At 58.0% G+C, this 114,051-nt stretch overlaps 5 protein-coding genes across 13 annotated transcripts in view; 3 read left to right on the top strand and 2 right to left on the bottom strand.

The window, feature by feature from the left end:
- The window catches only part of ZNF142 (zinc finger protein 142), a 29,039-nt gene extending 27,489 nt beyond the window's left edge, over positions 1–1,550 (bottom strand). For all 3 annotated transcript variants that reach the window (XM_077829434.1, XM_077829432.1, XM_077829433.1), the window contains exon 1: positions 1,404–1,550. The gene's annotated coding sequence lies outside the window, so the exon portion shown is untranslated. The remainder of the gene's footprint in view (positions 1–1,403) is intronic.
- A 5-nt stretch (positions 1,551–1,555) lies between these two features.
- BCS1L (BCS1 ubiquinol-cytochrome c reductase complex chaperone) lies at positions 1,556–11,144 on the top strand. 3 transcript variants are annotated; one of them, XM_077829436.1, is made up of 8 exons: positions 1,556–1,659; positions 5,752–6,138; positions 6,724–6,863; positions 6,992–7,186; positions 8,063–8,126; positions 9,064–9,233; positions 9,788–9,905; positions 10,714–11,144. In XM_077829436.1, exons 2-8 carry the CDS (start codon positions 5,819–5,821, stop codon positions 10,964–10,966), a joined length of 1,260 nt encoding a protein of 419 aa, XP_077685562.1. In that variant the 5' UTR covers positions 1,556–1,659; positions 5,752–5,818; the 3' UTR covers positions 10,967–11,144. The 3 variants fall into 3 exon arrangements, with proteins under 3 accessions (XP_077685562.1, XP_077685563.1, XP_077685564.1); XM_077829437.1 differs by having other exon boundaries at positions 1,591–1,659; positions 5,755–6,138; XM_077829438.1 differs by lacking the exon at positions 1,556–1,659 and adding an exon at positions 3,537–4,455.
- A 6,536-nt stretch (positions 11,145–17,680) lies between these two features.
- Positions 17,681–26,416, bottom strand: RNF25 (ring finger protein 25). 3 transcript variants are annotated; one of them, XM_077830191.1, is made up of 10 exons: positions 26,367–26,416; positions 24,590–24,664; positions 23,889–23,991; positions 23,718–23,785; positions 21,432–21,501; positions 21,197–21,268; positions 20,816–20,956; positions 20,133–20,222; positions 18,901–19,035; positions 17,681–18,459 (listed from the first exon to the last, which is right to left on the bottom strand). In XM_077830191.1, exons 1-10 carry the CDS (start codon positions 26,411–26,413, stop codon positions 17,698–17,700), a joined length of 1,563 nt encoding a protein of 520 aa, XP_077686317.1. In that variant the 5' UTR covers positions 26,414–26,416; the 3' UTR covers positions 17,681–17,697. The 3 variants fall into 3 exon arrangements, with proteins under 3 accessions (XP_077686317.1, XP_077686316.1, XP_077686318.1); XM_077830190.1 differs by lacking the exon at positions 26,367–26,416 and having other exon boundaries at positions 23,889–24,008; positions 24,590–25,064; XM_077830192.1 differs by lacking the exons at positions 20,133–20,222; positions 26,367–26,416 and having other exon boundaries at positions 23,889–24,008; positions 24,590–25,064.
- A 314-nt stretch (positions 26,417–26,730) lies between these two features.
- Positions 26,731–49,168, top strand: STK36 (serine/threonine kinase 36). Of its 2 annotated transcripts, XM_077830098.1 has the most exons (27): positions 26,731–26,765; positions 28,782–28,880; positions 30,070–30,210; positions 30,792–30,869; positions 31,768–31,898; positions 32,022–32,271; positions 33,040–33,133; positions 33,406–33,575; positions 34,064–34,278; positions 34,409–34,514; positions 34,634–34,777; positions 35,301–35,480; positions 35,811–35,908; positions 36,455–36,560; positions 36,947–37,088; positions 38,402–38,529; positions 39,070–39,174; positions 39,599–39,697; positions 40,230–40,324; positions 41,141–41,204; positions 41,699–41,809; positions 42,039–42,113; positions 43,286–43,457; positions 44,800–44,947; positions 45,623–45,782; positions 46,060–46,806; positions 47,458–49,168. In XM_077830098.1, exons 2-27 carry the CDS (start codon positions 28,797–28,799, stop codon positions 47,602–47,604), a joined length of 3,990 nt encoding a protein of 1,329 aa, XP_077686224.1. In that variant the 5' UTR covers positions 26,731–26,765; positions 28,782–28,796; the 3' UTR covers positions 47,605–49,168. The 2 variants fall into 2 exon arrangements, with proteins under 2 accessions (XP_077686224.1, XP_077686225.1); XM_077830099.1 differs by lacking the exons at positions 26,731–26,765; positions 47,458–49,168 and having other exon boundaries at positions 28,460–28,880; positions 45,627–45,730; positions 46,060–46,762.
- Positions 49,169–51,507: 2,339 nt separating this feature from the next.
- On the top strand, positions 51,508–96,866 carry TTLL4 (tubulin tyrosine ligase like 4). Of its 2 annotated transcripts, none has more exons than XR_013347493.1 (19): positions 51,508–51,599; positions 65,199–66,651; positions 70,939–71,051; positions 72,752–72,815; positions 73,929–74,053; positions 75,096–75,206; positions 76,271–76,347; positions 77,263–77,457; positions 77,539–77,621; positions 81,306–81,434; positions 81,846–81,968; positions 83,859–83,957; positions 84,745–84,879; positions 85,969–86,106; positions 89,696–89,798; positions 90,997–91,207; positions 93,991–94,061; positions 94,961–95,079; positions 95,623–95,688. XR_013347493.1 is itself a non-coding variant. In XM_077829989.1 (19 exons), the coding sequence occupies exons 2-19, from the start codon at positions 65,285–65,287 to the stop codon at positions 95,780–95,782; spliced, it is 3,387 nt and encodes a 1,128-aa protein (XP_077686115.1). In that variant the 5' UTR covers positions 51,508–51,599; positions 65,199–65,284; the 3' UTR covers positions 95,783–96,866. The 2 variants fall into 2 exon arrangements, 1 of the variants encoding a protein (XP_077686115.1); XM_077829989.1 differs by having other exon boundaries at positions 94,997–95,079; positions 95,623–96,866.
- Positions 96,867–114,051: the final 17,185 nt, after the last annotated feature.

Here is a 114,051-nt window from a genome sequence, read left to right as displayed (position 1 = left end):
TATCTTCATGGCAAAGGGCACGTGGGGGATTTTGCAAGGCTGATTATACACCGGCACGTACATATGTGGAAAGCACCTCGAGAACCCAGAAGATGCCAGATACCAGGGAAAGGCAAGTCTTAGTAGCAGTTTCCAGGGTGCTCTGGGAGACAGAAATTCCCCGGTTTAAAGCACTTCATGAGTTTGAATTTCACACAACTGGGCTCTTGCCACAGATATTTGAGGGAATCGGCCCCACAGCACTACTCACCTGGGTCTTGGGCCCCATCTCCTATGCTCGCCCCTCCCCTGGCAGGGCTCCATTCCCCAGCCCATTTCGGAGCCCCATAAACCCACCTGCCTCTGCCCCCGCCTTGCGGGGGAAGGTGCTTAAACTCCTCCTGACCCTCCCTCTTGGGATCCCTCCCACTCACCTGCCACACTGTGAACATCCCCTTCCCCTTGCGACTGCGGGTGTGTAACTGAGGCTCCCTCTGGGCTGATCCTGGAACCCTCCCATCCACCGCACAGAGAACCCTCCCTCCCCTTCCCACACTCTAGGGAACCCCTCCCCTGGGGAACCCCCCCATCCTGCCTCCTCCCCTGGGGAGCCCCTCCTCCCGGGAACCCTCCTGTGCCCCCTCCTCCTCCGGGGAGCCCCTCCCCCCCCTCCCCCCAGGGAGCCTCCCATCCCCCCTCCTCCTCCGGGGAGCCCCTCCTCCCCCGGGGAAACCCCTCCTCCCCCCAGGAACCCTCCCTCCCCTTCCCACACTCTAGGGAACCCCTCCCCTGGGGAACCCCCCCATCCTGCCTCCTCCCCTGGGGAGCCCCTCCTCCCGGGAACCCTCCTGTGCCCCCTCCTCCTCCGGGAAGCCCCTCCTCCCCCTCCCCCAGGGGAGCCTCCCATCCCCCCCTCCTCCCCCGGGGAGCCCCTCCTCCCCCTCCCCCCAGGAACCCTCCCATCCCCCGCACAGAGAACACTCCTTCCCCTTCCCACACTCTAGGGAACCCCTCCCCTGGGGAACCCCCCCATCCTGCCTCCTCCCCTGGGGAGCCCCTCCTCCCCCTCCCCCAGGGGAGCCTCCCATCCCCCCTCCTCCCCCGGGGAGCCCCTCCTCCCCCGGGAAACCCCTCCTCCCCCCAGGAACCCTCCCATCCCCCGCACAGAGAATCCTCCCTCCCCTTCCCACACTCTGGGGAACCCCCCCGAACCCTCCCATCCCCCCTCCTCCCCCGGGAAACCCCGCCTCCCAGGAACCCTCCCATCCCCCCTCTGGGGAACCCCTCAATCCCCCCTCCCGTGGGATCCCCCTTTGTGGGGATCTCCTCCTCCCTCAGGAACCCTCCCACCCCCCCTCTGTGGTCCCCCTCCGGTCCCCTCCTCACTGGGGAGCCCCCGCTCGCGGGGCTGCGGCGCCCCTCACCTGAGGGGCTCGGCTCGCGCTGCCCCCGGAGCGGCCCATCTCTATGGTGCCTCCGGCCGGGAGCGGCCCCCTTTGTGCCGCGGCCCCGTCCGGCCGCTCTCTCCCGCGGCTCCGCACTCTATGGTGCCTGCGGCCGGGGAGGGGGAGCCGGGCCGGAGCAGGAACCATAGAGACGCGGGGTGGAGAGCGGGGTCCCTCGGCGGACCGGAACCGTAGAGTGAGGGAGGCAGGAGGGACAGAGCGGCGCTGCGTGGCGGTAAGGGCGGGGGAGAGGGGTCGGGAGATGGTCACGGCCCCGCCCGGGGCAGAGGGAGCTGCGGGGGGAAGGGAAAGGAATGGGGGCTGCTAGCGGGGCGGGGGAGCTGCTGGGGGCCGGCCCCGTGGCGGGGGGGGAAGAGAGGGGGGCTGCTGGGGGCCGGCCCCGTGGCGGGGGGGGGAGAGAGAGGGGGGCTGCTGGGGGCCGGCCCCGTCGCGGGGGGGGGGAGAGAGGGGGGGTGCTGGGGGCCGGCCCCGTGGCTGGGGGGAAGAGGGGGGGCTGCTGGGGGCCGGCACGTGGCTGGGGGGGAAGAGGGGGGGCTGCTGGGGGCCGGCCACGTGGCTGGGGGGGAAGAGGGGGGGCTGCTGGGGGCCGGCCACGTGGCTGGGGGGGAGAGAGGGGGGCTGCTGGGGGCCGGCCCCGTGGCTGGGGGGGGGAGAGAGGGGGGCTGCTGGGGGCCGGCCCCGTGGCTGGGGGGGGGAGAGAGGGGGGCTGCTGGGGGCCGGCCCCGTGGCTGGGGGGGGAGAGAGGGGGGCTGCTGGGGGCCGGCCCCGTGGCTGGGGGGGGGGAGAGAGGGGGGCCGCTGGGGGCCGGCCCCGTGGCTGGGGGGGGGAGAGAGGGGGGCTGCTGGGGGCCGCTGGGGGCCGGCCCCGTGGCTGGGGGGGGGAGAGAGGGGGGCTGCTGGGGGCCGGCCCCGTGGCGGGGGGGAAGAGAGGGGGGCTGCTGGGGGCCGGCCCCGTGGCTGGGGGGGGGAGAGAGGGGGGCTGCTGGGGGCCGGCCCCGTGGCTGGTGGGGGGAGAGAGGGGGGCTGCTGGGGGCCGGCCCCGTGGCTGGGGGGGGAGAGAGGGGGGGCTGCTGGGGGCCGGCCCCGTGACTGGGGGGGGGAGAGAGGGGGGGCTGCTGGGGGCCGGCCCCGTGGCTGGGGGGGGGGAGAGAGGGGGGCTGCTGGGGGCCGGCCCCGTGGCTGGGGGGGGGAGAGAGGGGGGCTGCTGGGGGCCGGCCCCGTGGCTGGGGGGGGGGAGAGAGGGGGGCTGCTGGGGGCCGGCCCCGTGGCTGGGGGGGGAGAGAGGGGGGCTGCTGGGGGCCGGCCCCGTGGCTGGGGGGGGGAGAGAGGGGGGCTGCTGGGGGCCGGCCCCGTGGCTGGGGGGGGGAGAGAGGGGGGCTGCTGGGGGCCGGCCCCGTGGCTGGGGGGGGGAGAGAGGGGGGCTGCTGGGGGCCGGCCCCGTGGCTGGGGGGGGGGAGAGAGGGGGGCTGCTGGGGGCCGGCCCCGTGGCTGGGGGGGGGAGAGAGGGGGGCTGCTGGGGGCCGGCCCCGTGGCTGGGGGGGGGAGAGAGGGGGGCTGCTGGGGGCCGGCCCCGTGGCTGGGGGGGGGGAGAGTGGGGGGCTGCTGGGGGCCGGCCCCGTGGCTGGGGGGGGGGGGAGAGTGGGGGGCTGCTGGGGGCCGGCCCCGTGGCTGGGGGGGGGGAGAGAGGGGGGGCTGCTGGGGGCCGGCCCCGTGGCGGGGGGGGGAAGAGAGGGGGGCTGCTGGGGGCCGGCCCCGTGGTGGGGGGGGAAGAGAGGGGGGCTGCTGGGGGGCTGGCCCCGTGGCGGGGGGGGGGAGAGAGAGGGGGGCTGCTGGGGGCCGGCCCCATGTGGTCACACCCATTATAGGGTGAGTGGGGGTCAGACTCTGTGGGCTGGGAGAACCGGTCTGGGGGATTCAGGCTGCCTTACAGTGGGTGGCGGGGGTCAGACCCCATTATAGTGGGGAGGGAGTCAGGGGAATTAGATCCTATTACAGTGGGGGGGGGGGAAGAGGGGGCAGACCCCATGAAAGGGGACCTCAGGGGGTTCAGGCTCCTTTACGGGGGACTCTATGAATGGGGGATGTGTGGAGGGATCAGGGTCTCTCTCCAGCTGGGTCAGGCTCCCTCAGCGTAAGGCAGCTGGCGCACCAAGCCACCCATCTCCTGACCAGCTGAGAGCTGCGGCAATGTGTTTGCTGGTTACAGGCTGGAATCAGGACTCCTGGGTTCTCTCCCCAGCTGTGTAGGGAGTCAGCCTGTTGAGCAGGGAGTGGGGGGTGGAGACCCACAACTCCTGGATTCTGTTCCTGACTCTGCCACGGTCTCCCACTCCCCTCTGAGCCGCAGCTTCCCCAGCTCTGCAGAAGGGGCGATCATGCTGCCCCCCCCTCTCGCAGGGCCGCGTGAGGCTTAAGTCACTGATGCATGTAAAGAGCATCAATATGAAAAGTGCTGGATATCGTCATTGGTGGGAAGGTACAGCCCAAGGAGAGAGCAGGTTCCTGTGATACAATCAGCTTATTTATACAGCAGCTTTTATACAATGTGTAAGGCAAATTACTCAACAGGCTCCATCAGTAACAGAGCAAGAGAACATCAAGGAGGTAGAGGTTGGGACAGGACTTCGGGGTTAAACCCAACTGCCACCCAAATTTTGCATCCTCGATGCCCCTGGTAGTAACGATCCCTGGCTTTTATCGAGCAGTTGCATCGGTGGATCTCACAGTGCCTTTGCAGACAAGGCCAGTATCATTACCCGTGTTTACAGATGGGGAGATGGAAGGGAAGGGACTGGCCCAAAATCAAGCCAAGAATAGAACCCCCTCCAGTCCTCTGTCCACTAGCCCATGCTGCCTTACCAGGGAAGCATTTCCACAGCTTGATACAGGACGGCTCTGTGGCTTTGGACCTTCCACTGCCATCACAGACGCAGGAGGCTGCTTCTGTCTCCGTCATGTCCAGGCCCCCAGCTGCACGGGACATGCCTTCGGGATGCAACTGGAGATGCATGGTGACTAGCTGCAGTAATAAATCCTCAGTAATTGCAACAGGCTTTTCCAACAGCTTAGGGCCCAAAGCCCCAGGTTTGACTTTTCACCTGAGATAGCCAAGATTGGTTTTACACTCTTGTACCCCCAGACTCCTCCTGGTGGTCTATTGTGGTGTTCCACCACTCTCCACCCTTCCCGAAGAACTCCTCGCCCCCGCTCCCGAGAGCCTTGTCCTGGCTGCATCCTCCCAGATGGTTGTAGCACTCTAGGGGCTGCTTCTCTTTCTGCAGCACAAAAAGTTACGGGGCCCCGACCCGTTGAGGACGATGGCCAGGAGTCAAGATGCTGCATTCCCTGCTGGCCGCTGCTCCATGTTAAAGGCTGCAATCTGCCCTGCGTCTGCATATCAAGGGTGGCGGCCTTCTTTAAGGGCCCAGTAATAGTTACTAAGCAGGCTACCTGAGCAGGGGAGCAGCTGATCCCCCTGTAAAGGGTAGTGGGAAGCTAGGGAGGGGAATGCTCCAGGAAAGAGGGACTGGAGAGTGCTGGATCCTACTCACCCTCAGCAGGAAACCCCGAGTTTTCAGAGAAAAGGCTCCAAGTGGGGAGGCCCCCACCAGGACTAGGAACGTGGACTTGAGCGGGGGCTGAGAACTCATTTTAACTTTTTTGTTACATTAAGTAATCCAGCCCGGGGAGTGGTGTTGCTGAACTTGCAGAAAGTTTGCTTTGGTAATGTAATGGAGAAAGACCTCACAGGTGGGGAAACTGAGGCAGGGCTGCTACAGTGTCACCTCAGGCCCCGAGGGGGCACTCAGGAGGAAGCCGGTCTGATGACAGTGGTTCTTGGGTTCCCATATGGTCATCAGTGCTGCTTCAGTTTGAGAGTTGTGTCCAAAGCAAGCCGGGATCCTCTCTGTCAGGGTGTGAGTCACTAGGGGGAAGAGGGATGAATTCTGGGTCTAATTGTGCTTGATGGGCTGAGGTATACGTTCAGGACTGTAACATCTCCCCGATGTCGAGGGTCTGTTGCTGCAGGCAGATGTTGCTGGACCTGTTACCCGTGGTTCAGGTTTTGAAGGGTTTTCTCTGCATCCATAAGGGCTAGAAATTAGCTTTGCATTTTAAGGAAAGCTCAGGTGGTGACGAATCTGAACGTACCATGCAGACGGGGCCCCGTAAAGATGTAATCTGGGCCAGATCCAGCCTGTGGGTCGTATGATTGACATCTCAGCCCTACATCTGTGTCACCGCCTTGTGCTGAGCTCTTGCATCGGCACCCCATGGCTCAGCCTTTTCCCTTTTTGTTTTATCAGCAGGTTTGTTTCTGGCTGGCAGACACGATGCCACTGAAAGCAGCCGCCTGACTCCCCCGGCCCCACCATGCCCTTTTCTGACTTTGTCTTAGCGCTGAAGGACAATCCCTACTTCGGGGCTGGCTTTGGCCTGGTAGGGGTGGGCACAGCTCTGGCTTTGGCCCGGAAGGGGGCCCAGTTTGGGGCAGTTGCTTTTCGCCGACACTACATGATCACCTTGGAGGTGCCCAGCAAGGACAAGAGCTACCAGTGGCTGCTGAGTTGGATCTCGCACTACGCCAAGCACACTCAGCACCTGAGCGTGGAGACCTCGTACCTGCAACACGAGAGCGGGCGCATCAGCACTAAGTTCGACTTTATCCCCAGCCCAGGGAACCACTTCATCTGGTAAGGGGGGCAGAGTGGGGGAGGAATGGGCCGGGAACTGCTCAGCTGCCTCCCGGAACCGAGGGCTCCATGTGAAGAGAAATTCTTGAAGAGCCTAGGGGCCTGATCCAAAGCCCATTGAAGTCAGCGAAAGGGTCCCGTTGATTTCAGTGGACTTTGGATCAGCGCACAGGACTGCTTAGTCTGGAAAGGAGACAAGTATGAGGAGATGTGGCTGCCGTAAAATAGCATGCTGAGCTCGTCTCTAGTACCTCTGTCAGTGGCTTCATTCGGTCCAGAGACTGGAGTCGAGAATGCCCCTCAAATGCTCTTGCTCACCCGTGCGAAATGGAAAGGCTACTCGGTGAAGTTCAAACGCCACGCATCCGAAACGGAAACGGATCTGTTTCCGTACGGGGTGTAGAACCGACCTGTGGAACTCACGCTGCAGGGTGGGATTGTAAAAGTGCAAAACAGTTAGCCCAGGGGACACTTAAAATGCTGTGTCAGCGCAGCTGGGCCGCTGTAGTGCTTAAGCGAAGATGCTCCTAAGCCGCATCTCGCCTCATCCCCTGGCTCAGCTTCTCTCTCTCCTCCTGCTCCCAGGTATCGGAGGAAGTGGATCCGCATCGAGCGGAACCGAGAGAAGCAAATGATCGACCTGCACACGGGAACCCCCTGGGAGTCAGTGACGTTCACAGCCCTGGGCACCAACCGGGAGATCTTCTTCAACATCCTCCAGGAAGGTATGGCTGTTTGGCAGGACCCTGCCGCAACAGATTTGAAACCTGGCAGATATAAAAGCCAGGCCGTTGCCTGGTGCCTTCTGGGAGACTCCCTTTCACTGCCAGCCCCTCTTTTTGTCTCTCTCTAGCCAGGGAATTGGCTCTGAGGCAGCAGGAAGGGAAGACAGTCATGTATACGGCCATGGGTGCCGAATGGCGGCCGTTTGGGTTCCCGCGCCGCCGTCGGCCACTTGCCTCTGTGGTGCTGGAGAAGGGGATCTCGGAGAAGATCGTGCAGGACGTAAAGGAGTTCATCGATAACCCCAAGTGGTACACTGAGAGAGGCAAGGCTCCCTCCCGGGCTGATGGCTCTGTCCTTCCTCTGGGGTCAGAGGGAGGGGCAAATAATGTAACCTAGAGCCAGGATGACGCAGGCAGGTGCTGTGCAGATATCCCTACCTCCCCACATACCTCACCAGCCTGCCACACCTCTCCCAGTGCACCTGGGTCCAAACCTGCAGCCCCTTAGCTAGTCCAGGCCAGCCTAGCCCCACCGATCCGCCTTAGTCCTGACTCATCCCCCATTATTCCACCCCTGAACCCTGGGTTTCTGTGTACGAAAAAGGTGTCCTGTACAATCCTTGCAGCTGCCTGTGGGGCACCAGGGTCCTGCTGCAGCGTCCACAACCTGAAAGGGGGGAGTTTCTGCACCTGATCGGCAGCACCTCTTTCCTGCGCTCAGCGGGCCCGATTCACCGTCGCGGGTGGAAACTGGAGCGTTGCCTTGGTGATACAGGCCCAGTGTGTTAGGCAGCCCTGCTGTGGGACTTCAGAGCCCTAGGGGCCTCTTGCTGCATGGAAGGCCGTGTTCTGTGCCTGGTGTCTGCCTCTTCTGTCTCTCCCTGGCACTGTAGGAAGCAAGCAGGTTACCCCTCCGCCCTTTAGCTTCCCCACTGTCGGTCCAGCTTGATTCAGCTCCAGTGCCCGGCTGAACCAGAGCCAAGCAGCGCTGCAGTGGGAAAGCAGGCTGGCCACGAACGACATGTTAGAGCGACGCCAGCAAGAGTCCAGCTCGGGGCCCAGTGCAGCTTTCGGTGACACTGGGACTCGGGGCCGTGGGCCGCAGGTGTGATCGTTAGTTAGGTTCTGTCCTTTAGGGCTCTGTGGCAGGCTGGGCGCGGGGCACGCTGCCAGCTTCTGATGGGTCCCTCTCTTCCTAGGAATCCCGTACAGGAGGGGATATTTGCTTTACGGGCCCCCGGGCTGTGGGAAAAGCAGCTTCATGTGAGTACTGTGTGCTAGGTAATGCCAGCTTTCCCCGTCTCCTGGAGTTCTAGGTCCCCTTCGGCCAGATGGAGGGAGGGCCGGTGTGTGCTTCTGTAGGACGAAGGAGACTGGCTCTTTGTGGAGGAGGAGGGGAGGGTTAGCAAGGCAGAAATGTGCTGCAGAGAAGAAAGCCAAAGAACCATGTCCAGAGATGCCGCTTAGCTTGCTGGAGGCCCGAAGCAGGACTATTGGTGCGGCTCACCCGCCCCTGAAATCCTAATTGCGTTATTTCCACACGCCAAAACCCTCCTGGCCCCCCACGCGCTAATACACAGGTCAGACAGGCCACTCCCATAAGATGAGCGGCGCTTTGGGGGTAACACTAAATCGGGCCCCCTTGACCAGCTCGTCATTCAGGATCCCCCCTTCGGCCTGACACCTCTGTCTGGAGGCGCCCGCCTGGCACCTTGTGTCGTCCCGTCCACCTGTGCAGGGCGGGCAACCCACTCCCAGAGCCAAGCACCAGCACTTGCCCCCCGCTCGTGCTTGCTGTGCCCGCGGATGAGCGGTGGCACGAGGGGCCAGGCGGGGGAGAGTCAGGCTCCAGATGTTTCTGCCAAAGGGGAAACTTAGGGCCCCCCCTCACCGAGTACCTCGCAGTCCTTTCTGCATTTATCCTCCCAGCCCCCGGGGGGCAGGGCAGGGCTTGCATGTGGGAGGCAGGGGTGCAGAGAGACGGTGACTTGCCGGAGGTCATATGGGAGAGCCGCGTCCCAGTTGGGAATGGAACCTGGGTCTCGAATCCCAGGCCAGCACCCAACTCCTGGCCCATCCTTGCCCTCTGGGAGGTCTGATATAGGTGCCCCCTGCCCTACAGGACTGGGGAGGGAGTGGTTTCCCCTGGGGGCTCCCTCGCGGCTTGGTGCTTTACTCCTGCAATGTGTTCCCCCCCCAGCACGGCCCTGGCCGGCGAGCTGGAGTACGGCATCTGCTTGCTGAGCCTGAGCGACCACAGCCTCTCCGACGACCGCCTCAACCACCTCCTCAGCGTGGCACCGCAACAGAGCATCATCCTCCTGGAGGATGTGGACGCGGCCTTCGTCAGCCGGGACCTCGCTGCGGAGAGTTAGTGCCGGCCCTTCCCCATCCCGGGGGCCTGCACCCACCCCCGGGGAAATCGGCGCAGGCCTCGCCCTTGTCTTCAGCACCTGGGCACCCTGTGGAGACGCCTCTCCTCTCCCCTTGAGGTCCCAGCCCGGCTCGCTGCCAATGAGCGGGGCTGGAGGAGCGCCTTCTGCTGGGCCGGGGGAGTCCCTGATCCCCAGGGAGGAGGCAGCTGCATATTCCCCTTTGCTCTTCAGCCCCCTGGGGTCCCCCCGCTGGCTCCCCTGCCCTGTGCGTGGCATGGGGTGGGCAACCTGCCGCTGGCTGCGCTGCGGGCAGGGAGTGTCCCTGGAAACATGCCCGTAGCGGGCTCGTGTGGGTTTATAGTGCGGCGGCACAGAGTGGCCAGGTTACTTGGCCTGGGACCAGCCGTCTTGGCCTGTTGTGTTGACTGATGGCAGATGGGGCGGCTCCCTGACGGCTGGTAAGCTGCCAATGCTGCTGTCTGCTGGGCAGAGTTTGGGTGCCCCAGACCTACCCTGGGTCTGAGACGTCTGTGCTCCCTTTCCCTCCAGACCCAACTGCCTACCAGGGCATGGGACGGCTGACCTTCAGCGGCCTCCTCAACGCGCTGGACGGCGTCGCCTCCACGGAGGCCCGGATCGTCTTCATGACCACCAACCACGCTGACAGGTCAGAGCCCCCTTCTGTGTGGGAGGGGCCCCCCTTGCTTGGGTGCTGGGGATGAAATGGGACCAACCGGCTCCCAGCTAAGTTCCTCACTGCTCAGGGCAGGACCATTCCCTGAAGTGTGCGTTTCAGGGGTTGGTCTTGTCTAGTTTGATCAGCCAAACAACCGGGCTCCCCTCCCCACCTACCCCTTTTCCTAACGCTGCCATTCCACAGTCTCTGTGACCTTCCTCCTGTGTCTCTCCTCGCCCCCCGGAGACCCTTCCTCCTGCTCCTCCGTGTTTCCACTGCAGCTCCTTTCACAACGGAACGCCCGTCACAGGTGTGTGGGTGGGCGTGTCCGAGTGGACTACCTGCCCAGGAGATTGGCTGCCCCAGGAGAAGCCTGATCTTTTCAGGATGCTGAGGGTTTGCTGGTCTCTTTTGTCTGGTTCTTCCCTAGGTTTCTCTCAGTTGCTTTACAGAGACCCCACCAAGCTAGAAGCCCCCAGCAGGATCTCGCCCGTACTTTCTGTGTCACAACAGTGCATGGGGCATGAGGTCTCTCTCCCAGCCTGTGGTACTTAAGTGGGGTGTTCCCATTGGAGGAAACACAAAGACGTGTCCGTGGTTTACGGCACATCCCCCTTGCTCTTGTGGAAGGTATTGAGGATAAGGGGGCCCACCTGTCTCCCCCTGCCCCTCCCTCGGGATACCATTGAAGGGCAGGTCAGAGAGCAGTGACTGGTCCCTCGCACCCAGGAGAGCTGACTCCTCTGACTGTGCAGGCCCTGGGAACTGAGCACCTCTACGTGTCCCTCTGCCCCCGCAGGTTGGACCCAGCACTGGTTCGCCCTGGCCGGGTGGATCTGAAGCAGTATGTGGGACCCTGCTCCCGCTGGCAGATTTCCCGCATGTTCCAGCGCTTCTACCCAGACCAGCCCGTGGCTGCCGGCGAAAAGTTTGCAGAGCAGGCTCTGCACGTCTCCGAGCAGATCAGCGCCGCACAGGTGCAGGGCCACTTCATGCTGTATAAAGCAGACCCAGTGGGGGCCATTGAAAACGTGCAGTCGATTTCACTGTGACTGAGGGCGGGTGCCCTCAAAGGGGAGGGGCTTGCAGCTCCATCACTGGGAGTGACTCATGGAGGACGTGATAACCGTGAGGATGCTGCTTTGTGACAGTCCCATGGAGCCGATCGCTCTTTGTTTTGCTACCTCAACAAGGCCTTGGGTTTCTATTAAAATATAAAAAGAACTAGGACACCCTGATTCCCACGGTATTCCCACTGTCCAGCGTGATCGCTCCTCCCCAGATGCAGCTGCTAGCGTGCAGGACCCCAGCTGTGCCTGAAATGCCAGGGCATTCTGAGCCTGCTAATCACCTGGCCATATCCCATCCCCACACGGGGTGGCCCAGTGAGCTAAGTGAAAGACAGAGTGAGGAGATAATAGAGAGGAAGCTCGAGATGATGCCTGGCTCCGCTCTGGAGCATAATATTTGCCAGCTGCTTTTGAATGTTCTCTGTAAATACAACACAGCGTGAAGTAGGGGGACGGGGCCCTTTTCAACCCTACCAAGCATCTACCATGCCCCTATGGGGCCTTCTGTCTTCTAGGTGCTTTGCAAACTTTCATTAACCTGCTCTGTATCTGCGGGTATTGTTACTGAGTGATCTGTACTGGGGGAGTTTCCAGGGGCCCACAGGCCAGGCCCGGGAGCCTGTCACGCTACAACCCCAGAACAAGAAGACAGTTCCTGTCCCAGAGCGCTCGCAGGCTAACGGTCTTTGCCCCAAGGAGCTCGCAGCCTAAGCATGTCTGCTGTGCCTAGGAAATGAGTGCCCTCTGATCTTCACTGGCACAGACTTGGTCACTGCGTGCGCTCACAATAAGGGCACGGTCCAGCACCTGTTAAGTTCGTGGGAATCTTTCCATCCCCATCAGCGGATCAAGCTCCAAGACAGGCTCTTTCTGACTCACGTGAGCTGTCCCTGCTGTAGTATTATCTCCGTTTTATTGAGGGGGGAAACAGAGGCACAGGGAAACGAGGTAGAGGGCTGCTCTAGCCTCATTTTCAAGCCTAGCCCGAGCCCACCTGACCCTGAGTGGGTTGAGTCGTTTTCAGGCCCAGCCGGAACCTGAGTCTGCACCACCTGTGCTGGGGACTTCCCGCTCCCCATGCCGGGATCCGTCTCTGGCGCACCCCTGCCCGTTCCTGCGGCCGCCACCTCGCTGCACTGAGCGTGTGGCGAAGCAAGAGACGTTGCAACTCCTCAGCACGCAGCAAAGGGAGGTGGCAGCGGCCAGCAGGAGTGGGGCAAGCTGCAGCCGCGCCAGGCAGGAGGTGGTGATGAGAGGCACGGGTTGTTTTCTGACCCAGCCTACACCCAGCGCCTGTAGGCGGCTCCTGTCTGGGTCGAGTCGGCTTGCGAGGGTATAAGGGGAAGTAACTTGCCCAAGGCCACGTGGTCGGTTAGCATCCGAGCTGGGATTAGAACTATGGTCTTCCTGGCTCCAGGGCCCCCGGCGTTGCCCTCTCCAGAGGAGGCCTGCTGCCAGCTGGCGAGAGCCTGATGGGCAGAACATTTAGGGTCACCTAGGGCCTGAGCAGAAGCCCACTGAAATGCACCTATGATCTTCAGTGGGCGGGTGCTCCTTGTACCCTCTGGGTTTGATCTCTGTCTCCCTGTGTAGCTGAGCTGTGTGCATGGTGGGGGGAGAGATGTGCTGTGTGGGTCTGGCACACGCCATGGGAATGCTTCCCAGTAACATACCTGCTGGACCCCTTGTCCGGTGCCCCCTCTCTGCTCGGAGAGGCAGCTCCTGCCGGAAATACCGAGGTCACTTCAGTCTTCACTGGCGCGAAGCTTGTTGGGTGCCTGGAGCAGGAGCTCCCCGTGGAGACGCAGCACTTCAGTGACACCATCGGCCTCATCCTGGAACCGCTCTCTGGGCAGCTGGGACACCATTTTCAGGTGTGGTGAGGGGCGGGCCAGGCCTGTGGGGGAGCGAGGAAGACCCAGGATAACATTGCTAGTGTCCCCCCCACTTCCTGGGCCCTTCCGTTGACCCCGCCCGCAGGGACCGTCGCCTGGGCGTCTCAGCTAAGCCCTGCTCAGAGGGGATCGGCTGTCTCAGCTGTGACTGGTTCAGTCGCCCGGACCCCCACTCTGAGCATTCTGCTTTGGTGTAGCCGTTCCTCTTGGACTGCGACACTCCTCTGAGCACAGTGCACAGGGAAGATGGTGTGTGAGAGAGAGAGACATTTTGGGGTTCAACCCAGACCAGTGAAGAGCTATGTCACCGCCTGCCCTGCCACTCTGGTACCTTCACTGCAGAGCTGCTGTGTCTCACAGCCCTGCTGCCAAGCATGCAGCTTCCACCGCCTGTTACTTTTTGCAGAAGGACCCCGACGCCCTCCTGATCCCGAATTTCCCCAGCCCATCTGCCTGCAACGTCCAGCCCTCTCCCTGAACACACACAAGTTAAGTTCGTTGCTCCTTTAAAGGGTCAACTTACTGCAGCTCATTAGTAGAACTGGGGTTTGCCCTACACGCTTATTTCAATCACAGCATTAACTTGGTTTACAGTGTATTAAAGGAAGAGACCTAGAGTTGCATGATACCCGTGAAGACAGGAGGGAGACAAGCAAAGAAAAGTAGAAATTCCCTTTTACAACTAAAACTTCAGCAAGTCACAATCTTTGCCCAAGCAGGTTTCTGTCCCCAGGGACCTCAACCCCCTTAGCTGAAGGGCCCAACATTGTGAGATTTCAAGAGCTCTGGGCCCTGGAATCCCCCAAGTGATGGCCAACGACAAGGGTCTCTCCCCTTCTTTTTTATAGCCCAGTAAATGTTTGAGGTGTATTCTTTGACCCGTAAGCCCAACCCACATGTGTTTCTTCTTTGGGGGTGGAGACACCACAGTGTCTTCCCAAGGTCCATTGACCCTGCTTCCATAGAGGCCCCCAAGGGTCCTGTGCTGAATCACCCCACTCAACATCAGGGGGTGTCTGATGGAGACTTGCCATGTACCCTGTGCTCCCTCCTCCCTCACACGAACCCAGCAGAGAAGCAGCCGTCCAGGTCTGTACACAGCCGCTGGGTCTGTGGGCAGCGGTGCAGCCTGGTTGTGCCTAACAGCGGGGTCCTGCGTTGCTGGACCTGGATATCAGCGCCCGCCTGGGGGCCTGGCTGTCTGCACAATGGATTCTCCTGCACCACCCCGGCCGGCAGGATGCAGACTTTGCTCTGGGCCCGGGAAGAGAGCGCCGGGGACGCTGTCAGGGGGAAGCTGACCAGCTCCCTGCAGTGGAGAGGTGCCCGACTGGCACTCGTTACCAGTCCAGCCCGCCCGATGCCCTTGTGATCTGCAGGGTGCTGCACGCCCAGGCCCCTGAGCACATGCACCGAGATCTCTCTACAATCGGTATCGTCCTGGCTAATGTGATGGAGACGGGCTCTGCCTGGAGCTCTCCCCCTGCAATCCCAAGATGTAGCCGCATCCTGATGGCTGCCCAGTGCCCGACCTCGTCACGTTCATGCCGCTCAGAGCCCGGCTGTCGCTGTGTTAACAACAGGCCAAGCCTTGCCTTTTCGACCTGCCCTCTGCCCAGCTGTGCAGGGTCGACGGGCCAAATGCAGGTAACTGTTTACATCAACATAGCGACCGCCAGGGGAAGCGGCCCTGTGTCTTTGGAGTCGGTCTCAGGATTTCCTTACGAGCGGTGGACGGGTCAGGAGTGGCACACTCAGAGCGCCTGTAAAGAAAGAGCCCTGGGCTGAGGAAAGCTTGGTTGCATCCTGGCTCGGGGGGTGACAGCTCCGGTTGCAAGCGCTGTGGGGCAGGGACCCGGCTGGGGCGTCTGTGCAGTGCCCGCCCCCACGGACAGGCTGGCTGAGCCTCTCAGGGGGCTTGAGAGGCAGGGCCCGCGGGGACGCTGCTGCCCAGCTGTCTCCACGCAGAGCCGAGTCCTTGCAGGGGCTGCTTTCCTCTCAACCTCCCGCATCCCAGCTGGGCCCCTCCCATGCTGGAGCCCCCAGGTGTGTCTGCACAACACGAGCAGCTCCGATGTTCACGCTACAGGCTTTAAACATGGCTACTCGTTTGCACGTTGGCGACGCCTTTCAGCCGAGGGCTGGACACACGGTAAGCCTCACCCAGCCCTAGGAGGCAGGTTGCTGTGATTACACCCATTTCGCAGCTGGGGAAACAGAGGCACAGAGCGGCACTGTGGCTTGCCCAAGATCACCATACATGCCTGGGGCAGAGTTAAGTTAAGGACAGAACTGCCGCATCCCACTGCCCCGTGCCCTGCTCTCATCACCAGACAACTCTGGTTAACGTGTGTCCGGCTGCTCTGTATTCGGGGTCAGCGCGAGAGCTGCCTGGCTCCTGGGAGGCCTAGGCAGCTTGCTGCAGAGGGAGAGCGGAGCTGTCCCTCCTGCCAGCACAGGAATCACGGGGTGCAACCCTCCAGCTGCAGTCTGAGAATTTACCACTTACCCCGCCAGATAGTTCAGCGACAGGCAGCCGCTCCAGCTGCCCCTGGCTCCTGCCAAGTTCATGTCCAACATTTAAGCATAGATTTTTTTTAAATCTAAAAGCCCCCCCGCCCACAATGGGGAATGTCTCTCACCCTCCTTTTGTTCTGTGCCCGCCCCCACTCCCCCAGAGGATGGTTCCTGGTTCTGATCAGCATGTTAAGAAAAGTCACCTTTTCTAGGAACCTTTTTCGTGTGAATGAGACGGATCAATTCCCTGCCCTCCTAGATCACGGGATTCCCTGGCTGGCCATAAAGAATATTCCCAAGGGGGCTGTGGAGGTTTGAACAGCAAAACTTAAAGCACCTGGTTTCCAAGAGAGAGAACCAGCTTCAAGCTACAGGTACTTGGGCGGGGGGGGGAACAAGCGGAGTAGCAGGGGGTTAAATTCTGCTCTCCGCTCTGCAGCAGGAGACAAGAGGATGGCAGAGCAGGATTTGGTCCTGTTTTTTATTGCGGTGGAAATTCCTTTCTCTGGTGGCTCACACACCATCCAGCTTCTCATGCTGAGCATCTAAGCTAAAACCGGGTCCGTGGTCTGTGCAAACCCAGGTGCCGAGTCTTTTAATTGCATCAAGGGCACTGAATGTCAGTGCGGAATGGGAAATAGGTCAGCGCTGCACCAGAGAATCTCTCTGTTCAAACAGGCTTTGGGACACTGTCACGTGCTCTGCCCAGAGAAGTGAGGAAGATGAAGGTTCACTGAGACAAGAATCAGAGGACAAAAAATTGGGATCAAGGGTCTTAACACCTGCCCCCTCCCCATAGACTTCACTGGCTGCCCCGCTGTTCCGTCAAAGGGGAGACGTAAGTTCTCTTTAACGACAGGCACAACCATCCCAGGAGAGGGATGAGAACATAACGCTCAGATTTGCTGAGAGGGCTGGAGAGATGAGCAAACGGTTGCGAATAAGTGAAATAATCCAATTTGATCACAGACTAGAGAGTCCCTCAAGTCAAGTCCCACGCAACCTGGCTGGGGCCTAATCCCAGGGACCAGGAAGCCCAGGCTGGAGTACCACCAACCGGCAGGGGCAAGCGTGGATTAATGTTTACAGAGGGGTTGTTCATTGGGATACCATGGGGAGCTGGTCTTGGGCTGTACGGAGAGCAGGGGAGTAACGCCCCCCCCACCCCCCAAGTGATGGCTGGGCTCACAGGGACTGGAGAGTGCTGAGAAAAGCTGTGGTAGGGGGCAGTCCTCAGAGGGAAGACAACAGCCATTAACCACATGAAGCCTGGAGCACCAGCTGCACCAGGGGGCGTTCACTGTGGTCTATTCAGGGATGTTTACAAGGAGGGGAGGAGAACCGGTTCTGATCGGTGAGCAAGCAGAAAAGGGGGTGATGCTGGAAAAGGGACAGGCCAAGCCCCTTTTGAATATGATCAACAGGGAAATGGAACCAATGGCAGGACCTGGAAGAACCCAAAGCACTAGAACCCCCATGGCCCAGGCGGCTCGAAGCTACTGGAGCTGGACCAAGTCGAGCTCTAAGTAGTCGGGGGTGGGGGCTGTCAGTAAAGCGACGCTCCCAGCTCAAGAGGAACGGTAGTGCTATCCCGGGGGGAGCTGACCCTATAGCAAGCAGCTGGAGTTCACCCTCAGGAGAGCCCAGGACACGAGAGCTGGGATTCTCCCCGCGCCCTGGCCTTGCTCGCTGGCACTGAGCAGGGCCTGGCTTCCTGCGGCCGTTCTGCTCCGTGGGACAGTCCCACCCTCACTTCAGCTCTAGCATTGCTGCTGACAGCATCGCAGATCCAGGCAGGGCTAGCAGCAGGGCCACTGTCCCTGCTCAGAGGAGCCAGTCTAGGCTGGCCTCGGGGCAGAGCCTGAAGCATGGGGAAGACCCTGCGTAGCCCTTATGTAGATGGCTGCAGTCAAGCGGCATCTGGCTACTCCTGGGTCCTGCCTTCAAGGCCAAGAGAGGGATTTTGCCTGCCCAGGACTAACCAGGCGATTGTCAAGCTATCTGCCAAGAGACCCTGCAACGCAGCCATTAGTAACCGCACCTGCCGCTGGTTTACTAAGACGTGAGTCCACTTCCCCCACCCCCACCACGTGCCCAGCTCATCACACTCTCACTGTGTTCCTCTCCAGAAAGTGTTTTACCCACGAAGAGGTGTCCTGTGCCAGCCACCCACACCCACGGAGAGATCTGGGCTGGCCCGTCTCCTGGGATACGGAGGCGGACAGCTGATATTCCAGTAGACTCTTTATTGTTCTCCCCAGGAAAGGCCCCCCCTGCACCAGCCCCTGCCCCCCCACCCTGCTAGGAGCCATCCTCCTTCACTTGGCCATGGGGGTCTCTCCTTGCACTGGGCATGAATGCCCCTCGCCCCTGTGGCACCCTGGGATAGGAACTACGCTCCCTGCCCCGGGATTTCTCCCATCTCCCACAGTCCCAGGTTCTGTGATGGCCCTGCCAGCTGGTGGGGCTCCTGGGGTCACGCTGGTTTAGTGCCCGGTTTTCCTTCTCCCTGCTCTGGGTCTCAGCTCCCTGCTCCGGCGTCCAACTCCCCACAGCGGGATGCTCCTCTTTCAAGTCCAGTGCCCCTCTCCCGGGCAAGATGCCATCAGGGCCTGACTCTTTCCTACCAACAAAGGTAGCCACTCTGCCTCTGCCATGCGGCTTAGGGAACTCCTGGCTATATCCCACACTGGGTCTCTGGCTCCTGTCCTCTCTCCGTTCGGGTCTCCAGTCGAAACCGCCGGGTCCCCCAGAGCCACGGAGAAAGCGGTAAGTTTCCGTAGCTGCTGCTTGTGGGTTGCTGTACGGCTGCCTGCCCTGGCCTCGGAATCCCGGCCTCTCCCCTCGGTGCCTCTCTCTCTTGCTCTGGTGCTCCAGGGGGACAGACGCTTTTGCCAGCTGCCCGGGTTCTCTCCCCAGAGCTAGAGCTCGGGGATGGCTGGCAGGCTCCGCAGCACGTTCTGGGGCCGGTGGTTGGCAGAGCTGCCCAGTGGCAGCCATGGCATTTTCAGGAGTCAGCAGCTCAGCGGCGGCTCCGTGGCCAGGATCAGCAGCCGCTGGAGGCTGAGAGAGAAAAGAGCCAATGGTGAGGAGAGGGCCTGGCCTGTCAGGCCACCTGACTCCTGCTTTTCTTTAGGGAAAGGCCCCGCGGCTGCTGCGCCAGGCCCAGCTGTCACAAGCACACCCCACACCCACTACAGTCCCAGCACCAGGCAGCCCTTGGTCGCTCCTCTGCGCCGGGTCACCCGCCCCCAGTCACAATCTGGGACCTGAAACCCACCCCCCCGACCGCTCTCTGGCATGTTGGAACATCACACGGCAGCAGGCAAAGGATCCTGCCGTGCCCCCATAGCGAGCAGGAGCTCTGGAAGGCAGGAACAGCAGAGCCCTGCGCCCCATTCCCTGCACACGCGGCCAGAGCCCGCAGCCCAGAGCCGCTCCTGCACCACATCAGGGCAGCACTGGAGAGCTCCCGGCAATGTCCGGCCCTGAGGAGCCGCGTACCGCCTGGAGGGTGATGAAGTAGCGGTTTCTCTCTGCCTCGGGGTCAATGATCCCGCCCTTCTGTTGCTGCCTTTGGTAGATTATCTGCAGTTCCTCTCGGGTCCGTAGCGCCTTTGCATCAGGCCTGTATGGCTCCTGGGGGAGAGGGGGTCGGGTGCGTTAGTGCTGAGCTCTGTCAATATCCAGCCTGGCAGAGCGGCTGCTCCCAGATGGGTAAATCACCCAACCCACACGCCTGCAAGGCTACTGACCGGGGCATTCAGCTAGACCTGGGAGCCCAGGTCTCCCTCTGTCCCGAGCCAGCAGCCTAGTGACCCACGCGTGCTCCCCTGCAGCAACTGGCGTTGGGCTCCTCTGTGTTAGTCGGACACAGAGTAGCCACAGGCAGAGACAGCAGACTGGACCAGCTGAACCGCAGTCCGGTCACGCCTGTGTCCCTGCAAGGGGCCTGGAGAGCCGGCAGAGTCTACATGAGCCAACAAGAATTAGAGACTTACTGAAGGGAAGCTGCAATTCTTTCTAACTGCAGCCTAGAAATCAGAGCAGCAAAAGCCCAAGCGGCCCATCTGTCCCATCCCCCAGAGCCAGGGCAGGATCACTTCCTCCAATTTGTGCCCTAGGGCTTTGGCCTGTTGGATCTTAACTTACTGAAGCGACAGGACCTCCGTCCCGCCCCTTGGGAGAAGGCTCTAGCGAGTGCAGGAAGATTCCCGAAATTGAGCCACGTTTCCTTGGCTTACTCCCATCCCATTAACCCTGCAGTTTGGATGGGCCGGAGGCTCTTTGGGGCAGGGCCCCAGCCTCGTCCTCTCCCCAGGGACAGCAGCACCCTTCCCTCTCCAGGGTGTTTATACCCATCACACACAAGCGGACCTGTTCCCCTCCCAGAGGCAGGTCACCTGGCTACATCAGAAAAGCAAACAGTAACCATGGGATGCGGCTGGGCACGCCTCTCTGTCCTTTCCCAGCCCAAGGAAGATGGGGGCTGCACTCAGCGGGAAAGGGGAAGAGTTTACATAAGGACTGTCCAGTTGCTATGAGGTGGATGCATTTAAGGCTAAATGTTAACGTGAACAGTGAGTATCTGCCAAGTTCTAGCAAATACCCAGCAGAAACAGCCAGAAGCCCTGGGGCGTGCGAGTGCTTGGGGAGGCCCTTGAAGTGTGCCTCAGGGACCCCCCAAACACTCCCTCCCAGATCTGTGGGTGGGGTTCCAGCTAGGGACTTCTTACCACCGGGTGCTGAGGGGGGGGCGCTGCCCGCAGAGCGGAGAGGTCGTAGATTAGTGTTTCCCGGCAGACGGGGCACTGCACTCCGACTCCCTGCAGGGAGAAGAGAGAGCTGGCACACAGCCCCATCGCACTAACTCCCCCTGCCCCTCCAGGAAATGAACCCCCAGGTTCTTTGAGTCCCAGGCTTCCCCAGGCACTGCTCTAGTGGGGCAGAGGATGCCTGGCTGCCCAGCTGTCTATCCTTAGCTTTAGTGCTCATATGGCTTTTGCAGCACTGCAATAGCCTTGCTGAGTGTTGTAATTCCCACGCCAAATGCACCAGGGGATTCCTGGTTTGGCTGGCTGGTAGTTTGGTCAATTTATGCCACCAGGGCATGCTGGGAGTTGTAGTCTAACAGCTGATTAATAACTTTAAAGGAGCTGGTTATAACCAATAAAGCCTTAAATGGCTCAGGTTGCCCGTACCCGAGGGACTGTCTCTCCTCGCAGACACTACTGGGCAATGTGTGTTGGCTGAGATGGCCCTAGCTTGACAGCGGGGGCTGTTCTCAGGACACTGGCTGTGAGGGGTCTTGGACCTGTTTTCTGGGCACTGGTGCTATTTAGTCCACACTTTGTGTGACTGGCCTGGGAGAGCAAGGCCTCCTCTATGTGACACCTGGGAGAGGCCCAGGCCCTCTTACCTGCTTGGAAGGAGGTGCCAGGTGCTGCTCTCTCTCTTCCTGTTGCACATGAATTTCCTCCTCCATGTGCTGGGCGTAGCGAGCCAGGCAGTGAGAGTGGAAATAGTGGTAGCACTGAGTCTTTGTGAACGCTTCTCTCTCCTGTACAACGAGATGAGGCCATTTGGAAGGAGCCCTGTGTGTGCCCCACGGCGCCCTCCCCTGGTGAGAGGGCCTTCCACTAATGCTCCACCCTCAGCTGGGTCTGATTCAGATACATCTGCTCCCAGGGCCCTCCCCTCCATCAGCCCTGGGCTACAGGCTGCCAGTCCCTCCCCCAATGCACCCCATTTCTCTCCCTAGCAGACCGCAGGGCCACACGCTGATTGCAGGGGTTCCTACCTGGAAGCCATAGAGACAGATCACGCACTGGCCATGAGGAATGTTGTTGTCGGTGAGAATTTCCTTCCCTTTCTATAGAAAGAGGGAGAACAAACACTTTACCCACCCAAAGCACCAGGTGGGTGTAGGCTCTGACCCAACCAACCCACATGCAGAGACCAGGCGAGCGTGTGTCAATATTGGCCTGTATCTAGCCCCACGCCCAGCCCACCCCAGGCCTCCCCATCTCTCTTACCTCAATCAGTTCATACAGCACGGCTGTCCCGAGCCCAGCCCCCGCAACTTGTCCCAAGGTCTGGGAAATCCTGGAACGAAGAGGCAGAAACCCGTGACTAACGAGGGGATGTGCTAACTCCTCGTGAACTGCAGCATTAAGACGGGAACAGCCGCTATCATACAGTGGGTGAGGTGGCTGAGACAGCCACTGGATTGGTCAATAGCAGCGCCAAGTTGGGTATAGAAACCATATGCTCCAATGTGGTTAACGTGCTCAGACCCTTCCCCCTCCCACCTACCCATCCCCCCTGGTGGTGGTGGGGGCGGGGGCAGAGGAAGAGGAGTCCCATTAGAACAGGTCTGAGGCACCAGGCTTTTGGCTCCTACCTACTGCCTGGATTCTTTGGTACACACATGCCCTTCGCCAAGGCCGACACCAGGGAAGATTCTCTACTCAACACAGCCTGTCTGTGACCAGCTAACCCGCTCAGCATTTTAGTCCCACCAAGTCTGCCGCTAACCCAACTTCCACTGCATTCACTGGTGACAAGGCAGAGAGACTATAAAACCAGGCCAAACACCCAGGGTTAGATTCAGTGGGATCTGAATCATAGAATATCAGGGTTGGAAGGGACCTCACGAGGTCGTCTAGTCCAACCCCCTGCTCAAAGCAGGACCAATCCCCAATTAAATCATCCCAGCCAGGGCTTTGTCAAGCCTGACCTTGAAAACTTCTAAGGAAGGAGATTCTACCACCTCCCTAGGTAACGCATTCCAGTGTTTCACCACCCTCCTAGTGAAAAAGTTTTTCCTAATATCCAACCTAGACCTCCCCCACTGCAACTTGAGACCATTACTCCTCGTCCTGTCCTCTTCTACCACTGAGAATAGTCTAGAACCATCCTCTCTGGAACCACCTCTCAGGTAGTTGAAAGCAGCTATCAAATCCCCCCTCATTCTTCTCTTCTGCAGACTAAACAATCCCAGTTCCCCCAGCCTCTCCTCATAAGTCATGTGTTCCAGACCCCTAATCATTTTTGTTGCCCTTCGCTGGACTCTTTCCAATTTATCCACATCCTTCTTGTAGTATGGGGCCCAAAACTGGACACAGTACTTCAGATGAGGCCTCACCAATGTTGAATAGAGGGGGATGATCACGTCCCTCGATCTGCTCGCTATGCCCCTACTTATACATCCCAAAATGCCATTGGCCTTCTTGGCAACAAGGGCACACTGCTGACTCATATCCAGCTTCTCGTCCACTGTCACCCCAGGTCCTTTTCCACAGAACTGCTGCCGAGCCATTCGGTCCCTAGTCTGTAGCTGTGCATTGGGTTCTTCCATCCTAAGTGCAGGACCCTGCACTTATCCTTATTGAACCTCATCAGATTTCTTTTGGCCCAATCCTCCAATTTGTCTAGGTCCCTCTGTATCCTATCCCTGCCCTCCAGCGTATCTATCACTCCTCCCAGTTTAGTATCATCCGCAAATTTGCTGAGAGTGCAATCCACACCATCCTCCAGATCATTTATGAAGATATTGAACAAAACCGGCCCCAGGACCGACCCCTGGGGCACTCCACTTGACACCGGCTGCCAACTAGACATGGAGCCATTGATCACTACCCGTTGAGCCCGACAATCTAGCCAACTTTCTACCCACCTTATAGTGCATTCATCCAGCCCATACTTCCTTAACTTGCTGACAAGAATACTGTGGGAGACCGTGTCAAAAGCTTTGCTAAAGTCAAGAAACAATACATCCACTGCTTTCCCTTCATCCACAGAACCAGTAATCTCATCATAGAAGGCGATTAGATTAGTCAGGCATGACCTTCCCTTGGTGAATCCATGCTGACTGTTCCTGATCACTTTCCTCTCATGTAAGTGCTTCAGGATTGATTCTTTGAGCCTTGTTCTGGCAGCAAAAGACTATCCAGATCTCACCACACCTATGCACAACCATCTGGGACCGGGGAGGGAAGGACACAGGAGCTGCCGGACTGGACAAGGACAGTGCCAGTTGCTTCAGAAGATGCAAGAGATTCCCCTAGGGGACAATAATGGGCGGAATTTTCTTCCTAGCCCCAGGCCGCTGGCGGCTGGTCGTGCACAGAAGCAGGACAGTTGAGTGGCCTTTGTTTATTTTCTATCCAGGCCGATGCAGCTCTGGATGACAGACAGAGCGATTCCATGTATCTGAGGGAAAAGGGGGTATTTATGTTTCCCACCCCCAGCTGGAATGCGGGAAGTTTCCTCCCTCCTGTGTCTCGAGGGCAGGTGGAAACCCCTTCCCTAGCACTCACTTCTGGATCTGCTCATCTGACAGCCCCCGCGGATTCCGGATCGAGATTTTCGGCACTTCATTGGGATACTAGAAAGAAACAAATCCAGGAATGAATGGGGCCCAAAGTCCTGCCCTGCCCCTCCCTGTGAAGCGTGGCTGCGCTCCTGGGGGTCAGGCACTGTGACCTTACCTGTGGGGGCACAGAGAGCACAAGTGTGAAGCAGACGTACTGAGAGTCCTGATCCTCCGCGGTCGCAGGGTGCAGGGTAATGCAGATTTCCCAGGGCGCTGACCTGTGGGGGCATGGAGGCTGAGGAGAAGCGTCCAGCTATCACGTGAGGAATATTAATGAGGCATAGACGGTGCAGCGAGGGGGACGTGGGCTGCATATTGCCACAGCAGCACAAACCTTCCAGGCAAGCCCCATGGGGCTGAAAAGTGGCTACAGTGCATGGAGTGCAGCAGAGAGGAGACCATCAGGCTCAGCGTGCCTGCCCCGCCCCAGCAGGGGAACCGCTCATTGGGATGGGGCCAAAGTGCACTAACAGCTCAGGAAAAGGAGCGGCTAGGAACGAGGGCGGAGATTGGCAGTAGCTCAGGTACGAGCCAGGGAGCTCAGTGCGCCAGCATAGGACTAAAGACAGCAGAACCCCCTCTCAGTGAACATTCAATCTGGACACAACCATTGGAACCTTATTCTCAGCTCACCAGGGCTTTGAATCCCAAGTGCAGAATCCACAGTTGGACACCTGTAACATCTATGTACACAAGCCAGTCCAAGGATTGCTCCCAGTACCACTGCTCTGAGATCAGACTTCTGAGATAAACATACACCAAAATGGTAAAATCTCACCCCTCAGAATTAGTGATACCTGGTAATAGCACAAATACCTGCCATTTCCTCGAGACACCTGCAGCTCGTCCAGGTATATGGACTCCAAGACCTCCACTTCTGATGGCAAAGCCCTGAGAACAGAGAAGGGACATCACACAGAGCTGCTCTCCCTCGTTCATTCATGACTCCCTCCTCCTCTTCCTCCCTGAGCAATGCACAGATCTGCTTAGGACCTTATACAGCAGAAGCATCTCTCAAACTCCCAATTTACGCATAGAAATAATACTGTGGAAATTTGTTTTAAAGAGACACTGTCCAGGTAAACATGATGTGGAAGGCAGCAGGGTCTAGTGGAAAGAACAACAGGCTAGGACTCAGAAAACATGTGTTCTATTCCTGGTTCTGCCACTGACCAGTTGTGTGACCTTTGGCAAGTTACTTTCCTTGTCTGTGCCTTTCTTCTCTCCTTCCTTTGTCGGTGTTCCCCATTTAGTTAGCAAACTCTTCAAGGGGTGAGGTCTCTTTCTTGTTTCGGAACTACAGTAATGCACATGATAAATAAATGTTTGTAATTTATCTATCAAAAAGAAAAGGAGTACTTGTGGCACCTTAGAGACTAACCAGTTTATTTGAGCATGAGCTTTCGTGAGCTACAGCTCACTTCATCGGATGCATGCATCCAATGAAGTGAGCTGTAGCTCACGAAAGCTCATACTCAAATAAACTGCTTAGTCTCTAAGGTGCCACAAGTACTCCTTTTCTTTTTGCGAATACAGACTAACACGGCTGTTACTCTGAAACCTGCCATTTATTTATCAGATTATTAAAAGTGAAGGAATTTTGAAAACTTCTTTTTTTATTGAATTTTCTTTACAGGACTCTCAAATCTAACATTTGATTCAGCTATGTTTCCATGTCAGACTCTAAACTGTAACATCAGAGTCGCAAACAAAGCACAAGCAAGTTTATTTGTTTAAAAATAACAGATGTATTTGAAAATTTTAAGAACTATCTTTTTGCTTTACGTTTAAAGTTTGGGGCAAATTTCAGTTGACAGGATCTCTATAGACATAGCTATTTCATTCTTCTCCTGTGGCTGCATTATCTCCAGCTAGGACCACCTCACATCTGGAATTAAGGAGGCTGGGGCCAGGTCATTATTCAGATGGGAGGCTGCCAAGAAAGCTCCGGTGATCCAATACCCAGGAAGGGGTCTCCGAGGGGAGCCGCTAAACTTGCTGCATGCAGGGCACTGTGCTGCCAGCACCCCCGTCTCTCAGATAAAACACGTCCCAGATCACTCGGAGATTATAGCCCCTGCACCCATCTCACAAGAACAGGCAAATCAGGAGACCACATTTTTAAAGTGCCTTTCGTCTCTGGAAGCCAGAACGTGTAATCGCATCCCAGCAAACTGCACCCTGACCGCGAAGGAGGGAAGGGATCCAGGGAGGCAACAACCCAACCGAAGTCCCAGTCTGCAAAGCTGGGACGTGGCACAACAGGGGCAGTGGGGGCGGAGGGGGGGTTGGAAGTGGCACAGCCAGGGCAGCGGGGGAAGGCCCGGGGGGGAGGGCGCGGCCAGGGCAGCGGGGGAAGGCCCAGAGGCGGGCGGGGGAGGCAGCCGGGGAAGGCCCGGGGGGGGGCGAGGCCGGGGAGTGGCTACAGGAGGAAATGGGGGGGGCGCAGGGGATCGGGCTCGCTGGGGGGCTCCGCGAAAGGGCGGGGCTGCCTGGCAGCGGGCTGAGGCCCGGGGCCCCGTGAGGGGAGGGGGCTAGGGGCGGGGGAAGCCCGAGGCCCCCCGTCTCGGCCCGCGCCCATTGCCATGGTTACCAGTCGGCCGCCGCCGCCTCCTCCTCTCTTTCGCTGGCCGCCGCCATCTCCCTCGCCTGCCCCGGAAGCGGAAGTGCGCGGAGGCCCCGGCGGAAGGGCAGCCCCGGCGGGCGGTTGCTAAGCGACGCGGGCGCGGCGGGTCCTCGGGGTCCTGGCGCTGCGCGGTGCCTGCGGCGGCGCCTGTGTAAAGAGGCGGCCTGGAGCCCCTCCGCCGGCCCCGCCCCGGGACAGACCGGGCCGCGGAGTCCCTGCGGCGGGGTGTCGGGGCCGGGGCCGGGCCTGGCCGCCTTTCCGCCCGCCTGCGAGGCCGGGATCCAGTCAGGCCCCTGTGCGGGCACCCCGGGGGCGGGGCGGGGCGGAGCCCAACCAACGGCCCGCGCGGCGGGTGGGCAGATCGCGGTGAGCGGCCGGATCCCGGGTCCCGCTGATGGGGGGCGGGTCCCGCTGGCGGAGCCGGGTCTTGTTACCGCGGAACGGGCTGGGGGATCCCTGCGCCCGGGGTGGGGGCTGGATCTCTGTGCCCAGGAAGGGGGGCGCTGGATGCCTGTGCCTGGTGGAGGGAGCTGGATCCCTGTGCCCGGTGAGGGGGGGCTGGATCCCTGTGCCCAGGAAGGGGGGCGCTGGATCCCTGCGCCCGGCGGGGGGAGGGCTGGATACCTGTGCCCGGCGGGGGCGGGGTGCTGGATGCCTGCGCCGGGCGGGGGGGGTGCTGGATGCCTGCGCCCGGCGGGGGGGCTGGATGCCTGTGCCCGGTGAGGGGGTGCTGGATGCCTGTGCCCAGGAAGGGGGGTGCTGGATGCCTGCGCCCGGCGGGGGGGCTGGATGCCTGTGCCCGGTGAGGGGGGGCTGGATGCCTGCGCCCGGCGGGGGGGCTGGATGCCTGCGCCCGGCGGGGGGGCTGGATGCCTGCGCCCGGCGGGGGGGCTGGATGCCTGCGCCCGGCGGGGGGGCTGGATGCCTGCGCCCGGTGAGGGGGGGCTGGATGCCTGTGCCCGGTGAGGGGGGGCTGGATGCCTGTGCCCGGTGAGGGGGGGCTGGATCCCTGCGCCCGGGGGGGGGGGGCTGGATCCCTGTGCCCAGGAAGGGGGGCGCTGGATCCCTGCGCCCGGCGGGGGGAGGGCTGGATGCCGGCGGGGGGCGGGGGGGGTGCTGGATGCCTGCGCCCGGTGAGGGGACTAACCAGCCTCCGGGGTGAATACGCAGATCGCAGTGATCTGGGCAGGGGTGATCCTGGCCATAGGATCTGGTCTGACCTACCAGATCCTGCCCCTAGACAGCCAAGCTCTGGGCAGCAGAACCAGTCCCCGTGAGGGAGACCTGGGAGTCAGGGCTCCGGGTTAGCAGGGGGAGACTCGGGGTATTGAGCACATACTGGGGGGCTCAACCCTGACGAGCGCCATGTCGGTTCCTGGATGCGCCGCTCGGGGCGTGGGGAGGCTCGGATGATCATGGGGGTTCCGGTCACGGGGCTTGCGTTCAGGGCATGGACCCTGACCTCATCCGCATCTGCAAAGTGCTGAGCTCACCCGGGGCGCTGTACAAATAACTGATAATAAAATAAAGAACCAGCCCAAATGTACAGGCCCCCAGGAGCCGAGAAGCTGGGACAAGAGCGGCCATGCAGACTTTGGCCCCGGGGGAACGAGCAGAAGGCTAAGGGTGTGGGAGGGGAGGGAATAACAGGGGAGGTGAAATTCTGAGAGAGAAGAGGGAGCCAGGAGCCGGGAGAAGGACCTGATCAGGCTGGAGGACAAAGAGGAGGAGTGTGGCTGTGGGATGCCAAATAAGATGAGGGAGGCTGGTGGCCATGGGAAGAGGGAATGGTGACCCGAATGAGTTTGGGCAGCAGGGCCGGAGAGGAAGGGGTGGAATCTGGAGTGCAGAAGGAGAAGCAGGAGACTGGATGAGAGGAGCTGGAGACGTCTCAGGAGGATGGGAGCTTGAGGAACAGGGAGAGGAAAGACTGGGAACTGGGCAGCCAGAGATGGGATGTTGGAGGTCTCCCAAGAGAAGACCAATGGGAAGCATCTAGGTAGCACCGTAGCATTTGATCACCTCAGTCTCTAATGTGTTTATCATCCCCCTCCGCCCCGAGATAAGGAGGTACTTTCATCTCCATTTTCTGCATGGCAGGACTGAAGCCCGAGAGGCGACGGCCTGGATGTTCCAACATATTTAGGCACCTGACTCCCACTGAAACAATACCTTTGAGGATCTGGGCCTCAGTGACTTGTCGAGGTCACACAGGAGGTCTGGCAGAACAGGGACTTGAACCCAGGTCCCCCAACTCCTTGTTAGTGCCCTAACCATTGCACTGTCCCTCTTCTCAGCTGGCATAGGCCTGAGGGGGAAGGGGAGGCCCAGGAGGTGGGAGACGAATTGAACAGCCTCTAATGTGCCACTTTGCACTGTCAGGCTGGTGTGCCCACCATGGAGAAATACCACGTGCTGGAGATGATTGGAGAAGGCTCCTTCGGAAGGGTGTACAAGGGGCGCCGGAAATATAGCGCCCAGGTGAGGAGAGATCCAGGAAGGGGCTCTCTCAAGAATGGGGTGGTACGGGAATACAGTACCCAGGTGAGATTTGGGGAAAAGGCCATATGGGGGAAACATAACACAGGGCTGAAGAGTTCTTGGTATGCAGCTCAGGGTTCTGTGATTGGGCCTCCAGGTCCAGGGTCCCTGACAATCATATGTGTGATCCGCACCAGATAGTTTCTCTGGTAGTTTCCACTGTACTTAAGGTTGCACAACAGTTTCCATTTTAATCCCCTGCTTTCACATGCTCAGCACTTTCTGGAACATTCCTCTTTGGGGCTGACACATTCCAGGCTTTGTTTGCACTTGATGGGGAAATTTATTTGTTTTAGATTTCTCTGATTATTTCTGAATTTGGCAGCTTGATTCTCCCTGTACCTTTTAGACAGGGCTGCAGCAAAAGCAACCAACATCTGAAACTTGTTCTGGGCAGAATCTCACTGAGGTCTGGTACCTTGGCTTGGTCTAGATAAAAATGAGGGTTTTGATTAACTCCTGACAATTTGCAGCTTGGTTACTGAGCGCGTGCAGCTGCAACTGTCATGAATTCTACAGGTTTACACACTGATTTTGGAAAGGCCTTTCACCCTGCATCCATTTCTACTGGCACGATTGTTCACCTACCGTTTTGCCTGCAGTTCATTGCGGGTGCAGTTAGCGGTGCTTAGATGGCTGGTACCTGATTTGCAGCAGAATATTGCAGTTATGCGACAAAGTGCTACAATTTGCACAGTTCAGAGTGTGCAAGATTCTGCCCAGGAAACCCGAGGCTACTTTTACAAATCAGAACCCCAGAGAAAGATGCACCCTGCACATGGGCAGGCCTAGCTACACTCACATACTCACTTTACAAAATTTCCCAGCATTGAATCGTCGTACCTTTAAAACGACTGTAGTTTTTCAACCCTAGCTTGTTTTGTAGATCTCGCTGAGATCTAGCATGTTGGAAGAAAATCAATTCAAGATTTTAAAAGTTATGAACACTGAAACTCAGCAAACTCTGGAGTCCCCTTAATCCATGCCTGGTGCTAAGGTTACGTGCAGTGGTAGGGGAGTGTAGACCTGGCCTTAGCCTTCCACCCTAGCAGTCACTTGTTGATCCTTGCCTGGGTGGGAGCAGTGGTGGGTGCGGGCTTGCAGCTCCCAGCTTTGTCTGCTTTGGCAGGTGGTGGCGCTGAAGTTCATCCCCAAAGTCGGGCGATCGGAGAAGGAGCTGAAGAACCTGCAGCGGGAAATTGAGATCATGAGGGGGCTGCACCATCCCAACATCGTCCAGATGCTCGACAGCTTCGAGACTGACAAGGAGGTAAGAGGGCGCGTGTGGGGCCTGGGTGTGAGGGCACTGTCAGCTGCACAGCTTCTCCTGCATAGCCGTAGCTGGTCGCAGCTGGGCCCTTCCCGCAGGTGCTAGAGGGGTCCTGTCGCTTCCAGCGACGCCATCAGAGCAGGCGTACCTGGCTGGAAGAAGCAAGCGTTGGCCTTTCCAGTGACTCTGCTGCATGTTTCTTGTCCCACCTGCCGGCGGCTGGGTTTGTGCCTCGCTGTTCGGGTGAGTCCCGCGGTCGGACTGCACAGCTCTCGTTGTCTCCCACTGCTGGATTCCCCAGTGATTCCCCTTCCCCAGGGCCCAGTGGGGTGTTTCCTCCGCCCCTTGGGCTAAATCCTGAGGCCTCACTCCGGAGGGCCAGTAGGAGGCTGCCTGAGCAAGGGCTAAGTCTGGGTCTCTGGACCTGGCCAGACGTGCTGGAATCAGTGTCCTTGCCCGGTGGGTTTCCCAGCATCAATGCTCCAGCCATGAGATCCCATCCCCAGGGGCCCCCAGGACAAAGCTGGGGTTCGCGCCTACTCTCTGAGGTCCCACGATCCCTTGCTGCCTCCCCCCTGCAGGTGGTGGTGGTGACGGACTACGCGGAGGGGGAGCTTTTCCAGATCCTGGAGGATGATGGGAATCTGCCAGAGGATCAGGTAGCTCTCTGACGCTGACGCATCAGGGCCAGTCAGAGTCATGTCAGGCCTGGGGCAGGGCAGCGGTGAGGGGCTCATTGTCCTGCAGGAAGTGGCAGTGTTGCTCCTTCAGACAAGCGGATGTCAGAGCTGGCTGGACACTGCTGAGTCTTTAGTCTGGGACTGTCCCTCCAGAGGGGAAGGAATCGGAGCCCAGATGCAGGGGCGGGAAGGCTCTGATTGGCTAAGCAGGGGAGAGAACTCACCTTTCACCTCGACGCGAGCTGAGTTCAAATCTAGCTACAAGTGACATGAATTTGCTGGGTCTCAGCCTACTTCTCCCCTGTGTCCAGGACAGGAATAGGGATGAGGGGTGGGTCGGGATCAAAGGGCTAAGGCAGAGCTCTGTGCGTGGGCGGGAAGCCCAAGACTTGGATAACCGGGGGCTGTTGGTCAGGATTGAGGGGCCCTGGCAGAGCTGGGTGTGTGGAAAGCCTTGGGCTGTGGGTTGAGACACAGGGGCATCAGCAGAGATCAGTGTGTGCGCACAGCCAGAGCTGGGCTAGCAGGGGGCTGCGGGTCGGGAGTGAGGGGCGCCGGCAGAGCTGTGTGTGGGCAGGGCTGGGCTAGCAGGGGGCTGCGGGTCGGGAGTGAGGGGCGCCGGCAGAGCTGTGTGTGGGCAGGGCTGGGCTAGCAGGGGGCTGCAGGTCGGGAGTGAGGGGCGCCAGCAGAGCTGTGGGGGGCCCAGGGCTGGGCTAGCAGGGGGCTGCAGGTCGGGAGTGAGGGGCGCCAGCAGAGCTGTGGGGGGCCCAGGGCTGGGCTAGCAGGGGGCTGCGGGTCGGGAGTGAGGGGCTCCGGCACAGCTGTGGTCAGGATGCAGGCTCGGCCGTTGAGCCCTCAGGGTTGCCGTGTCTCTCAGGTTCAGGGCATCGCCGCCCAGCTGGTCTCTGCCCTCTATTACCTCCACTCCCACCGGATCCTGCACCGCGACATGAAGCCCCAGAACATTCTGCTGAGCAAAGGGGGTGTCATCAAGCTCTGCGACTTCGGGTAGGGGCCCCAGGAACTCGCCTGCCCTCGGCAGCTGGGGCCATTGGGGCAGTGGAAGGGTTCCTGGGCTGAGGGGGGGGGGCTCTCGGAGGCAGAATTAAGGGGCTCCCTCTCTCCCGGCAGGTTCGCTCGCGCCATGAGCATCAACACCATGGTGCTGACGTCCATCAAGGGCACCCCGCTGTACATGTCCCCCGAGCTGGTGCAGGAGAAGCCCTACGACCACACGGCCGACCTGTGGTCTGTGGGCTGCATCCTGTATGAGCTGTTCGTGGGGACGCCGCCTTTCTATACCAACAGCATCTTCCAGCTGGTCAGCCTCATCATCAAGGACCCCATCAAGTGGCCCAAAACCATGAGCCCCTCATTCAAGGTAAAGGGGACGAGGAGTGGGCAGTTTCACTGCACCCCACAGAGCCACAGCCGCCTGGTTCCAGACAGCCCCCCACCCCCGCATGGCTCCAACATCCCCTCCTCAGGCGAGGTCACTGAACCCCCCTTTCCCAGGGGATGGGCTGTCCAGGCCAAATTCCTGCTTGGGAATCATGAGCGGTTCCACTGACTCCCCTTGCAAACTGGATTCTTCACTTCCTTCCCTGGTGAGCGGTGTTGCTGTGTGCTGTTTGACGGCTGCGGGGACTCACCCCAGAGCTGGCTGCAAGGGTAGTCAGGGGCCTGCATGTTCTGTGTGTCGATCGGTGCAGGATCTGCCTCTTGCTGCTGAATCGTCCTCTGGAATCTCAGCTTCCGTTTACACAAATTGCTTCCAGCCCTTATGGTTGTGAAGAAACCCTTCCAGGGTGACAGAAGCGTATCTGATGCAGCAACACCTGCCTGAGTCTGTAGACAGCCTGAAACAGTAGCTCTGAGGGTCACAGACTGGCCCATTAATCTCAAGGGACATTAACTCTGAAGCATAACGATGAGATGCCGTACGCCAGCTTTTAACTATTTCAGCCATTTCACAGAAACATCCATTTCTATCCTCTACCCCACGCTCCCTTCCCAAAGTCAGGTGTAGAACCCAGGAGTCCTGACTACTCCTTAGGCTAGTGCACATGCCCAGTTCATTGTGTCCCAGCAAGAGCCAGCAACTGTGGGGGCAGTGAGTGTGACAATGGGTCTCTGTGCCCCTGGGCAGAACTTCCTGCAAGGCCTGTTGATGAAGGACCCTTGCCAGCGCCTGTCGTGGCCGGAGCTACTGCACCATCCCTTCATCGCTGGACGGGTCACCAGTGAGTACCAGCTCTCGCTGCCCCCTGGTGCAATGCCACCATCACCGCCCGCTGCCCGGCCACCCCCTCTGCCCCATCTCCCCCGGATGCAATAGCAAACTGCCTTGCCTGGCCCTCTCTCCAAATGCCCCTTGAGACCCCAACCCCCCAGCCCAGGCCAGTCTCCAGAGTGCCCATGGGGTGGATGGTCCCCTCCAGCCCCCGGAGCTCCCTCCACCCCGTGTTATGGTTGCTGTGGTCCCTGACTGGGCTCACCCCTCGGCTCCCGGCAGTGATCGATGACACAGAGCAACATGGAATCGTGAACCCCTTCACCAGCAAGCTGCCCCCGGAGCTGCAGGTGCTGAAGGAGAAGCAGGCTCACTCGCTGGCCCCCAGGAGTGGCCAGTCCAAGATCCTGAGGAAGGCGCGGGAGAAGATGGCTGAGGAGGCCCGGAAGAAGGTGTGTGTCTGGTGTCACTGCAGCAGCGCTGGAAGCTCACTGGGACACACGGGGCCTAGGAGGGAACTTGACAAGGGGCTGGGCGAGAGACTGAGCAGGGCCCCTCCAGCTGGAGGTCCCAGAAGCAAGTGGGAGGGATAGTGAAGCCGGGAGGTGGTTGGGCCAGTTACGGGGGGGGCCCACAAGGGATCAGGAGTAAGATGGGAGTCTGGGGGGGTTGGTCAGTTACATGGAGAGAGATCCCCTGATGACTGGGGGGACTGAGTGGGGACAGGAGCCCGAGGGATTGGTCAGTTACACAGATAGGGCCCCTCAGGTTGGGTGAGAGTGGGGGGGTTTGGTCAGTTACGGGGAGATGGGTGTCTGGGTCTTGTCAGTTACAGGGAGAGAGACCCCCTCTGGATGATAGGGGAGTGGAGGCAGGAGTCTGGGGTCTTGGTCAGTTACACAGAGATATAACCTGGCTGAAGCTCTTCAGTCTTTTCCAGGAGCAGCTGAAGGCAGACACTCCGTCTAAAAAGGAGGCAGCCAGAAGAGGTCCAGGGCACAAACCCAAAGCAGCCCCTGGGAAGGCAGCCCTCAGGGAGGGGGAGCAGACAGCCTGCGCTCTGGGCTCCCCTCCTGGAGACAAGAACCAAGCCGTCCTGGGAGAAGAGCCCAACGAGACAGAGTGGGAGACAACTGAGCCTCCCCCTACACCACGGTGAGGGGCAGGGATGCCTGCTCTGGCTCAGCTGGGTCTGTGGGTTTCCGGGGGCGGACTGGGCTGGGGGGCACCCGTGAGCAAGGAGATGGCATGAGGCAGGTCTCTAGCTGCTCTGCTTCTTGGGCAGGGAGCACCGGATCACACAGGATTACGAGCGGGAGTTCCCAGAGGTGGACAGCAAGGCAGGGCCATGCGGCAGGCGCAGCATCGAGACCGTGCACCTGGAGAGCGAGGTGAGGCGTGACTGGGTGTGGACTGGGGCACTGGGGAGGTCTGGGGCAGGGTTGGCCCCACTCCCCTGAATCAGATGGTATCCACGCGGCCATCTCCCCTCTTGTGACCTTTGGCCTAGGAACTGGATAGTGACGACGAATGGCAGCATCTGATCGAGGCCACGGAAGCCTCCGCCATGCAGCTGAGCACACCCCTGAGCCTTCTGGGGGACCCGGCCTTTCAACAGCGCATCCGGGCCCGGCTCCAGCACTCCAGCCAGCAGGCGAGTGGGGACAGCCAGGGGAGCGGCCTGGGGGCAGCAAGCGGCTGCCGTGGTTCCTTATTCCCAGCTCGCTATTCAAGGAAGGGCTTGGGACTGGCTGGCAGGAGATCTGAACTCGGTTGTCGGCCGTGTTACCTTGCAGGACCCAGGGGGGGAGAGAGAGAGAGAGAGGGTGTATGTGTGTCCTGTGCCTCAGTTTCCCCATCTGCACAGGACACAGAGCTCAGAGCAAGGCAGGGAAGCCTTCCCCTCCCCCTGCATTGGTGACCCTGGGAAACACCTGGATCCCTCCATCCTCACTCCCATCCAGGGGAGGAAATTCCTCCTCTGTCCCCAGAAATCTGAGCTCTCCTGTTTGGTGGATCCCTGCTCTGCGCCCCCGCCCCCTGTGGGTCAGAGCCTGTGATGAAGGGAGCCCAGTGGCTGGCAGACATGCTGCCCATGCCAGTGCCGGGTTGCCCGCATCCAGGCCTGCTGCTGATCTCAACATCACAGGCCCCTTCTCTGGCCTCTCTGTGCCCAGGTGCTGGAGGGGATGTTGGAGGGAGCGTCTCATCTCCGCCCAGCCCTCCGTGTCCTGGGCAACCTGCTCGCCGCCAGGTGTGACTCAGAGCTTCTGGACAGCTTCTGCCAGGCCGCGGATTTACCTCGCTTCCTGCTGCACCTGCTCGGGCAAATCCTGCAGAGCGCCAGCAGCAAGCAGGTGGGCGCGGGGGAGTGCTGGGTATGCATGTGGCCCCCGCCCCAGAGGCTAGTTTTGCACATGCTGCGGCGGGCCTGTGGGGGAGAGGGGGTGTCGCCCCCTAGAGGCTGTTGTATCATCACCACTGCATGAGCTCTCTGGAGGCAAGTTGTGGCCCCCCTCCAGCTCTGGGTGTGCGTCCTCCCGGAGCTAACCCTGAGTGACTAGCTCCCCCTTGCAAGCCCCTGTCAGAGGGGGAAGGGCCCTAGGGTGCCATAGGTCAGGGCAGTTTGGCTGCCCACCAGTCAGAGTGGCACTGCCTGACACATGGTTTCTTTCCTGCTCCCGCAGCAGCCCTGGTGCATCACGCTGCTGGCGGACCTTGTTGGCGTGACAACGGCCTATTTCACCAGTGCCTCCCACCTGGGGTGGAGCCGGAGGAAGAGAAGGTAGAGTGGCCGCCAACGGGGTGGGGGGAGTCTCTGAGAGGCACTGCACTGAGATCCCCTCCCACCCTTCTCCCCACCAGCCCCGGGGCCCTGAGGATTGGGGGCCACGCTGCGGGATTAGAGCTCGCAGCATGGGGGAAAGACCTGAACGGGGCCCACCCACAGCATGTTGTCCTGCAGAGCTCTCAGAGCACTTGTGGATGACACTCAGGATCATCATCCCCTGTTGTAGAGGTGGGGAAACTGAGGCACAGAGGGGGGAAGGGATACTCCGGGATCCCACAGAGTAGCAGAGCTGATGAGTTCAGACTTCCTGTCTCCCATCCTGAGGCCTCCGCACTGGGCCATGCCACCTCCGTTGGGGCTGACCTGCCTGTTAGCCAGACGCCTGCCTCCCTGGGCTGCCCTCCCCCGGGGGCTCTGTAGTAAGGGCGCAGCTGGCAGATCCCACGGGGAGAGCTGTTCCCGTTGCCTGGTTGAGCGTGCAGTTCATCGGGCGACCCCTGGCCCCCCGTGCCTCGCCTCACTGACACCTGCCTCCCCCAGCCTGCAGGTTTTCCACGAGGCGGCTGCCGGCTTCCTCTCCCTGCTGCCCAAGCTGCTGGCCCAGCCAATGGACGTCGAGATGAGGCTCCGCCAGCAGAGCAGCATGGTAACGATGCCCCTCCTGCGTGCTTGGCTTCCTCTCACTGCCCCGTTCTCGCTCGCTGGGCCTCTCCTGTGGGCTCTTGCTGTCCAGCGCGGGGCCTCCTTCCTGTCCCCTTGCTCCTTCCTTGTGTCTCTCCCATCGCCTCAGACCGGGCTGGCTCCCTCCCCTCTGGGGCGTGGCTCCCTCTGCCAGCCCTGGCCCTGCAGGGTCAATCCTGCGGGCCCTGAGCCCCTTGCTGTCAGAGCAGCCTCCATGGCTCAGGATCATCCGGGGCCCCCTCCCCTCCCAGGCCTGGAGCCTCTGTCCATGGCCTCCCCTTTCCTGCTCTTCCCTGTCCCGTCCCTCTCCCCAGCCGTGCAGTGACTGCGGACCTCTGTGTCCCTCTGCAGAGCTTCACCCTACTCTGTGAGGACATGGACAGCAGCAGCCCCAGGGTGTCGGGCCCCTTCTATGCCAACCTGCTCGCCAAGCAGCGCCCCCTGCTGGACACACTCCTCCAGGGGGCCACCCTGGAGATTCCCACTCCGGAAGGTAATGCTTTCCCCGCACCTGGGATGAATGGGGGGATTTCCCCCATGATGGGGGCAGCCCCACATCTGCCTGGTGGCTGGGCTCCCTCTGGCCCTCGGGCTGGCGGGGTCCCCAGGGAGCTGCAGTCACTGCCCACTGTTCTTTGTTCCTCGTTTTAGTGCTGGGGAAAGTACGTGACCGATGGCCCTGATCGGAGCCAAGGGTAGAACAGACCGTTCCTCCCACAGCTCTGCTGGTGCCCCTCACTCCTGACCTGCAGCCCCCTGCTAGCCCAGCCCTGGGCTCCTCCCCACGCAGCTCTGCTGGTGCCCCTCAATCCTGACCTGTAGCCCCCTGCTAGCCCAGCCCTGGGCTCCTCCCCACGCAGCTCTGCTGGTGCCCCTCACTCCCGACCCGCAGCCCCTGTGCACTAATTGTCCATCTGGCTCTCTCTCAGCACCCCGATCTTTGTTCATAATTACATGTTGTCAAGGTTCCTTCCCCACTCTGAACTCTGGGGTACAGATGTGGGGACCTGCATGAAAACCCCCTAAGCTTATTTTTACTAGCTTAGGTTAAAACTTCCCCAAGGCACAAAGTCTTTGCCCTTGGATTAGGTAAAACGCTGCCACCACCAAGTGTTTTAGACAAAGTACAGGGAAAGGGCCACTCAGAGCCCTATTCCCCCAAATATCCCCCCAAGCCCTACACCCCCTTTCTGGGGAAGGCTTGAGAATAATATCCTCACCAATTGGTACAGGTGACCACAGACCCAAACCCTTGGGTCTTAAGAACAATGAAAAATCAATCAGGTTCTTAAAAGAAGAATTTTATTTGAAGAAAAGGTAAAAGAATCATCTCTGTAAAATTAGGATGGTAAATACCTTACAGGGTAATCAGATTCAAAACACAGAGAATCCCTCTAGGCAAAACCTTAAGTTACAACAAGACACAAAAACAGGAATATACATTCCCTCCAGCACAGTGAATTTACAAGCCATTAAACAAAGAAAACCTAACGCATTTCCTAGCTAGATTACTGACTAACTTTACAGGGGTTGGAGAACTTGCATCCTTGATCTGTTCCTGGCAAAGGTATCCCACAGACAGACAAAAACCCTTTGTCCCCACCACTCCAGATTTGAAAGTATCTTGTCCCCTCATTGGTCATTTTGGGTCAGGTGCCAGCCAGGTTGCCTTAGCTTTTTAGCCCTTTACAGGTGAAAGGGTTTTGTCTCTGACCAGGAGGGATTTTACAGCACTGTATACAGAAAAGTGGTTACCTTTCCCTTTATATTTATGGCACGTGTCTTCGATCTTTTGTCCCTGCCCAGAGCCAGCGAGGGAGGCGAAAGCCGCACGAGAGCAGTGTGAGCGTGGGGCAGATGTCTTCACAGCAGCACTGGCCGCAGTCTGCAGCCTCCCCGTGGGGCGGAACGGGTGCCAGGAGGCCAAAAAGCAGGTCAGGAGCTCAGACCGCTCACGGTTCCTTCCTGGCCGAGAGGCAAAAAGTGCCCTGCAAGCATCCTGCGTGGCTGGAGGTGACGGGGTCGCTGCAAGCTGTAACCCCCCTGGCCTGATCTAGAGCATGGGATCCCGAGCACTTTACAGACGCTGCCCAGGGGACACTCGCATGCAGCCACCTCTGGGGTGGAAAGTGGCAGGTGCCACGCAGGGGCTCGGGACAGGGAGTAAATGAGGCTCCAGAAGCCAATGGAACACACGGCGGAATTCGGGGAGGGGGAATGCGATTATCCCCGCTGCGGTCTGAGCAGGACGCTGGGTTAATGCAGAGGCAGCGTGAGAGGGTCTTTACCAGTCCTAGGCGGTCTGGGATGCAGCGTTCCCCAGGGCCATGCTGGGGCATGGGGCCAGCACGGACTGCCAGGGGAGAGCGCCCCCTACTGATCTCCCACCCTGCTCCCTGCAGCAGAGCGCCCCCTACCACTTAGGTGGCTAGCAGGTCTCTGGGACTGTGATCCTCTTGGCTGATTTCCCACAGGTCGCCCAGCTGGTGGCTGAGAAACTGACGGAGGAAAACAGCCAGCTGTTAGTGAGGCTCCTGGCGGGACTCGAGCGCCCGGCCTGCTCCCTGAACGTGCTGAAGGTAACGGGTCCCTGGACTGGCCCCGCCGTGCCTCTATTGCCCCTTGGTGGGCTTCCGTGGGGCCGATGGGGTGGGGCCTCCCGCTGTGCTCTCCCCTGCAGATCGAATCCAGCCCTGGCCCCGCTGCGTGTCAGCTCGGGCTGATTGTCGCTTTCACAGCGCGGCACCCGCATGGCACCAGCTGTGCCGCATAATAACGGGCCTGCTGCTCTCAGGTGGCAGATCTTGGCCGTCCTGCCTCCTCCCCACTGTGTCCCTTGGGGCCCGCCTGCGATGTGGGGTCACCATGAAACCGAGCCCACCAGGGCCTGCAGGCTGGTCTTGGGTCTCTGCAGGGCACCTCCTCCCCCCTTCTCCTTTTCCAGCTGGGCTGCCGGCTCTGTGTGTCCCCCGCGCTGACCTCTGCTGTCCCTCTGTCCCCCAGGTCTTGTACTCCTGTGGCCACGCCAGTAAAAGCCTGTGCCAGCTCCTGGCCAAGGGGCAGCAAGTGCCGAGCTCCCTGGCCCGGCTGGTGAAGGGCGAGGTACGTCCCCCTTGCCTCATGGAGAGCCCCAGGGGGCGGATCGCGGGTACAGCTGGGCTCCTCCCTCTGTCGGGCTCCTCCCTCCTGCTGACTCCCGAGAGCACGGGCTAGATCCAGCCCCGGGTCCGGGGACTTCGTGCCCTCGGCCACCGGCTGTGGGGAGGAGGGGCAGAGGGACCTGGGGCGACGTGAGGTCCAAGGGGTGCAGAATGAGCAGAGACGACTGTACCAAGGATTGTGGGGGAGGGGCGGGGGAAGGCGTAAGGTGGGGGGTAGAGGAAAGGGATCTGGGGCGGGGGAGAGGGAGGTTAGCCAGAGCCTGGCAGGGGAGGAGTTGGGACCAGTTTGGTAAGGGGGGGGGCAGGGCAGGGTGGGGTGGAGATAACCGGGGAAGGAACCATTGTCCAGATCTGCATCTCGGCCTCTGGTTTGGGCAGCCCAGTGATTCCCTGGTGCCCACCCCTGCACCTTTGCCCTCCTGCCCAGCGCCCAGGCCTTGCTGCCCCCAGCCCTGAGCTCTCTCCCTTCGCAGGTCCCGATGGGGGAGCGGCTGCGGGTGCAAGCCTGCGAGGCGTCGCTGCACCTGCTGTCTCTGATCGCCCTCCAGCTGCAGGCTCCCCCTCCCCGGTAAGCATGCCTGCCCCCCACCCTGCGTCCAGCCTTGGCAGGGACGCTGGCATTCAGCGCCTACAGGGGCGAGCTGGGGGGCTTCGGCCTAGTCTACTCCACACGCCTCCTCACCAGTGGCCCCGACTGGCCCCCGGCTGGTGGCTGCTGCAGAGATCTGCTCCTAGGTGGGATCCCCGCCAGGGCAGGGCTGCAGTTAGCACTGGGTCTCCCCGTGCGTGGAGCCTTTCAGGCTCTGGCTCTGCCCCAGGGGAAGCCGCGTTGACCCTTCTCCGGCAAAGTAGCCCATCAGCGTTGTGGCTGTAGGCCATGGGATATGGGACTCAGCAGGGGCGCTTTCCCCTCGGAGACCGCGCTGACCCCGGTGGGGCGATAGGGGAACAGGATGTGGGGCTCAGTAGGGGGTTCAGTGCAGTCCCCAGTGGGGAGCGCTGGGTTGCTGCAGTACCACTTTTCTCAGAAGACAAGAAATGAAGCCCTTAATCTCGGGGTGGGGTTTCCGTAGAGCCAGGCTCTGGACCCTCCTGCCTTGGCCAAATGCCAGCTGGGCAGCTTCATTCTGCCTCCCGAAAGTCCCTGGCAGTTTGTTGAATTATGGGATCTTGCTTCACCTCCTGGCCTAAGCCGCGCAGCAGCATTGCTATATACTGTGACCCAGCTGCTGCATTGCTTCTCAGAGGTGGCTGCCTTTCAGTGCTGGGGGAAGTGGTTGCTGTCCGTGATCAGTTTGCCCAGCTCTGTAGGGTGAGTCAGTCCCTGGCGGGGGCCGATTTCCCAGCTTCTCCTGATACCTGGGTCTGGGTCGCTGTGTTTCAGGGTGGACCTGGTGGTGAGTGACGCCACCGAGCTCTTCACCCAGTCGGCTGTCTTCTCCCTCGTGGTGAGTCCGTCCACCTGGCACAGCCCCACCCAACCGGCTCCCGTCCCGGGAGGGCCACACCTGGCTTGAAACAGCCAAATCCCCGTCTGTGTATGGGCAAAGCCCTGCATCTCCGCCTAACCCTTCCCATTCAGGGAGCTAGCTGCAGTCGGAATTGTTCCCACTCTCAGGGGGAGGGGGTCACAGCCAAATCCCCTTAGTCCGAGGGGTGTGGGGGCAGTCTGGCTGATCCTACACTTGGGGGAGGGGGTCAAAAACAGATCCCCATGGACGGGGATAGGGGGTCAGTTTGACGGTTCCTACACCCGGGGGTGATGCTCACACTCAGATCTCCCTGGGCGGGGGTTAGGGGGTCAGGCTGACTGTTCCTACACCCGGGGGGGGGGTGCTCGTCGTCAGCTCCCCGTGGGTGGGAAAGGCGTGCCAGAGGAAGGGAGTGGCCAGCTGTGTGTACCCCCGGACTCTGCGGTGCTGAGCTCTCCCCACCCCTGCAGAGCGCCGCGGGATTCCTGCTGGCTCAGCTCGGACAGCATGGGGCGGCCATCGAGGTGGGGTGCGAGGACGCCATGTCGGCCATGACCAATGCACTCACTGCGCCTGCCGAGGTAGGTGGCGAGCAGCTGGGGGGCTGCCCCGTGGGAGGGCAGGGCCAAGAACCCCCAGTGCACCCCAGCGAGGGGATGGACAGGCTGGGACGCCCTGACCGGGTCACCCGCAGCTCAGCACTAATCCAGTCTGGCCCGTCTGATGCCATGGGAGCGTTTGGAACCACCCACTTCTAGAGCCCAGTGCCCAGCGCTAACCTGGGCCCCTTCTGCCCCACTTCTCTTCCAGCTGCACCTGCCCCCACCCATGGGCGCTGGGCTCTACGATGGATTCCTGCTTCTCCTGCTGCAGCTCCTCTCCCAGGTACCTCACTGCCCGCTTGGATCTGGCACCGGGACTGCCTTGGCGGGAGGCTGCCGGGGGCTAAAGGGGGTGGGCGAGGGTAAACCCAGGTGTCCTGGATCCACAGGATTGGGGTTACGCCCTGTCACGGAGTCCCTGGGCGATGCTCTGGAACTGCTCCCCATGAAGCCAGTCAGGAATCTGGGGCAGTCGCCTTTCTGTGAGCAGCCTGTCTGCAGGACACACAGCTCACCCAGCTTCCACCTTCCTGGGTCTGACCTCGGAGCATTCAGGCTCCTCTGCCCCTCTGTGCGCTTCCCACAGCGAGTCTGTCCAGGCGGGGTCCTGGGGAAGCCAGAGGGTCCTGTCCCCCAACTCCGCAGTCAGATGTGACTCTCAGCCAGCCAGTAAAACAGAAGGTTTATTAAACGACAGGAACATGGTCTAAAACAGAGCTTGTAGGTGCAGGGAACCAGACCCTTCAGCTGGGTCCATTTTGGGGGGCAATGAGCCAGACAACCACATCTGCACTTCACTCCGTGTCCCAGCCAGCCCCAGACTGAAACTCCCTCCAGGGACTGGAGCCACCCATGGGTGTGGAGCTGCCAGCCCGCAGTGGGAGAGGAATGGCCCTGGGAGTGGTGCAGTGGGGGAGGAGGACCATGGGAGAGGAGTGAAGTGAGACCAGGAGACAAAACGCCCAGCACATTGACAGCTCCATTCCCAAAGAGAGCCATGATCTGGGGGTGTCTCTCTGAGGGGGCCTGGGTTTCAAAGCAGGGTGCTTGGCACTTCTGACCCTCCAGCCCCTTTAAGATAGCACAGGCAGGGCCCCCAACTCCCTAGTCGATGGACTCGCCCGGGGAGCAGCTGCTGGAGATGCTAGTGGGAGGGGAGGCAGGGGCTGGGGGCTGGCCCGTCAGAGGGGGGTGGAGGCAAGTGAATGGGATGGGGGGACCCATGAGACCATCTCTCTATTGTGATGTGGCCTTGAAAGAGTCTGAGCCCCTGGCTGTGGTCCAATCTGGTGAGGTTCTGACACCCCACCCTGGCTCCCACTGGGCCAGGCCCTTACTTTGTGGGAGTACCAGCTGCCTACAGGACTCTGGGTTTGGCCCCTTGGTGGTGGCGAGGGTCGAGGGCGCTCCGCCCCACGCGGCATGGCGCACTGACCGGCGTTCTCCCTCTGCCAGGGCGACGTGGTGACGGTGCGGGGGTTTGCCAGCTCGGAGCTGTGGAACGTCGCCTGGCACCGTTTCGCCATGGTGCTCCACCTGGCCGCCGATGAGCCAGTGATGGAGGGCGAGGAGCCACTGCCAGGCCAGCCCACTCCGGAGCCAGACTGGACCCTCGTCTCTCCTCAAGGTAGGGAGGAAGGAATGTCACTTTCACCGGTGGCCTAAGACTACACATCCCAGAATGCCCTCTGGCTGTTAAATATCCCCCACATCTGGGAGTTGCCACGGGGGTACTTTGTGCAGGTTCCCACGAGGGGTGGAAGCTGCTTCCTTCACTCGGGGCGGCTCTTCACCTCGAGATGTTGGAAGCATAATTCCTCACCTGCTAATCCCCATGGAGACAACTGAGATGAATGGATTCCCTCAGCCTGGAGGTCTGGCCCGCCTGACCCTATTAGCATCTCCTGTGGCAGGTTCCTTTGAAGACTCATACGTGCGCCCAGATGCAGCCCGGCTGGTAAATTTTTGAAGGATGAAGAATATGAGGAAGGACGACACAATGGTTAGCCTGGCACTCAGGAGACCTGGGTTCCATTCCCGGCTCCACCACAGACTGAGATCGTTACTTAGTCTCTCTGGGCCTCAGTTTCCCAGCTGCCCAATGGGGATGATGGCCCTGCCTCCCAGGGGCATGTGAGGTGCTCAGATACTCCATGATTGGGGCCCAATAGGTGCCTTAGCTAGAACTTCAGTTGACGGTTTGTGTCTCGGTGTGGAGCCTTTCACGTGTCTCACGCCATCTGCCCAAGCATCTTCTGCCTCTCTCCTGAGTTCAGCCCTTCCCTCGGGGGCAGCGAAAGTCTGGTCTCTTGGTTTATTAGTAGCTAGATTATACCCAGCGCCCCCTCACCAGGTCTCTAAAGCCCCCTTGGCATCCTGGGACATTAACATGGGCCTTATGAGGCTCAGGCTGGTGCTTGGTGACCACGGTGGTGGGTGTCTTAGACATCCAGATTGAGTCGAACGTGGCAGCCCGTCTTCCTGGGGCAGCGACCTCAGCCAGGGAGCCGCAGGGGCCAGTGACTGCACCGGCCTACGCCACGTCCTCGATTCCTGCCAAGGTGGGGCTGGCATCCCTGCCCGTGCTGGGTGGGGCAGGAGAGGAACAGGGAAGCTGCTCTGGAGAGGAGGGGACAGCTGAGCCCTGGTGGGTTGCTTGCCGTTCAGCAGGCCCGTCTCTAGGAGATCACAGTCAGGGTCGCTAGCCTGCCTCAGGCCTGTTCCCAGCCAGCTCTTCTGGAGTCTCCCGGTTCGACGGACGCTTCCCTGGCTCTGCCTGGTCTCGGGCAGGAGTGGAGACCTGATCGCAGGAGCGCTCCCCACTCTGCCTCATGCCTGCGAGGCAAGATGGAGCGGCCTGGCTGCCCCAGAACCCGCCCAGCACCGGGACAGTGGGGGATGGGGGGGGGGGCAAGACTCATTGCTCACCCCTCATTTCACCTGTCTGCCAATTTCCCCATCCCCTGCAGGCACCGCGCTCTTCCTCAGCCTGGCCCTCTTCGTCTTCACCCGAGAGCCTCACCAGTGCCTTCTTCAGCTCGCCCACCCCGACAGCATCATCATGGCAACCTTCCCCAAGCTGCTGTCCCTCGACTTCCTGGCTCACCTGGCGCAGACGTGAGTTCCAGCCAGTCAGGAGCTTGGCTGGGCGGGACGTGGGGGTTTCATGACTGGCGGTGCCAAGGGGAACTGGGATCTAGAGAACACGCTAACTGGGAGAGGTGCAGAGAAGAGGCTTCGAAAACCTGCCTCAAAGAGCCCAGACTATGGAGCTTATCAAAGGACGACTTGATCAGTCTCTAAGTATCTCCATGGGGAACAAATATGTGAGAACAGGCTCGTCGGTCTAGCAGAGAAAGGGTTAACACAGTCCAGTGGAGCTGGACTGGAAATCGGGTGTCCGTTTTTAACAAGGAGGGTAATGAACCACAGGAACAACTTCCCAGGGGTTGTGGTGGATTCGCCATCACTGGCAGGTTTTCCACCAAGCCTGGGTGTTTCTCTAAGAGCTCTGCTCGGCGTGATTGGGGGGCAGGTCTCTGGCCTGGGTTCTGCGAGGGGTCAGACCAGATGATCACAGAGGTCCCTGCTGGCCTTGGAATCTCGCAATCTAAGGGCAGCTGGGACACGACTTGCCCTCTTGGCGTGTGTGCCTGCTGCAGATGGCCCCACTCAGGCGCAGTGTGGACGGATGGTCCCTGAGGAACAGTACAATCACTCAGACCTCCCCGCTGGGCCTAGCATTGCGGGGCTCATCCATCTGATCCTCTCTGACCCCTCTAACGACCCCAGGCAGGTGGGGGAGGACGGTGACCCCGAGCTGGTCCCAGCTGTGGTGCTCCAGGCCTGCCAGCTGCTCTGCTTCCCCTTCTCCTTGGACGTGGACACTGAGACCTTCAGGTGGGTCATGAAGGCCCTGAGAGACGCCGAGATCCCCGCCCATCTCCTCCAGGTACCCAGGAATGCTCCCTCCCTCCCTCCCTCCCATGGCTTGGGCTCTGGAGCCGTGATGAACGGGCCCCAGGCTCTCGGTCTGGACTCCATGTGCCCTTTCTTTCTCTCCGCGATCCTTCCACCCCACTTGCTCCCCGCATGCCAACCAGAACCTTGTGGACCTCTCCTCCCATTTCTGCCTCTTGTCTGTGGTGCCTGTCTCCATTAGACCCTCCATTCACACCGCCCTGGTCCATCCGAGTCCTCTCAGTAGCTGCCATCTTTCCTACTTCTAGGTCTGCTGCCACCATCTGCCCTTCTCGGAGACCGCGCTTCCCATGAGCCTCCTGTGCCACCTTGTCCTGTCCGACGAGCGGGTCATCGACCAGTTGGTGGGGGTGGCTGCTGCTTCGGACCCCGCCACTGCCTTCCTGTCGGCCATCTTGCTTTCGGACAGCCCTCTGCTCACAATGGACCTCCTGTCCCTCCTGACCCACGTGGCCCGGGCCTGTCCTGCTCACCTGCCTTTCCTCCAGAAGATCCTGGGCGGCTCGGACTCGGCCTACCAGCTGCTGAGCCACCTGCTGTGCCACCAGGAGCACCCGATCCGCGCCAAGGCCTGCAGCCTGGTGGGCAACCTGCTGCGTCACAACCAGGACTTCCCCCGGGCGCTGCGGAGCCGGGCGGGCCTGCTGGAGCGCCTACTGGAGCGTCTGTCGGACCAGGACGAGAGCGTGCGCAGGTCGGCCAGCTTCGCGGTGGGCAATGCTGCCTACCAGGACGGCTCCCTCCCGCACGCCCTAGGGAAAGCCGTGCCCGGCGTGGTGAGGCTTTTGAGCGACCCCCAGGCCAAAACCCGGTGTAATGCCGCCTCCACTCTGGGGAACTTGGGCAGGCAGACAGCGGAACTGGGGGACGCGCTGATCCAGAGCAGAGCCCCCCATCTCCTGCTGGAAGTGGCCTGCCATGACTCCCAGCCAGCTGTGCAGGAGGCAGCATTGGTCGCACTGCGGTCCCTCAGCCAGCAGCCAAAGATACACCAGGTCAGGAGTGCCTAGTCAGATTTCAGTGGTGGGGAGGGGCGAATTTCAGCAGGGTCCATCCCCCTCCCCGCCTGGGGAAGCTCCCCCGCCAGGCCTGTCCCCTGCGGTTCCCTCCCCACCTCTGCCTCCCTCTGGGCCCGGCCACTCGCACCAGCCTGTTGTTAAGGGATGGCAGTGGGGGGTTTCACACCATGCCCACGTCCCACATGCTGGTCGTTCACCAGAGTCCTGTAGCTCCAGGAGACTGCGGTGATGGTGCCCCAGGCCCAGTGCCCCTCACCACCACCATCTGGGAATTCCCGGCTGTCCTCCCATGGGGAGTCCCTCATGCCCCTGGGGCAGGAAAGGTGGGTGGCAGTCTCATGCCCCAGGGGGCAACCTAAATGATGCTCCTGCACCAGGCGCTATCCAGCCTCCCTCTGCATCCAGAACCCTCAGGCCCATCCCTCCATCTTCTTATCCTGATTCTGTGAAGTGCTCTGAGCTCCACATGTCACCTAGAAAGCTGGACCTTAGACTTTGAGATGTGTGCAGACTGACGGGCAAAGAGGGTAGATGGGGCAGGGCCCCCTGGCAGGGAACGTGGCTGAGGCAACACACAGCACAGCCCAGGCTAGCTGTGTGGTGAGTGTCGTCTCCTTTGGGTTCCAGGTGCTCGTGTCGCTCAAGGCCAGCGAGAAGCTGCTGGCACTTTCCATCAGCGAAGCTCAGACCAGTTCCTATGGGAGGCCCCGACCGTCTTCAGCTCATCACTGCAAGAAGCTCATCCACCTTCTGAGCCCAACACACAGTGCCTGAGAACAGCAGGTCTCTGCTCTGGGAGAGACCGTTCCACCCGCCTCTTGAGGACAACACTTTGTGCCGGAATACAGGGGACACTCCCATACTCTGTCCAGAAACAGGGGCCACCACCCCCATCTCCTGAGACCAACGCAGTGCCTGAGCATGGCAGGTCCCTGTGGAGTCGGGGGAGACCACCCTGACAAAAGTTGGTCAAGGAAACGTATCTGATAAAGACAGAGATGGGTGAAATATGGTGTGTGAGAGAAAGAAACCAGAACTCCTCCTCCTCTTGATCCAGACCCCTGCTCGCCCTCTTTGCCAGTCCTGAGAAAGATCATGCCAGCAACTCCCTTTCCTGTCCTTTCGTAGAGATCTCTCCAACCCCAAATTTGGTGCCCCCCAAACTTCCCCAGGGACAGACGTTGGTTAATGTTCCATCTTGTACTATCTCCACCCCCACCACACTTCATTCCAAGAGCACCTTGGAATGAATGAACCCAACCCCGTTTCTAGGCTGAATCCTATCCAACCATGTCTAGCTTCTACTTAGAGGTTCTTCTGACTCCAGGCACCTTCCTGGGAAGAAGCCTCCAAACCTAAAGTATCCAGCTTTCAAAAAGGGGTCTCATGCTTACTGAGATGTACCTTATGGTCACCTAGGTTGAGCCATGCAGGGAATCCAGCCCCAAGATCCAGTGTGCCTTTGGCCTCTCCCCACGTCAGTCTCTCTCCCACCAGAGAAGTGCCCCATCTCTCCCCATCCTCCTTGAATGAGCTCCAGCAAGATCAGATTTAATTGAACCAGATCCTGGATGGACTAAACCCAACACCAAGCCTTGATGGTTCAGGGACTCTCTCCAGGACACATTCCACATACTTACCTTCACCCTGCACTTCCAGAGTTTAACTGCAGTGTCCAGGTGATACACGCCAGACTTGGCATCAGATTCCCAGGAGAATTGGAGTTCATGGTGTGTCCAGGATTCTGTTCACAGCTGCTGAGGGCTTCTCTTCTGCAGTGAAGTTGGAGATTGTCTCCCTGGCTCAGCTTCATGAAGACGGGTTCGGTTCTCCTGTTATCCTTGGAGTGTGTGGTGGGGATTCTACTCTGCGGCTCTGACTGAAGTCTGAAGGTTTCTCCTAATCTACGTGCTCCATCATGCTGGAACCCACCACCTTTGTGGATGAGACTGGACAGTCAAGTGCCATCTGCGGAACCTGCTAGCGTTCCTTAATCAGCCAGAGGGGTCGCATTTGGGCAATGCCAGGCACTTCCTCCCTGAGGTTCCATGTACCACCTCAATGTTGTGGGTCTGAACATACTCGATCCGATGTGTTCATAGTGGTATTTGGGTGTCCATAGAAGCCTTGGCTGGACTTATCCAACCTGCATTTTCTAGCCATTTGTAGTGACTCTTTTATAAGAGAGACTTTGTGTGACGTTGGTTTGGAGTCACTTTTCTAGATTCGTTTTTTGTACTATTGCATATACGTTTGTAATTTATTATAATAAATGGCTCTTCCCTTCCTGGGAAAGCTTCCTGCTGCGTGTGTGGATCCCTTAAAGAAATGAACAGAACTGGTGTGTGGCCAGCGTGTAACGGGCTCCAGGGATCCCAAAGAACTTTACCCTGAAAAACGTTCCAGAGCAGCGAAAGTCTAGATCACTGATACTCTAACTTGTGGCTCCTTGGGGCCCTGCAAGAGTCTACATAAGAATGGCCATACTGGGTCAGATCAATGGTCCATCCAGCCCATCTTCCAACAGTGGCTAATACCAGGTGCTTCAGAGGAAATGAGCAAAACAGGCAATCATAGAGTGATCTATGTCATCTCCCAGCTTCTGGCAGTCAGAGGCTAGGGACACCCAGAGCATGGGGTTGTGTCCCTGCCCATCCTGGCTAATAGCCATTGATGGACCTGTCCGCCATGAATTCATCTAGTTCTTTTTTGAACCCCCTTGCAGTTTTGGCCTTCACAACATCCCCTGGCAACTAGTTCCATATCTTTTTTGAGATGGGATGACCAGAACTGCATGCGGTATTCAAGGTGTGGGCGTATCATGGATTTACATAGCACCATTATGATATTTCCTGTCTTATTATCTATCCCTTCTAATGGTTCCTAACATTGTTTGCTTTTTTGACTGCTGCTGCACATTGAGTGGATATTTTCAGAGAACTATCCACAGTGACTCCAAGATCTCTTTCTTGAGTGGTAACAGCTAATTTAGACCCCATCATATATGTATAGTTGGGATTATGTTTTCCATTGTGAATTGCTTTGCCCCTTATCAACACTGAATTTCATCTGCCATTTTGTTGCCCAGTCACCCACTTCAGTGAGATCCCTTTGTAACTCTTCACAGTCTGCTTTGGACTTAATTATCTTGAGTAATTTTGTATCATCTCCACATTTTGCCTCAACATCTCTGTTTACCCCTTTTTCCTGATCATATATAAATATGTTGAACAGGACTGGCCCCAGTACAGATCCCTGCTATTTACCCCTCTCCATTATGTAAACTGACCATTTATTCCTATCCTTTGTGTCCTATCTTTTAACCAGTTGCCAATCCGTGAGAAGGCCTTCCCTCTTATCCCATGACAGCTTATTTTGCTGAAGAGCCTTTGGTGAGGAACCTTGTCAAAGGCTTTCTGAAAGTCCAAGTACCTTATATCCACTGAGTCACCCTTGTCCACATGTTTGTTGACCCCCTCCAAAGAATTCTAATAGATCGGTGAGGCATGATTTCCCCTTAGTCCTCTTGTGAAATCTGCTTGTTTGATCAGATGAAGTACTACATCCCCATCTAGGGCAGAGCTGGGTAGTTTTTTCTAGCTTCTTTATCCTGGCTCACACGTGGCTTTGGTCATTCAGGCCTATTTGGCTGGCTGGGACCATGGCATTCTCCCCAACTCTTTTAGAAAACTGTGGCATCGTGATCTTTGACCTGGTCCCACCCCCGGCTGGGGTGGTAGAGAGCTCTATTTATTGTCTCATCTGAGGTGGGGCACCTCTGAAAGTGCATTGCCTCCTGTACTGCCCCGTGCTGTCAGCTGTCGTCTCTGACCGGCAGTCTGCTGGCAAGATAAATCCATAAGCTTCTACCCCAGGGGTGGCTTTACTGTCTGCTTCGAGTGCCCATCCAGTAGCACAGCTGGAGAGGTTCCCCAGCACCTCGAGCTCCCGCCACATCCAGGCAGGCGGGCACTGAAGAGGGAGTGGGGATGCTCTGTGCTGCAGCTTTGTCTTAGCGGCTATCGAACCAACTGCAGGGGCAGGCTATAACCCATCGACCTCCTCCCTGGGAAATGGGGGGCGCCGTGGGCATTCCTCTTTGAATCCTGAGCCGCGAGGTAGGGGGGTCGGCTGGGAGGCCTGACCCTGGGACTACTGTGTGGGCGTAGGGCTGTGTGGACGCACATCCTGGAGGAGAACCCGGGGGGCCAGTGCTGGCAGGAAGCTTCAAACCCTGGCTGGGGGCCTAGAGCGAACCCTGGCTTGGCAGGCTGTGGGGGCCGGACCCCAGAGCTAGAGCTGGAGCCGTCGCCCATCAGCCCAGCTGGCCACGAGCCCAGCTCCAGCAGGAGCCATGCTGGGAGCCCTGCCCTGATCTAGTACTGCCTGCCCTGGCCTCTGTGCCACGCGGGGCATTCCGGCAGCCCTGCCCTTTGCTAGCACGGGGCATGCTGGGGGCCGAAGTCCTATGAGACGCGGGGCATGCTGGGGGCCGTAGTCCTATGAGACGCGGGGCATGCTGGGGGCTGTAGTTCTCGGAGGCGCGGGGCATGCTGGGGGCCGTAGTTCCATGGGGCGCAGTGCATGCTGGGGGCCGGAGTCCCGCGGGGCATGCTGGGAGCTGTAGTCTCGGTGACGGGGACACGTGGTGTTCCGGCCCCGCCCCGGATCTCTATGGTAACGGCGGGCGGTTCGGCGCCCGGCGCGCGGGGATCCTGGGCCGCAGGAAGAAGCCGGGAGGGGCCCAGGCCGCCCGCCCCGCCCCGCCGGTGAGTCCGACGGCGCCCCCCCCTCCTTCCGCGAGTCCAGCTCCCCCTCCCCCCCCAACGGGCCAAGTCCCCCCCAGGTGCCCAGCTCCCCCCCCCGCACGGGCCAAGTCCCCCGCAACCCCCCACGTGCCCAGCTCCCCCCCCCCTCTGGCCAAGTCCTCCGCGACCCCCCACGTGCCCAGCTTCCCCCCCCCATGAGTTCAGCTCCCCCCCCCACGGGTCAAGTCCCCCCCCAACCTCCGACGTGTCCAGCTTCCCTCCCCCCCCACGGGACAAATCCCCCCCTCCACCCCACATGTGTTCAGCTCCCTCCCTCCCCCCCCTCCCCCGGTCCAGGTCCTGCCCGGTCTCCCCTCGCGGGTCCAGCATCCAATTCCCCCCCCCCGCCCCCAGCCAGGACCTGGCCCCCCATGTGTCCAGTTCCTGCCCCCTGGCCAAGTTCCCCCCCACGTGTCCAGCTCCCGCTTCCCGCAGGGGCCAACAGGCTGGGTCCCTGAGGGAGAGGAGCCCCACCTTATCCCTCCCCCTTTCCTTTCCCACTGCTGAGGGGACTCCCGTAGGGTCCCACCTCCTCCCCGGGCGGGCTCCCCACCACCTCTCCTGCGCTGAGGGGACCCGTCTCCTTTCCCCCACCCGAGAGACCCAGCTTCCCCTCGTCCTGTCCCCACAGGCACCTGGGTGCCCGAATGTGGGGGGAGCGTTGTCCCCTCGGCTCGCGATGTCCCCAGGGCACAGCTCAGTGCACGGGGCTGGCAGCAGGCGCCGGGTCCCGGGGCACGGAGCGGTGCCCTTGGTGTCGATGCCCTGCAGCATGGCCCCGGGCGTGCGACGCGCCCTGGGCACTTGCTGAAAGTACCGTTTCAAGCCGTTCTGTAACGGTTACTGCAGGATAGCTGCTGAGGAAATGCCACCCGCCCCCTCTACCAAAGCCTGGGGTGTCAGTAGCTCCTAGTCTGCCTTCCTCCCACGTAGAGGCTGGGGTTCGGGTCATGGGCCTCAGCCTCTGCAGCCTGCGAATGCCGAGCTTGGCTTTGTGTGAAGAGCCACGTGTTCACCTCCCTGCCTTAGGTTGTGTCTACACGACAACAGTCCGCTTTTGTGGACGGACCGGCGGAGGTGTACGCATGGCGTTCCTCCGGCTGTGCCGACATCAGAAAACCACCTCCACCAGAGCCGCACTGTGTTACTTACTGGGGCTGTCTCCTCAATTTCACCGCACCCCTGGAGACCCATGAAATTGACCCAAGAAAACTGATTCCTGGCTCCAAAGCCTGGCTGCTGCTCGGTCTCCGCTCCAAGCTGGGCTGCCACCCATGCTCCTGGCTTCGGCTGCTTCCCGGGGTCCCGGCTCCCTGCTGGGAGCACAGCAGCCGACAAGCAGACTACGGGTGTGGATCTCCCTGCCGGAGGTGAGAAGCCCTGGGTGGCTGCCCGCCCCCTTCTCTCCCGCCACCAGCTGGGAGCAGGGAGGCGAGAAGCCCCGGGGTCAGCTGGCTCCCAGTGGGGAGCTGTGAGGAGCTGAGATCCCTGGCTCTCAGCCCCCCATGCTGCCCCTTTCTAGTCAGTGGAAGCTCTCCTAGTGTGGACGGCACACTGAGGGAAGCATGGACATCAGCTACGGCAGGAATTAATGGGGTGGCTGTAAATTGGCTGACTTTTCTTTGTAGTGTAGACGTAGCTTTAGTATGCACTTCAGAGTTGTCGGCATAGCTATGTTGGTCAGGGGTGTGAGAAAACCCGCAGTGTGGATGCTGTGATGTTGACAGAAGAGGGCTTCTGTCCCCACAGTTGTGTCATTCAGGGAGGTGGAAAAACCCCTGGTGGTGGGGCAGGCCGTGTGTGCGCTAGGGGGCTATGGTAGTGTCAGCTACATTTCCAGCCCACTGAGTGATATGGTGGGGGGATGAAATGAACAGGGAACCTTCAAGCTGAATAGCTGGGAAGAAATCGGTCATGAAGCTGAATCAGGCTTTGGCAGAGCCGCCCGAGGGAAGTCGTAGGAGTTCTCCTGCTTGGGGGGTCTAAGCTAGAGTGGACAGAATGAGTTACTGGCCTGATGCATGAAGTGCTGGGCGTGGGTCCGTGGGCTGTGTTTTGCAGGGCAGACTGTCTGACCACAGGGTTCCCTTCTGGCCTCCAAATCTATAAATCTAGAAATGTACAGCAGGGTGCATGCCAGCATAGCCACCCGAGGGATTGACTGGGTCCTCTGGTAGCCCATCACCCACGCCAAGATCTTACGCAGCACCAGTCACTGTGGTTGCTGATACCGAGGGTTTAGTGAGAGCTGCACAGCAGTATGTGAAGGCAGCATCTGGGGCCGCGTCTTTTGTCAGTCTCCTGAGGTCACGGAGCCCTGCTGAGCAGCCTTCATGTGAGCCCTTGGTTGCTGCTCTGCTGTCAGATGAAGGAACTGGTGACTCAGCCAGGGGAGCTGTACCCAAACGGGACACTCGGAATAGGCTAGAAATCTTTGCTGAACTCTTCCTCAAGCCTGGCTATGAGTCCGGGTAGCCAGAGGTGGGGAAGCCCTGTTAGATTATCCAGCATGGGAAAGTTTGTTCCTTATTGTACCCTCACTAGAGTTGTAGCCAATCGAGTTTCAAATGTTACACGAGCTGATTGGGAGATTGGTCCCCACACGCTACAGCACCTTCTCGGCGTCTTTCCTTTCCCTTTAATCTGACTTGGCCCAGTTACACTCCTGTGTACTGGATTGAATTATTTGTATTGTGTGGCCCCTATGGATCCTGATCAGGGCCCTAGTCTGCTAGGGGCAGCAGAAACATATACAGACAGTCCCTGCCCCAGGGAGCTTACAGTCTGAGTTGGACAAGATTCAGCAGGTAGGGAAGGTAACTGTCAAATGATCCTGGTTATGCCTGAGAAGCAGCCCTCTGTTTGTCCCCTTCCTCACCATTGTCAGGTGACAGTTCTGTTAAATAATTCCTCCCCTCCTTAGTGTTTATACCCTGCAGGTTTCAGAGTAGCAGCCGTGTTAGTCTGTGTTCGCAAAAAGAAAAGGAGGACTTGTGGCACCTTAGAGACTAACCAATTTATCCGATGAAGTGAGCTGTAGCTCACGAAAGCTTAAGCTCAAATAAATGTGTTCGTCTCTAAGGTGCCACAAGTCCTCCTGTTCTTTGTACCCTGCAGGTATTAGCAAGACTCTTCTGTCTCCCGGTTGTTGCTTAGCCGAGATAAGCAGATTTTGTTCCTCACAAGTCGGTCCCCGCAGCCCCCTAATTATTCTTTTCAGAGTAGCAGCCGTGTTAGTCTGTGTTCACAAAAAGAAAAGGAGGACTTGTGGCACCTTAGAGACTAACCAATTTATTTGAGCATAAGTTTTCGTGAGCTACAGCTCACTTCATCGGATGCATGCAGTGGAAAATACAGTGAGGAGATTTATATACGCACAGAACGTGAAAAAATGGGTGTTATCATACACACTGTAAGGAGAGTGATCAGTTAAGAGGAGCTATTACAAGCAGGAGAGTGGGGGGAGGGGGAAGAGAAAACCTTTTGTAGTGATAATCAAGGTGGGCCATTTCCAGCAGTTGACAGGAACCTCCGAGGAGGTGGGGGAGGGAATAAACATGGGGAAATAGTTTTACTTTGTGTAATGACACATCCACTCCCAGTCTCTATTCAAGCCTAAGTTAATTGTATCCGGTTTGCAAATTAATTCCAATTCAGCAGTCTCTCGTTGGAGTCTGTTTTTGAAGTCTTTTTGTTCTAATATTGTGACCTTTAGGTCTGAAATCGAGTGACCGGAGAGATTGAAGTGTTCTCCGACTGGTTTATGAATGTTATAATTCTTGACGTCTGATTTGTGTCCATTTATTCTTTTACGTAGAGACTGTCCAGTTTGACCAATGTACATGGCAGAGGGGCGTTGCTGGCACGTGATGGCATATATCACATTGGTGGATGTGCAGGTGAACGAGCCTCTGATAGTGTGGCTGATGTGATTCGGCCCTATGATGGTGTCCCCTGAATAGATATGTGGACACACTTGGCAACGGGCTTTGTTGCAAGGATAGGTTCCTGGGTTAGTGGTTCTGTTGTGTGGTATGTGGTTGGTGGTGAGTATTCGCTTCAGGTTGGGGGGCTGTCTGTAGGCAAGGACTGGCCTGTCTCCCAAGATCTCTGAGAGTGATGGGTCGTCCTTCAGGATAGGTTGTAGATCCTTGATGATGCGTTGGAGGGGTTTTAGTTGGGGGCTGAAGGTGATGGCTAGCAGCGTTCTGTTATTTTCTTTGTTAGGCCTGTCCTGTAGTAGGTGATTTCTGGGTACTCTTCTGGCTCTGTCAATCTGTTTCTTCACTTCAGCTCAGATAAGTTGGTTAGTCTCTAAAATGCCACTAGTACTCCTTTTCTTTTTGCTAATTATTTTTGTGGCTGTTCCCTGGACTCCTTCCGGTTTGACAATATCTTTGGTGAAACGTGGTGCCTGGAAGTAGGTGCCATGCTTGTAGGGCAGGTGCTCCAAGGCCTTGTGGGAGGGGGCGGGGCTGATTGCCTCCCTCTGTGATGTGGTCGCTCTGTGTGATGCCCCAGCGTGCTTTCTGCCCATGTGTCTAGTCGCGAGGCTATCCTGGCCGAGGTGAGGGTAAAGCAGACCGAGAGGGAGCAGCGGGAGATAAGGGCTACTGTGTTGGGCTTTTCCCCACCTTGGGCTGTATGGACCGGCTCACAGTCATTGCTGCTTCGCTCCTGATTCCCAGCACACAGCGTGGGGAGTGCCGGTTTGAGAGTGTTTTTCAGCTGCTTTCCAGGATGGTGATGGCAGCTTCTCAGTGCAGGACAGCGTCAAGCTGGTCATAATGGGCAAGTCTTGGGAGAACCTACAGACTTCAGGTTGTGCTCCTTTGTCTGCTGCCAAGCCTTTCCTTTGCCAGGCGTTGGCCTTCGTCTTTGCTGTACCCCCGGGTCTCCATCGCCTTGTTCCTGTGCCAGTTCCCCTCCTCCCGAGATCTAGGCTCTTCCTGGCCCAAGCAGCAGCAGCAGCAGGGAGATCTGGAGCCAGGCTTGTGGAGGTGGCAGGGAAAGAGGCATTTCCCAGATGTGCTGGGGCTGTTAAATGGGAGGTGGGCTTCCAGGCACTTTAATCCTTGGGCAGCAGAGGTCAAAAATAGGGCCAGAGCAGTCACTGCTACAGGGACAGTTGCGTTAAGGGCTTGGTGCTGGAGAACTGCTTGTAAGCTCTGGGAGGGTGTTTGGGTCCAGGAGGGGGCTCCGGGCTGGGGCAGAGTGTTGGGGTGCAGGAGGGGGTGCAGGCTGCTGGCTCTGGGAGGGGGCTCAGGGCTGGGGCAGGGATTTGGGGTGCAGGCTCTGTGAGAGGGCTCAGGCCTGGGGCAGGGGCTTGTCGTGCAGGAGGGGGTGCAGGCTGCTGGCTCTGGGAGGGGGCTCAGGACTGGGGCAGGGGTTCAGGGTCCAGGAGGGGGTTTGGGGTGCAGGCTTTGGGAGTGGGCTCAGGGCCGGGGGTTGGGATGTGGCCGCCTGCCGGGAAGCACTTACCACAGGCAGGTCCCAGTTGGCGGCGCAGCGAAGCTAAGGCAGGCTCCCTGCCTGCCCTGTTCCCACGTCACTCCCGGAAGGGGCCAATGTGCCTCTGCAGCCCCTGGGAGTGGGGGCTGGGGGCATGTGGCTCTGGACACTGCCCCTCTCTGCAGGCACCCCCTCCCCCCCGTCCTCCGAATCATAGAATATCAGGGTTGGAAGGGGCCCCAGAAGGTCATCTAGTCCAACCCCCTGCTCGAAGCAGGACCAATTCCCAGTTAAATCATCCCAGCAAGGGCTTTGTCAAGCCTGACCTTAAAAACCTCTAAGGAAGGAGATTCTACCACCTCCCTAGGTAACGTATTTCAGTGTTTCACCACCCTCATAGTGAAAAAGTTTTTTCCTAATATCCAATCTAAACCTCCCCCACTGCAAAAGCTCCCACTGGCCACAGTTCCTCATTCCCGGCCGATGGGAGCTGCGGGGGCGGTGCTTGCAAGCCTGAGCAGCGTGCGGAGAACTCTGTCCCCCACCCCGAGGCCACGCTGGCCACTTCAGGGAGTGGTGTGGGGCTGCGGCAGGCGGGGAGCTAGTCATAGCAGCTGCACCGCTGGAGATCGCGGGATGGGTGGGTGACCACTGTCCGAAGCCCTTGTTTATGGACCTTCAGCCACCTCTCCTGCACATACACGCTGAACAGGTGTAGCCCCATCACGGAACTTGGCCCCTACCCCAATTGGAATTACAGGTCTGTATAAGGTTTTGTTGCACGCTATCAGATGTACTGAAATCCTGACAAGTCACATTGGCCACTTTATGCACTAATTGTGCAAACCTACCCAAGAGTAAACGATGTATGTTTATCAAGAGCTCTTCTGCAATCCACCCCCCCACACACACACACAGAGCTCGGCCTATCCCTCAGGGTGCCATCACCCATCAAACATTCAGTGGCTTTTTTTGTTAAAACTAGATGGGGCCATTCAACCAGAAAGAGGTGTTAACTTCCCCCTTTTCTTATTTAATTTAAATGTATGTTTGTGTTTGAATGTCCTTAGCTGGACAGTAAAGGTGATCTGCGAGGGGAGGGAAACTGAATCATGTCCCCGTCTTTCAGACCTTCTTTACATGTCCTGTCGCAGGAAAAGATTGTTAAAAAGTTAGATTTTTATCTTAGACATGTCAGGAAAGTCAAGTCTCGTCTTCTCTTGTTTTTAGTGGAGGGGCTGCTGGGTGAGTCCGAACCAGAAATGTGCCTGAGACACTTTCTCAGCCCTTGACTGAAGGGTTTGAGCTGCTGAATCTTAGTGCAAAAGAGCTTTTCTCCCCCAGAGGTTGAAATAGGTGTGAACAAAGCCAGAAGAGTTCACAGCAGTGGGAATGACAACCCCTCCCCTCAGTTAATTATGGTTCGCTTAAGTCAAGACCTATGTTCAATAAACAGAGCGGGCGCGGGTCTGGGTGGCGGTGGTGTGGGGGGACGGTCAGGCTGTCTTTATACACCTTAAAGAAGCACAAAGGCAAATTCCAAGTCTTTTTTCCCGAGCTTAGCACCTCTGACGTCCTGCCCTGGATGTCAGATCAAGCCTGACGCCATAATAGTTTATGGAGCAGGCAAATAGCTTCCCCAGCTTCCCCTCTTATTCAGCACTAAGCAGACAGCGAAGCCAGATTGGTGAACTGCAGTGACTGGTTCCAGCATGGACAGTGTCTGCTGCTGCCTTCCTGTTGATGGCTGGCCTGTTACCTTTGTAGTAAGGAATGCATCCTAAGAAGTGAGCTGTAGCTCACGAAAGCTTATGCTCAGATAAATTGGTTAGTCTCTAAGGTGCCACAAGTCCTCCTTTTCTTTTTGCGAATACAGACTAACAAGGCTGCTATTCTGAAACCTTTGTAGTAAGGTTGTTAACAGCCTGTCACTCCCTGTCCCGTGGGGTGCTCTCTCATCTCCCTCTGATTAGTCTGAGGGCGCAACTTGCTTAAAATGACACCATCAAGTCAATTTGGCCCCATGTGATTTAGTTAAAATCCAGCTCTGCAAAGTGCTTGGAGATCTCTGGAGGGGAAGTGCTGCATGAATGCTAAGTACTATTGAAGCTTGGACCGTTACCAGTTATTCTGTGATCCTTTTAAAATCCTGCAGGAAGACTTATGCAAATGCCCTTTGCAGCAGCCGAGGAGAGCCGGAAAGTGAAATGGACTAGCACAGGGGTTCCCAAACTTTGGCGGAAAGGAAGTGCTGTTGCTATACAGACACTATACAGACCCACTTCCCTGTGGGTGGGAAAGGGGAGAGAAGTTCCTAAAACACTATCCTGGCAGCACAAACAGGGAAAACCTCTCTCCTCTGTGTTTCCGTGTCTTAAGGCTGGAGAGGCAGAGGTGGGGAGAATCGCTGGAGACAGCTCGCTGTCCCCGGCCATGCACTGCAGGGTGCTTATAAAGCAATGGCAAAACTCCTGCTGAATTCACTAGGTCTTAGATCAACATTGAAGGTGTTATGTAAATCCAGTAACTATACCAAAGAGCAGTTCTACTCGGTAGCTCTCTAAAAATGGTCTTCAGGGGCCCTGTATGTGTCTCACCATGAATCCAGTTCCAATTTGCTCAGTTCACGAGTGTTTGTTTCTGACTCTCAGCCCTGCCCGCTTACCTGGGAGCTGAGACGCAAGCTGGTCTGTTCAGCAATAATGATTCCACCCCCCAGTTAATCGTTCTGCAGCTGATTTGTGAGCCAGAGTGGAACCCAGCTCCCCCACCTGACGTTGGTGGCTTGGCAGGGCTGATGGCCATGACAGCTCGTGGAACAGAGCAATGGAAGATGAGGCTGCCCTAGAGATTTTAGGGGATGTGGCGGTAGCAATACCTGGCTCTGTTTCAGATGTGGCGTGAATGCTAACCACAAGAAAGGGGCTGGGGGGGAGAATCTCCAGATTCAGGGCTGGCCTGTTCCTGGCAGCTGCTACTTCTCCTGCAGGAAGAGCCGAGGACATGGATTGTTGATAGTCTGGTTTTCAGTTTGCTTTCAAACCCATTGCTTGCCTTTGTTGGCAGATACTGCTCTTGTGATGCTGCTCCCCAGTTCTTACCTCCCCTGGTGTCAGTCAGCAAGACCTGTGTTATGCCTTGCACCTGGGGTGCCGTCAGGTGAGACCTCTCCCCTTGGAGGCGATGGCATTTCCCCTCGCACTTCTGTTTGTTCCGTGGCAATGACTGAGCACAGCCGTACAATTCTAGCTGTTAAGAATGGAAAGTTCTCAGATCAGCCAGCCTGTTCCCTGGGGCCAGGCAGGGGTTGTTCCCAGCGGTGGTGCAAAGCTTTGTCCAGTCTAGCTTGCTTTGTAACACCTTTAGTGAGTGCTTTGAGGTTAGCTGGCTCGAGAACGGTGTAGCTTTGAATGAGGAAGCAAGTACCTAAAATCTCCAACTACTGAAGAATTCTCCTCTGAGAGTTGGTCCCTGTCTGTCCTGTGCTTTGCCAGTGGCCCCGTGAATTCTTTATTTCCTGTTCTCGGAGTTAACTCACTCTGTTATCTCTGCAGGGTTCGCTTTTCCTTCCTTCCCATCTCTGACCATGCACCTTCTCTGTGAGTTTGTCCACACGGGGAAGCTGACCGCGAGAACTCTAATGGTATAATTTATACTGCTAACACTATGTCGTATAACTGTTTGTGGGGAGTATTAGAGAGACAAGGCGGGGGGGGGGGGAATATCTTTTATTGGACCGACTTCTGGTGGAGAGAGAGACACGGAAGAATGCTTTCATCAACTGAGCGACTGCCTCTCGGGTAGGTGGATTACCTGCACCTACGGGGGAAGGCCTCTCATCGGGGTACGTCTACACTAAAGTGCTGCAGCCGTGCCACTGGAGAGGTTTAAGTGTAAACGTACCCTGAGCCAGGCATATCCTGGGTGGCGGGTTTCTTTCCTTGCTCCTTTTTACACTGTTTCTTCTCAGATTAGTCTGATTTGTCCCCTGGAATAGCTTCAGAATTCGAGTGTCTCTGCAGTCTGTGTGTGCCTGGGGAAGGAGAGCTGGAAGCAAATATTAAGTAATCTGTTTACCAGGAGTAACTCAATCCCAGCGGCTCATGGTGTCTTGGCTTCACTCTTGGTCTTGTGCTAATCGATGTGACTGTCACAACAGGGAGGAACGTGTTTTGGGTGCAGACTAGGTGACACAGTACTGCGCGACTTCATTCCGTGCAACAGGCTTGATTCTCTCTGCCAGGAGCAAATCTCCACTGGTCTCCTTGTTTGCATTATTGACGGATCAGTATAGAACCGTAAGGGCTGCGGGCCACAGTTTGTAGGAGGGCGGGTCTGTGCTATCCACTTTGCCTTTTCCTAGTGCTGGTGCTCCAGTGAACCCTGTGGGTGCCAAGGTTTGTGTAGCAGTGTTTGTTGTGATGCTGTGAACAGTAGTGAGCAGGATGGGAGGACAGGCAGTACATAGGCCCATGTACCTTGTTCGTCTGTGGGGACCTGCAGGTATTTCACAGGCTCTCACTGGTAGCTCTTCGCAGCCATGCACATGGTGCTCATAAAGAACAATGCACTGAAGTCCTGCCCTGAGCAGCGCTCGCACCGAGCACTTCAGGACGTGAGGGCAGCAAGCTTCCTTTTCTCGCCAGCGCACAGAGCTGGGACCTGGGAACTAAGTATAGTCCAGACAATGAGCCACAGGTGGATTCTCTGGGTGCTTTCCTTGGGTATGGTTACCCTGCAGCCAGGAGCTTGCATCATAGCACAGACAGATGGACGCATTAGCTTTGCTCGAGGCACTGTGCTGGACGTGGCAATGGCAGCTCAAGCTACGACTTGAGTATGTGCCGGGGGGGCCGGGGGGGGTTGTACTCAGGTGACTAGCCCGGGCTGCTGCCCTGGCTACGCTGCTACTTTCAGTGCCTCCATGTATCCCTGCTGAGAACCATGCGCCCAGCTGCTATGTAGACACCCCCTTAGTGAGTAGTGCTGGGGAAGGGTGCCAGCTTGACATCCACAGCTAAAGGCAGCAGGGTGCAGCCTCTGTCTTGGGCCTGACCCAGAGAGATCGCTTCTGTTCAGTCCCTGTGGCCTGTACTGGTCCGTATCTCTCTGCAGAGCCTGCCGCTGACGTGAACAAAGACTCTAGGGAAACCACATCTCACCTAGTTCGGTCGCCGCTGTCCTGAGCGGGACTCAGACTAGGGCTATGAAATCCATTAACTCCTGTCAAAGTTCAGGTCTGCAGATGATCCCTGCTAGGCGCTCTGCTTGTCCGACTGAGTCCACTCATCTCTGGAGAGCTGTCTCCTCAACTGGACCTGGTGGCCTTGAGTTTGCACATGGCTCCTTTCTAAGGCAGAGAGCAGCCATGCCCGTTGCATCACCTGTTTATTTTGACAGTGCCCCAGAATCCGACTCCACCAAGTCGTGTTGTATCTGGGTCCCAGCTCATTTCCAATATTCTGAGCTTTGAGGGCTCTTTACAGGGCAAATTCTGTTCCTGCTGCTCCAAAGGGAACTTGTGCTAAACTTAATACACTTTCTGCCTGCCCCCTTCCCAAGGGTTGTAGTCTCCTTGTCCGTGAGTTCCTGCTAACAGTGTACTACAGTTAAAAAGAGCCAAGGCTCCCGAGTGGCGAAAGGTAAACGAACGTTTGGGAATTAATTCAACCTGCTAATTCTGTTCTGTCCGGGTTCTTCTTTCATCCACATCACCACAGTATCTGGGTGCTTTCCAGTCATGCGTTAAACCATGTGACGAACATCTGTCCCATGTGTTCCCCCTCTCTCCAGTGTGCACAGGGGAGCGCGTTGGTTTGGTAGGGTTTGGGTTTTGCGTCTGCGTTTAATGTAGACGCTGCTGTGTTTATCTTAGCGGAATCTCCTTTTGGTATGGCTGCCAATAAACGTGCCCTCCCAAAGGAATGGCCAGGTAGAGTAGAAATGGTTACAAGTGGAGACAGCCCCCCCCCCCCCCAAAAAATTGTGAGATTGGCTTAAAAATCATGAAATGTTGCAAGACTATGTATTGGGATCTTATTTAGCCTTCTGGTTTCGGGGGGCTTGTCCACGCTGCCACTGCTCTGCTGCTGTAGGGCTTCAGCATAGACACTGCCTCCACCGGCGGGAGGGGTTCTCCCGTCGGCAGGGGTAACCCGCTGCCCCGAGCAGTGACCAATCCTCCCCTGAGCAGCATGGTTAAGCTGACCCAAGTCCCCATGTAGACAGCACTAGGTCAACGGTCCATCGACCGTTGGTAAACAGACCTTATTTTCTAATGTAGCCCAGGCCTGAGCCTTTGGAGCACACTCAGGTGACACGTTCAGGCTTTTCTCTGCAACCAGGAGGGTGAGAAATTTGAGAGTTGAGATTGTCACATAATCATGACTCCGGGAGCTGGGTCTTTAAGAGAAGCACTGCGATCTCAAGACCTGCGCGCATGAGTCAGGAATGCTGCAACAGTTGAATGCTGTAAACCTGACATTGTTCGAAGGGGTTTGGCCGTATTGTCCACCAGGCTTGGTGTGATGTCTCATCTGCTGACTCATTGAACTGTGGCTGTATTTTTTGGCAATTGGATCTGTTCTTTTGTAGCTGCTTGCGAAACTGCAAAGCAGCAGTGAAAAGGGATTTCTCTCCTGTACTTGGCTAAGAAAGTAAAGGCTTTTGTGTGGACAGAGCTCTTTTAAAGGCCTCGCTGAGCTGTTCTCTGCTGCATCCACTTTTGTGTGAGAGACCAGCTGTTCTTTGACTTTGTGTCCAGTCTAGAGAGAGCTTCCATCTCTGAGAGTTCAGAACTAAGAACAGAGAATCTCTTGCCTGCTTCCTACTGCCCTGTATCTTCACCTCTGTCCTGGGAAACACTGTACTCTGGGTGAGTTTGTGTGGCTCTCGTCTGAGCGAGCTCCAACAGCCAGTCCTTGAGTAGTGTGCCGCTTACCTGGGTAACACACTGAATCGGCCTGTCTGCATGCATATGGCTGTGTGGAGACCCCGTGGTGCTGACTTGCGAGGGGAGCAGTCAATCCTCAGTCTGTGATCTCTGTTTAGTTTTGACTTCAGCAACAGCATTTGTTCTAAAATTGCGGTTCTCATCAAAAGGATGGGTGGCAAACTCACTTTGCTATTTTGGGGGTAACACCGCAAGTTGTACGCACGCTTCTGAGGGGGGGACGGTATAATCAGTCTGACAGCTGCGGTCTCTCACCCCGTGATCCCTTTCCTAACAGTGGGGTTGGGTGTGTGTTGTTCATACCATGCTGAGGGTGACCCCTGCATTTCCCAACTAGTTTCCTGAGGTTCGCCCCCGCTCCCATCACCTGAATTCGAAGAGTGTATTAATATTTTGTAACCAGCCTTGCACGTGTGAGCCCTCAAAATAGACAGAATTCCTCTCTTTCTGGTTGGATTTCTCTGGATCTGTCTCTGCCAAACTGGGGCTTCTGTAGCCTGTGTCCCAGAGGAGTACCGGGGTGGGGGGAGGGGATGAAGGTGGCATCAGCTGAGGTTTTAGCTAGCCTGTTTTGGGTATTAGGGGTGAAGCTCAGGGCCCCCCAGGTGGGTTTTAGCTAGTCTCCTTGTCAGTCCTACGCCTGGCGGGGGGCTGAAATGTTGCTGTGGGTGGTCACTCCCTCTTTGGCATTTGCTTTGTAAACTGACATCAGGAATGTCCCTGTCCTCCCGCTGAACTTCAGACGCTGCCTCTCAGCCGAGTGCCCCTGTGCCCCAGGAAGCGCCGTTCACTTCTCACTGGGATGCCCGGGCAGAGCCTCAGGAGGCACCATGGGCTCGCTCTGCAGCGTGGGGAGGGGCGCAGCCATTGATAGGCAGGGATGGCTGGAGTAAGCACAGCCCACCTACCCGTCCCCTCTAATACTGTGGTACTGTCCATTGAATCATAGAATCTCAGGGTTGAAAGGGACCTCAGGAAGTATCTAGTGCAACCCCTTGCTCAAAGCAGGACCAACCCCAACTAAATCATCCCAGCCAGGGCTTTGTCCAGCGCGCACAGAGCTCACCCTGCCTTGGTGCTGGGCACTGGGCAGGGTGAGCTTTGCCAGTGGTGCGGGCTGCAGCTGAAGGCTTTTGCTTACTGTGTCCTTGCTGCAGGCTGACAGGACCCTGGAGAAGATGCTGGTGATCCCGTCTGAGTCCCTATTCTGAGTCAGCCCTTGCCTGGTGTGCTATGGCTCTACATGGCCTCTGCAGAACCGGAGCACTATAGCATAGGCCTCAAGAGGGGAAGCAACTTCCAACTCCCCGTTCCAGCTGCGGAGAGATCCCCCGAGAGCCAGGCCTGGTTCCTCGCTCAGCAGCAGGTGAAGCCCATCTGGAAGCTAGGAAGAAAGCATGTAAATACTTTCCAGGACCACAGGCCAATCCACTCAGGGATCCCTCCCCAGCGTGCCTGCTTCTTGTACCCAGCCTCGTTATGCAGCAGTCACCTGAGTGACCGGAGCCTGCCCCTCTCCCGGTCCCCGCCCCATCCCTTCCCGGACCTCGCTGGGAGCACGTTGCTGTATCGGCGCTCTTACCTCAGACACAAGCCCTACCAGCGGCTCGAGTCCATCTGCTTACGGTCCAGTGCTTTGGAGAGCCGACAGCTTCCTGTCCCACCCAGAGCTCTCCAGGCTGACCTCGGCATGGCATCCTCGGCGGTGAACCCGTTCCCCCGGCCGAGTGCAGCTGGGGAGCAGCCCGGCTCAGGGGGGAAGAGTGCTCCTCTAGGCTCAGGTAGACAAACGTCCAGCCAGTACAAACCAGTGCTAAACAATAACTCCTTCCTACGGCCAAACAGTGCTAAGGTGCCTTTGCTGCAGTCGCCGGAGAACAAGAAACTGAAGACCCCCCCTAGGTCTCCTGCGATATCTTGGTCCCATTGTGGGGGGAACGGGGACGGCTCCTCCATGAGTCTGGAGAACAGATCTGGGAAAGGCAACGGCCTTGCCCTGGAGCACGCCACCCCCGTGTCCCGCCTGTCTCCAGTTCAGCCCAGTGCGGCCCTCCGAGTCGAGCGAACCTCTTTGTACTTGGAGGACAGCGAGAGCCGGGCGCAGACTTTAAAAGCCAAGGAACGAGAGATCCGGCTCACAGAGGCCATGAGAAAACTGAGCGGGAAAGTTAACACCTACAACAAATTTGGCCGCAGGATTGAGACCTCCTGCCTCATGAACACGGGCTTCCAGTACAACCTATTCAACAGGAACAGCCACTGGAAACAGCATCTCCTCACCCAGCTGAGCCCAAAAGAAATGGCCGCCCCCTTGAACTTGGAGATGGGTAACCGGTGCCTAAGCGGTAACCTGAGCCTGGCTGGCCCCGACAGTGCCGCTGTCTGCACGAAACGAATCAGTGTTCGCCTCTTAGCCTCCAGTTCTGACTCTTCGGACCCCAGTGCGCCCTGTCGGACTGTGAACTTCCTGGCCCTGAGCAGTGGAGACCAGGTGGAGAAAAGCGAGCCAGCCCACCATGCCGACATCTCCGCGGTAGCAGCTCAGATGTCCACCATCCAGCTGAGCAAGGATGCGAAGTGGGAGCAGGCCGCTCCCCTGAGAGACCCAGAGTGAGTACCATGGGAAAAGTCCTCCGTGATCTCTCCTTTGTGGAGCTGGGGGGTCAACTGGGCTGCCATGGCCTTGGTGCCCCTCTGCAGTTCTCGGCAGGCACAGCTCGTGTTGGGCTCCTGCGTTCTCTCTGTTCTGAGAGCCGTTCCAGATTCCTACTTGGGGGTGTGGATGCTTATGGGAAGATGATTGCTTGAGAATGCAGGCAGGTTACCTAGGAGCACTGCTTCCATGTGCCATGATCCGTTACAGCTGTCGAACTGAGAGAAGCCATGTGCCCCAGACAGGGAATCGGCCACTATGCCTGGCTTCTGTCCCTGGTTCTGCCCCTAACTCCCTGTGTGACCTTGAGTGAGTCTCTCCACCGCCCATCTGTGCCTCGGTTTCCCTATCTGTCAATTATATGGCCTCCCCTTTGGGAAGAGCTGTATGAGTACTAAGTAGGTGTTACTGCTGCAGCATGGCATTAGGCAGCTGCCGGCTGGCTCAACGTTTTTTTTTCCACCGCGCTGATGCCCCTGTGCGGGAGCAGTTCCCTGACCTGTACTAATAACCAAATAGCCCTGTGGTGCAGACGGTGTTGCTCAGGTTGGTCTCCTGTGCTAATAACAAACATTTAGACAGAGGTGACTGTTTAATTGGACCTGCTAAAAATGAAAGGGAAGTGCCCTGAGCTTTGGAGAACCTGTCTGTCTGCAGGGACGAATGGCAGGTGAGCTGTCAGGTATTGGGTAAAGCTTTGTGACTAAATCCCAGATCAAAGGGACCTCGCTCCCTTTGCAGCTTCCCCTGTGATCTGTCTGTAATTATCTCACTTCCCCAGTGATCTGCCAGGCTCACTGCGCTTCCCGTGCGCGGAGGAAGTTCGGCCTCTGCAGTCAGGGCCTTTTGCCTGTCTTTGCTCCAGTAAAGGGGTCCCTGTAGCGGTTTGCTCAGTTCTCAGGACAGTGGTGCTGCGGCAGCTTGCTGAAGCATGTCTGAAAACCGAGCACGTGTCTCTCAGCGCCAGCCCGGTTCTGAAGTAGCAGTGCTCACCCGTCCCTGGAAAAGCCCAGCCAGTTTCAGACCCAGCTCTGCCACTCAGGGGCTGCTCCTGCAGTCGCGAAGGATCCAGGTTTGTGTTTTCAGTGCAGCAGACCAAACCTTCCCTAGGGACTGAGCTGGCCTTATGCAAGCGTGGAGGTGACATGGGGGGCGCGGAAGGGAGGGGATTGAACTGCAAGTGAGGAAAGTGGGATAAGAGGGAAAATCCTTTCATGAATTGAGAACTGATTAAAAGACAGGGAACAAAGGGTAGGAATAAAAGGTAATTTTTCAAAGTCGAGGGGGTAACTAGTGGTGTTGCCCAAGGGTCGGTCCTAGGACCAATCCTATTCAACTTATTCATAACCTGGAGGAAGGGGTAAACAGTGAGGTGGCAAAGTTTGCAGCCGATACTAAACTGCTCAAGATAGTTAAGACCAAAGCAGACGGTGAAGAACTTCAGAAAGGTCTCACAAAACTAAGTGATTGGGCAACAAAATGGCAAATGAAATTTAATGTGGAGAAATGTCAAGTAATGCACATTGGAAAAAATAACCCCAACAATACATACAATATGATGGGGGCTAATTTAGCTACAAGTAATCAGGAAAGAGATCTTGGAGTCATCGTGTCTAGTTCTCTGAAGCCGTCCACGCAGTGTGCGGCGGCAGTCAAAAAAGCAAACGGGATGTTAGGAGTCTTTAAAAAAGGGATAAAGAATAAGATGGAGAATATCTTATTGCCCTTATATAAGTCCATGGTACACCCACATTTTAATACTACATACAGATGTGGTCTTCTCATCTCAAAAAAGATATGCTGGCATTAGAAAAGGTTCAGAGAAGGGCAACTAAAATGGTTAGGGGTTTGGAACGGGTCCCGTAGGAGGAGAGATTAAAGAGGCCAGGACTTTTCAGCTTGGAAAAGAGGAGACTAAGGGGGAATGTGATAGAGGGCTATAAAATCATGAGTGGTGTGGAGAAAGAGAATAAGGAAAAGTTATTTACTTGTTCCCATAATATAAGAACTAGGGGCCACCAAATGAAATTAATGGGTAGCAGGTTTAAAACAAATAAAAGGAAGTTCTTCTTCACTCAGCGCAAAGTCAACCTGTGGAACTCCTTGCCTGAGGAGGTTGTGAAGGCTAGGACTATAGGAGGGTTTAAAAGAGAACTGGATAAATTCGTGGAGGTTAAGTCCATTAATGGCTCTTCACCAGGATGGGTAAGGAATGGTGTCCCTAGCCTCTGTTTGTCAGAGGGTGGAGATGGATGGCAGGAGAGAGACCACTTGATCATTACCTGTTAGGTTCACTCCTTCTGGAGCACCTGGCACTGGCCACTGTGTGCAGACAGGACACTGGGCTGGATGGACCTTTGGTCTGACCCAGTCTGGCCATTTTTATGCTCTTATGGAGAGGAACATGCAGCAAAGATCTCCCAGAGCAAGGTCATGGTACCCAGCAGCCCTTGAGATTCAGGGGAAGGGGTTCTGTTTCCAAGTGAGAGGATGCCAGGAGACCATGCAGAGCAGGAAGGGATTTGAATGGTTGTGGGGGAAGAGGTGGAATTGAGTTGCATCTCCAGAGTGCTGGGGCTAGAGAGAAGGGCAATAAATAGTCCCACGTGTCTCCCCCATGGTGTGCTTGGGTGTCATGGCCCACAGTTAGCAAAAGGAGTTCCTGTTTTGCGTGACACATTGGGTTTTAAAAGCCTGTTGCCCTCCAGCATGACCAGGGTACAAGTGTGACGGGTTGCCCCCCTTTAAGGTGCTACCTGATGTACTGAGATACCACTGAGCCCACCTATTCTGCCAGCATGGGCCACCTTTAACCTGTCTTGCTGAGCCAGGCTCTTAAGCCTCCTCTAGCACGCACACAGGCTGGGCCACACCCTGCTGCGGAAAGACACAGACACTGAGATCAGCTGTGGGAAGACTCAGCTTAAGGGACTTGCCCCAGCACTCAGGTGCCCAGCTCCCTTGGAGTGCAGACCCAAAGGTATAATGTCTTGCGCTGTATAGAAAAATCTGCACAGCGCGAACTCATAAAAATTCGCGCTCTCCCTCAATGTGAAGAGAGATGTGCACAAGTTCTTGCCCCCCACCCCTTCCCCAGTTAGAAATTGCACAAACTGGGTTTAACAATAAACAAAACAAATGTATTAACTCTAAAAGGCAGATTTAAGTGATTATAAGAGATAGCAAACAGAAGAAAGCAGATTACCAAGCAAATAAAACAACACGCAAACTAAGCTTGGTACACAAAGAAACAGATTACAAAATGTTATTTCTCACCCTAAATGTTGAATTAGGAAAATGGCAGAGCCTTGAAAGCCAGCAGCACTGGCCTGCAGCTTGGAACTTCAGGTGCTTTCACTCACAAGCTGGACGTCCTCCCAGTCTGTGCTCAGCTTCCCCCCCTCCCCCCCCCCCCCCAGTTCAGTTCTTGTTTCCAGGTGTTTCCCAGTGTCTCTTTGGGCGGGGAGACAGAGGAGAACCATGATGATGTCACTCCCCTACCTCATATAGCTCTTGTCTATGGGGGGAACGGTTTGTCTCCCAGTGGAAAAACACCAGCATACCAAGGGGTGGGTCCAGTACCAGGTAACTCCGTCCCATGTCTCTGCAGGGTCGTAGCAGCCATTACTTGCAGGCTGCTTGGAGCATCCACAGGAAGACTGAGCTCTTTCGCAGTCCATTGTCTCTGCTAATGAGCCATCAGTCCTCTCTGGCTTTTCCATAGTTGTACCTGAAGAGCTAGTTGTGGGTGTCACCCAGAGTAGCACATTTGGAATAGATACATGATCAATATTCCTAACTTCAGATACAGAAATGATACAGGAACACAGATTGGATAATCACGTTCAGTGAATCAGAACCTTGCCAATGAGGTCTTACATGAGCCATCTGGCATGAAGTGTATCTTCGTTATGCCATATTCATATCAGAACCATATTTCTAGGACGAATATGGGGTGTAGCATCACAACAAGTACCTTGGCTCCCAAAATGTCTCGAAATGCTGCCCCGCATCTCCTCTCATCGGAGCCGTATAGGTGCCCTGGGGATCTCTGTAGCAAAGACAGATGAGCAGGTGTCATGCTCTAGCCGCCCTGCCTTGGTGTAACATACGTCAGCCCAGGCACATGGCGGAGATCCTTCTCGAGGGCCACTGAGATTCCTCCGTGGTGTGATGATGGAGACACGCCACGCGTGCTGCTGCATGGATGGACTTTACTCTCCGTTGAATTCCTTGTGTTCTAGGGTGGCCATCAACCTGCCCCTGCTCGACCCTGGGGAGCCTGAAGCTGATGCAGAAGAAGAGCTTCCTGATGGCTTGGAAGATGGCTGCAGTCAGGATGAGGAGGAAGAGGAGGGTTAGTGCGGCTGTCCCAAGGAGAGCTGGGGCTATGTGTATGTGTGTGACTGGGGATCGATGAGCACTGCTCTCCTTGCTTTCCAAACAAGCTAGCTGAGGATGCTTGGCTGGGATGTGGAGAGCTGGATGTGAGTGAGGCTGTGGGCCATGGCTTCTCAGGAATGTTTGACCCAGGTGTGATGGATTCTCCCCCCACCATCACCACCACTGGAACTGGGGTACCACTGAGCCCTCTGTTTCACCAGCTGGGGCTCCCTCTCACCCCGGGATGCTGTGACAAACTGCAGTCCCCTCCAGGAGATGTGCTCACACAAGCAGGGACACACCCAGCTGCAGGTACATGAAGGCTTCTCCTCAGCCACTCAAGAGCTGCCAGTAGAGTGAGGCTCCAGCCAGAAAACCCCCAGCTCCCTAGCCTAGGACCCCGGAGCTGTACTGTTCTGCCCTGGTCAAAAGCCTGACCAGTGTCTGAGTTATTACCCAGCTCGCCACTTCTCCAAAGGAAGTGGACGTGCCCCAACTCTGGTTCCTGGGCAGAGATTTTTCCCCAAGCACTTCACTCAAACCGCACGGCTTTCGGTAAAATATAAAACCGGTTTATTAACTAAAGAAAGAGCGCTAATAAGGGATTCTGAGGGGTAGCAAACAGATCAAAGCAGGTTTCAGCTTTGTGTGTATATAAAAAGATATTCTGCATTTTCCACAGTATGCATCCGATGAAGTGAGCTGTAGCTCACGAAAGCTTATGCTCAAATAAATTGGTTAGTCTCTAAGGTGCCACAAGTCCTCCTTTTCTAGATCAAAGCAGATTACCTAGCAAATACACAAAACCGCAATCTAAGCCTAATATACTAAATAGGGTTTGAATTAAGCAGTGTCTCACCTGGTCAGATAGATAAAAGTCCACCAGTGTTTCATACATAGGCAGGCTTCCTTCTTTCCAGTCTGGGTCCAGCACTTCCCCCAGTTCCGTCTTTGTTCCTCAGGTGTTTCCAGGTGGAGTGTGGGGCGGGGATTGAGGCCCCATGGTGATGTCACGTCTCCCTTTTATAGCTTATTCCATATGGCAGGAACCCCTTTGTTTAAAGCCAAGCTGCCAGCCCATTTTGTGGAAAAATACAGGTACCAAAATGGAGTTATTAGGTGAGACTAAGGCTTTCCATGGCCCATTGTCTGCAGATGAACCATTAACTTTGGATAGTCCATTCACAATGTGCTGGCTAGACTGAATGTACCCCCCCTTGTGGGTGTTACCCAGGAGCAAACACCTAAATACACGCACATAGTCAGTATTCATAACTTCAGATACAAAAATGATACATGCATTCAAATAGGAAAATCCTATTCAGCAAACCATAACTTTTCCATTGACACTTTACATGACGTAGGTTGTAGAAGATCTATCCTATTCCTATCACTATGGTGAATATGGGTGCAGAATGTCACACCAGTATCTGGGATTCTCTGCCCCAGAATTAGAACTGGTGTTTGGCTGGTTGTAGTTGCAGGCCCTGTGGGGCATTGAACAGGGATCGTTTGAAACCCCTGTGTGTAGCCCACCTGGCCAGTTTCCTATGATTGCTTGGGGGCGTTGAGGGAGGCTGTGAAGAGCATTGGTGGTCCTTGGGTTTCAGACTTTCCCTCATCTCCAACAACATCCCCAGTCCTTGTCTAATTTAGTCTCTCCTCCTCCTGCAGGCGAGTCAGACAGCTCCTCCGTCACAGGTTTATCGCCCAATGGCTCTGTGGCTCTAATTTCCAGGTTAGTTGTTCTAAACGGGGTCCTACAGCAGAGTGGTTGGTGTCTCAGGCAGGCGCTTGGCCCCTTGGCAGAGGGAAGCCATTTGGGTGTAGGATACAGAGTACACGTAGTGACTGGATTTCAAATCAAAGTCAGCTGATTGGAGGCATTCTGTCCCCAATACAGACTAGTCTGCAAATACCTTTAACGAGAAACACCTGTTCGCTAGCTGCAGGGTAAAGCACCTGTCTTCAGTTCACTCCTATCCCTTCGTTACTCCTGGACACAGGTTGGGATTTGCCCCAGCTGGACTTAGTTGCGGCTCTCTGACAGCTGCCTGGCCTCTGCCAAAGGAGCTGGGCTTGCCGGGCACCTCGCTCCAGTGTCTAAGGGACCAGTCTGAATGTCACAAATGGCCGAAGTGCCTGGCCCTGCTTGGCCCCTGGGCTCCTGCAGCAGGGAGCGACTAGGCCATGGAGACAGCGTGTACCTCTAAGCCCTCGGAAATGGCCCCCTGGCGGGAAGAGGGGCGCTTGCTCTGACACAGCCTGTGCGGCTAACCTGGGCCTCGTGCTCCGGGGCTCTCAGTGGGATGCCTTCCGCCATCACTAAACTCACTCAGGAAACGGAGCACAGGAAAGCTGCTGGAGTCGGTTGCTGCAGGTGTCCCCGAGTGAGGGGTGAAAACTCCTGATAGGAGGGACAGCCACGCCCTGCGAGAGCGTAACGTCCCTGCGGTTGGCGGATTGGGAGGGCTGGCTTTGTCCCGGGCTGGCAGCTGTACAGGGGCAGATCTAGGGAGTGCAGATCACTTTGGGGTAGCTTCCCCCTCCAGTCAGGACAACGGAGTTCCACCTGATCCTTCCCTTTCTATCAGCCAGGCTTCCTTGCTGCCCTGGAGCAGAAACAGCTCAGCCTCTCCGCGACCGGCCTCAGAGCCTTAGATCCCTCCCTGGTGCCGGTTGCGTCACGGAATTTCTTAGCCCGTGGGGGTGAATTGCAGGGAGCTGGTATTGAGAGAGGCTGCCAGGGAGCTGTACCGGGGGATGCCCGTTTCTCTGGACCTGTTGTCAGTGCCTCGTCCCTTGTCTCAACACAGTCCAGCCTTCTGACCCTCCCTCCCTTATTTTCCAGGAATTGTATTGAGTGTTTGACCCAGCCACTTGCGGCCCAAGAACGAATCCTCAAACCAGCTCTCATATGCAGTTTATTCCCCACCGTGCCTCCAACCATCTACTTCAGTACTCGGGATGAGAAAGGTGAACTGGGTTTGAGCACCTCTGAGTGCTGAGAGCAGAAAGGGGCAGGGAGGAGCCATGAGCACGGACCGGGAGTGGAAGGAACCGGAAGTAGTGGAGGGCTGGAGTGAATGGTGGCACAGTAATGCCAGTTAGGTGCTCCCTTCTCATCCCGGGATAAAAGAACAAGTAACCCCCTCTGTGAAATTAAAGGAATAAACTAAAATGACCACCTCCACCGGTTAATTCTTAAAGCTGGTGGAACTCCCTGCCCCATGTTATTGAGGCAAACAGTTATGCAGGGTTAAAATACCCAAAGGGGTTAGAAATGGTTGTGGTTAAGAACGTCTGCAGTGAGGTTGGAGAGGGGGAGCCTTCCGTGCCTCGGGGCAGCAGCTGATCATGAGGTGGTGCCAAGAATACAGCTCTCCCCCTTTGCAGAGTTAATTTCATTCCAGGGGGTCTTGCTCCTTTCTCTGAAGATCTGACCGTTCTAGCTTCCAGAGGCCGCTGATCCAGACAACTGGCTGGTCAGTGCTGGGATCGCAGTCCCTAGAGTGTTAGCCAGCGGGAAGAGAGAAGATATTAGACGTACTCGTGGGCAGAGCTCCGGGGTAACTGGCAGCCCATCCCCTGCTTGGAAGGGTCAAAGTGCTGTAGCGGGCTTAAGAACATGGAGAAGCTGTCTGCAGTCTTCCCAGCGTGGGAGAACAAGGGGCACTTTGCTCTGAGGGTCTCCGGCACGAGAGGGATTGGTCCGTTTGACGGAAGGGATCGAGCCCTGCTGGGTGGTGCTCTCCCCGCTCCATTCCCTTCAGTTATCACCCTCCAGTCCTTGCCCTCCTGTAATAACTTCACCTGCTTGAGCTTTCTGTGGTCTGAGCTGAGTATAGAGCTCTGCTTCACCTTTCCTCCCAGGCTGTCAATCAGCTAGCCCCGATTCACCCCTCAGGGTAAGCTTGTAAAGGCATCTAGGTTCCTTCAGGACAGAAGGGGCTACAGAAAGGTGAGCTCTTGTTTTCCCCTCATCCCGGACGTTTGCAATCACTTCTTTCCCTGCCAGTGGAGAAGCTCCCCTGGGAGCAGAGGAAGCTGCTGCGATGGAAGATGAGCACCGTCACCCCCAACATCGTGAAGCAAACCATTGGCAGATCCCACTTCAAAGTCAGCAAGAGTAAGTCGGCTGAGTTGGCAGGCGCTGGGGCTGTGGTGAGCTCCCTCTCCCAGCCTGGAGGGGAAGGCGTCTGATCCCTCCCACGTCTCATCCTGCTGCCCACAAAGGGGGAAACCGAGGGCAGTTCTGCTCTGGGCCTGTGTTGGCCTTTTCACTGCTGGAGACTAGAATTCGGTTAGGTGGCAGGAGAATACACGTAATGGTCTCGGCCTAGCCCCTCAGCCACGTCGCCAACGCCGCGAAGGTCTTTGCAGAGGATGGCTTCGCTAGCTGTTTCTGCTTGACATGCCCAGGGCTGGGAGAGGTGGTTGTGAGTCCTCCTGCGTCTCCTAGCTCAGTGGTTCGTTCCCTCCGCGCGCTGGGGAAGCGGTCGCGTCTGGTAGGATGGGTGTAACTCATGAACACTGAGCTCCTGCTGACGTGCAAGTCTGAAATGAGGGGGCAGGGAGAAGCCGCCTTAGATCATTCAGCCCATCTTTCCCCCTACAGTGTGTCCTGCCAGGCTTTGACCAATCCAGCTGCAGGGCTCCTACTTGTGTCAGGACACCTGTCCTCCGCCCGGTGCATCGGGATTATAACAAGATGCCAGCAAAGAGGCTCTGTAGTATAGTGGAGAGGAAGCCAAGAAGTCCTGTATTCTCCCACTGCCTCCCATTCGCTTTGGGCAGGATGCTAACCTCCCTGCCTCAGTTTCCCCATCGGTAAAAAGGGGTCTGGTTAGTTTTCTGCCTCCCCGAGTTGCTGTGGGAATTAATTCACTAATGTACGTATGGTGCTTTGAAGATGAGAGGTGCAGTCTGTGCTCAGTGCAGGGTGTTCTGCACCGGTGATAGCTTCACAGGGAAACTAGCCACCTAGAAAAGCTGGAGCCTAGCCAACATGGTTGGCTTGGCAGAGCCGGAGGGGTGTCAGTAGCAGGCATGCCTGCTTCCTGCTGGCACTGTCTAGGCCCCTCAATCCTGCCCCTTGAGGGTGAGTTGGGGAGAATGATCCCGCGTTCTTGTTTAAGATGAAATCTGGGCAGGTGGTGAATTTGGTCCCCAATTTTGTCTCATCTCCTCCAGAAACCAGTGACTGGTTGGGCTGCTGGGGCCATCACATGAAGTCACCTGGCTTCCGAGCCATCAAGGAGCATCAGAAGGTATGAAAGCGTCGGGGCTCAGTGCATGCGATGCCGTCTGGCCGAGCTGCGTGCGCTTCCTTGGATACCCATTGCTACGGGCCGAGGAACTCGGCCAGGGTTGTATACCCTTATGGTGTGCAGTATCGAGACCACTTCCCCAAAACTCCTGCAGTAATATGTGCTTCTCTTCCTGGGAGAGGAGAAGTGAACCCTGACAGACCTAACGCAGCCAGGAGCTCCCTCTGTAACAGCTGCGCTCCGAGATCCTTGCAGCTGATGCTGGGCAAAGGGTAGTGGAAGAAGATGCAGGTGGGGGGGTGTCTGAGGGGAGGGCAGAGCAAGGGGGACCCGTTTTACTATGTGCCATGCACATCTAGTCTGATCCTTGTTGGGTGAAATCTCCAAACTCATCGGTTTTGTGGCTGAATCTCCTGCGCTGACCCCCCACCCCCTTTGACACCAAGCCCCTCTGTTCACGTTGGCTCAGGGCTGTGTTTGCAATGAGGCTTGTGGGGTTCTAGCTTCTGTGTGGTGAACCTGAGCTGGATCCAGATACCACCCTGGTGCGGACTGGACGAATACAGGGAGATAAGGGGAGCTAAGAAAGTGGATAAATGTTGGCCAAGGGTGCTGCTCAGGCTCTGGGCTTCTGCCAGCTTGGTTGCCGTAGGTGCACGTAACGCTTTGCCCCATAGACATGCACATCACCAGGAGAGGCCTAGTTCAAGTAGATACAGTATTTTTAGGCCTTGAAGTGCTAGCCATAAAGTGGCATGAGATGGTTAGTTCATGCTGACCTTGCTTGGGGGGCGGGGGGGCTTGAAGGAGAGGGAGGGAGGGTATCCCATGCCTAGGGGCAGTGTGGAGAGGGAAGGCAGGGATGTGGCCGCAAAAGGACACCTCTTTACTGCTGTTCGTTTGGTTCTCTCCCAGTTAAACCACTTCCCTGGCTCGTTTCAAATCGGGAGGAAGGATCGTCTGTGGCGCAACCTGTCAAAGATGCAGGCTCGTTTCGGCAAGAAGGAGTTTAACTTCTTCCCCCAGTCCTTCATCCTTCCCCAGGACATCAAGCTGCTGAGGAAGGCCTGGGAGGAGAGTGGTAGCCGCCAGAAGTGGATCGTAAAACCAGTAAGAACCAAGCTGGGCCAAGTGACTTACCCTGCTGCCGCTACAGCCAGATAAACTGATGGCCTCTGGTGTGTTTTCCAGCCGGCGTCGGCCAGGGGCATTGGGATCCAGGTCATCCACAAATGGAGCCAGCTGCCCAAGAGGAGACCGCTGCTGGTGCAGAGGTGAGTTGAACCTTTCCAAGCGTCCTTTGCTAAGAGCAGGTTGCAAACGGATACTCCCATGGGAATTCTGTGCCAAAACATTAACAGTTCTGCGCACAAGATTTTCAAATTCTGCATATTTTATATGTCAAAATAAGACCCTGTAATCACGCCAGTTTTAGTTGTTTTGGTAATTTCAAACCTGTCGGCACAATACAGACAACAAAAAAGATTCAGGACAGTTTTTTGACAAATAGATTCCTTACTAGGCTTATTAATACAGGACTCTGAGTAATAATTCATTAAAACTACATACAGAACCCTATTTCCTGTCCCCCTCCTCCCCCTCAGGGAAGGAGCCTGGGAATGAACCTGAAGGGCTGTTGGGGGTGGGTGGGAGGAGTATGGAACAGGTTTTTTTAGGGGAAGGGGATTTTTAGGGAGTTGGGGAGCCTTCCCCATGCAGACCCTGGCTGACCCCTAGCCTCTCCTTCAGTGAGGCACATCTGCCCCGGCTCAATGCTGGCACCCCACTAGCTCCTGAGCCTGTGGCCCAGTCTGCCCCCGCACTAGCCCTTCTGAACCGCAGTCTGTGTCCCTCTAGCAGCCCCATGTGCATCACTCTATCTGTCCGCTCCCCGTCCTGCCTCCTAACCTGGCTCCGCAGGCAGGGCTCTGTGAGGAACTCGGCCAGCTGCTGGCTGTTACTGCCGGTCAGCCAGCTGCTATCTTCTCATGTCTTGCTTACAACAATCCTGCTGATACATCCCAGAATGGTGTTCGCTTGTTTTGCAACAGTGTTACACTGCTGACTCGTATTTAGCTTGTGGTCGACTATGACCACCAGACCCATTTCCTCAGTGCTCCTTCCTAGGCAGTCATTTCCTATTTTGTATGGGTGCACCTGATTGTTCCTTCATAAGTGGAGTACTTTGTATTTGTCCTTATTGAATTTCATCCTATTTACTTCAGACCATTTCTCCAGTTTGTCCAGATCATTTTGAATTTTAATCCTATCCTCCAAAGCACTTGCAACCCCTCCCTGCTTGGTATCATCCGCAAACTTTAAGTGTACTCTCTATGCCATTATCTAAATCATGGATGAAGATATTGAACAGAACCAGACCCAGAACTGATCCCTGCGGGACCCCACTCATTATGCCCTTCCAGCTTGACTGTAAACCACTGATAACTACTCTCTGGGAGCGGTTTTCAAAGAGTTATACACCCACTTTATAGTAGCCCCATCAAGGTTGCATTTCCCTAGTTTGTTTATGAGAAGGTCATGCGAGACCGTATCAAAAGCCTTACTAACGTCAAGATAAACCACGTCTACTGCTTCCTCCACAAGCCTTGTTACCCTGTCAGAGAAAGCTGTCAGGTTGGTCTGACATGATTTGTTCTTACTTATCTCCTCATTATCTTCTAGATGTTTGCAAATTGATTGCTTTATTATTTGCTCCATTATCTTGCTGGGTACATGTGACGATGTGACTCAGCAGGGAGGGGGGAGTGTTGACCTGGGAATGTGCCCTGGGGATGGGAGACCTGAGAGCCTGTCACCTGAGCCGGGAGGGGGAGGGGGAGGTAACACCTCTGCCCAGGAATGTGGACGGAGACTGCAGCAGGGAACCTGCTGGGTGGGTTTAGTTTTCAGTTTGGGGCTGGGTGGAGGAACGCCGGGAACCCCAGGGCTGGGGTCTAAGCTCCCTGCTCCCCCGGAAGGATGTGATTGAGGGGTCCTGGTTGTATCCACAAGCTCTGTTGTGGACTGTGTTCCTGTTGTCCAATAAACCTTCTGTTTTACTGGCTGGCTGAGAGTCTCAGTGGATCCCAGGAAGAGGGGTGCAGGGCCTGGACTCCCCCACACTCCGTGACAGTACAGAAGTCTGTAATTCCCCGGCTGTCCTTATTTCCCTTTTTGTAGATGGGCACTAGATTTGCCCTTTTCCAGTCTTGTGGAGTCTCTCCCGTCTTCCATGACTTTTCAAAGATAATCACTAATGGCGCCGATATCTCCTCCGTCAGTGCCTTGAGTATTCTAGGATGCATTTCGTCAGGCCCTGGTGACTTGAAGACATCTAACTTGTCTAAGTAATTTTTAACTTGTTCTTTCCCTATTTTAGCCTCTAATCCTACCTCATTTTCACTGGCATTCACTACTTCAGACGTCCAATCGCCACCAACCTTCTTGGTGAAAACCGTAACACAGAAGTCATTAAGCACCTCTGCCATTTCCACAATTTCTGTTGTTTTCTCCCCACCCCCCCATTGAGTAACGGGCCTACCCTGCCCTTGGTTGTCTTCTGGCTTCTAATGTATTTGTAGAATTTTTTCTTGTTATTCTTTATGTCTCTAGCTAGTTTGATCTCGTTTTGTGCCTTAACCTTTCTAATTTTGTCCCTGCATACTTGTGTTATTTGTTATTTGTTTATATTCATCCTTTATAATTTCACCTAGTTTACACTTTTTGTAGGACTCTTTTTGATTTTTAGATCATTGAAGATCTCCTGGTTAAGCCGGGGTGGTCTCTTGCTATACTTCCTATCTTTCCTATATAGCTCAGGAAACCTTTATTCCTACTGAAGAATTAACATAACTGTGGGACGCTTTGTCCTCCTGTTGATCATTCAGTGGGTCTGTCATGTAGTTAGAGAGCAGGGCTGCAGGGACATTATTCCCTTTGCAGAGCTTCTTTCCGAAACATACTTGGAGGAAACCTTCCTCTTTGTGAAACAGTTTGTGGCAAACACTGAAATCATTTCTTCCAGCACCAGCCTCAGATAATCTGCCTGGCAGAAGCTCCAACTTCAGCTCTCCCCCCATGAAATACAGATCTGTTGTAGGGTAGTCCTGGTGGCTTTCTGCTCCAGCCAGCAAAGCTGTGAATTCTGTAGGCAAATCACTCAGAAACTTCCCCGCAAGGCTGAAATGGAACTGGCTGGAAAACAGAAATTTGTTCCAGCGAAAAGTTCCATGGTTTTGAAAACTTTTCCATCCCAAATTGGGATAAAAATTCAAAAATGTGAAATTTTTGAAGGAAGAGATTGCCAGGAGAACCAAAACAGAATCCTTCAGCTGGCTGGCTGCCTGCCTGGAAGGGCCTGGTCAATTTCACTGTCACCCCTTGGCAGAAATTGACAAACTTCCAGATGAAGAGCCATGGTTTCAGTTTTTTCCAATGGAAGATCAAAATGTTACAGCAAAATTGAAATTTCCCCCCTGGTAAATTTTGATTTTTGCAAAAAGGGCATTTCTGATGGGAAATTCCCCACCAGCTTTCTTCCCCAAACTGAGCCGGGAGTCTGTCGGAGGTAGCCCTTTGCAACATTCACCAACTTACAAGTGTGAAAAACGTCTCCTTCCCTAAGCTCTTATCTCCTAAATGCCTTGTGCAATTAACCTCCCTGCTCCCTCCTCCATTAGTAAGAAAGCTCATGCAGATTGGATTTGTTTTAAGGCAGATTGGTTCAAAACAGGGCTCAGAATGGAAACCATAGGACTGCAGGGTCTCCCTTGTGGAAAGCTCAGTCCTCGAATTGCATTATTTGGGCAGTGATTCTCGGTACTGCGCCCACCAGCTGCTGGTGCCAGGCCTTCTCCCAGCACCGAGATGCTGCGTCTCCTGCAGCAATGATCAGGGAAGGCCCCCTCCTGTGCCATACAGAGTTTATCCCACTTACCTGGCTCTCTTGTTCTTTGCAGATACTTGCACAAGCCCTACCTCATTGGCGGGAGCAAGTTTGACCTGAGGATTTATGTTTACGTCACTTGCTACGATCCCCTCAGGATCTACTTGTTCAAAGATGGATTAGTGCGCTTTGCCAGCTGCAAGTACGTCCCCAGGGGGAGCACTGTCTGCATGGGGGTGGCCGTGGTGGGCTCCGCAGGCGGGAGCCTTTTGACACACCGTGCTTACAGCGTGTTAGCTGCTCCCCTAGCGGGACGCAGCTTGTGTTGATAGGTTCGATTCTGGGAGGGGGATGCTGGCAGCCCCATGTGCAGCAAAGAGATCACAACTGCAGGTGCTCGGGGCCATCGGAGACCGTGTTCACTTGTGCCCCTGGCTCTGAGCCCCCGTGGGCGGTGGGCAGAAGGGCCGTTAGTGTGCCCTCCTGGGAGGGAGGCAGCAAGGTTGTATGGGAGCTGGCATTGGAATGGAGTTCGTGCTGCCAGCCCCACGCCTATTGGCAATACCTGGCTCAGTATCTGATTGGCTGTTCGTTGTCCTTCTCCCCGGCCCAGATATTCCTCCTCCATGAAGAGCCTCAGCAACAAGTTCATGCACCTGACCAACTACAGCGTGAACAAGAAGAACGCGGAGTACAAATCCAACTCGGACGAGACCGCTTGTCAAGGGCACAAATGGTAGGGGCTGGGGGGCGGTGCCTGGCATTGGCAGAGACCAGGGCAAGGGCAGCTCCCCTTCGCTGCACTCTGGTTCACTGAGTGGTATTGTGCTGGTTCACTGGGTGGTATAGGAGCATTTATATCCTGCTTCTGTGCACGGAGCTCAGAGCGCTTTGACAGGGTGCAGCAGCAGCATCTCTGTTTTAGGTGGGGAAACTGAGGCAGGGAGCGGGTGAGCGGGCTGGCCAAAGTAGGAGGGGAGGGTCACTGGTGGAGCTGGGACTAGAACCCGGGTCTCCTGAGTCCGGCTCGGGGCTTGGTCCCCTGGATCACATGTGCCACACGACTCGCTAAAAGACGCCTGCCCCGCTGAGTGACGCGACACTCTGCTGCCGCTCCAAGGCTTTTACCTTTCAGTTCTGCTCTGCAGAGTCTCTCAGAATGGCCCCATTGACACCATGTTTGGGTTACGTATAAAAACCTCCTTCTTGCTGCCACCCCGACTCACTCTCCCTGGAATCTGAGGCTCATATGCTGGGTTCTGTCTGGCTCGCGAATCATCCCCTATAGAAGAGATTCTGCCAGTCATTTTCTGCCTAACTGACATCGGTGCAACCCTGCTGTCTTCAGACTCTGTCTCCATTCACCTCTCCACTCCCAGCTTCCACAATTTGGGGTACAGAGGTAGAACAGAGCATTCTGGGGAGTGGGTGTATTTCTGGGGGCAGAATTTGGCTGTGCCATTGGAACTTGCTTAACAATTCTGATGCATGAGGCTCCAGCCTCCCGGCCCCCTTCCCTGGGCACTGGGCCAGCTCTGCTGGGCTGATGGGGATCCAGGCCCCTCCCGTCACTGTGCTGGGTCTGCCGGGCTCAGAGGAGCAGAGATGCCACGTTTGTCTGTTACGTTGCCACCGCTGCCTGACTGCACAGGGAGCAGCACTGGGGAGATCTTGCTAATCCCTTCCGAGCAGGCCTGCACCGCAAAATGGGGGGGAGGGGTGGTTCTGCCTGTGGGTGTTCTGTGATGTGTCCATTGGCTGCTCTCCCCCACCATGCAGCAGTGCCCCCCAAGTGACGAGTTCCCAGGATGCCAGGCTGTTCCTGTCTGGGTACAGGCACTGGGGTCCGAGGCCTTGGCAGCATTATAAATGGTGCATGATGCCACTTGCTGCCCAGCCCGAGAGATGCAGCGTTGCGCCCTGAGACCTGCCGTTGCCATGTTAAAGATGTAGGCGATGGGAACCTTCCCCCTCTCCGCCGCATGACGTAACCTTTGGGTTCCTGACCCCTTGCCAATGGGGCCATCACTGAACAGAGTTTGAGGGCCCCTGGGTGAGCATCTGGATGGGCTGGTCTGTTTTCTGCCCTGCTGGGTGTGGTGTGGGAATCTCCAAATCCCCGGGGGCTCCTGTTTCCCTCACCCATACAGCCTTGCGGACGCTGCTTTGGCTCAGAAATGTCTGTTCTTGGAATCTAGCTGGAGCCTGGTAGCTGCCTCGGGAAGGAATACTGGAGGGAGAGTTTTGTGCGGGGCCTGGTCCAGCAAGGGACACCCCTGTCAAGTGGTTGCTTTGGGGCGTCCCGCTAAGAGCGTGGTACATGTGTAGTTCTCATCAGTTCTTTCGTCACGCCCAACAAGAGCAGCAGCCAGAATCGGAGGGCAGCTGCCTGCGGGAAGGGGAGGGTGTGGGGCTCTCATTCTGGGAAGGGGGCACTGGCCCTTCCCCCTGGTTGCCCAGCATTGATCGTTTCCTGGTAAGGTGCCCCACCATGGCTCCGGGGTCATTGGGACCTAGCTAAGAGCAGGGAAGCAGCTCCCTTTAACCTCTGATGTGCTGGGGCTGAAGGGAATGCTGGGAGGCAGGGCCGGATCTGGTGACCTCCCTTTGCTCTCTGTCTCTACAGGGCACTGAAAGCGCTTTGGAGCTACCTGAGCCAAAAGGGGGTCAACAGCGAGGCCATCTGGGAGAAGATCAAGGACATCGTTATCAAAACAATCATTGCGTGAGTCCTGGGGCCCCTCCCAGCCTCTCTGCAGGAGAGTCCACAGCAGCTGGGGCTGTTTGCAAACCCCTTCTTCCTTGACCCCACTGTGCTTGAAAGCCCCTGTCTCTTGGCTTTCTCGCCAGAGCCCTCCCTACATCCAGCTCTGTCCTCAAAGCCATAATAGCAGCCAGAGATCAGTGGCCATCTAGCGATGGGGCTGGACCCACCAACTGGATCCAAGCTGCCCTTTGGGAAGTTTGGATCCCACCTCTCTCTGCTTCCTGCGGCAAATCTGTCAGGACCGGTTCTCGGTACAACCAAGGGGTGGGTGTATTTTCTCCTCTCCATGGCACCTGCTGGAAGGCACGTGGCCCTTCCCACCATGCACTGAGTGGAGAGAAACCTCTGTGAGTACGTGACCTTGTGTGCACAGCAGGGGACAAGGCCTTCAAGTGCTTCGTTTCTCTGCTTAGCTGCCCTGACCCCTCTCTGGATGGGGAAGGAGGCAGGAAGAAACGTTCTCTCGTGCTGGGGGAATCTTATTCTTAAAGCAGATCCTCCCAGCCTGGGCCTGGACGTGGCTTCTTGCAGATCTGCTCTAGGGGGATCCCTCGGGACCTGACTTCAGCCCCAGGCGTGGTGGCGTGCTGCACCGCTGCTCCACACGGGGCTGGCCTGGCATTAATTCTGCTCCCAGAGGGTGCGTTGAAACAGCTGGGGAGTAATGCCCAGCAGCAGTGAGACAGCTGGGAACGTGCGAGTGGCCTACCCGTCCGAAACCAAGCGTCTGCTCCCCTGCCGTCAGGTCCGAGCCCTACGTGAACAGCCTGGTGAGAATGTACGTGCGGCATCCGTACTGCTGCCACGAGCTCTTCGGCTTCGATGTCATGCTGGACGAGAACCTCAAGCCTTGGATCTTGGAAGTGAACATCTCCCCCAGGTAGGCCGCTGGCATTCCCCTGCGTCGCTGGGCGGGGGGTGACCCTTGTGTGCCAGCTCCCTAGCTAGCCCCGTGCCCCTGTCTGCGATCAAAGACGCAAGCTGCCGTTCGTCGAACCCTGCTTCGCGTTGTAGGAGCACGACAGGGGAGATCGTACCGAGGGGAGATCGTACCGAGCATGGACTCTTCCTGTGTGTTCTCGGTCCTAGCAGCTTTTTCTGCTGCCCCGCCGCCGGGGTTGGGCAAGCCAGTCGCCTCGTAAGAGCTGGGGTGCTCACTCCTGACTCTGGGGTCCTAGACCTGCAGTTGGAGATGTGCCCTGGTAGTGATGCCGACCCATCCGTTCTTTAAGTGGGAGCACCCTGACCTCCCCTTACCTAATCCGTCCGCTCAGAGGAAGGCACTGCGTTGTTTGAAGTGCTGCGAGGGACCGGAGCAGGGCTGCGTCTCATACCCCCAGGGGACTGGGCAACAAGGCTGTGGCCTAGTTAGACCTGACGAGCGTAGATGTCTGTAGGTCATGGGGAGCAGAATGCCTCCACTGCGTGCAGCTGGGAAGCCCTCCTGCTCTGTGAGCTAAGCGCCTGGCCATTGGGTCCCGAAGGAATTCCCTGCGTACATGACCGGCCTGGCTTTCGCTGATGCATCCTGAAGTAGGAGACTGGGCTAGATGAAGCGGTGGGTCAGAGGTGGCTCGGCAGTTCCTACGTTCCAGACAGCAAAAGCGAAAGTGACAACGGTCTTGCAGCTGCCCGCTGACACCAGGGAAAGGAATGGGTGGTTCTGGTTTTTAATGGATGCCTGGGCACCAGTCCTCCCCCTCAGTGTCCTCAGCAGAGAAACCCCCAGGCTGACCAGGCAGGGCTCTATCTAGGGCGGGCTGAGGCACATGAGTTCAAGGCAGTGAGGATGCCTGTGCTGTCCCTTCCTCCGTGGAGAGGGGGCGCTAGTCCCCAGGTTTGTTGATTTCGTAGCTGCCACCAGCATTCAATCAAACTGAACCCAGACAAGCCCCATGAATGGCTCTCCAGCTGGGGGAGGCGGGCAGGGCTCCTGGAGCTCAGACAGATCCGTTTGATTTCCTCGCAGCCTCCATTCCAATTCGCCGCTGGACGTGAGCATCAAGGGCCAGATGATCCGGGATCTCCTCAACCTGGCTGGCTTTGTTCTTCCCAACCTGGACGACGTGGCGTCAGGCTCAGGGAGTGCCAGCGGCTCCGCCATCAGGTCAGGGCGAGGCTTGAGAAGGGCCTGGCTATGTGGCCTCTTCCTTCCAGACCCTCTAGCAGGGATGGACGTGCCCAGCTGCCGATGCTCCATGGCATTCCCTCCCCCCCGAGGCTCTAAGCCATGCTGACAGTCTAAATCAAGGCTGACCTTGGGTTGCCAGGTGCCCAGTTTTTGACCGTAAAGTCTGAACAGGGGATCTGACGGTGTCCGGTCAGAAATACTGACCAGACACCCAAGTCTGGTTACTGTGGTTGGGGGAGGCGCTGGCTCCTCGCCTGCACCAGCCCAGACTCAGCTGGGGCTGCCTCCTACCTGTGTCCGGCAGCTGCAGCTCCCAGCCCAGCTGCTCAGGCCAGTCCCTCCCGACCTGGGCAGGGGGGAGGGGAATGAATGGGGGGCTGGGCTTTGGGGCCCTCTTGCTAAAGTGTCCAGTTTTTAAATATTAAAGTTGTTAATCCTAGGCTGACCCACGGGAACGTGGCCAGCAGCTGCCCTGATCTTAACCCGCAGGGGTAGCCTGCAGCGCGCCGGTCCCAGCATGCTCCATTACCTGTGCGCATCCTCCTATTGGTGGAGCCACCCTGTGTGTAACTAGCCACTAGACTTCCTGGCAGGCATTTCCACTGTAAACCCTCAAAGGCCTTCGTGGGCCCAGAGAGGCACCACGGTAGGTTTGCCCTGTGTTCCCACGAGCTGCAGCGTGATCAGGTTCAGTGCATCCGGGGCCTGATCTGCATATCCGTCCCTCGGAGAGGATGGGCTGCTCTTGGTGCTGTCACCACATTCAATGTTTCCTCTTCCTGGCGGGGGAGGGGAGGTTCCTTGCTGCATCTGACCGCTCTTGCGACCACAGAAGGCCGTCGAGGAGGGGAGATGATCCGGGGCACTGGCCGTCCCTCTGGCAAGTCTGGACCCTGTTGTCCCTGGAAGTGGCTACCAATGGGCAGAGGTCCAAGCGTTAAGTGTCCGTGCAAAACAGGCCATTGTGGCTGTAACTGCAAGTTCACAGGGGCAGTTGTGCCTTGTTCAGTTTGCAGGAGTCTCTGCTGTTCATCATTTGACCTGCACCTCTGAATATGCTGTCACCAGTCTGTGTTCAGGGACTGTCCCCCGATCACCGGCTGCTTGTCTGTCTAAGATGGGCTAGGTGCTTTATTACGGCTCCCGCACAGATCTGCAGCCCTTCCCTTTGGCTTTTATTAAAGGGGAAGGCGATGCAAGAACTATCCCTGCCTCCAAACATAACCAGGGTGAACAGCCAAGGAGGGGTGATCAAATGGATTTAGTTCCAGCTCTTCTTTCTGCCAGCTGCTTTGTGAGGCACGCTCATGTACCCGCTGTGCCCCCCAGCCCCCACACTCCCACGGCCACGGGCTGGCTAGAGCAAAAATAGGGCCAATTTCTTGCATACTCGTGGCCGTTCAATATATGGTCTGTACCTCCCTAAATGCAGCATTTTACTATTGCAGGAGCAGCCGCGCACCTCCCAGCATTGGTATCAAAAAGAACCTCGAAACGTTTCATGTCACTGCTGTCAGCAGCTAATCATAAGAGTTACGCAGCAGGCTCCTGCCATTTCCGTTTAGGCTGAATCTCTGCTCAGTTCATATTCAGTGTTTCTCCTCCTCTGCTGTTCAAATCCCACCTGGCCACGTGCTCTTGTTAGAACTCCTGAGCCGGGGGGCGCTTGGAATCCCTCGGTAGTGACCTTAGTCGTTCAGTCGCTGGCCTCTGGGACTGAACCAATGCCCCAAGCTCAGAGCTAGGGGAGCTGTGCTGCTGAATGCACCGCCTCTCAGAGGAGGCCCAAAACTGATCGCTACAGCTCAAGTGTTAGCCCAGGTGTGACCAGGAGCCAGCTGAGGTCACTCAATCAGGGGGAACTGCAAATAAACGCTGGTGGATATTCCAATACTTAGATTTACCCAGCCAGTACAAAACACCTTCTGTAATACCTCCCTGGTGACTCAGACGTCCAAACAAGACAGTTCCCTTAAAGTGCCCAGCCTCAGGGCTCCATCCAGACACACCTGTCAAACATATGATGATAAACTCTGAAAATCTTCTCTCATCATATAAAAGAAAAGGTTCTGCTGACCCCAAAGGACCAAGCCCCTGACCCAGCTCAAATAATAACTTTAGATCTTGCCCCAAATACACGCTTACAGTCAACTCTTATTAACTAAACTAAAATTTATTAAAAAAGAAAAGGGAGAGCGTTGGTTAAAAGATCAATATGCAGACAGACTTGAGTTAAATTCTTGAGGTTCAGATACACAGCAGAGATGAGTTTGTAGTGGCCAAAAGTCCTTTTAGAAATAGTCCAGAGGTTATAGTCCAATGTCCGTGTTCAGGGTGACTCCAGTCAGTGACTGGGGATCTCAATCCTGATGGCTTAAGGTTTCCCCCTCTCGAAACCCAAAGCAGATCTGAGATGAAGAAGAATCGTGTCCCAGGGTTTTTATACATTTCCAGCAGCCTTTTGGCCTGAGAAAACAATCGGCTTCACTTTCCTTCTCCCAAACACCTTGGCCATTAGCCCAGGGTCATTTATCCATCAACAGTTCAGACGCCGGTTCCCACAGCCTTCCCAGAGACAGAGATGAGAATACTGCTTCACTCAAGCGTCTTCCTAAGTGTCCGCAAAAGGCACAGGAGGACTTGTGGCACCTTAAAGACTCACCCATTGATTTGAGCATGAGCTTTCCTGAGCTACAGCCCACTCCATGTTAATATTCCTCTTTTGATCTCTGAATCAAAGCTATAGCCATAGACAAGACTTGTTTGCCTACATCACAAGACCTGAGAAACATCTCCCCTTCTACCTGTAACAATGCCGGCTGCATTTCAAATCGCTATTCATTTACATCTCTTCCTAACCAGTCTTTAAAGTTCAGCCACGGGTCAGGTCAGTCTGTGAGTTAATTAACTCTTTCTGGCCCTGTCACTTTTCAGTGAGATCTTAATTTTATTAAGATGTTAAAATTAAAAAAAAATGGTACAGAGTTTAAGCGTAGACAATTCTGGTTATCAGGGAATAAGGTACAGATTATCCAGGGGTGCAAAGTTCGGTTTAGGATTGGATGGCGTAAGGAATACATAATCTGCAATATCCCCCTGATTGGGGGTGAAAGGTTAATGGGTCAAAGTACAAACATTGAGATATTGGGGGTATGTTGTTCATATAATGGCTATGTTCAGGTGTGGGATATAATGAGTGGATACGATGATGAGGATGGATTTACCCTCATTTGGTGAGATTTAATGTTCAGGGAGTTTATGGTTCCAGTTCATATGGTCCATACACTCATAACGTCACATCAGGTCTGGCTGCTTTCCATATCCAGCAGCTCCCTTTTCTCCCCCACTTCTCCCTGCTGTTTCGGGTGGCTGGGAGGTGGTTCTTCACTTCCTGGGATAGGCCGCTGGTGCCCTCAGGCTGCTGCTATAGTTCAGTGATCTTGGAGATGCTGTGGAAGGGGGTCTCCTTGCTGATCTAAGCGTTCGTGGTGGAAGCAGGAAGTGCTGACTGAGCCGAGCTCACCCTTCGGTGGGGAAATAGTGATTGCACATATCCTTTGCTTAGTCTAAGCAGCACCACGAAGGAGAAGCTGAAGTCGGCCCCGGAGCAGTTCACGGCAGAGAAGATGAAGCGAGCTTATTACTTGACACAGAAGCTACCTGATCAGGTGTGAGACGCCACTCTTCCCCAGCACTCGCCGCAGCTGCTTCGGTCTGGCCCCCCCGACGAGTTGGCACTGTGGCATGTTCCCGAATTTCAGTCCCCTGCTGTTTATCCCCTTTTCACACTGCATCCCCTCTGACTGGGGCAATCAGGGTTCAGTCCAGTTTGTCAAATGAGGCCTCCTCTCAGGAACTTCTGGTTTTCATCCTTTATTTGCCTAAAAATTGAACAGCCCAGTTCCCTCCACAGTTGTTTTCATGCCACTTGCTTTACGTTTGCAGTGGTTACATCCTGACGTCCTACCTCTCCATGTAGCGCGGTAGTTCTCCCGGGGGGAGAGCTGTCTGACAGGCGCCTGGACCACCAATGAATTCGTTCTAGGAGAGAGCAGGACAGACCTATAAGGGCGACTGTATAAAGGGGTGGCTTGTGATGGTGGGGGCAGGGCTCAGCCGCCCTGGGGGTTGTTTCTGGTTTGTATCTGATGTTCCTAAAGCTCATGCTTCAGGGTTTGTCAGCCACCAGCAGGGGTCAGGAAGGGATGTATACCGGGGGCTTTTTAAATCTCCTGCCTCTGAAGCAATGGGGTAGCCACGTCTAGAGATGGGCATCGGGCGCGGAGGGGCAGGGCTCTGAGGTGGCATGGAGCATTCTCTCTCTCAGGTGTGTGGCTGGCTGGCTCCGGCTCACATGCCCAGGGTCTAGCTGATCTCCGTATGTGGGGTGGGGAGGGAATTTTCCCACAGCTCAGAGTGGCAGAGATCTTGGGGGTTTGTCTCCTTCCTCTGCAGCGTGTGGGTCACTTGCCAGGTTCATCTGGGTTTATCTCATGTCAGCATTGCCCTCCATGACGGGTCCTCGGGCACTGATGCCCCTCGCTCCTTCCTCTCCTCTGCCTGTGGTATGTCATGGGCTGGTCTCCTGTGGGCTGTGCCACTCAGGGTCTCATGTCCGTTGGGAAGGTTTAACCAGGGGACTTAGGGATTGGGACTCTGTCCCCAGCTCTGCCACGCCTCCTTTGGGATCCTGCAGCTAACCTGTGTGCCTCAGTTTCCCCCTCCTTAATACCTGCCTGCTGCTCAAGGGACATCCACTGTCCAGTGCACTACGGTCCTGGGGTGAAAAGCACCGTGGGGCTGGACAGTAGGGAGGGGCATGGGAATCTCTAGCTCTCTGTGACCCTGGAGCACTCTCTGCTGCAGGATTTCTACTCCTCCATCCTGGACATCCTGACCCCAGATGACGTGCGGGTGCTGGTGGAGACAGAGGATGAGTTTTCTCGGCGCGGGCAGTTTGAGCGGGCGTTCCCGACCCGGATCGCCATGCGGTACCTGCGCTTCTTCGAGCAGCCGCGCTATTTCAACATCCTCACAGCCCAGTGGGAGCTGAAATATTACTTGAACAAACCCAGAGGTAACCAGCTGCCCCCGGAGATCTCAGCCCCGGCGCTGGTGCTGGCCAGGGCAGGCCCATGCTGGTGGCTCTAGCTGGCTGGCACACTGGGCTGAGTGGAGCAGGCTGTCTTCACAGCAGCACTGGGGAGCTTGTCCCAGTGGCAAGCTGTGTGGCACCTGAGGGAAGCCCAGATCACAGCTACTGAGCAGCCATCAAATGATTGGACAGCCCAAGACTAGGCAACCCTGAGAGGTGTGCCCACCTGTTTGGGGCTGGGCAGGGCTGGGTCTTGTCACGTTGGTCATCCGGTGCCATCATCAAAAACAAACACACCGGGCCAGTCGGGACCATCTGCCCTTCTGCATGAGGTTTTGGGGCCAGCTGGCTGCCCCACAGCCATCGCTTCCCTAAGAGACCTGTGCTTGCTACATGCAGCAGAGTACCTCCACCCCGCACACCCTGCAGCAGCTCCTCTGCTGGGTCGCTGCTTTGCGGTCACTGGTTCTGAGCGCCCCAGCAGCCCCAGGGTCAGTGTGTTCTGTTCGCTCTGCTGTGAGCAGAGCCCAGCTGGCCTAGCGGCCGTTCCCCTTGGGGGGTGTTGTAGCTTGTCCTTCCCCTGTGCATTAGGCCAGGCTGCCTGTATCTCCTGCAAAGTCGGCACACCCCTTTTGGCAAAGGGACTGGTTGGTGCTCAGAGCACCTGTAGAGTTCGCCACTGTTCCCTACACAGAGGGGCTCTCGTCCTCCCTGCCCCACATCCACCCGAAAGGGCTGAGCTCCAGTGCTGCCTCCAGATTCGCAACAGGCGCCTTGTTGCGAACCTCTGGCCCTTCCAGTAACGTCCCGGCACCGGAGAATGTGAACGCTTCTCTCCGTTCCTGCCGTCCCGGGGGAGTGGCATTAGACTGCTCGGTTTCACTTCGTTCTCGTCCGTTTCACTTGCCGTTTCCCAGGCCCTGGCCCTCTCCTACGGTCTGAGATCCCAGCACTGCTGGGGAATGTTCAAATTGTTCAGCAACCCCCCGGGAAATGTCTGCAGTCTGTTCGGGTTGGTTCCCACCTGGGAAGCGGGGGCGAATCAGGTCTGTGCCCCCTTCTTTTGCTGCCGTGCGATGTATGAAGGAGGCCTCTGAAGTGAGGGGACAGTTCTGCCTGTTGAACACTTGAAATGCAGGTCTTGTCTCCCCTGGGAGACTCTCAGCCAATTAGGAGCTAACAGGACAGGCAGGGGGTATCCAGGACAGGGGTTGTGTACCTGGGGGAAAGCCTGGACTAGCTTTGGATGCGGATTAATCTAAACTGCACAAGGGCACTCAGTGTGGAATAAGAGCCCCCACGTTAGTTGTTGTGCTTTAAATCCACTCCCAAGCTCCTTCACGCTAACTTCCCCACATAGACATGCCCTTACTTGAGAGGGGAAGTGATTTCTCTTGAGACTGCTCCAGAGTCTGTCAAACACTGAGAGGCAGATCTTTGAGCCAGCATCTCCCTCCCCTCCATGGAAGAGCTGTGTCCATGGCAGACCTCGAGTTCTCCAGCAACACCAGAGATCCTTCCACATGAGCAGGGAAGCCAGCCCAGCCCCGCCCGGCATTTCCGCTGCAGCCGAAAAGGGCCCAGCCCCAGCCTTTGTTCCCCCTTCGTTCCTGGACATTCCGTACGGTCCCCCTTAGAAACCAGCCGCCTTCTGCAAGGGGTGGCAGCTGAATGCAAAGCAGCCCCCTTTGTCTCTTGCAGACGGATTTGGCCCTGCGGAAGCATCAGGCTGAAAGGCCTCTCGCCTCCCACAAGTGGCAAAATGCATTTTCCCCTTCAGGCCGCTGGGCCGTGTTGCAAGGTCCCTGAAGGACAGCAGGGCCCCTCTGTTAGATGTGCCCAGGCCAGGTAGCAGAGCCATGGTGACTCCAGCGGGGAGGCCTCACTCTGCCTGGCCCGCACCCCCCGGCGTCTGACTTGGCAGCTGAACGTACTGTGGTTCCCAGCTGCCAAGAAGGGGACAATGCTGGCTCTGTGTTCTGCTTTTTCGAAGGCCCCTTTCCCTGCTGGGCTCCGTGTATAATGTGACTGGCAGGGAGCCTGGCGAGGGCTTTGGGGCATATAGGATCGCCAATCTGGGCTGTCGTTCGGGTGTTACCAGGCAGGTGTAATGGGCCCTGGGATGAGATCAGGCTGCCCTGGGGCATTCAATGTAACATCCCTTCTCCTTTGAGAGGATCCAGGGGGTTTCCGCTCTTGGGATGTGCCCTGGGCCAAGTTCAACTCAGAGAACACCAGGCACAGTCATAACCTGCCCCGTCCAGCGACACAGGCTCTGTTTGCCAGCCTGAGAGCTCTCTACCAGTGCCGGGTTGTTGGACAGATCCCAGCTTATCATAGAATCTCAGGGTTGGAAGGGACCTCAGGAGGTATCTAGTCCAAGCCCCTGCTCAAAGCAGGACCAACCCCAACTTGTCTTCATGTGGGAGGGACTCGGAGCCCCATGGAAACAGATCAGCTGGGTTTGGAAAGAGACAGAGTAGTTTTGTGGCCACTCTTTGGAACTGCCGTGTTAGGAGAAGGGGAACCAAATCTTCAGGGCAAGAAGCCAATCAGTGAGCTGGTGTGTTCTAGGGCCGTCCCCTTCCCCTGAAGCATCCTATATGGGCCCCTGCCACATGCAGGAGACCAGACTTAAGGGCCCAGTCTGGCAAAAGCTATTGTTTCTGGGTGTGGCCGGGGACACCCGGAGAGGTGTGACATGCCAGGAGCCCAGCCTCCTCTCTGGGTTGCCTGCATCTTACTGCTTGCCCGTCCTTTCCTAGGTTTGGATCTGTTAAGAAACTGGTGTCACAAGGGATACCTCAGCGGGGCAGTGACGGACTTGGCCCAGACGGTGAGTGTCTTCCTCGATCCGGCTGTCCACAAGGCTGTCCCTCACCGTCTCTCTCAGCTCCTTCCCTCTTTTCGGGCCCATGAGCTCATCCTGGCCAAGTGTCCTGAGTCCAGAGGCTTTCCCTGCCTTTGAGCGTGGCTGGGAGGAAGCCCCATGGCTCTGGGTTTTCATCACTCACCGCTTCCTCTAGTTTCCTCTCCCTCCCTTAGCTCCAGCGTTTTCCCTGCTCTCCCCACCCATATCTCTGCCTGTCTGGAGCTCCCTTCTCTTCCAGGCTTTCAAGGGTTCTGGGGGTACCTGGCCCATCAGTGCCATCCAAGGCCACTCAGTAGATCAAAGGCTAGTACTGAGACGAGCGTTAGGTGTTCAGGGCACTGTCCAGACACTCCATTGGCAAGCCCTCTGCCAGGGAGCCTCTTTAAACCTGCCCCGATCCGCCTTGGGAAGAGAGGCTTCGTTCAGCTCCTCCTGGGCTGGGAGTGGGATTTGGTCAGCCAAGCGTAAAGGCCGAGTTCTCTCCTTTAATGGGCCCTGGGAGTGCGCTCAGGAAACAGCCGTAACCCCAGGGATGCTGCAGCTCGGCTGGCTCCCTGGGGCTTGGGCCTGGCGTCTCCCTCCCTCGGGTACCAGCCGCCAGCAGCTTTCACGGGTCAAGCTGCAAGCAGAACGCATCCGCCTGCCTGTCTCGCAGAGCCATGGCCCTCAGCCTCCAGGCCCTGTTAGATGTTCCACTGAACTCCCTTCTCCCCGCTCACCTCCGGGGGACACCGCGGGACCCGTCGGGTCGGTTCTAGCTCTGAGGCTGAGGAAGCGACGGGCTCTGGTGCGATCCGGCGATTGCAGCGTGTGAAAGGCGCCTTTTAAACCACTTTCCCTGACTCCGTCTCTGCCCTGAGCAGGGGAATTCTGCCATTACCATTCTTCTCCCCTCCTAGTGGTCACTGCCAAGGCCCCACCTCTTCCCCAAGAGTGACAGCCACCTGAATGGCTTCTGCAAACTGGAGTCGGGCCAATTCAGGTGAGTCCCGGGGCGTGTCCCCAGTGGCTGCAGCCAGGGCCTGTGGGGAGGGGCGGGCGTACCTGGCCTTGGGGCTGCCCTACTGAGAAGGAGCTCGGACGGATGGCAGAGCTGCACTGGGGCGGGATGAGGGGCTGCCCACCATGCCTTGGCTTTCGAAGGAGCCGTCGGGCTAGGCTGACGCGCCCACGTGCGTGACCTCTCCTGGGTTCTGGGCACCCCGCCCATGGCACTGGAGTGGGCGTGGCGGGAGCTTGCCCAGCCCTGGGGAGCAGGTCAGGGGTGCAGGGCACACTAACACTCCCGCAGCTGCTTTGTAACGAGCGGAGCTGCCCGTCATCCCGGGTGCTCCTGCCTCTTGCCCCCCGCAGCGAGCCGGGGACTGACTCCAAAGCCTACCAGGCCATGCCTGCTGCCGCTGCCCCAAGGGGGCGTGGCTGGGACGTTTGGGGGCGCGGGCGGATCAGAGCGTTCGAAGTCTCCCTTTCTCCGGAGCTCCGTGTCCCCAGGCACTAAGCGGCCTGATGTTCCCTTTTCCTGCAGCAAACCTCTTCCGAGAGATGCCGAGGAAGTTCCCAAGTCCCCGGAGCCCAGCGCTTGCCCACAGAGTTTACCTCTGATCAGATATGCCGGTGGAGCCGTCAAGAAACCCGTCCTCCCGCGGACACAGAGCCACCTGTCTGACTCCGCCTTGGTCATGTGACCGAGAGCCAAGGGCCCCTCGCCCTGGCGGGGGGCCGCACAAACCTACCTCAAAGGAAGACGCTGGTGCTGGAGGCCGGCGAGTCGGGGGCGACTCGTGGGCCGCGCACTGGCCAGAGGGGATTTTTGGAGAGGGATTATTACTCGGCCAAAGGGTTAGATGCTCAACGTATAGTTTTTAAAAACAAAAGAAACGTGCAGGCACCAAAGCCTTGAGAAGGCAGGTTTGTCCCTTAGCACGGGGGAACTGCAGATCTGCAAGTGCCTCTCCACTGCCAAGTGCCCTCGCGGGGAGGGGCCGGAGGCTCAGCGGGGGCTACCGAGCAAAGGGGCGGGGGTCCGTGTGCTTTAACCAGGCTGAGCTCTCGCTCGTATGGTTATCGCAGGCTAGTGTCTCCCGAGCCCTGGTAGCCCGGCAGGGCTGAATTCCTGCTAGCCACCAATCGTGGCTTGTGACCCCCAACTCAGCCTTGCCAGGAGCTGCAGCTGGCCCTCAGGCTCCATTCCTACGTTTCTCCTCCGGAAGGAGAAGACTTTGGGGTCTTTTTAATCCATGTGCGTCGGCCCTACAAGAGCAGCCCCTGAACTCTTAGCAAACCTCCCCCCTCCACTCCCCAACCTGACCCTGGTCTCCGAGGGAAGCCAAGAGGGGGTTAGAAATCAGGGAGTTGTCACTGCACTAGCCACTAGCAGCAGCTGCTGCTCCGCGGAGACCCTTCTCGGGACCCATTACACTGTAAACGCAAGGCAGGCAGGGGATCCCAGCCGAACAGGCTAGTCTTCTGCCCCTTACAAACACTGTTGCACTCAGTAGTGTAGATGGCCTCTTGGCTCTGGTCCCTACCCGGGCCAATGCTTTGGTGTTTGTCTGGTGAGAGAACCCGAGGGCCATCACATCGCGGTGAGCCGTTAGCACTGGGCGGTGTTGGGGTGGAGATGGGGCCATATACGGTACACGCACAAAGAAGGATTGCAGCTGCCCCCTGCTCTCTGAGGCCAGTGCGGTTCCGGGAGGCCCCATCTCCTCGGTTGGGGCCTTTTTATCTGCCTTTTGCCAAGGCCCTCTATTAAACTTTAACACCCGAGCTGCGCTGACTGATTTGTTTGGCGGGGTGCGCGCTCCAGCCAGCGACTGATCTTCCATCAGACAGTGGGACGGTTCCTCCTGCTCCTTTCTCCTGTCTCAGCCCAAACCCCTCCTAGCCCAAGGGAGCCCAGTGCTGCTCGGGGCCTCAGAACCAACCCCCCGCACCCATTTTCTCCCCGGTCTTTGCCCTGCTCGGTGACCCGCTCTCTTTCTGCGGGGAGCCTCCCCTCTGAGCTGTGCCAGTGTGCAGGCGAGGACGGCTGCAGCCTCTGCTAATCCAGCCATTTGCAGGGAGGGCGCCGGGCAGGGGGCGGCCGTGTAGGTACAGTCGCACCTGGCACCACGAGGGAAGGACACTTGCTACTTCGTGCTGGGTGCTGACTGATGGCTCGGCTGACTCCGTGGCCCCAGCCCTGGGCGCCAGGAGCCTGTTTAATGTTCTTGGTCGTGGGTCGCTGCTGATCTGTCAGGTTGGGAGGGGACAGGACGGTGGTGACCCTGCAGCCTTCTCCTTAATGACAGGAAGGACTTAACCCCTTGTCTCCCTTGTCCCCCCACCCAGAGGCTCAGCTTCTGCTCAGTTCCCCACAGTGGCTAGAGCCAAATCCCAGCGGGCGATAGGCCATCTTGACCTGAGCAGCGGGCTGTGCCATGCTGAAGGCTGGTATTAAAGACGAGGGCTGGCTGCTCTATTGCCCGGAGCAGGGTTCGCCCCCAGCACCTCCCACGTCTCTCACCTGCTGGGTAACGGTTGGGATCTTTCCAGATCTGACTGAGCTGCTCTGGCCCCGGGGGGAGCAGCTTGGGGGAAACCGGCAAGGGGCAGGGGCGTCTCGTCCGCACTGATGGTGAGCAGGCTGCAGTGTAAGTGCTGTAATTCGGAGGCATCTTGCTGCCAGGCCCTGGGCTCGCTCACTCGGGCTTTGCTGGAGGGCAGGGGAGCTTGTTAGCCTCTAAGGTGCCACAAGTCCTCCTGTTCTTTTTGCGGATACAGACTGACACGGCTGCTACTCTGAAACCTGCACGAAGTAAATGTCTTAAGGGGGGACGTAGGGGAGGTGCACATTCACCAGACGGGTGAGGGTCTTCTCTCCTCCTGGCACGGCGAGTGCCCAAGGGCTGCGAGCAACACTGAGCCTCTGTCCGGGTCTCGCTGGAAACCAGCACCGGAGCTGGGCTCGAGCTCCAGGACCTGCCCCCCTGCCCTTTGCATCCTGCACGTTCCGAGCCCAGTGTGCTCAGCCCCCGGGGCTATGGAAAGGGGGAGACTTACCCGGCTCTGCAGCGGTCCTGGCAGTACCACCCACAGCAGCGGACTCCTAGGACCCTGCCCTGGTACGCGGGGGGAATGGGATGGTCCACCTGCAGCTGGACTTTCTCCCCGCTGCCCCATTCCTCATCTGTCTACCAGGAGAGGCCCCATCTGCCTGGCAGGGCAGCCCCCCTTCAGCCTCTCCCTCCCCACGCTACGGACCAGTCTGGTTCTAGGCCCCACCCCTCCTCGGGTGTGCACACGGGGTCGCAGGGCTGTCCCCTTCCCCGTGCCCCGGCAACCTGCTTCGTGCTTGCTGAGCCACCCGCTGGATTCACCTGCCTGGGTGAGAGGCCCCCCCCCGTCTCTTGCGGGACTTTGTAAGGGGAGAGCCCAGGCCTGTGTTGTTCAGCCCGTGGGACTCGCTGCCAGGGGACGGGTGAAGGCTGGACATGTAACTGGCGTCTAAAAACGGTTTGGTAAGTTCACGGAGGACAGGTCCAGTGGTGGCTGTTAGCCAAGCTGGTCAGGGGCGTAACCCCTACGCGGGGTGTCCCTAAACCTCTGAGTGCCAGGAGCTGGGACTGGCCAACGGGCTGGATGACTCAGTAATTGTCCTGTTCTGTTCATTGCCTCCGAAGCACCTGGCCCTGGCCCCTGTGGGAAGACCGGATACTGGGGTAGCTGGTGCCACGGAGTCCCCGGGGGATGCTCTGGAACTGCTCCCCATGAAGCCAGGCAGGACTCTGGGGAGTCTCCTCTCTGGGAGCAGCCTGTCTGCAGGACACACAGCTCACCCGGCTTCCCCCTTCCTGGGTCTGACCTCAGAGCATTCAGCCTCCTCTGCCCCTCCGTGCGCTTCCCACAGTGAGTCCGCCCAGGCAGGGTCCTGGGGAAGCCAGAGGGTCCTGCCCCCGACTCCGCAGTCGGACATGACTCTCAGCTAAACAGTAAAACAGAAGGTTTATTAGATGACAGGAACATGGTCTAACACAGAGCTTGTAGATGCAGAGAACAGGACCCCTCAGCTGGGTCTATTTTGGGGGGCATTAAGCCAGACAACCCCGTCTGCCCTTCACTCCATGTCCCCAGCCAGCCCCAAACTGAAACTCCCTCCAGCTCCTCCTGCTCTGGGCTCTGTCCCTTTCCCAGGCCAGGAGGGCACCTGATCCCCTTGTTCTCCAACCCTTTAGCTCTCACCTTGCAGGGGGGAAGGGCCCAGGCCATCAGTGGCCAGGAAACAGGGTGTCGGCCATTCTCTGTGTCCAGACCCCTGCACACACCTGCCCTCTAGGGCTCTGCAGTGATCATACACCCTTATCCCACCACCTAGATACTTAAGAACTGCCTAGGGGAAACTGAGGCACCATTCAGAGGAAACATTAAGAACAGTCCCGCTTCGTCACAGCTGGCCCGTTCTTCTGACCCAGTCTGGCCGCTCCTATGCCCCATGGAAATTAGGGGCCTGATCCCAAAATCTTTGGCAAAATTCCCATTAATTTCAGTGGGAGCAGTCTCAGGCCCTCGCTGCCTATGTGGCCAGCGCTGGGCAAGGGCAGTGGGGTTGTGTGATGCAGCAGGGAGGGGAGACGGTTGACCTGGGAATGTGGCAGGGGAGTTTCACTGGGGAGGGGAGACCTGAGAGCCTGTCACCTGAGCCAGGAGGGGGAGGGGGAGGTGACACCTCGGCCCAGGAATGTGAACAGAGGCTGCAGGAGGGGGCCTGCTGGGGGGGGGTTTAGTTTCAGTTTGGGGCTGGGTGGAGGAACGCAGGGAACCCCAGGGCTGGGGTCTAAGCTCCCTGCTCCCCCGGAAGGGCTTGACTGAGGGGTCCTGGTTGTACCCACAAGCTCTGTTTTGGACTGTGTTCCTGTTGTCCAATAAACCTCCCGTTTTACTGGCTGGCCGAGAGTCTCAGTGAATCCCAGGAAGAGGGGTGCAGGGCCGGGACTCCCCCACACTCCGTGACAGGTTGTCCCCTGCAGCTGTCAAAGTGAATTTCCCTTGGAGTTAGCCGGCTCTGCAGCTGGGGTCTGGAAACCTTCCCCAGCTCAGCAGCTGGGGGCCCCACCTGGGGACCAGACCTGCTTTGTCCCCCGTCCCCCCACGCTGTGCCAGTCACTCTCCCAGCCGTGCTGTTGGACCCGGACATGTCATGGGTGCCTCGCTCGGGTCTCCTTAGTGCCAGCCCTGCCTTGAGTAGCCTTTACCCAGTGACCTAAGAGAGCTGCCAGGGTGAAAGCGGAGAGGCCTGGTGGGGTGTCCTCCCAGCTGGATTCCCCAGCTGCCGGTGCCTTAATCCCCCACCATGGCAGGGGCGGAGGGACACAGCCCTGCCGGCTGAGCAGGACCCAGGGCCACGTCCTCAATCCTGGCATGGGTTAGACTTGGGTCAGCCAAAGCGCAGCTGTCAGATCATGCCCCCAGCGAGCGCTTCTCCAGTGCGGGCCAGGCCCCCGTTGGGCGAGCGGCGAGGGGGGGGATCCCTAGGAAAGGTACTGGGGGTGCAGCCTGCTCTGTTGGGGCAAATCTGAGGCAGCCTGTAGCTCCGTGCAAGCCCCGCAGCCCCCCGCCGAGCGGCAGGGGTGCGTCTGCCACGTGAGCCTGTCTGTGCCACCCCCTAAGTGCCCTCCACCCCACCCAGCCTCTGCTTTCCTGGAGGAGCCCTGCCACGCTGCCCTTCCTTGGCCACCGGGAAACCCTTCTCTGCTACCACAGCCGGCTCCCTCCCGGGCGGTGCCTGGGGGCCGCTGGGTTCTGGGCAGACCCCCAGCTTGTGACACTCGGGCGTGCGGAGGGACGGTTGTAGGACCCTTCCAGGAGAAATCCTCCAGGAGGCAAGGGGAGGCCGGGTTCACACCGGACGGGTGGATGGGGGTGGACAGTGCCTCCGTGCCCCGGCCCTAATCCCGTCCATGCTGCCCCGCCAGAGCTGGATCTGCCGCGAAGAATCTGGTCTGCGAAGCGCGGCTGGACGCTGAGTGTCCGTGGGCGGCTGCCCCAGCATCCTGCCGCCATGTGACATGTTTGAATTCCCGGGCACATGGGCAGCTCCCCAGAGGGGCAGGGCGACTGACTCTGCCTGGAGGTTGCTGGTTTGCTGGAGGGAGGTCTAACGGCGTCTGTAAGTGCTGAGGGGATCGCAGCGTTGGCTTGGCCTCCAGCCCTGCCGGTGGGCGAACAGCTGCTGGGTCTGGATGTTGAGGATCCGACCCCACAGCCCACCGCGTTCTGCCTGCAAAGCCCCCCTGGCCCATCGGCCCCATGCGCTTCCTTCTCTCTCAGGCTGGCCCTGTTCTGTATCTCCGCTCCCGCCACTTCTCCCCCTAAAACCAGAACTTCCCCTGGGATCCTTTACCTCGCACACTGCACCCACCGCTCTGCATGCGCTGTGTGAAGGTGGGTACCAGTACACCATCTCCTGGGGAAACCGAGGCCCGGAGCAGCCTCCTTGAGTTACCTGATACTGGCTTCCTACCCACTAGTCCTCATGACCTCCCTGTTTCAGAGATCTTAAGGCTAGAAGGGAGTGTTAGAAATCATCTCCTGCAACCTCTGGGATGCAGGTCACCATGATGGGCTCCCTGGCACGAGGGTCCGATCAGGATTTAAAGATCGCACCCACGTCCTTCAAGCCGCTGAGCCCACCTGCCCCTTTACACGTGTGTCTTACTTCCAGCCCCTAGAGCTCGTTACACCTGCTATGGGCTCCATTAATGAGGCCTCGCCTGCTTCCAGAGAGGACCAAGGCAGAAATACGGCTGCATTCTTCCTCTGCGCCTCCTTCTCCTCCCGGCTCCAGCTCTCACGGCTGCCTTGCTGGGAGTTCAGGGGGTTACTGGAACCAGAGAGGATCCTTCCATAAATAGACCTGCAGCCCTCGCCAAGCTGGCAGCAAGCCGCAAACTAGGGCAGGGGAAATCGAGCACCTAGCCCAAGCCCCTAGGGAGGGAGCTTTCCCCTTGGGTAGACCCAGGGTGCCTGGCCCAGCACGGGCTCGCGGGAGCAAGGAAGAAGTCATCTCTTTCGGGCAGACAGGAGCTGTGGTGGTAACAGACTCGCTGCAGCTTCTGCCAGCCCCCGCTGCCTCCGGAGCACCCCGAGATCCTGCTCCCAGTGCACCCCCCAACCCTTCTCCCCTCAGCCAGGGGTTCTGCCAGCCCCACCGGGCCCCCTGTGCTGTGCTGAGTGACGGGGAGACGCGGCAAGACCCCAGTCAGCGCAAAGGAACTTTCCCCACCGAGGCTCGTGGCCTGGGGCTGACTGGTGAGAGTCCCGGCCAGGCTGGGGGGTGGGGGACTCGGCCCTGCCTGGCCAGGCCATGGCGGGAGTAGAACCAAGCCCCAGCCCATTTGGTCGGGAAGCTGGGCTGAAGTCATGGGGCAAATTCCCCTTTGGGGTAGAACGCCACTGACCCCTGGGCCGGGAGCGCTGTGCCCCGGCTGGTTCGGGTCACTGACGGATCCGTGCTGGGAGCAGGCGTCCGGCCTGCAGAGCTGGCCCCGGCTGCTGAGCAGGGCAGGGCTCTCCGGCCTGGGATGTGCCGGAGCCGAGAGGGGATAATCCTACTGGTCCCGGGGGCCCAGGAATCCCTGCGGCTGCCCCAGCTGCTCCGTGCGGGGACGCGCTGGCAGGTGCCGGGCACAAGGCGTCTGGGGCCGGGGCCGGGGGGCTGGATTCCCTGTTTGGAGCGTGAGTCACCCCAGTGGAATTCCCCACGGCCAAGGGCGGGGAGGGGAGCTGGCAGCCTGGCTCAGTCCGGGCAGCCGCAGGGAGCCGAGGGCACAGCATGGCAGGGGGCACGGCCCTGGCTGAGGGGGGCTGGGCGCCAAGGCGGAAAGTTCTGCGAGTCAGGGCCAGAACGGAGCGTGGGGAGACCCCGACCCTTCCACCTGCCGTGAGCTGATCTCCCCCGAGCGGCCCTACGGCAACAAGCCAGCCCCCCGGCCCCCCGCGCCCCTGCAATAACAAACTACACCCCCTGTGACCCTACGGCAACAAGCCCGTGCCCCCAGCGACCCCGCAATAACGAAACAGCACCAGAGGCCTGGAGAAGCGAATCTGGGACGATCAAAGGGTCCAAGTGAGGGGCTCCCGCCATGGCCTGCTGGGACTGGCTCTGCCCCACGGAGTGCTCACCGGGGTCCCTGCAAGCTGGGGGCTCTGCCCGGCCTCTCGGGAGCCGGCATCGCGGTGTCCAGTTCCAAATCGCCCGCCTGTTTCTGAGCCCCCCAGCTGAGCTCACTGCCCCACGCTGGGCAGAGCAAGAGCCTTCTCCAGCCCAGCCCCTGGCGCTGCCGTGCCCACCTGGCTCTGCCCCCAGGCCACCCCGCTGCAATTCATCTCCTCCGCAGCCCCTCGCCCCCACTGGGGCTTGGCCCTGCAACTGCCCCCTCACTGGCTCCCTTGGCCGCTCCCGGCAGGTTCGTGGCCCGGCTGAGTCTCCGATTCGCCACCCTAAGCACAGCCCTGGGGGTGAGTCGGGGCAAATCCTGCCTCCTTCCCCACCCTGGCCTCCCTTCTCCATCCCCAAACACCCTCCTCCCTCCCCAATCTGTGTGTGTCCCTCCATCCCCAAACACCCCCTCCCTCCCTCCCTCCGTCCCCCCAATCTGTGTGTGTCCCTCTATCCCCAAACACCCCCTCCCTCCCCAATCTGTGTGTGTCCCTCCATCCCCAAACACCCCCTCCCTCCATCCGCCCCCCTCAAAATCTGTGTGTGTCCCTCCATCCCCAAACACCCCCTCCCTCCATCCACCCCCCCATCTGTGTGTGGCCGTCCATCCCCAAACACTCCCTCCCTCCCCCCGCCCCTCCCCAATCTGTGTGTCCCTCCATCCCCAAACACCCCCCTTCCTCCCTCCTTCCCTCCCCAGGCCCCTTCTCTCTGGCTGACCCATTTAGCTGCAGAGAGAAGCTGCTGGGGGCGGGGGGGGAAATATCTGTCACTGGACCCACGTCCCTTGGGGCGAGAGACCCGCTTTCTTTCGCGCTCGCTGAGCCCTTCGCCAGGGCCGGGAAAGGCCCCCGAGAGGAGGGCGCGGCGTGCGAGGCACGAGGAGTTAACACGCCTTGCCAGCGCCCATCCCAGGGCAAGCGGGTGGTCGATGGGCTGCGGTCCCTGGGCAGGACCAGCTGTGCCGCCGGGCATGCGCCAGGAGAGCCCTTCTGGGCCCCGGAGCCCAAATTCTGCCCTGTGCCCCTGTCTGTCTGTCTGTCCCCCGTCCCAGCTCTCCGGCGTCTGTCTGTCCCCTTCGCCCCAGTCTGTCTGTCTGCCTGCAGCTCCCGGGGGGGGTGCAGGTCTCTATTTCAGGGCTTCGCTTGGTTCGGCTCCCCGCAGCCCGGGAAGCGCCCGTGGGGCCGTGGGCTGAGAGCAGGTGGCTGGCTGCCGGCCGTCGCCCCGCGGGCCCTTCCAGCCGGCTCCGGCGCGTCTCCGCGGAGGGCCTGGCAGGCCGCTCCCACAGCTGGGTGCCAGCCTGACACTCAATCTGCCGGGGCTGGGGAGCGAGCGGCAGGCCCAGAATAGCATGGAGCAGCTCACGGCCCCGGCTGCGCGGCAGGTAGGGGAGGAAACCAGGGGGCGGCCGGGGTGCCCTGTTTGGAGGGGCCTTGGAGAGGGGATTGCCTTGGGCCCCTCCTGCAGCCATGCCAGCCCTCGGAGCAAGCCTGGGGGGACTTCCTGTCCCAAACTGCACCCACCGACTTCCTGCTTCCTTTCAGCCCTGCAAGGCTAGCTTTCACCTCCACCCCCGAGACCCCTTCTTGCCCCTGCCGCCACCCCCTGGCTTCTCCCCACCCCGCCCCCTCCTCCTTCCCACCTCCCTTCCCTACCTGTCACCCCCAGCTGCTGCCCACTGCCCCCTGCCGGCCCTGCCCTGCGGCGGTGCCCAGCCCAGCTCCCTGGCTGGCAGCTGCGATTCCCGTCTCGGCTGAGTTTACTCCGCCCTTGGCACTGGTTTGGAACAAAAGCGCAGCCAGCGGGAACCTGACACCCACGTGCGTTTCCCCCGGCGATGCTTTGCCCTCCCGGGGCATGCCAGGCTGCTCTGTTTTTGTAGGGTTGCCCCATAGCGACAGGCTGGGCCCACTGGGTTTTGGTTGTAGGGCAGATTGTGAGCACTGGGCTTGGGTTTCCTAGGGCAGCCCGGCTGGGCTTTCCTGTCGTCGGATCGCTGCTGAGAGAGAGGTGTGCTTGCTGGTTTGTCATTGTAGGGTTGGTAGCAAGCGCTGGTTTGTTATTGTAGGGTTGCTTGCTGGCAGGAGCTGGGTTGGATACTGTTAGTTTGTTATTGTAGGGTTACTTGTAAACACTGGTCTTTGCATGCTGTCATTCTGGGGTTGTTCTTGCTGCTGGGCTGTGCACACAGCTTTATTATTGTAGGGTTGCTTGCAGGGCCACTCACCCGCAGGGGTTTGTTATTGTAGGGTCGCTCAGGGGTGTCGGGTTCCTGGCCCATTGCGTTTTTCTTGAATTAGAGAAAATCAGAGGATTAAAGCCTTCTGTTTGGGGAGAACCCAGGTGGGTTCCTTGGGGTCCTGCTGAGGGGCAGTGGTTCTGGGGGAAGGGATGGATGGTTTAGTGCCCGGCGCTAAGCACGGTGGTGCAGCCTGACCCTGCCCGGGGGCACAGAGCAGTCCACATGCGGGTTTCCCCAAGGGCTGGCTCTCTGGGTTCTCCGGTCCAAGCTGGGGGAACGTGGGTGTCAGGCACCCGCCGCCGGCCCTGAGCCAGCTACCAGCTGGAGGCAGGTGCATTGTCCAGTCCCAGCTACTCAGTGCGATGGGGAAGGGCAGCAGGAGGCAGGGATCTGGGTTGGGCTCCGGGAGGGCACAAGACTGGAGCTGGTGCATTCCCTCCCGAGCTGGGAAGGGAACCCAGGTGTCCTGGCTCCCAGCCCCACCCTCCCCCAAACTGGGAATGGAATCCAGGGGTCCTGACTCCCAGTCCCCCCACCCCCTCCCCCCGAGATGGGAAGGGAACCCAGGCGTCCTGACTCTGTGAGGCAGCAGGGAAGGGGGAGTGTTGACCTGGGAATGTGGCAGTGGAGTTTCTTCGGGGATGGGAGACCTGAGAGCCTGTCACCTGAGCCAGGAGGGGGATGGGGCCAGGTGACACCTTGGCCTGGGAACCCGGACAAAGGCTGGAGGAGGATAGCCGGCTGGGGGGGGGTTTGGTTTCAGTTTTGGGCTGGGTGGTGGAACGCAGGGAACCCCAGGGCTGGGGTCTAAGCTCCCTGCCCCCAAGAAGGACTCGACTGAGGGGTCTTGGTTGTACCCACAAGCTCTGTTTTAGACTGTCCAATAAACCTTCTGTGATATGGGCTGGCTGAGAGTCATGGGGAATCCCAGGAAGAGGGGTGCAGGGCCCCCCACACTCCATGACAGACTCCCAGCCCGGTGCCCTAGCCACAAGCCCAGCCTTGAGGCACTCGAGGCGTCAGGGACTCACTGTGGGGCACTGCAGAGCCCTGACCTCGAGGCCGGCTCAAGCGGCCCTGTCGCCTTCCTGGAGCCCCGAGCTCCATTTGGCCAGCAGTGCCTTGCCGGGGTGGCCTCCCGGGGCAAACGGCCAGCGGGGGCTGCAGCCGTGGCACTCCGGAGAAGGGGGAGAAAGGTCTGCCTCTGACTCCAGGGCTGGGGAGGATCAGCCCTGAGTCCTCGCTGTGCCCGGCTCCCCCTGCCCTGGGGGACAGCTCAGCCCCTGGCCTCTCCGGGGCCTGCCACTGGCGGGGCCTGGTGTGACGAAGCAGGACTGTTCTTAATGTTTCCTCTGGATAGTGTGGGAGTGCCTCAGTTTCCCCTAGGCAGTTCTTAAGTATCTAGGGGGTGGGGGAAGGGTGTATGATCCTTGCAGAGCCCTAGAGGGCAGGTGTGTGCAGGAGTCTGGACACAGAGAATGGCTGACACCCTGTTTCCTGGCCACTGATGGCCTGGGCCCTTCCGCCCTGCAAGGTGAGAGCTAAAGGGTTGGAGAACAAAGGAGTCCGGTGACCTCCTGGCCCGGGAAAGGAACAAAGCCCAGAGGAGGGGGGGCTGGAGAGAGTTTCAGTTTGGGGCTGGCTGGGACATGGAGTGAAGTGCAGACGTGGTTGTCTGGCTCGCTGCCCCCTAGAATGGACCCAGCTGAGGGGTCTGGTTCTCTGCACCTACAAGCTCTGTTTTAGACCGTGTTCCTGTCCTCTAATAAACCTCTGTTTTACTGGCTGGCTGAGAGTCACGTCTGACTGCGGAGTTGGGGGGCTGGATCCTTTGGCTTCCCCAGGGCCCCGCCTAGGCGGACTCGCTGTGGGAAGCGCACACTTATCCCACCACCTAGATACTTAAGAACTGCATAGGGGAAACTGAGGCACCCCTACAGTATTCAGAGGAAACTTTAAGAACAGTCCCGCTTTGTCACAGGGTGTCTCAAGGGGGGTGTCCATGGGGCGGGGTCTCTGTAGCGTGTGTCTGGGGGGGGTGTCTCTAGGGTGGGTGTCTGTGATCGCCGCCCCCCCCATCACTCAGTTTCCAGGGTCTGGGGAGTGTGACGATGAACCTGCCCCTGGGCTGTTCACACCTGCCCTGGGGCGCCCCCCTGTGGCCTCCAGTTTCTCTGCAGCGGCCCTCCGGGGCCAGGCCCCTCTGGGCTCAGCATAAGGCGACTGGGGCTTTGGGGCTAGACATGGCCCCTTGGGCAGTGCCAGGGGCCGGGCACTCATCGCTCCCAATGGGGGGCCTCTAGTGGCGGGATCGGCCCCACAGGGAACCTCTGGTCCAGCCACTGAGCTGCTCAGACCCCAAGAGCCCACCGGTTCCCCTCCTCCACTGCCTCCCCCCTGCCCCGTCAACAAACTTCACTGCCCTGCCCCCGGTCGCCCCCTTCCCAGCCCCACGGCTCCCTCTCTGCCCCAGACCTTGATCACTGGAACCTCGCCCCCTCCCGGCTTCCCACCCCTCCCTCCGGCCCACCCCACATACCCCCGTGGCCCTCCCCACTGCGACCCCTCGCCCCCTCCCGGCTTCTCACCCCTCCCTCCTGCCCACCCCACATACCCCCGTGGCCCTCCCCACTGCGACCCCTCGCCCCCTCCTGGCTTCTCACCCCTCCCTCCGGCCCACCCCACACACCCCCATGGCCCGCCCCGCTGTGACCCCTCGCCCCCTTCCTGGCTGTCCCCTGCTGCATCTCAGCTCCTCTTCCCAAGCCCCCTCCGGCCCCTGATGTGAGGCAGCAGGGAGGGGGAGTGTTGACCTGGGAATGTGCCCTGGGGATGGGAGACCTGAGAGCCTGTCACCTGCGCCAGGAGGGGGAAGGGGAGGTGACACCTCGGCCCGGGAATGTGAACAGAGGCTGCAGGAGAGAGTTGCTGGGGGCGTTTAGTTTTCAGTTTGGGGCTGGGTGGAGGAACGCAGGGAACCCCAGGGCTGGGGTCTAAGCTCCCTGCTCCCCCGGAAGGACTTGACTGAGGGGTCCTGGGTGTACCCACAAGCTCTGTTTTGGACTGTGTTCCTGTTGTCCAATAAACCTTCTGTTTTACTGGCTGGCTGAGAGTCTCAGTGGATCCCAGGAAGAGGGGTGCAGGGCCTGGCCTCCCCCACACTCCATGACAACTGGTGGCAGCGGTGGGATGTCCTGCACCCCGTGAACGGCGCTTCCTGCAGTAAGTGACTGGGGAACAGTAAAACGAAGGGGGATTGATGGGGACCGGGCGTGCTGAAGATTCAGCGAGAGACAGTTTCAGGGGGCGGTTAACCCCTGGGAGTGTGTGACCAGAGAAAAGGACTTTTGCAGTAACAGGGTCCCCCGGGGGATCGCAGCGAGCGGTCCCAGGGGCAGAGGAGTCTGCAGCTCGACCCTGGCAAAGAGGTGGTGACCTCAAGAAGGACTGGCACACTAAGGGTTTTTCCTGGAAACCGTGGGAAGCCGCCCGGCCTGCGAGTGGCCAGCAGGGAGATGTACGCTAAACGCCTTAAGAGCGACCTGGTGGAGCTGAGCAGGCAGAGGGGGCTGCGCATCGGGAGGTCCACCAAGGAACAGCTGATTGCCCAGTTGGAGGAGAGGGATCGCTTGGATGACCCGATCCCTGCCCCTGAGGGAAGCCGCCCGGCAGACGCGGCGTGGGCCCTGGGGCCTGACCGGGCTGGGAGGGGTCAGACTGCTGCCGAGGACATCCCGAGACCCTTCCTACCTATGCCTGGGGGAGGGGTTGGGGGAAGCCCAGCGAATATCGAGGGCACCCTGACCCCGGCAGCCAGCAGGGGATCCTCCCGGCGGAGCTCCCCATCCCTGGAGCGGATGCGGCTGGAATGGGAGAGGGAGATGAAAATGAGGGAGCTGGAGGATCATGAAAAACAACGTCAACATGAGGAGAAACAACGTCAACATGAGCAGGAGGAGAAGGAGCGGGAACGTCAGGAGAAGGAGAAACAAAGACAGCATGAACTGGAGCTGGCCAGGCTGAGGAGCAGTGGGGCCCCGGCTGTGGTGAGTGTGGGGGGACCCAAGACTGCAAGGAGCTTTGATAAGTGCTTCCTGGCCCAGCGGAAGGAGGGGGAGGACATAGATGCTTCCTGACGGCCTTTGAGAATGCCTGCGAGATGCACAGGGTTGACCCTGCAGACAGGCTCCAGTTCCTCACCCCCTTACTGGACCCCAAAGCCATGGAGGTGTACAGCCGAACGACAGGGGCGGAGGCAGGGGACTACGAACTGTTCAAACAGGCCCTGCTCCGTGAGTTTGGGCTGACCCCCGAGATGTACCGGAGAAGGTTCCAGAGTCAGCGTAAAACGCCTGAGGTCACCTACCTACAACTGGTCAACCCGATGCAGGGATATGCCCGCAAGTGGACAGCTGGGGCCCAAGCTAAAGAGGACCTGCTTGACCTAATCGTACCGGAGCAACTGTATGAACAGTGCCCGTCCGACCTGAGGCTGTGGCTGGTGGACAAAAAGCTGGAGAACCCCCAGCACGCAGGGCAGCTGGCCGATGAGTTTGTGAACAGTCGGTCAGGGGGTAGCAGGGAGGAGTCCCAAAAGGACAGGCCCCCCCCGATGCAGAGAGAGAGTCACCATGGGGCCTCCCAGCGGGGAAATGTGGAGAACCCCCTCCCAAGGGGGACGCCTGGCATCGGGCCCCTCCGACCCGCTCGAGGGGACCAACGTGACCTGAGCTGCTATCACTGTGGCCAGAGAGGCCACGTACGGACCCAGTGCCCCGGGCTCAGGGACAGACTGAACAGACTCAACCTACCCAGGGTTAACTGGGTAGGGACCCAGCTGGACGAGGGGCAGACGACCCAGGCAAGGGGGGCTGCCAGTTTACCACCTGCTCTGGAGGGAAGAGTACCCCAGGCCAGCTCCGCCAGAGGGCTGGAGGCTCTGGACTCAGGGTGCTCGGTTTACAGGGTGGGCGCGGGGCTGTCCCTCCGGAGCGAGTGCCTTGTTCCCCTGGAGGTGGATGGGAGGAAGGTCAATGGATACTGGGATACGGGCGCGGAGGTGACGCTGGCCCGGCCCGAGGTGGTGGCCCCAGATCGAGTGGTGCCCAACACCCACCTGACCCTGACGGGGGTGGGCGGGACCCCATTTAAGGTGCCCGTGGCAAGGGTACACCTGAAATGGGGGGCAAGGAGGGCCCCAAGGATGTGGGGGTACATCACCATTTGCCCACTGAGGTTTTGATGGGGGGAGACCTAGAGGACTGGCCAAGCAAGCCCAAGACTGCCCTGGTTGTGACCCGTAGCCAGAGCCGGCGAGGGGCACTGCACCCTGACCTTGGGGAGGGTACCATACCGGAGGTGCAGGACCCTACCCTGGTGGGGAGGGAGCGCCGAGGGGCACGGCTCAGAGAGGCGGAGGCCTCAGACCTGGCCACTGAGGGGGAACCGGGCCCCATCCCTTCCCCAGCCGCTGAGTTCCAGGCCGAGCTGAGGAAAGATCCCTCCTTGCGGAAGCTCAGGGACCTGGCCGACCTCAGTGTGGTAGGGACCATGAGGAGAGGCTGCCAGGAGAGGTTCCTGTGGGTGAAGGGGTTCCTGTACCGAGAATGGGCTCCCCCAGGGGAAGTGGAGTCCTGTGGGATCAGGAGGCAGCTGGTGGTCCCCCAGAAGTATCGCCGCAAGCTCCTGTACCTGGCCCATGACATCCCCCTCGCAGGGCACCAGGGAATCCGGCGCACCCGGCAGAGGTTGCTACAGAACTTTTACTGGCCCGGGGTCTTTACCACGGTCCGGCAGTATTGCCGATCCTGTGACCCCTGACAGAGGGTGGGGAAGGCCCGGGACAAGGGGAAAGCGGCTTTGAGACCTTTGCCCATCATAGAGGAGCCTTTCCAGAAGGTGTCCATGGACATCGTGGGGCCTCTCAGCAAGACGATCCGGTCGGGGAAGAAATACATTCTGGTGGTGGTAGATTTTGCCACCCGCTACCCCGAGGCAGTGCCCTTAGCTTCCATTGAAGCAGACACCGTGGCCGATGCGCTCCTGACCATTTTCAGCCGAGTGGGGTTCCCCAAGGAAGTCTTGACAGACCAAGGCTCCAACTTCATGTCGGCCCTGCTCCGGTGCTTGTGGGAGAAATGTGGGGTCCGGCACGACTGGGCCTCAGCGTAGCACCCCCAGTCCAATGGGCTGGTGGAGAGGTTCAATGGGACGCTAAAGATGATGATGAAAACCTTTATGAACCAGCACCCGCAGGACTGGGACAAGTACTTACCTCACCTGCTGTTCGCGTACAGGGAGGTGCCCCAGGAGTCTACCGGATTTTCGCCTTTCGAACTGTTATATGGCAGGAGGGTGAGGGGCCCCCTGGACCTGATAAGAGACGAGTAGGAGGGGAAGGCCACTCCCGATGGAGAGTCAGTGGTGGAGTATGTCCTGATCTTCCGAGAGAGACTGGCTGAACTCATGGGCCTGGCCAGGGAGAATCTGGCCAGAGCCCAGAAGAAGCAGAAGGTCTGGTATGACCGCACGGTGCGGGCCCGGGCCTACGCCACCGGGGATCAGGTGATGGTTCTCATCCCCGTGAGAAAGAACAAACTACAGGCCGCCTGGGAGGGCCCTTTCAAGGTTGTCAAGCAGCTCAAGGAGGTAAACTATGTGGTGGAGCTGTCGAACCGGGCGCACCACCGCCGGGTGTACCATGTGAATATGATGAAGCCATATTATGCCAGGGGGAATGTGGTGTTGGCCGTGTGTGGACAGTGGGAGGAGCAGGGAGATGACCCTTTAGTAGATCTATTCCCTGGGACCAGAGCTGGTTCCCCCCTGGAAACAATTCCCCTCTCGGATCAACTAACCCCTGCCCAGCAAGCTGAGGTCAGGGGGGTGCTGCATCCGTACCGACAGCTGTTTTCCAACCAGCCTGGACGCACTAATCTGACTGTCCACCGGGTGCAGACAGGGTCGCACCTGCCGATAAGATGCTCCCTCTTCCGAGTCACAGGAAAAACTGCTCAGGACCCGGAAAGAGAGGTCCGGGACATGCTGGCTTTGGGGGTGATCCAGCCATCGGCCAGCCCTTGGGCCTCGCCGGTGGTGCTGGTCCCCAAAAAGGACGGGTCGGTCCGGTTCTGTGTGGACTATCGGAAGCTCAATGCCATCACTGTATCGGATGCCTACCCCATGCCCAGGCCGGACGAGCTCCTAGACAAGCTGGGAGGAGCTCGGTACCTTACCACCATGGACCTTACAAAGGGCTACTGGCAAGTGCCGCTGGATGCAGATGCCCGGCTGAAATCGGCCTTTATCACCCCTCTGGGGCTCTATGAGTTCCTGACCCTGCCTTTCAGCCTCAAGGGAGCGCCGGCCACCTTCCAGCGCCTAGTGGACCAGCTCCTGAGGGGGATGGAGAGTTTTGCCGTGGCGTATATTGATGACATATGTGTCTTAACCAGGCCTGGGAGGACCACGTGTCCCAGGTTAGACAAGTGCTGGACCGACTCCAGGGGGCTGGGCTGACTGTAAAAGCGGAGAAGTGCAAGGTGGGGATGGCGGAAGTATCTTACCTGGGCCATCGGGTGGGGAGCGGCCGCCTAAAGCCGGAACCAGCCAAGGTGGAGGTGATCAGAGACTGGCCCGCTCCCCACACCAAAAAGCAGGTCCAAGCCTTTATTGGGATGGCAGGATACTACTGAAAATTTGTGCCCCACTTTAGCGCCATAGCACCCCCATCACTGAGCTATGCAAGAAGGGGAAGCCAGACAAGGTGGTCTGGACCGAGCAGTGCCAGGAGGCTTTCCGGGCGCTGAAGGAGGCTCTGGTCAGTGGCCCAGTTCTGGCAAACCCAGACTTTGACAAGCCCTTTGTGGTGTTCACCGACGCCTCAGACATGGGACTGGGGGCGGTGTTAATGCAGGAGGATGAAAAGGGGGAGAGACACCCCATCGTGTACCTGAGCAAGAAGTTGCTACCCCGGGAGCAACACTACGCGGCCATTGAGAAGGAGTGCCTGGCCATGGTGAGGGCCCTCAAGAAACTAGAGCCCTATCTCTTCGGGCGACACTTCACCGTGTACACCGACCACGCTCCCCTGACCTGGCTGCACCAGATGAAAGGAGCCAACACCAACCTCCTGAGGTGGAGCCTGCTCCTGCAGGATTACGACATGGACGTGGTCCATGTGAAGGGAAGTGCCAACCTGATAGCGGATGCGCTGTCCCGGAGAGGGGGCCCCGAACTTCCCCAGGTCACCGGTCAGAGTGACCCCGCTCCGTTCAGTCTCGAAGGGGGGAGAGATGTGAGGATGTGACGCAGCAGGGAGGGGGGAGTGTTGACCTGGGAATGTGCCCTGGGGAGGGGAGACCTGAGAGCCTGTCACCTGAGCCAGGAGGGGGAGGGGGAGGTAACACCTCTGCCCAGGAATGTGGACGGAGGCTGCAGGAGGGAGCCTGCTGCGGGGGTTTAGTTTCAGTTTGGAGCTGGGTGGAGGAACGCCGGGAACCCCAGGGCTGGGG

The sequence above is a fragment of the Eretmochelys imbricata genome, chromosome 11, assembly GCF_965152235.1.
Source record: "Eretmochelys imbricata isolate rEreImb1 chromosome 11, rEreImb1.hap1, whole genome shotgun sequence".
NCBI lineage: Eukaryota > Metazoa > Chordata > Testudines > Cheloniidae > Eretmochelys > Eretmochelys imbricata.
The sequence above is the reverse complement of the archived record's forward strand: the minus strand, read 5'-3'. Positions and strand labels throughout refer to the sequence as shown.

What these genes read in the sequence shown, in the direction of transcription:
- STK36 (XM_077830098.1), top strand. Translation starts at nt 28,797, where the DNA reads ATGGAGAAATACCACGTGCTGGAGATGATTGGAGAAGGCTCCTTCGGA. An exon ending in TCCGCCAGCAGAGCAGCATG is followed by an intron (nt 36,561 to 36,946) that starts GTAACGATGCCC and finishes GTCCCTCTGCAG; the next exon opens with AGCTTCACCCTACTCTGTGA. An exon ending in CTGCAGGCTCCCCCTCCCCG is followed by an intron (nt 40,325 to 41,140) that starts GTAAGCATGCCT and finishes GCTGTGTTTCAG; the next exon opens with GGTGGACCTGGTGGTGAGTG.
- RNF25 (XM_077830190.1), bottom strand. Translation starts at nt 24,712, where the DNA reads ATGAACGAGGGAGAGCAGCTCTGTGTGATGTCCCTTCTCTGTTCTCAG. An exon ending in GTGTCTCGAGGAAATGGCAG is followed by an intron (nt 24,009 to 24,589) that starts GTATTTGTGCTA and finishes GCTTCTCCTCAG; the next exon opens with CCTCCATGCCCCCACAGGTC. An exon ending in ACTTCATCACCCTCCAGGCG is followed by an intron (nt 18,460 to 18,900) that starts GTACGCGGCTCC and finishes TTTCTCTCTCAG; the next exon opens with CCTCCAGCGGCTGCTGATCC.
- BCS1L (XM_077829436.1), top strand. Translation starts at nt 5,819, where the DNA reads ATGCCCTTTTCTGACTTTGTCTTAGCGCTGAAGGACAATCCCTACTTC. An exon ending in CCGGGACCTCGCTGCGGAGA is followed by an intron (nt 9,234 to 9,787) that starts GTTAGTGCCGGC and finishes CTTTCCCTCCAG; the next exon opens with ACCCAACTGCCTACCAGGGC. An exon ending in ACCACCAACCACGCTGACAG is followed by an intron (nt 9,906 to 10,713) that starts GTCAGAGCCCCC and finishes CTGCCCCCGCAG; the next exon opens with GTTGGACCCAGCACTGGTTC.
- TTLL4 (XM_077829989.1), top strand. Translation starts at nt 65,285, where the DNA reads ATGGCCTCTGCAGAACCGGAGCACTATAGCATAGGCCTCAAGAGGGGA. An exon ending in CAGTACTCGGGATGAGAAAG is followed by an intron (nt 74,054 to 75,095) that starts GTGAACTGGGTT and finishes TTTCCCTGCCAG; the next exon opens with TGGAGAAGCTCCCCTGGGAG. An exon ending in CCATCAAGGAGCATCAGAAG is followed by an intron (nt 76,348 to 77,262) that starts GTATGAAAGCGT and finishes GTTCTCTCCCAG; the next exon opens with TTAAACCACTTCCCTGGCTC.